The sequence below is a fragment of the Pezoporus flaviventris genome, unplaced genomic scaffold (assembly GCF_033815535.1).
Source record: "Pezoporus flaviventris isolate CSIRO_AGI_PZ_B2104156 unplaced genomic scaffold, CSIRO_AGI_Pfla_v1 ptg000015l, whole genome shotgun sequence".
In the NCBI taxonomy this organism is placed as follows: domain Eukaryota; kingdom Metazoa; phylum Chordata; class Aves; order Psittaciformes; family Psittacidae; genus Pezoporus; species Pezoporus flaviventris.
This window is the reverse complement of record NW_026892563.1, coordinates 28,038,884-28,183,062: the sequence shown is the minus strand read 5'-3', so window position 1 is coordinate 28,183,062 and position 144,179 is coordinate 28,038,884. Positions and strand designations below refer to the sequence as shown.

Genomic DNA, 144,179 nt, shown 5'->3' with positions numbered 1-144,179 from the left:
AGCTGTACTGACCTGCTGCTTGACAGCCGAGAGAAGTCTCCGGAGTCGTTGGATTCTAATGAACTTTTAGGCATGAAAGTGATGGGCCACAGCAATGATATCATAGCGTTGCAAACGTGTTTTTTCTGCAGAAGACGAGGAACACCATCTTTCCCTCCTGTCACTTCGGCTGTGGGAACAGTAACCAAACCTTCAGGCTGTACTGACCTGCTTCTTGGCAGCCGAGGGAAGACTCCGGAGACGTTGGATTCAAATGCACTTTCAGGCATGAAAGTGAGGGGCCACAGCAATGATCGTGATAGCGTTGCAAACATCTTTTTTCTGCAGAAGACGAGGAACACCATCTTTCCCTCCTGGCTCTTCTGCTGTGGGAACAGCAGCCAAACCTTCAGGCTGTACTGACCTGCTGCTTGGCAGCCGAGAGACGTCTCCGGAGAGGTTGGATTCAAATGCACTTTTTGGCCCTGACATTCAGGAGCTACAGCAATGAGGGTGACACGTTTGCAACGGTGACTGTGTGCTGAAGAGGAGTAACACCAGCTTTTCTTCCTGGCTTATCGGTTGTAGCAGCAGAGAGGAAATGTTAGCGCTCTACTCTTTGTGCTGATGTGCAGCTAGTGGGAGCTCGGAGAGATTCTATTCCAATGGACTTTCAGGTATTGAAACCGAAGTGGGAAATCATGATAGTGACCCCGTTGCAAAGATGACTGTGTGCTCAAGAGAAGCAACAAAAACTTTCACTCCTGGCTCTTCGGCTGCGAGAACAGAAGACAAAGGTTCCTGCTCTACTGACCTGCTGCTTGGCAGCCGAGAGAAAACTCCGGAGACGTTGGATTCAAAAGCACTTTCAAACGTGAAAGTGAGGGGCCACAGCAATGATCGTGATAGCGTTGCAAACGTGTTTTTTCTGCAGAAGACGAGGAACACCATCTTTTCCTCCTGGCTCTTCGGCTGTGGGAACAGTAGCCAAACCTTCAGGCGGTACTGACCTGCTGCTTGGCAGCCGAGAGATGTCTCCGGAGAGGTTGGATTCAAATGCACTTTTTGGCCAAGATATTAAGGAGCTACGGCAATTATGGTGACACGGTTGCAAAGGTGACTGTGTGCTCAAGAGGAGCAACAAAAGCTTTCACTCCTGCCTCTTCGGCTGTGGGAGCAGAAGACAAACGTTCCTGCTGTACTCACCTGCTGCTTGGCAGCCGAGGGAAGACTCCGGAGACGTTGGATTCAAAAGCACTTTCAGGTATGAAAGTGAGGGGCCACTGCCATGATCGTGATAGCGTTGCAAACGTTTTTTTTCTGCAGAAGACGAGGAACACCATCCTTCCCTCCTGAATCTTCGGCTGTGGGAACAGTAGCCAAACCTTCAAGATGTACTGACCGGCTGCTTGGCAGCCGAGAGAAGACTCCGGAGGTGTTGGATTCTAATGAGCTTTCCGGCAAGAGTGAGGCTCCATAGCCATGATCGTGATAGCGTTGCAAACGTGTTTTTTCTGCAGAAGAGGAACACCATCCTCCCCTCCTGGCTCTATGGCACCAGCTGAAGAGAAGCAACAAAAGCTTTCCCTCCTGGCTCTTCGGCTGTGAAAGCAGAAGCCAAATGTTCCTGCTTTGCTCACCTGCTGCTTGGCAGCCGAGGGAAGACTCCGGAGACGTTGGATTCAAATGCACTTTCAGGCATGAAAGTGAGGGGCCACAGCAATGATTGTGATAGCTTTGCAAACGTGTTTTTTCTCAGAAGACGAGGAACACCATCCTTCCCTCCTGAATCTTCGGCTGTGGGAACAGTAGCCAAACCTTCAAGCTGTACTGCCCGGCTGCTTGGCAGCCGAGAGAAGACTCCGGAGGCGTTGGATTCTAATGAACTTTCAGGCAAGATTGAGGCTCCATAGCCATGATCGTGATAGCGTTGCAAACGTGTTTTTTCTGCAGAAGAAGATTAACACCATCCTTCCCTCCTGGCTCTATGGCTGTGGGAACAGTAGCCAATCCTTCAGGCTGTACTGACCTGTTGCTTGGCAGCCGAGAGACGTCTCCGGAGAGTTTGGATTCAAATGCACTTTTTGGCCCTGACATTCAGGAGCTACGGCAATTATGGTGACAATTTTGCAAAGGTGACTGTGCGCTCAAGAGGAGCAACCAAAGCTTTCCATCCTGGCTCTTCGCCTGTTGTAGCAGAAGGTAAACGTTCCTCCTCTATTCACTCTTCTCCATGGCAGAAGAGAGCAGGCTCCGGAGAAGTTGGATTCAAATGCCGTTTTAGGCATGAAAGTGAGGAGCGACCGCAATGACCGTGATACCGTTGGAAAGGTGTTTTTTTTTGCAGAAGACGAGGAGTACCAGCTTTTCGTCCTGGCTCTTGGTTGGGGGAGCAGAGGGAAAATGTTAGTGCTCTACACTCGGTGCGGATGCGCAGCCTAGCGGAAGCTCGGAGAGGTTGCCTTAGAATGGACTGTAAGGTATGAAACCGAAGTGGGACAGCAATGATTTTGACACTGTTGCAAAGATGACTGTGTGCTGAAGAGAAGCAACAAAAGCTTTCCCTCCTGGCTCTTCGGCTGTGAAAGCAGAAGCCAAATGTTCCTGCTTTGCTCACCTGCTCCTTGGCAGCCGAGAGAAGACTCCGGAGACGTTGGATCCAAATACACTTTTAGGCATGAGAGTGAAGGCCAGAGCAAGGATGGTGATAGCATTGCAAACGTGTTTTTTTCTGCTGAAGACGAGGAACACCATCTTTCCCTCCTGGCTCTTCGGCTGTGGGAACAGTAGCCAAACCTTCAGGCTGTACTGACCTGCTGCTTGGCAGCCGAGAGAAGTCTCCGGAGAGGGTGGAATCAAATGCACCTTTTGGCCCTGACATTCAGGAGCTACGGCAATGATGGTGACACGGACGGAAAGGTGACTGTGTGCTCAAGAGGAGCAACAAAAGCTTTCCCACCTGCCTCTTCGGCTGTGGGAGCAGAAGACAAACGTTCCTGCTGTACTCACCTGCTGCTTGGCAGCAGAGGGAAGACTCCGGAGACTTTGGATTCAAATGCACTTTCAGGCATGAAAGTGAGGTGCCACAGCCATGATCGTGATAGCGTTGCAAACGTGTTTTTTCTGCAGGAGACGAGGAACACCATCTTTCCCTCCTGGCTCTTCGGCTGTGGGAACAGTAGCCAAACATTCAAGCTGTACTGACCTGCTGCTTGACAGCCGAGAGAAGTCTCCGGAGTCGTTGGATTCTAATGAACTTTCAGGCATGAAAGTGATGGCCCACAGCAATGATCTCATAGCGTTGCAAACGTGTTTTTTCTGCAGAAGACGAGGAACACCATCTTTCCCTCCTGTCACTTCGGCTGTGGGAACAGTAACCAAACCTTCAGGCTGTACTGACCTGCTTCTTGGCAGCCGAGGGAAGACTCCGGAGACGTTGGATTCAAATGCACTTTCAGGCATGAAAGTGAGGGGCCACAGCAATGATCGTGATAGCGTTGCAAACATCTTTTTTCTGCAGAAGACGAGGAACACCATCTTTCCCTCCTGGCTCTTCTGCTGTGGGAACAGCAGCCAAACCTTCAGGCTGTACTGACCTGCTGCTTGGCAGCCGAGAGACGTCTCCGGAGAGGTTGGATTCAAATGCACTTTTTGGCCCTGACATTCAGGAGCTACAGCAATGAGGGTGACACGTTTGCAACGGTGACTGTGTGCTGAAGAGGAGTAACACCAGCTTTTCTTCCTGGCTTATCGGTTGTAGCAGCAGAGAGGAAATGTTAGCGCTCTACTCTTTGTGCTGATGTGCAGCTAGTGGGAGCTCGGAGAGATTCTATTCCAATGGACTTTCAGGTATTGAAACCGAAGTGGGAAATCATGATAGTGACCCCGTTGCAAAGATGACTGTGTGCTCAAGAGAAGCAACAAAAACTTTCACTCCTGGCTCTTCGGCTGCGAGAACAGAAGACAAAGGTTCCTGCTCTACTGACCTGCTGCTTGGCAGCCGAGAGAAAACTCCGGAGACGTTGGATTCAAAAGCACTTTCAAGCGTGAAAGTGAGGGGCCACAGCAATGATCGTGATAGCGTTGCAAACGTGTTTTTTCTGCAGAAGACGAGGAACACCATCTTTTCCTCCTGGCTCTTCGGCTGTGGGAACAGTAGCCAAACCTTCAGGCGGTACTGACCTGCTGCTTGGCAGCCGAGAGATGTCTCCGGAGAGGTTGGATTCAAATGCACTTTTTGGCCAAGATATTAAGGAGCTACGGCAATTATGGTGACACGGTTGCAAAGGTGACTGTGTGCTCAAAAGGAGCAACAAAAGCTTTCACTCCTGCCTCTTCGGCTGTGGGAGCAGAAGCCAAACGTTCCTGCTGTACTCACCTGCTGCTTGGCAGCCGAGGGAAGACTCCGGAGACGTTGGATTCAAAAGCACTTTCAGGTATGAAAGTGAGGGGCCACTGCCATGATCGTGATAGCGTTGCAAACGTGTTTTTTCTGCAGAAGACGAGGAACACCATCCTTCCCTCCTGAATCTTCGGCTGTGGGAACAGTAGCCAAACCTTCAAGATGTACTGACCGGCTGCTTGGCAGCCGAGAGAAGACTCCGGAGGTGTTGGATTCTAATGAGCTTTCCGGCAAGAGTGAGGCTCCATAGCCATGATCGTGATAGCGTTGCAAACGTGTTTTTTCTGCAGAAGAGGAACACCATCCTCCCCTCCTGGCTCTATGGCACCAGCTGAAGAGAAGCAACAAAAGCTTTCCCTCCTGGCTCTTCGGCTGTGAAAGCAGAAGCCAAATGTTCCTGCTTTGCTCACCTGCTGCTTGGCAGCCGAGGGAAGACTCCGGAGACGTTGGATTCAAATGCACTTTCAGGCATGAAAGTGAGGGGCCACAGCAATGATTGTGATAGCTTTGCAAACGTGTTTTTTCTCAGAAGACGAGGAACACCATCCTTCCCTCCTGAATCTTCGGCTGTGGGAACAGTAGCCAAACCTTCAAGCTGTACTGCCCGGCTGCTTGGCAGCCGAGAGAAGACTCCGGAGGCGTTGGATTCTAATGAACTTTCAGGCAAGAGTGAGGCTCCATAGCCATGATCGTGATAGCGTTGCAAACGTGTTTTTTCTGCAGAAGAAGATTAACACCATCCTTCCCTCCTGGCTCTATGGCTGTGGGAACAGTAGCCAATCCTTCAGGCTGTACTGACCTGTTGCTTAGCAGCCGAGAGACGTCTCCGGAGAGGTTGGATTCAAATGCACTTTTTGGCCCTGACATTCAGGAGCTACGGCAATTATGGTGACAATTTTGCAAAGGTGACTGTGCGCTCAAGAGGAGCAACCAAAGCTTTCCATCCTGGCTCTTCGCCTGTTGTAGCAGAAGGTAAACGTTCCTCCTCTATTCACTCTTCTGCATGGCAGAAGAGAGCAGGCTCCGGAGAAGTTGGATTCAAATGCCGTTTTAGGCATGAAAGTGAGGAGCGACCGCAATGACCGTGATACCGTTGGAAAGGTGTTTTTTTTTGCAGAAGACGAGGAGTACCAGCTTTTCGTCCTGGCTCTTGGTTGGGGGAGCAGAGGGGAAATGTTAGTGCTCTACACTCGGTGCGGATGCGCCGCCTAGCGGAAGCTCGGAGAGGTTGCCTTAGAATTGACTGTAAGGTATGAAACCGAAGTGGGACAGCAATGATTTTGACACTGTTGCAAAGATGACTGTGTGCTGAAGAGAAGCAACAAAAGCTTTCCCTCCTGGCTCTTCGGCTGTGAAAGCAGAAGCCAAATGTTCCTGCTTTGCTCACCTGCTCCTTGGCAGCCGAGAGAAGTCTCCGGAGAGGGTGGAATCAAATGCACCTTTTGGCCCTGACATTCAGGAGCTACGGCAATGATGGTGACACGGACGGAAAGGTGACTGTGTGCTCAAGAGGAGCAACAAAAGCTTTCCCACCTGCCTCTTCGGCTGTGGGAGCAGAAGACAAACGTTCCTGCTGTACTCACCTGCTGCTTGGCAGCAGAGGGAAGACTCCGGAGACGTTGGATTCAAATGCACTTTCAGGCATGAAAGTGAGGTGCCACAGCCATGATCGTGATAGCGTTGCAAACGTGTTTTTTCTGCAGAAGACGAGGAACACCATCTTTCCCTCCTGGCTCTTCGGCTGTGGGAACAGTAGCCAAACATTCAAGCTGTACTGACCTGCTGCTTGACAGCCGAGAGAAGTCTCCGGAGTCGTTGGATTCTAATGAACTTTCAGGCATGAAAGTGATGGGCCACAGCAATGATCTCATAGCGTTGCAAACGTGTTTTTTCTGCAGAAGACGAGGAACACCATCTTTCCCTCCTGTCACTTCGGCTGTGGGAACAGTAACCAAACCTTCAGGCTGTACTGACCTGCTTCTTGGCAGCCGAGGGAAGACTCCGGAGACGTTGGATTCAAATGCACTTTCAGGCATGAAAGTGAGGGGCCACAGCAATGATCGTGATAGCGTTGCAAACATCTTTTTTCTGCAGAAGACGAGGAACACCATCTTTCCCTCCTGGCTCTTCTGCTGTGGGAACAGCAGCCAAACCTTCAGGCTGTACTGACCTGCTGCTTGGCAGCCGAGAGACGTCTCCGGAGAGGTTGGATTCAAATGCACTTTTTGGCCCTGACATTCAGGAGCTACAGCAATGAGGGTGACACGTTTGCAACGGTGACTGTGTGCTGAAGAGGAGTAACACCAGCTTTTCTTCCTGGCTTATCGGTTGTAGCAGCAGAGAGGAAATGTTAGCGCTCTACTCTTTGTGCTGATGTGCAGCTAGTGGGAGCTCGGAGAGATTCTATTCCAATGGACTTTCAGGTATTGAAACCGAAGTGGGAAATCATGATAGTGACCCCGTTGCAAAGATGACTGTGTGCTCAAGAGAAGCAACAAAAACTTTCACTCCTGGCTCTTCGGCTGCGAGAACAGAAGACAAAGGTTCCTGCTCTACTGACCTGCTGCTTGGCAGCCGAGAGAAAACTCCGGAGACGTTGGATTCAAAAGCACTTTCAAGCGTGAAAGTGAGGGGCCACAGCAATGATCGTGATAGCGTTGCAAACGTGTTTTTTCTGCAGAAGACGAGGAACACCATCTTTTACTCCTGGCTCTTCGGCTGTGGGAACAGTAGCCAAACCTTCAGGCGGTACTGACCTGCTGCTTGGCAGCCGAGAGATGTCTCCGGAGAGGTTGGATTCAAATGCACTTTTTGGCCAAGATATTAAGGAGCTACGGCAATTATGGTGACACGGTTGCAAAGGTGACTGTGTGCTCAAGAGGAGCAACAAAAGCTTTCACTCCTGCCTCTTCGGCTGTGGGAGCAGAAGCCAAACGTTCCTGCTGTACTCACCTGCTGCTTGGCAGCCGAGGGAAGACTCCGGAGACGTTGGATTCAAAAGCACTTTCAGGTATGAAAGTGAGGGGCCACTGCCATGATCGTGATAGCGTTGCAAACGTGTTTTTTCTGCAGAAGACGAGGAACACCATCCTTCCCTCCTGAATCTTCGGCTGTGGGAACAGTAGCCAAACCTTCAAGATGTACTGACCGGCTGCTTGGCAGCCGAGAGAAGACTCCGGAGGTGTTGGATTCTAATGAACTTTCCGGCAAGAGTGAGGCTCCATAGCCATGATCGTGATAGCGTTGCAAACGTGTTTTTTCTGCAGAAGAGGAACACCATCCTCCCCTCCTGGCTCTATGGCACCAGCTGAAGAGAAGCAACAAAAGCTTTCCCTCCTGGCTCTTCGGCTGTGAAAGCAGAAGCCAAATGTTCCTGCTTTGCTCACCTGCTGCTTGGCAGCCGAGGGAAGACTCCGGAGACGTTGGATTCAAATGCACTTTCAGGCATGAAAGTGAGGGGCCACAGCAATGATTGTGATAGCTTTGCAAACGTGTTTTTTCTCAGAAGACGAGGAACACCATCCTTCCCTCCTGAATCTTCGGCTGTGGGAACAGTAGCCAAACCTTCAAGCTGTACTGCCCGGCTGCTTGGCAGCCGAGAGAAGACTCCGGAGGCGTTGGATTCTAATGAACTTTCAGGCAAGAGTGAGGCTCCATAGCCATGATCGTGATAGCGTTGCAAACGTGTTTTTTCTGCAGAAGAAGATTAACACCATCCTTCCCTCCTGGCTCTATGGCTGTGGGAACAGTAGCCAATCCTTCAGGCTGTACTGACCTGTTGCTTGGCAGCCGAGAGACGTCTCCGGAGAGGTTGGATTCAAATGCACTTTTTGGCCCTGACATTCAGGAGCTACGGCAATTATGGTGACAATTTTGCAAAGGTGACTGTGCGCTCAAGAGAAGCAACCAAAGCTTTCCATCCTGGCTCTTCGCCTGTTGTAGCAGAAGGTAAACGTTCCTCCTCTATTCACTCTTCTGCATGGCAGAAGAGAGCAGGCTCCGGAGAAGTTGGATTCAAATGCCGTTTTAGGCATGAAAGTGAGGAGCGACCGCAATGACCGTGATACCGTTGGAAAGGTGTTTTTTTTTGCAGAAGACGAGGAGTACCAGCTTTTCGTCCTGGCTCTTGGTTGGGGGAGCAGAGGGGAAATGTTAGTGCTCTACACTCGGTGCGGATGCGCAGCCTAGCGGAAGCTCGGAGAGGTTGCCTTAGAATGGACTGTAAGGTATGAAACCGAAGTGGGACAGCAATGATTTTGACACTGTTGCAAAGATGACTGTGTGCTGAAGAGAAGCAACAAAAGCTTTCCCTCCTGGCTCTTCGGCTGTGAAAGCAGAAGCCAAATGTTCCTGCTTTGCTCACCTGCTCCTTGGCAGCCGAGAGAAGTCTCCGGAGAGGGTGGAATCAAATGCACCTTTTGGCCCTGACATTCAGGAGCTACGGCAATGATGGTGACACGGACGGAAAGGTGACTGTGTGCTCAAGAGGAGCAACAAAAGCTTTCCCACCTGCCTCTTCGGCTGTGGGAGCAGAAGACAAACGTTCCTGCTGTACTCACCTGCTGCTTGGCAGCAGAGGGAAGACTCCGGAGACGTTGGATTCAAATGCACTTTCAGGCATGAAAGTGAGGTGCCACAGCCATGATCGTGATAGCGTTGCAAACGTGTTTTTTCTGCAGAAGACGAGGAACACCATCTTTCCCTCCTGCTCTTCGGCTGTGGGAACAGTAGCCAAACATTCAAGCTGTACTGACCTGCTGCTTGACAGCCGAGAGAAGTCTCCGGAGTCGTTGGATTCTAATGAACTTTCAGGCATGAAAGTGATGGGCCACAGCAATGATCTCATAGCGTTGCAAACGTGTTTTTTCTGCAGAAGACGAGGAACACCATCTTTCCCTCCTGTCACTTCGGCTGTGGGAACAGTAACCAAACCTTCAGGCTGTACTGACCTGCTTCTTGGCAGCCGAGGGAAGACTCCGGAGACGTTGGATTCAAATGCACTTTCAGGCATGAAAGTGAGGGGCCACAGCAATGATCGTGATAGCGTTGCAAACATCTTTTTTCTGCAGAAGACGAGGAACACCATCTTTCCCTCCTGGCTCTTCTGCTGTGGGAACAGCAGCCAAACCTTCAGGCTGTACTGACCTGCTGCTTGGCAGCCGAGAGACGTCTCCGGAGAGGTTGGATTCAAATGCACTTTTTGGCCCTGACATTCAGGAGCTACAGCAATGAGGGTGACACGTTTGCAACGGTGACTGTGTGCTGAAGAGGAGTAACACCAGCTTTTCTTCCTGGCTTATCGGTTGTAGCAGCAGAGAGGAAATGTTAGCGCTCTACTCTTTGTGCTGATGTGCAGCTAGTGGGAGCTCGGAGAGATTCTATTCCAATGGACTTTCAGGTATTGAAACCGAAGTGGGAAATCATGATAGTGACCCCGTTGCAAAGATGACTGTGTGCTCAAGAGAAGCAACAAAAACTTTCACTCCTGGCTCTTCGGCTGCGAGAACAGAAGACAAAGGTTCCTGCTCTACTGACCTGCTGCTTGGCAGCCGAGAGAAAACTCCGGAGACGTTGGATTCAAAAGCACTTTCAAGCGTGAAAGTGAGGGGCCACAGCAATGATCGTGATAGCGTTGCAAACGTGTTTTTTCTGCAGAAGACGAGGAACACCATCTTTTCCTCCTGGCTCTTCGGCTGTGGGAACAGTAGCCAAACCTTCAGGCGGTACTGACCTGCTGCTTGGCAGCCGAGAGATGTCTCCGGAGAGGTTGGATTCAAATGCACTTTTTGGCCAAGATATTAAGGAGCTACGGCAATTATGGTGACACGGTTGCAAAGGTGACTGTGTGCTCAAGAGGAGCAACAAAAGCTTTCACTCCTGCCTCTTCGGCTGTGGGAGCAGAAGCCAAACGTTCCTGCTGTACTCACCTGCTGCTTGGCAGCCGAGGGAAGACTCCGGAGACGTTGGATTCAAAAGCACTTTCAGGTATGAAAGTGAGGGGCCACTGCCATGATCGTGATAGCGTTGCAAACGTGTTTTTTCTGCAGAAGACGAGGAACACCATCCTTCCCTCCTGAATCTTCGGCTGTGGGAACAGTAGCCAAACCTTCAAGATGTACTGACCGGCTGCTTGGCAGCCGAGAGAAGACTCCGGAGGTGTTGGATTCTAATGAACTTTCCGGCAAGAGTGAGGCTCCATAGCCATGATCGTGATAGCGTTGCAAACGTGTTTTTTCTGCAGAAGAGGAACACCATCCTCCCCTCCTGGCTCTATGGCACCAGCTGAAGAGAAGCAACAAAAGCTTTCCCTCCTGGCTCTTCGGCTGTGAAAGCAGAAGCCAAATGTTCCTGCTTTGCTCACGTGCTGCTTGGCAGCCGAGGGAAGACTCCGGAGACGTTGGATTCAAATGCACTTTCAGGCATGAAAGTGAGGGGCCACAGCAATGATTGTGATAGCTTTGCAAACGTGTTTTTTCTCAGAAGACGAGGAACACCATCCTTCCCTCCTGAATCTTCGGCTGTGGGAACAGTAGCCAAACCTTCAAGCTGTACTGCCCGGCTGCTTGGCAGCCGAGAGAAGACTCCGGAGGCGTTGGATTCTAATGAACTTTCAGGCAAGAGTGAGGCTCCATAGCCATGATCGTGATAGCGTTGCAAACGTGTTTTTTCTGCAGAAGAAGATTAACACCATCCTTCCCTCCTGGCTCTATGGCTGTGGGAACAGTAGCCAATCCTTCAGGCTGTACTGACCTGTTGCTTGGCAGCCGAGAGACGTCTCCGGAGAGGTTGGATTCAAATGCACTTTTTGGCCCTGACATTCAGGAGCTACGGCAATTATGGTGACAATTTTGCAAAGGTGACTGTGCGCTCAAGAGAAGCAACCAAAGCTTTCCATCCTGGCTCTTCGCCTGTTGTAGCAGAAGGTAAACGTTCCTCCTCTATTCACTCTTCTGCATGGCAGAAGAGAGCAGGCTCCGGAGAAGTTGGATTCAAATGCCGTTTTAGGCATGAAAGTGAGGAGCGACCGCAATGACCGTGATACCGTTGGAAAGGTGTTTTTTTTTGCAGAAGACGAGGAGTACCAGCTTTTCGTCCTGGCTCTTGGTTGGGGGAGCAGAGGGGAAATGTTAGTGCTCTACACTCGGTGCGGATGCGCAGCCTAGCGGAAGCTCGGAGAGGTTGCCTTAGAATGGACTGTAAGGTATGAAACCGAAGTGGGACAGCAATGATTTTGACACTGTTGCAAAGATGACTGTGTGCTGAAGAGAAGCAACAAAAGCTTTCCCTCCTGGCTCTTCGGCTGTGAAAGCAGAAGCCAAATGTTCCTGCTTTGCTCACCTGCTCCTTGGCAGCCGAGAGAAGTCTCCGGAGAGGGTGGAATCAAATGCACCTTTTGGCCCTGACATTCAGGAGCTACGGCAATGATGGTGACACGGACGGAAAGGTGACTGTGTGCTCAAGAGGAGCAACAAAAGCTTTCCCACCTGCCTCTTCGGCTGTGGGAGCAGAAGACAAACGTTCCTGCTGTACTCACCTGCTGCTTGGCAGCAGAGGGAAGACTCCGGAGACGTTGGATTCAAATGCACTTTCAGGCATGAAAGTGAGGTGCCACAGCCATGATCGTGATAGCGTTGCAAACGTGTTTTTTCTGCAGAAGACGAGGAACACCATCTTTCCCTCCTGCTCTTCGGCTGTGGGAACAGTAGCCAAACATTCAAGCTGTACTGACCTGCTGCTTGACAGCCGAGAGAAGTCTCCGGAGTCGTTGGATTCTAATGAACTTTCAGGCATGAAAGTGATGGGCCACAGCAATGATCTCATAGCGTTGCAAACGTGTTTTTTCTGCAGAAGACGAGGAACACCATCTTTCCCTCCTGTCACTTCGGCTGTGGGAACAGTAACCAAACCTTCAGGCTGTACTGACCTGCTTCTTGGCAGCCGAGGGAAGACTCCGGAGACGTTGGATTCAAATGCACTTTCAGGCATGAAAGTGAGGGGCCACAGCAATGATCGTGATAGCGTTGCAAACATCTTTTTTCTGCAGAAGACGAGGAACACCATCTTTCCCTCCTGGCTCTTCTGCTGTGGGAACAGCAGCCAAACCTTCAGGCTGTACTGACCTGCTGCTTGGCAGCCGAGAGACGTCTCCGGAGAGGTTGGATTCAAATGCACTTTTTGGCCCTGACATTCAGGAGCTACAGCAATGAGGGTGACACGTTTGCAACGGTGACTGTGTGCTGAAGAGGAGTAACACCAGCTTTTCTTCCTGGCTTATCGGTTGTAGCAGCAGAGAGGAAATGTTAGCGCTCTACTCTTTGTGCTGATGTGCAGCTAGTGGGAGCTCGGAGAGATTCTATTCCAATGGACTTTCAGGTATTGAAACCGAAGTGGGAAATCATGATAGTGACCCCGTTGCAAAGATGACTGTGTGCTCAAGAGAAGCAACAAAAACTTTCACTCCTGGCTCTTCGGCTGCGAGAACAGAAGACAAAGGTTCCTGCTCTACTGACCTGCTGCTTGGCAGCCGAGAGAAAACTCCGGAGACGTTGGATTCAAAAGCACTTTCAAGCGTGAAAGTGAGGGGCCACAGCAATGATCGTGATAGCGTTGCAAACGTGTTTTTTCTGCAGAAGACGAGGAACACCATCTTTTCCTCCTGGCTCTTCGGCTGTGGGAACAGTAGCCAAACCTTCAGGCGGTACTGACCTGCTGCTTGGCAGCCGAGAGATGTCTCCGGAGAGGTTGGATTCAAATGCACTTTTTGGCCAAGATATTAAGGAGCTACGGCAATTATGGTGACACGGTTGCAAAGGTGACTGTGTGCTCAAGAGGAGCAACAAAAGCTTTCACTCCTGCCTCTTCGGCTGTGGGAGCAGAAGCCAAACGTTCCTGCTGTACTCACCTGCTGCTTGGCAGCCGAGGGAAGACTCCGGAGACGTTGGATTCAAAAGCACTTTCAGGTATGAAAGTGAGGGGCCACTGCCATGATCGTGATAGCGTTGCAAACGTGTTTTTTCTGCAGAAGACGAGGAACACCATCCTTCCCTCCTGAATCTTCGGCTGTGGGAACAGTAGCCAAACCTTCAAGATGTACTGACCGGCTGCTTGGCAGCCGAGAGAAGACTCCGGAGGTGTTGGATTCTAATGAACTTTCCGGCAAGAGTGAGGCTCCATAGCCATGATCGTGATAGCGTTGCAAACGTGTTTTTTCTGCAGAAGAGGAACACCATCCTCCCCTCCTGGCTCTATGGCACCAGCTGAAGAGAAGCAACAAAAGCTTTCCCTCCTGGCTCTTCGGCTGTGAAAGCAGAAGCCAAATGTTCCTGCTTTGCTCACGTGCTGCTTGGCAGCCGAGGGAAGACTCCGGAGACGTTGGATTCAAATGCACTTTCAGGCATGAAAGTGAGGGGCCACAGCAATGATTGTGATAGCTTTGCAAACGTGTTTTTTCTCAGAAGACGAGGAACACCATCCTTCCCTCCTGAATCTTCGGCTGTGGGAACAGTAGCCAAACCTTCAAGCTGTACTGCCCGGCTGCTTGGCAGCCGAGAGAAGACTCCGGAGGCGTTGGATTCTAATGAACTTTCAGGCAAGAGTGAGGCTCCATAGCCATGATCGTGATAGCGTTGCAAACGTGTTTTTTCTGCAGAAGAAGATTAACACCATCCTTCCCTCCTGGCTCTATGGCTGTGGGAACAGTAGCCAATCCTTCAGGCTGTACTGACCTGTTGCTTGGCAGCCGAGAGACGTCTCCGGAGAGGTTGGATTCAAATGCACTTTTTGGCCCTGACATTCAGGAGCTACGGCAATTATGGTGACAATTTTGCAAAGGTGACTGTGCGCTCAAGAGAAGCAACCAAAGCTTTCCATCCTGGCTCTTCGCCTGTTGTAGCAGAAGGTAAACGTTCCTCCTCTATTCACTCTTCTGCATGGCAGAAGAGAGCAGGCTCCGGAGAAGTTGGATTCAAATGCCGTTTTAGGCATGAAAGTGAGGAGCGACCGCAATGACCGTGATACCGTTGGAAAGGTGTTTTTTTTTGCAGAAGACGAGGAGTACCAGCTTTTCGTCCTGGCTCTTGGTTGGGGGAGCAGAGGGGAAATGTTAGTGCTCTACACTCGGTGCGGATGCGCAGCCTAGCGGAAGCTCGGAGAGGTTGCCTTAGAATGGACTGTAAGGTATGAAACCGAAGTGGGACAGCAATGATTTTGACACTGTTGCAAAGATGACTGTGTGCTGAAGAGAAGCAACAAAAGCTTTCCCTCCTGGCTCTTCGGCTGTGAAAGCAGAAGCCAAATGTTCCTGCTTTGCTCACCTGCTCCTTGGCAGCCGAGAGAAGTCTCCGGAGAGGGTGGAATCAAATGCACCTTTTGGCCCTGACATTCAGGAGCTACGGCAATGATGGTGACACGGACGGAAAGGTGACTGTGTGCTCAAGAGGAGCAACAAAAGCTTTCCCACCTGCCTCTTCGGCTGTGGGAGCAGAAGACAAACGTTCCTGCTGTACTCACCTGCTGCTTGGCAGCAGAGGGAAGACTCCGGAGACGTTGGATTCAAATGCACTTTCAGGCATGAAAGTGAGGTGCCACAGCCATGATCGTGATAGCGTTGCAAACGTGTTTTTTCTGCAGAAGACGAGGAACACCATCTTTCCCTCCTGGCTCTTCGGCTGTGGGAACAGTAGCCAAACATTCAAGCTGTACTGACCTGCTGCTTGACAGCCGAGAGAAGTCTCCGGAGTCGTTGGATTCTAATGAACTTTCAGGCATGAAAGTGATGGGCCACAGCAATGATCTCATAGCGTTGCAAACGTGTTTTTTCTGCAGAAGACGAGGAACACCATCTTTCCCTCCTGTCACTTCGGCTGTGGGAACAGTAACCAAACCTTCAGGCTGTACTGACCTGCTTCTTGGCAGCCGAGGGAAGACTCCGGAGACGTTGGATTCAAATGCACTTTCAGGCATGAAAGTGAGGGGCCACAGCAATGATCGTGATGGCGTTGCAAACATCTTTTTTCTGCAGAAGACGAGGAACACCATCTTTCCCTCCTGGCTCTTCTGCTGTGGGAACAGCAGCCAAACCTTCAGGCTGTACTGACCTGCTGCTTGGCAGCCGAGAGACGTCTCCGGAGAGGTTGGATTCAAATGCACTTTTTGGCCCTGACATTCAGGAGCTACAGCAATGAGGGTGACACGTTTGCAACGGTGACTGTGTGCTGAAGAGGAGTAACACCAGCTTTTCTTCCTGGCTTATCGGTTGTAGCAGCAGAGAGGAAATGTTAGCGCTCTACTCTTTGTGCTGATGTGCAGCTAGTGGGAGCTCGGAGAGATTCTATTCCAATGGACTTTCAGGTATTGAAACCGAAGTGGGAAATCATGATAGTGACCCCGTTGCAAAGATGACTGTGTGCTCAAGAGAAGCAACAAAAACTTTCACTCCTGGCTCTTCGGCTGCGAGAACAGAAGACAAAGGTTCCTGCTCTACTGACCTGCTGCTTGGCAGCCGAGAGAAAACTCCGGAGACGTTGGATTCAAAAGCACTTTCAAGCGTGAAAGTGAGGGGCCACAGCAATGATCGTGATAGCGTTGCAAACGTGTTTTTTCTGCAGAAGACGAGGAACACCATCTTTTCCTCCTGGCTCTTCGGCTGTGGGAACAGTAGCCAAACCTTCAGGCGGTACTGACCTGCTGCTTGGCAGCCGAGAGATGTCTCCGGAGAGGTTGGATTCAAATGCACTTTTTGGCCAAGATATTAAGGAGCTACGGCAATTATGGTGACACGGTTGCAAAGGTGACTGTGTGCTCAAGAGGAGCAACAAAAGCTTTCACTCCTGCCTCTTCGGCTGTGGGAGCAGAAGCCAAACGTTCCTGCTGTACTCACCTGCTGCTTGGCAGCCGAGGGAAGACTCCGGAGACGTTGGATTCAAAAGCACTTTCAGGTATGAAAGTGAGGGGCCACTGCCATGATCGTGATAGCGTTGCAAACGTGTTTTTTCTGCAGAAGACGAGGAACACCATCCTTCCCTCCTGAATCTTCGGCTGTGGGAACAGTAGCCAAACCTTCAAGATGTACTGACCGGCTGCTTGGCAGCCGAGAGAAGACTCCGGAGGTGTTGGATTCTAATGAACTTTCCGGCAAGAGTGAGGCTCCATAGCCATGATCGTGATAGCGTTGCAAACGTGTTTTTTCTGCAGAAGAGGAACACCATCCTCCCCTCCTGGCTCTATGGCACCAGCTGAAGAGAAGCAACAAAAGCTTTCCCTCCTGGCTCTTCGGCTGTGAAAGCAGAAGCCAAATGTTCCTGCTTTGCTCACGTGCTGCTTGGCAGCCGAGGGAAGACTCCGGAGACGTTGGATTCAAATGCACTTTCAGGCATGAAAGTGAGGGGCCACAGCAATGATTGTGATAGCTTTGCAAACGTGTTTTTTCTCAGAAGACGAGGAACACCATCCTTCCCTCCTGAATCTTCGGCTGTGGGAACAGTAGCCAAACCTTCAAGCTGTACTGCCCGGCTGCTTGGCAGCCGAGAGAAGACTCCGGAGGCGTTGGATTCTAATGAACTTTCAGGCAAGAGTGAGGCTCCATAGCCATGATCGTGATAGCGTTGCAAACGTGTTTTTTCTGCAGAAGAAGATTAACACCATCCTTCCCTCCTGGCTCTATGGCTGTGGGAACAGTAGCCAATCCTTCAGGCTGTACTGACCTGTTGCTTGGCAGCCGAGAGACGTCTCCGGAGAGGTTGGATTCAAATGCACTTTTTGGCCCTGACATTCAGGAGCTACGGCAATTATGGTGACAATTTTGCAAAGGTGACTGTGCGCTCAAGAGAAGCAACCAAAGCTTTCCATCCTGGCTCTTCGCCTGTTGTAGCAGAAGGTAAACGTTCCTCCTCTATTCACTCTTCTGCATGGCAGAAGAGAGCAGGCTCCGGAGAAGTTGGATTCAAATGCCGTTTTAGGCATGAAAGTGAGGAGCGACCGCAATGACCGTGATACCGTTGGAAAGGTGTTTTTTTTTGCAGAAGACGAGGAGTACCAGCTTTTCGTCCTGGCTCTTGGTTGGGGGAGCAGAGGGGAAATGTTAGTGCTCTACACTCGGTGCGGATGCGCAGCCTAGCGGAAGCTCGGAGAGGTTGCCTTAGAATGGACTGTAAGGTATGAAACCGAAGTGGGACAGCAATGATTTTGACACTGTTGCAAAGATGACTGTGTGCTGAAGAGAAGCAACAAAAGCTTTCCCTCCTGGCTCTTCGGCTGTGAAAGCAGAAGCCAAATGTTCCTGCTTTGCTCACCTGCTCCTTGGCAGCCGAGAGAAGTCTCCGGAGAGGGTGGAATCAAATGCACCTTTTGGCCCTGACATTCAGGAGCTACGGCAATGATGGTGACACGGACGGAAAGGTGACTGTGTGCTCAAGAGGAGCAACAAAAGCTTTCCCACCTGCCTCTTCGGCTGTGGGAGCAGAAGACAAACGTTCCTGCTGTACTCACCTGCTGCTTGGCAGCAGAGGGAAGACTCCGGAGACGTTGGATTCAAATGCACTTTCAGGCATGAAAGTGAGGTGCCACAGCCATGATCGTGATAGCGTTGCAAACGTGTTTTTTCTGCAGAAGACGAGGAACACCATCTTTCCCTCCTGGCTCTTCGGCTGTGGGAACAGTAGCCAAACATTCAAGCTGTACTGACCTGCTGCTTGACAGCCGAGAGAAGTCTCCGGAGTCGTTGGATTCTAATGAACTTTCAGGCATGAAAGTGATGGGCCACAGCAATGATCTCATAGCGTTGCAAACGTGTTTTTTCTGCAGAAGACGAGGAACACCATCTTTCCCTCCTGTCACTTCGGCTGTGGGAACAGTAACCAAACCTTCAGGCTGTACTGACCTGCTTCTTGGCAGCCGAGGGAAGACTCCGGAGACGTTGGATTCAAATGCACTTTCAGGCATGAAAGTGAGGGGCCACAGCAATGATCGTGATAGCGTTGCAAACATCTTTTTTCTGCAGAAGACGAGGAACACCATCTTTCCCTCCTGGCTCTTCTGCTGTGGGAACAGCAGCCAAACCTTCAGGCTGTACTGACCTGCTGCTTGGCAGCCGAGAGACGTCTCCGGAGAGGTTGGATTCAAATGCACTTTTTGGCCCTGACATTCAGGAGCTACAGCAATGAGGGTGACACGTTTGCAACGGTGACTGTGTGCTGAAGAGGAGTAACACCAGCTTTTCTTCCTGGCTTATCGGTTGTAGCAGCAGAGAGGAAATGTTAGCGCTCTACTCTTTGTGCTGATGTGCAGCTAGTGGGAGCTCGGAGAGATTCTATTCCAATGGACTTTCAGGTATTGAAACCGAAGTGGGAAATCATGATAGTGACCCCGTTGCAAAGATGACTGTGTGCTCAAGAGAAGCAACAAAAACTTTCACTCCTGGCTCTTCGGCTGCGAGAACAGAAGACAAAGGTTCCTGCTCTACTGACCTGCTGCTTGGCAGCCGAGAGAAAACTCCGGAGACGTTGGATTCAAAAGCACTTTCAAGCGTGAAAGTGAGGGGCCACAGCAATGATCGTGATAGCGTTGCAAACGTGTTTTTTCTGCAGAAGACGAGGAACACCATCTTTTCCTCCTGGCTCTTCGGCTGTGGGAACAGTAGCCAAACCTTCAGGCGGTACTGACCTGCTGCTTGGCAGCCGAGAGATGTCTCCGGAGAGGTTGGATTCAAATGCACTTTTTGGCCAAGATATTAAGGAGCTACGGCAATTATGGTGACACGGTTGCAAAGGTGACTGTGTGCTCAAGAGGAGCAACAAAAGCTTTCACTCCTGCCTCTTCGGCTGTGGGAACAGTAGCCAAACCTTCAGGCTGTCCTGACCTGCTGCTTGGCAGCGGAGCGAAGTCTCCGGAGAGGGTGGATTCAAATGCACCTTTTGGCCCTGACATTCAGGAGCTACGGCATTTATGGTGACACGGTTGCAAAGGTGACTCTGGGCTGAAGAGGAGCAACAAAAGCTTTCCCTCCTGCTTCTTCGTCTGTGGGAGTAGAAGCCAAAGGTTCTTGCACTCAACACTATGCTACTTGTCAGAAAAGAGTAAGCTCCGGGCAGTTTGGACTCAAAAGCGCTTTAGGGAATGAAATGAGCAGCGACATGAATGTGGGTGATGCAAAGGTGATTGTGTGCTGAAGAGGAGCAGCACTAGCTTTCCCTCCTGCCTCTTCGGCTGTGGGAGCACAGACGAAATGCTGGGGCTTCACTCACTGGGCATAGGAAAGCAAGCTCCGGAGAGGTTGCATTCAAATGCACTTTTAGGCTTGAAAGTGAGGAGCGACGATGATGAAACCATTGCAAAGGTGATTGTGTAGGTAAGAGGAGCAGAGCCAGCTTTCCGTCCTTTCTCTTCTGTTGTAGGAGCAGAGGGGAAATTTAAGTGCTTTAGTCACTGTTATTCTGCGCTGATGAGACCAAGCTCCGGAGATTTTGCATTCAAATGGACTTTTAGGTGTGAAACCGAGGAGCGACACCGTTGAAAAGATAAGTGTGTGCTGAAGAGTCCTAGCACCATCTTTCCTCCCCGGCTGTGGTAGCAGGGGCCAACGGTCTGTGCTGTATTCACTGTGCTGCTTCGTAGCCAAGACAGACTACCATTTATTCAAATGGAGTTTTTTGTATGAAGCCAAGGAGAGACTCCAATGACGGTGACACTTGATAGCTGACTGTGTGCTGAAGAGGCCCAGCAGCAGCTTTCATTCCTTTCTCTTCTGCGGTGGGAGCAGAGCCAAACATTCTCTCTCTACTCACTGTGCTGCTGAGCAGCCTAGAGCAAGATCCGGAGATGTTGCATTCAAATGGACTTTAAGGCATGAATCCAAGGATCGATATCACTAATGTTGGAATCTCTACAAAGCTGACTGTATGCTGAAGAGGCCAGGTACCTTCTTTCCCTCTTGGCTCATTGGCTGTGCAAGAGCAGAATGCTGTTCCTGGACTTTCAAAGGAAGGAAGGCTCCATCCTCTTCTCCCACAGTTGAGGTGGCAGGGCAGAAACCTGGAGTGGGCATCACCTGCACAGAGTGATCTCGGCCCATTTTCAAGCAATATGGCAATGTTTATGACCTTTGTAATATAAAGTACATCTTTTTATAGTTGATGTTCTCTCGCCAGATCCAGGGACAGGTCTCACAGACTCAGAACGTCCAGGTAATGCATACAGAAACAAAGAGCCAGAACAGATAGATGCTGTTCATAGTCATAAGAAATCAGGGATCTCTGCAGCAGTGTCACCAGCATGTCAAGGAACACCAGGTTTCCTTCTCAAAAGGGTAGAGAGAATCTCTTACACAGTGAGCTGTGCTCCTGTTTCAACTACATGCAATGTGCACTACCTTTTTTATGTAAAGAGTTAAACCTTGATTTTCCATCACCCGATCCAGTCGCAGTACTCACAGACTAAAAATGTCCAGGTATTGCAGACAGATCTGAAGATCTCGAGCAGAAAGATGCTGTTCATAGTCAGAAGCAAGAACGGATCTCTGAAACAGTGTCACCATCATGTCAAGGGACACCAGGTTTCCTTCTCAAAACACTAGAGAGAGGCTCTCAGAGTGCCAACATACAGCTCTGCTGTTTCAGTGCTTGAACCAGAGCAGAAAGCTTCTCCTGGTCCTTAAACTGAAAGCTCCATCCCCTGTTCCTAAAGTGGAAGTGGCATGGCAGAAACCTGGTGCTGGGAATCACGTGCACAAAGTGAGCTGTTCTCCAGTTTCAGAAACATGGCAATGTGCAAAATATTTATAATATAAAGTCAATCTTCTTAATGTTCCTCTTTGATGTTCCCTCGCCAGATGCAGGGGCAGTGCTCACAGACTCAGAGTGTCCAGCTAATGCATACATATCCGAGGATCCACTGCAGAAAGATGCTGTTCATAGTCAGAAGCAAGCAGGGATCTCTACAGCAGAGTCAACAGCATGTCAATGTACCTCAGCTTCTGCTAAAAAGTTTAAACTCTAGGCTCTCAAAGTGCAAACATACAGATCTGCTTCTCCAGTGGAGGAGCCAGAACAGAAAGCTGCTGCTGGACACTCAAAGGAAGGAAGGTTTCATCCCCTACTCCCACAGTGGAGGTGGCTGTGCAGAAAGCTGGTGCTGGGAAACACCTGCACAGAGTGAGCTGTGCTCCAGTCTGAGCAACATGGAATTGCGCATTACCTTTTTAATGTAAAGTCCATTTTCTTACAGTTTTTTGATGTTCCCTTGCCAGATCCAGGTGCAGTGCTCACAGATTCAGTACTTCCAGCTAATGCATACAGATGTGAAGGTCCACTGCACATAGATGCTGCTTATCCTCAGAAGCAAGCAGATTGTTCTGCAGCAGAGTCACCATTATGTCAATGCTCCTCAGCTTTCTACAAAAAGTGTAAAAACTAGGTTCTCAAAGTGCAAAAATACAGGTCTTCTCCAGTGGTGGATCCAGAACAGATAACTGCTTCTGGGCATTGAATAGAACGCTCCATCCCCTGCTCCCACATTGGAGGTGGGAGGCCAGAAAGCTGGTGCTGGGAATCAGCTGCACAGAGTGCGCTTTGTTCCCGTGTATGCAAAATGCCATGTGTCTACTTTTTCAATGTAAAGACCATCGCCTTACAGTTCCTCTTCGGTGTTCCCTCGTCAGATCCGTTCACAGTGCTCACACACTCAGAAGTTCCATGTAATGCATACAGATTCGAGCACCTGTTGCAGAAAGCTGCTGCTGATCATCAGAAGTAACCAGGGAGCTCTGCAGCAGAGTCACCAGCATTTCAAAGCTCCTCAGCTTCCCGCCAAAAAGTGTAGAAGCAAGGCTCTCAGAGTTTGCACAGACAGCATCTGCTTCTCCAGTGTAGGAGCAAGAGCAGAAAGCTGCTGCTGGACATTCAACAGAAGGTTCCATCCCCTGCTCCCACGTTGGAGGTATCAGGGCATAAAGTTGGTGCTGGGAATCACCTGCACAGAGTGAGCTTTTCTCCAGTGTCAGCAATATGGCAATGTGCATGCCCTTTGTACTGTAAAGTCCATCTTCCTACAGAGATTGGTGTTGCTTTGCAAGATCCAGGCTCAGTGCTCACAGGCTCAGAACTTCCAGCTAATGCATACACATCGGAGGAGACTGATTAGGAAGATGCTGTTCATAGTCAGAAGCAAACAGGCACCTCTGCAGCAGTGTCACCAAAATTTCAATGCACCTCAGCTTCCTGTCTAAAATGGTAGAAGCAAGGCACCCTACGTGCCTACATACAGCTTCTGTGTGTCCTGTGGAGGAGAATGCTGCTGGGCATTCAGCTGAAGGCTCCATCCCTTGCTCCCACAGTGCAGCTGTCAGGACAGAAAGCTGGTGCTGGGAATCACCTACACAGAGTGAGCTGTTCTGCAGTGTCAGCAACATGGCAATGTACACTACCTTTTTGATGTAAAGTCAATCTTCCTACACTTCCTCTTTGAAGTTGCCAGATCCATTCGCAGTGCTCAAAGACTCCAAAAAGCCAGCTAATGCATATCGAGCCGAGGAGCCAGAGCACAGATCTGCTCCTGGCTATCAGAAGAAACCAGGGAGCTCTGCAGCAGTTACCAGCATGTATTTAGAGCTGAGGAGCCAGAGCAGAAATCATCTGTTGTGTCTCAGCAGCAACCAGGGAACTTTGTAGCTGTGTCATTAGCACGTCAATGCTCTTCAGCTTCCTGCCTATAACAGTTTTAACAAGCTCTCAAAATGGGAACATACAGCTTCTATTTCTCCAGAGAAGGAAACTCTTCAGAAGGCTTCTGCTGGGCATTCAGCTGAAAGCTCCATCCCCTGCTCCCACAGTGGAGGTGGCCGGGCAGAATTCTCATCATGCGAATCACCTGCACAAAGTGAGCTGTGTTCCCGTGGCAGACCAATGCAATATACACTACCTTTTCATATAAGGTCCATCTTCCTACAGTTCCTCTTTTATGTTCACTGTCCCCACCCAGGCGCAGGACTCATAGACTCCGTACGACCAGCTAATGCATATACAGCCTAGAAGCCAGAGCAGAAGGAGCTGGAGGGCAGCAGCAGCCAGGGAGCTCTGCAGCAGTATCACCAGCATTTCAACCCACCCCAACTTTCCTGCCTTAAACGGTAAAAGCAAGCCTTTCAAAGTGTGAACGTACGGCTTCTGTTTCTCCATAGTTGGTGCAAGACCAGAAAGCTGCTGCTGGGCTTTCAGCTGAAGGCTCCATCTCCTGCTCCCCCAGTGGACTTGGGAGGCCGGAAAGCTGGTGCTGGCAATCACCTGAAGGCAGTGAACTGTACTCCAGGGTCAGCAACATGGAAATCTTCACTGCCTTTGGCATGTAAAGTCCATCTTCCCACTGTGATTCTTTAATGTTCCCTCACCTGATCCAGGCACAGTGCTTATAGACTCATAATGTCCAGCTAGTGCATATAGATCTGAAAAGTCAGAGCAAAAAGCTCCTGCTGATTGTAAGCAGCAACCAAGAAGCTCTGCAGCAGTGTCACTAGCATGTGAATACACATCAGCTTACAGCCTTAAACGGTAGGACCAAGGCTCTCAAAGTGCGAACATACAGCTTCTGCTTCTCCAGTGGAGGATCCAGAGCAAAAAGCTGCTGCTGGGCATTCAGCTATAAACTGAGAGCTTCTCAACTACAGCAGAGCACCCTGGATGTAGGTGATTGCTAGCAGCACCTTTCTGACCTGGCATCTCCACTGTGGAAGCAAGGGATGGAGCCCTCACTTTGTGAACAGGAAGCCTGAGAGAGGGCCACAAAAAGAGAGTATGCAGAACAGTGTTTAATTAAAAAAAGGGAAAGTGTACTGCACTTTTGGTGAGACCCTGGTGGAGCTAACAGGTTAAATCTTTATGCAAAGCAGCAGCTTTCTGATCAGAATCCTTCATAGTATAAGCTAGAGCTCTATGCTCTCACTGAGAGACATGCCCCTATATCCTTAGGCGGAAAAGTGACATGTTGGTGATGCCATTGCAAAGCTCACTGGTTTTTAGTGATGGCCATCACAAGCTTTGTGCTTTGGCACATCGGTAGTATATGCATTAGCTGGAGGCATTAGTCTGTGAGCATTGCTCCTGGAACTCACAAGGGATCACCAAAGAGGCACTGTAGGAAGATGTTCTTTACTTTGCAAAGTAGAGCACACTGCCATTTTGCTGACACTACATCAGAGTTCCTTGTGTGTAGGTGATGGTTAGCACCAGATTTCTGTCCTGGCTCCTAATATGTGGGAGCAGGGGATGAAGCCCTCACTCTGTGAAGAAGATACCTGAGAGAGTGCCCTAGAAATGTATGCAAACTAGCTTTTTATTTTAAAAAGCTAAGGTGAGCTGTCCTGTTGGTGGGAACCTGGTGGAGCTCACAGTGTAAAGCCGAATGCAAAGCAGCAGCTTTCTGATCTGGCTCCTCCCTATTGTAAGCCGTTTTATGTTCACACTGAGAGCCATGCTTCTACTTTAGGCAGGAAAGATAGGGTAGAGTGACATAGTGAGCTCACTGGTTGTTGGTGATGCCCAGAACCAGCTTTCTGCTCTGGATCCTCAGTTTTATATGCATTAGCTGGAGGTTGACAGTCTGAATATTGCTGCTGGATGTGGCGAGGGAACATCTAAGAGGCACTGAAGGAAGATAGACATTACATTGCAAAGGTAGTGCGCATTGCCATGCTGCTGGCACTACAGCAGATCTCCCTGCTTCTAGGTTTTTGTATCAACTTTCACTCCTGGCACCTCCACTGCGGGAGCAGGGGATGGAGCCCTCACATTGTGAACAGGACGCCTAAGAGAGGGCCCCAGAAAAAGTGTGTGCAAAATAGCGTTTAGTTAAAAAAGTGAAAGTGTATTGCCCTGTTGGTGGTACCATTACGGAGGTCACATTGTACAGTTGAATGCCCAACAGCAGCTTTCTGGTCTGGCTCTTACACAGTCACACTGGGAGCCTTGCATCTACATTCTTAGGCAGGAAAGCTAGGGTGGGCTGACATGTTGGTCATACTGTTGCAAAGATCACTCATTGTTGGTGATGCCCAGATGCAGCTTTCTGCTCTGGCTCCTGTATATGCTTTAGCTGGACGTCTGCAGTCTGTAAGCGTTGTTCCTGGATCTCACAGGGAAAAAAGAGGCCCTGTAGGGAGGTAGATTTTGTGTTGCAAAGTAGTACACTTTGCCATGTTGCTGACACTACAGCAGAGCTCCATGTGTGCAGGTGATCGCCAGTACCAGATTTCCATCCTGGCACTTCCACTGTGGGAGAAGGGGATGGAAATTTCACTTTGTAAACCGGATGCCTGAGAGAGTGCACCAGAAAGAGAATAGGATGAATAGCGGCTTAGTTAAAGACGTGAAGCCTGATTGCCCTGTTGGTGGGACCCTGGCAAAGCTCACAATATACAGCCGAAAGCCCAGCAGCAGCTTTTTGATTTGGCTATTCCTCCGTATAAGCAGGAGCTGTACGTTCACACTGTGAGCCTTGCTTCTACGCTTTTAGGCAGAAAAGCTAAGGAGGGATGACATGTTGGTGACACTGTTGCAGAGGTCACTCTTTGTTGGTGAATCTTTTGCTTTGTCAAGTTACAAAGGATGCACAGGTTGCTACCAGAGTCAGACCCACAGCCTGGGATGCACCATGAACCAACAATAAGGCTGACTGGGAACAGCTGTCCTGGCCACCCATTTCATGGCTCCAGACATTCTAGTTATAGTAATGTGATGAGCATGTGCAATCCCCTGGTCTGTGTTTGAGGAAGGGAGGGAAGCACTGTAGACATTACTCCATCACACGGCATTTACTCTGCTGTGCAACCCCTGACATCCAGAAGCAAGGTCTGACTCCTGCAAGTGAGAGAACACATAAGTAGAACTTACTGCTGACAAGTCACTAGCTTCAGATGCACAATGCCATGTAGAATACACAGCTGGTGAACATGTACACATGTACTCTCATATCCAGCAAGTGAATCATCCAGTACAGATCCCACACTGATCTTTTGCCCTTACATTACTTACAATTAGCATTTGAATTAACAGAATCATTATTTTTATTCACTACAATCTGGACAAGAAAAAAGGGCTCTCTGCTGTAGAGAGTAACCTGTGATCACAGTCATCACTCCAGTTCACTAATTCCCTTTCATAAGGTAAAAATAACCCAAAAAAAACTCGTCAAAAACAAACAAAATAAAAACCCCAAAATAAAACACAAATTGTGCTTATTCCTCAAAACAGCTACTGAACAGACAGATGTTACCATTTGCTAACATTAATGAAGTTCACTGAATAGAGGCAGCACTCATCTTGAATCATGGGACAAGGGACAAGCACCGAAGGGAAAACTGTCACAAGCTCAGGTATTGCCACACCCACTCTGAGCAGTCCTATTAATGGACATCATTCAGACTCTACATCTTGATGGAAAATATTGTGAATTTCTGGCAGGAACATGGGGCCTCTCCAGGGTCATTTTGCAGCCCAGTGTGGAAGACAGTGTTCTCATGGGAGAATGGATAATTAGTACATAAACTCTGAATAATCCTGAAAGATACAGCAAGGCCGTGAGAGGCCCAAGGAAGCTTAAGCAAGCAAGATAAGAAGAAGCTAGATTTCACTGAGGTAATGAGAACTTTGGACTGTTGTCAAGCTTTCGAGGTCAAGTTCCCACACTTGTGTTTAACCAATTATATGCTAGTTGCAAAGGGTCTTCAAGACATGTATCCAATCATAATATGTCAAATCACTGGAAGTGCATGTAAGAAATAGTATTTAAGGGGTTAAGGCTTTGTAATAAACGGCTTTTTTGTCTGATCATATTGATCTCTGACTGAGTCCATATATTTTCTGTGGCAGCCAGGTAAAGGGACGGAAAACATGCTGAAGCAAGCTTTTTAATTTTTTTTAATTTTTTTTTTTTTTTACTTTTTATTTGATTAATGCAAAACAAGCAAGTTAGATAACCCCACCTCTGAGACCTAGAGTCTAAACAAGAGAAAGCCGGTTCTATACAGAGAATGAAATGCCTGGAATAGTAAATAATAATGTGATGGCTTTCAGGCTAGGATACTGTATGCCTGGAGATGAATAGTTTAACAGGGCAAGGCTGATGCTTCTGCCATGTTTGTGGAGCCTAAGAGATAAAGAATAAGAAACATGCCTGCCAAATGAAGTTGAAAGTGTGATTTACTTCCAGCTTTCCTTACCAAAGCCTGTTTCTCAAATATCAGTTGAATTTATCCCAAGCACTGGCGTACACAGCTCCAGTTGAATATGTCATTTATTTCTTCCAAAGACAGGAACCCAGGATGTGTTTTCACCTCTTTGCAGGTATATTAAGTTCTACTGGGTTTAGACCTAGCTTAAAGTCTCACTCTGTTTCTTTCCTTTCTGCCCCCAGTCTCAGTCACAGACCTAAGAATGCCTCAGTGCACAGTTTTTACCTACAGAAACCTGAACTCTGTGCAAAAAGATTTAAACACATGTAATGGACACCCCTAATACAAGTGATATTGTTAGCAGAACCACTGTTCTTCTAGTAATTCTGTTTCACTCACCAGCTCTAAGACCTCCATTATGTATCTATCTGGCCAGAGTTCCTTTATCCAAAGTGTCTTCTTAATTGGCTACTCCATTTAAACTTTAGTATCTCAAGTGCAAGAAGCCCCTGACCACTGCATGCAATTTATATTTTCCATCCATTCCCGCTTCCCTCTCAACCTAACATCCTGCCCTTCAGAGAAGGGTGCAATCATCATGCACATTCACCCAAATTCTGACCAGCCTGTTTCTTGTGAGATCACAATTTATGGCCTCCACATGTTCCTAAATACTGGCATACTTCTTTTAAACAAACCCGGATGGGGATGTTTTTACAGTCGGTCCTCTCCCTGTTAGAAATATTTGGTCAGTCTGGCTCAAGTTTTCACCTCCCCCAAACACCATTCATAAAGCATTCCCATGTCAGATGGGCAAATGAATAACCCCATTTTCAGATACCATTTTCCACTTATGACTCTCCATAGGGCTTTACAAAGGAGATAGAGGTGTTTATCTCATTTAATGAGTGATGGAGACAAATACATTCAGTCCACAGCAAGATAGTAATGACTCCTTCAGATGACTGGGAACTCTGTTCACTAACACTACTGGTGTGGGATTTCACTTTCACACATAGTACTTTTCACGTGAGGAAAACCTACACAAAGATCACCTGGTTCTTCACAAAGAAATTTGAACTAACATAAGAAAACCATTTGACACAATACGTTATTGTGTAAAAGTATGCTATTTTAGTGGGCTACCCAGCCCTCAACAGTTTTGGCCAGGTAGTTGTTAATTACCATAAATTTCTTTTCTCTGTATAAGCAACAGTTTCCAGAAACAGAGAAATTAAAACATACGAAGGATGATAATGACTATCTCCATAGCTGGAAACTTACAGCTAAAGCTGCTGGTTATGAAGTAGTAATTACATTAATGGAATTTCTGTGGTTGTCTTTACAAGTAAATTAAAATAGATTATCTGAATTTACTTATCTCCAGACTGGGATATAAATCTCCAGAGTTTATTGACCTCCATTAAAGACCAGTAAAACTATACCTATATTGATTTATCCCATATATTGAAAGCTCTAACCAAACTGAGTTAAAAATTCCAGTTCCGTTTTCATCTTTGTAGAATGAAGTCACTAAAAGCAAGTACACAAAACTGTAAAAATTTGACAGGAGGAGGAACAGTTCAGACAATGCATTTGTTCTGAAATATTTCAAACAATTTTATTAATCATGTTTTACATGTAATCAGACCTAACCCCTGAAGTGCAAAAATGTTTCTGAGGTATTAAGACTGGAGGAAAACAGGCACAGTGTTGGTCATAAGGGATACCACAATGCAGTGGACTTTGTGAACAACAGGCATTTGCAGGATCAGAGAAAATTGAGAACAAGTCTGCATTTATCTTTAGCCTGGAGAGACAAAATCCCTGATCAATAGCCAGTAGCATCACATCAATGAAATTACAGACATGGTTAACACGGAATGATAAATATCAATGAGGTGTTCCTAGGCACATATGTACAGTATATGAAAAACGAAATTAAACTGGTGTAAGTGTAGCCAAAATCCCAGTCATCTAGACAGTCCAGCTTAATATATGTTGTATCTACAGCAGCCTCTAATACCAGTATTTTTGTCTGTTCTACATAGAACTGACTGCCCTGTTTTCCTGTTTGAGGGACCTGGTCACTCACTCCAGTTAAGTGTGCTTTATTAGATTAACGAGTCAATAGTACAGTACTGCTTACGACTTGTTATCCCTCTAGTTGCTTTCTCCCCCTCATCCATGCAGTGAAGTCTAATTCATGCAGGAAATCTGCTAAAGAAATAAGCACTGATTTACATCTCTACATGTAGAAAGCAAAGCCTTATCCAAAAACTGCAAAGCTCATGGGGCAGAAGTGGCCCTTACAGATTAGGATATTGAGACTTTTTCTCAACGGCCAAGTTTTGCTCCAAAAATAGTTGTGTATGAGGAAAGTACAGGCATTACTTGCTTGTATTAGCTTGCCTGCTCAAGGAGTTGAGTAGGGGAAGGAATACTTTTCCCCTTGAAGCAGTTCCTGAGGTTAGAATTTGACTGAAGGCTGTAGATGTGGCAGTTCTTTGCAGAAGTAACTTGATGCTAAACATCATTTAGATTTAAAGTCCTCACTGAGTCTCACTCAATGATTTTGCTGGGAAAAGATTTTTCCACCTCAAGAACTGCAGCATTGTTCCCTGGGACCAACTGCAGTTTGTCTCAAACTATGTGACTTAAAGATACCCAACCAAATTATGCCCTTCATATGATATCATCACAATTCAGTGGAAGATACATCTAAGAAAACATTTCTAAATGAACAATAAGCAAAAATCACTTGGTTCTAACTCTCTCTCGAGATACTTTTAGCCAAGATAAACTAAAACAAAGTCCTCTTGAGACATAAGTGCCTTCAGATCTGTGAAAAATACCATGACAAAATAAAAGTTATCCTTTTAGTAGGTGTGTATGGACTTAAGAAAGTTTCTGAATGTGTCAGCTTTATTGCAAGCATGACATGCTCGTAAAGATTCTCACCTTGAGTATTTTCAGCTTTGAGACCTCACTGGGAAGCTGGAGACACAAGCTTTATTGTCAGCACACCCATGGGCATGATGTTATACAGTCTGATCACAAACACAGTTGAGATTCTCGTAATTTTCTAGGATTGTTACCAATGTTACTGCTGCTTACCTACACATCATCTAGCAAAACAAAAATACAGAATAGCTGGAATAGAAGCTGGATACAGCTGGACTATTGCCTTAATATTATTTTTTAATGGAATGATATTTCATGGACAAGAAAGGCAGCCCCAAAGAAAAAGTGCAAGTAAATCATCAGTTTCAGTTGAAAACTGGGTTTTGGATGCCAGTCAAGACTGAAAGGTTGGGCCACTTTCTGTGCAGAAGGGTTACGGAGCATACAAAAAAGAAAATGCTTGTGATTCCTAGGATGACAATGCCTGAAATCAGTGCAGTGGTGATTGAGTTCAGCTGGAAAGGAAGTCCATCTGGATGAGCTGCAAGGAGAACAGAAAGGCACAGGTAAATTCTGGTTACAATCCCTCAGCAGTGCCAAACACTCCTGTCTCTTCATCACCACACCCTACATACAGAAGAATTACAATGAAGGGAATAAAACTGTACTTCAGAATGAGCAAATGTTGAAAGTAGTTATTAGTTCTTTCAATATCCATGATATTGAGTTATAAAGAGAGTAAGGGTACTTATAAAACATAATCCTTGGTATGCTAGTGACTGACCTTAATCTGCACTATTTAAGACAAGACTACTGGCGTCCAAGAACTATCAAAACAGAGGTATAAGGATCTGTGGCCTAAACAAGTTAATGAAAGGGTTTCTTCCCTCATTATCAGTATTCGCATCTCAATTCAAATTGTGTATAAACCCTAAACAAGCATATCTAGCAGCAAATAGCTGAGATACTTCAAGTTAATCTGTATACCTTCACAGAAGGCTTCTAAACACATCAATTCTCAGAAGAAGTAACGTATTTACTATTCAGCATAGCTCAGCAGGCTATGAACCAATCCTGGGATGCTGGAATACACACATTCAGCCTGTACCATCTTTTCCAACAGGAGGCGAAAAACACATGTGAGTGGTATGTGCTACCTGAAGCACCAATGTGCATTTGCCTAAGAGAGCAATTACCAGTGCTGGACAGTGAGAAGAAACAACAACACAGCTTCTCCATGGGAAACCAGACTGCTTCTCCCAGAAACATCAACTTCCCCTCAGCGTCATCAAGGATGATGGTAAGGAAAGGTAGCAGCCAGTAACACAGCAAGCTGTGTGCAGCAAATGAAGAGTTTGGGTTTTATTATTTTAATGATATCCATGGGTAGGAGCACATCATGTAGCAGCTCATTATAGGGAGAACTTTGTTTCTATGCCAGGAAAGAAAGGTAGCTGCTTTTATGCAGTCTAAGTTGAGAAAAGAAGGGAATAAATAGTATTGCAGTTCACAGGACAGGATAGGTTGGTTGTACCAGTCCTGTTATGAACAAGTGAAAGGTGGAATGGTCCAACGAACCACCTGGTTACCTTGACTATCTTTTCTTGCTGTCAGCTACTCCTTGTTATGAGCAGAGAAGAGTAGCAGGATGAAACAAGTCATCAAAGTGCCCAAAGGAAAAGCAACCTAAAAAAAGACCTGATCTCCCCTACAGCCTATTTCCTTCATTGCCCTAGCAGACAGCAAGTTGCAAACAAGCTTCTCCATAGGCTCTTTGTGTGGTTAAATGCTAGGAAAACAGAAGCTGAAACAGAGGTTTTCTTACTTTGAACTCTAAACTGAGCTAGACTGCACCAGTTTGCTGCTCTACTCCTGCATGACATGAGCAGAATTTACTGTTTAAGTCTGATATTCCACCTGGCAGTTGCAATGTTCCCTCACCATCATATGTCCTAGCAGAAGATTTTCAATTCAATTCCATCATAAGAATTACAAATTTCTATGTTGGTGGGGCTAGGTACACAAATCAAACTGAGCATTCCAAATTCACCAATTGATTTCTTTACAGCATGTCATTATTGACTCATTAAACTGAAGGAAAAAAAAAAAGCAGATAGAAAAGCATTCCAGCTAAGTACATAGAGCTCAATCAAAATGGTTTATTTCCTCAGTTCTGTTTCAGTCATAAACCCTCTTTTATGTTTCTTGAAGTCTGGTTAACTTACCAAGCTGTGAATTGTTGGTTGTTGTCTCATCTACAGAAAACAAAAACAGGATGCATTATATTTTACAAATACCTCTGCCTACTGCTCCCCTCCTTGCAATACAAAAGCCAATAGTCCTAGCTATACTTGCAACACTGACTAGTAGTTTTTAGCATCTCTCGTAGAGTAAGGAGAACTCCACCAAATACATGAAATTGCTTTGTTTGTAATGTGAGCACACCCATGTGAAGTTGCTTAATAGTCTGTTGAGGAAAAAAACCCAAATTACCAGCCACCAAAGAAAATTCACCTGGCTAACCTAAGGTGCCTCTGCAGACACTGATGTGCATGGCACCAGCCCCAGACAGATGCAGCACTAGGCTATGAGGGAAGTGAAGAGTCCATGGAACTGCAGACTTAACACTGGCACAAATACCATGGTGAGTGAGGTGCAGCATTGATGGGCTCTGTACAAATGTATTTGTACTAAAGTTGGACCAGAGCTGGCCTTGAAAATAGTATAAGTATCTCCATTCAACACTGCACCAGAGTAAGCCAGCACTCCTCATTCAAAAATCAGATCATCCTGTTTAAATTCTCTCGTGACCTTTCCTCTTTTCTTTTCTTGACTATAATATTCATGAACCTCATGTCTTCACAATGGGAAGGGAAAATGTGAAGAAATATTAATTCCCTCTTTCTGCTCCAGAAGGAAAAGTGAAGTGCAAGTCAGATTAAGGGACTTCCATAATGCCACTCAGGAAATTTGTGATAGAGTTCAGAACTGCATCCCATTTTTTAAAGATTTCTTTCCATCAAACCATCCTCCTGACACCAGTAGTGGGATGCTCCAAGAGCATAACATGGAGATGCAGAAATATGTTTAACCTAAAAAGCTTTAGCCACATACCTCAAGTAGGTGACACCTAAAAAAAATTATTTTCCTTTTCCAGCCTTATTCATGTTTTCATTTAAAAAAACCTCAACAGTTATAATTAAATCATTTACCCTTTCTTTGGGTAATTAAAGAGCCACAGACAGATTTTTCTTGAAATTATGCAGAATTTTAAGGTAATTGATAAATAACCTTATTTTTTTCCAATTGTAAAAATAGAATTCACAGCCTTTGAATCATAAGCTATATTATCTAATAAGGTTACTCATATAACAAGCCTTATCTGGTTTCCATTCCTCACCCAAGGCAACATTTCTCTAGCATACATGTTTGAGCAAATCTCTCATTTATTTCCCATAAATATTCATGCATGCAACTCTGAAGTTAGTTCTTTTCACTTTTTCCTTGACTAATCAGATGGCAGCAACTAATTGGGTCTGCATGTAATGCAGAACACCCCACCCCTTTTTTTCATTGCAGAAATGTTTCTTATAACAAGGGGTATTTGTTCTAAAAATGGTCTTTTGCTAAGATGGTTCCCTATTCTGAAAGGTCAGTTGTTCTCTTTGTATATGTGGGCACAACCACTTTGCGTGTGAAGAAGGATTTTATTTCTCAAGTGTTTAAATTATTTCCATCTAATTATTTCAGATGAAATGCATTCCTTCTCTCAGCTTCCTGAATCTAAGACTGCTGAAATCAGTTTCTTAACTGCAATTACTTTTACATGTCTGTAAACTTAATTTTTTAAACTTTTTCAAATATTTGATTATTTTGTCAACAGCAGTCTCAAATTCTTTTCAGAGACTGCAGGTTGCATTTAAAGCTGCCTTTTTAAACCAAACAATGCTTTGGCAGTAAAAATGGAAGTCAATGGGATTTAAAAGAGCAGATTCTGGCTGACTCTGTTTAGAATTTACAGTGTGTTTGTCTTGTTTCTGCCTTATACCTGAAGGCAAAGCAAAGCATGTATTAATTTTTTGCAACACTTAGGTAAACACCCAGAGGTGAAGCTGGAAGAAACAGTGAATAGAAAGTGACAGTGAATACTCATTAGCTGTCCAAATTAAATTGCAACACTGAACACAGTACCTTAAATTCCATTATTGGCAGTGAAATCTGACCAAAAAAAAAAAAGAGTCATCAGCCCACTGAGTTTAGGCTTTTATAATGGCCTTATGCACATAATGATATCCCACAGTGATTTGACTGGAAGCATGTGAGAGACAAACAGAAATATTGGCTCAAATTTTCGACCAAAGACTGCAACAGTAAGGGAAAAAAATAGCGCCACAATCTCATGGAGAATCCACCCTTTCCTTAAGTCACTGAAAATTTATATTAAACTGCAAAATATTTCTCCAGATTTCTGGAATTTCTGCAGTCTATAGGAAAAGTTTGTTCATTCCTACCACTCCTTGTAATGATGGGGCCAGCAGAGATTACAGCATTGCCAGAGGTGCTCTGACGGCTCCAAGTTGTCCTCCCACCAGTGTCTCTTCTTTCTCTGTTACTGCAAATCTGAGCGGTTAATCAAAACAATCACAATTTCAGAGTGGAATGGAATTATTGCCCTTCTGTGCTTCATGCTTTAATGCAAACTCTTTTATAAGCCATACTACAACTTTGATTTTATTTCTTAGCATGCATTACATTACTTTGCAATAAAAACAGCTACAATATTCCCTGGAAGTGTATCTTATAAATGCCTTGCTTCCTGTTGATTTTTTCCTTTATTTACAGAGCTCCATTGCTGTTGTGCACAAGATCCATCCTATAGTATATTAAATTGTCAATAGGTAATTTCTCAAAGCTTTGTTTACAGACAGTTTTTCCCAACAAACATATTTTTCTTGACTAGGGATAGAATACATGCTACAATCATCCCAGAAAGCTTCTTGAGTTAAAATTTACACATTTTCCATAGAGTTCTATATAGCAATGACATATTAAAACAATCCCCAGCATTCTGTCATCTGGAATCCACCTTTACCTTCTCTAACTTATCTACCATTATCTTAAGTATTCAAGTATGCTTCAACCAAGAGTTTTTCTTTAATTTCAACTTCATGTGAAGGAACTTGGACAAACTCAGCACATCAATTCAATAGAAACAATTATTTTAAAGTGTAACATAAAAGTATAAACATTGTACAAAATGTCAGAAGTATAGTGAACTGATAGCATTTTAAAATTCTAAATGGGAAGTCATTCAGTAGGAAATGATACTGTATTCTGAAGACACCACAGAATATTCTGTGTTTATATGTTTATTTAGATGTTTCAGTTTCCAAAATATATTTCTTGTTCCTGACACTCCTAAACTGAAATAATTTTTAATTGTCATAACTTCATGAACTTCAACAAAACAGCAGTTTCCAAACTATAGGGAATGTAATTCCACCCCCCCCCCCCCCCAGCCCCCATCAGAAACTTTCAAATTTTCCTTAACGGTATAATGGCACTTTACTATAGGTTTAAGTTTTCCATAACTTCCATTCTAAGATATTCCTATTCATCCACTGCAATTGTGGATATTTTTTTTTTTTTTAGATGCAGTACTAAGAATATCAGCTCTGAAGCTACCTGTTTTCAACTTTTACAAATGAATTAAGGACCAAAAAGCAAACAGGTAATGTCGCATGTGTTCAACAACCTGCATTTTGCAGGTCTAGTAGTATTCTGTGTCTGGATGACAATATTCATTGCTCTGTTCATCAATTTTATGTTTCTTCAGACACAAAGACATTCTTCAGATTACAAGTCACCTTAATTCTGTGCCATTGAAACTTCCATAGCATTTGTATGCAGAATAACTCCAGTGTGCCTAGTTTAATTAACAGCAGCTTCCCTTCACTGAAACTTACTGGCACAAGAAAGGGACAGTCATCTGCTCTGCACAGCTTTGTCACGCAGTGAAGGAAGACCGTAGACATCTTCTGGTTCTTGTGCTTCACAAAGCGAAACACCTCAAAGGAAAACCGGCCCATTTGGCTCTTGCCATTTTCAATTATAGTTGTCTGTGGGTCCTTGTCACAGCTAGTTTTTGTAGAGAAGATTGAAACTGGGATAAGCAGCTGTATTAGCATTCTGAAGTTCTAAACTGAGAATAAGGTCACTTAGTAAGTTCAATGCTTCAGCTCCTTGGAAAAGAGCACAGCAACCTAATGTGAAACATGGGAAGCCACAATCTGCCTGTTAGGCTGCACCGTCCTGTGCTGAAATACATTTCTACAAAAACCAATGTTTTGTTTTGAAACACCACAGCTATAACCAAGGTACTATTTAATTCAAGTCCCCAGAGAAACCTGAGACTTGAAGCAAAGAGTAATCAGGTGAGCACCTCCCATATGAAGACAGGCTGAGAAAGTTGGGGCTGTTCAGCCTGGAGAAGAGAAGGCTGCGTGGAGACCTCATAGCAGCTTTCCAGTATCCAAAGGGGGCCTATAGGGATGCTGGAGAGGGACTCTTCATTAGAGACTGGAGTGACAGGACAAGGGGTAGCGGGTAAAAACTCAAACAGGGGAAGTTTAGGTTGGATATAAGAAGGAAATTCTTTCCTGTTAGGGTGGTGAGGCACTGGAATGGATTGCCCAGGGAGGTTGTGAGTGCTCCATCACTGGCAGTGTTCAAGACCAGGTTGGACGAGGCCTTGGGTGATACGATTTAGCATAAGGTGTCCCTGCCCACGGCGGGGGGGGGGGGGGGGGGGGGTTGGAACTAGATGATCTTAAGGTCCTTTCCAACCCTAACGATTCTATGATTCTATGATTCTATGCTAACAGGCAACTCAAAAACATAGACAATATCCCTCTAGCAACTGTCACTGCTAAGATTTAATCTGAGATATGCCAAGATGTTTTTCAAAGTTCCAATTCAAATAAATGTTACTGCTAGGAGTAGAAGCAGGAGCATTTGTCTTTAATCATTTGCTTAACTGCTTTCCTGAACTGGAGTCTGTGATGTTTTACATCACTGTCATTCACCACAATGGTGCCTTTAGTAAAATAAAGGCCAGTTTAGCTATTCAGTTTGTGTGCTTACGGTATCTCTAGTAGAGCCATTTTGGATATACGCTTCTCTACCTTCATAATTCTTATGACGTTGCTCTTGCTTCTGTGTTCATGTTCACCAACCAGATAAGTCCTGACATGTTATCTGTAAGCCTAGCCTTTGTTTCTCCCTGCTATTATTGCTTAAACTTTCCAGGTAGTTTGGAGCACTGCTATTGGAAAGATTTATAACTGTATTTTAAAGAAAAGACCCATGAAATACTGAGTGTGCACAGGACCTACCTGAAAAAAAGATCATATCGGAGATCATCGCTAGGATTACCAGATGGTGTGGTGTAACAGTAGTCCATCAAAACATTCCACCTGCACAGGAAGCAAAGTGATAGATGAGGTGAACTAGCAATGTAAGAGTAGGGTTAGAAAGCAAATGAGGTAAGATTAAGAGCAGTAAGGCAAGCATACAAACTGATAATGCAGGCTGTTACACTGAAGCTGAGCTGCTGTACTTAACAGGTCACATAGAAGTGATCTTGCATTCTCAATATATTACCTGTTTCTTCCCACTACTTAAAAAGTTAAACAGCACAGTATAGCAGCAGAATTGTATAAATCAAATGATTTGGTTTCATGCAAGTCAGCTGTCACACCAACGCAGGTTGTGTACTTCGTGTCAGAAGTCATGGTTTCATAGGACTAGAAATAAAAACCATCCCACTTTTAAAAGCCCTAGAATTTCTCACTTGATCAAGTTCCTTTCTTAAATAAGAGCAATATACAATTTAAATTACTATTCAGGAGAACTTTTATCATGAGGACAGCAGCAAGATATGCATTCAATTCACAATCAAGGACCTGATACCCCAGAGCTGAGGGCAGTGATTATCAAACAACAACCAATATTTTGACATATAAAAGTCTATGAAGAAAGATAGCTGCTTCTAAATCAGAAAAATTTGCAGCACCAAAAGCTAAATAGCAAGCAAGACAAGAAATAACATCCTTCATGGTACCTGCCATCAAGGTTGGTTGCTCTTACAGCTGCATATATTTTGGTTTTCAAAGGTAAACCTGTACTTGGAATAAGGAGCTGATGGCTGTAGGTTGAATCCTGAAAAACAAACATTGCCTCAGTGTACCAGAAATTCTACTGTAACAGTCCACCTGCAGCCACAGGCTGAGCTTCCATCTAATTTTTCTGACTGAAAAATGTGGGACAGTCATTTACTTTGTCCTCCTTAAACGGAAGAAGTAAAAAGCAGTGCCAGAGCATTTGGCTACAAGTTTGTAAAGATGAGAAACGCTTAATTGGCCTTATCCTATGCAATTATTTTAGGGAAACTGCTTATGATTTTATGAAGTGGTTGGATTCTTAATTAAAGAAAATGTAGCAATCATTAACATCTCATTAAGCCTCGCAGCACCTATAGGCAAATATATCAGCTACTGTAGTTTTCTAAAAGAGGAGCTTGACTAGATTGTAACAGTGCCGCAGGAGATAGCGTTTATATATCTTAAGCTGTAGTTTGGGAAAACAGACACATTCTATTTTGCAAAGTGTAGTTTTGATGGAAGTTGGCTTGTTGATAACTACAAGTAAACATTTTCATTTAAATTCCAGTATTTAAAAAAGCTGTTTCAAGAAAGCTGTATATAACATAAAAACTGGGAATGCCCCATATACTGCTACATAGATATAGCAGTTTTACTGGTTTCTTGTTCAAAGGCTGAGCCATTCATGTCAGCACAGCCGCAAAGCTACAAAGCGGATGTGAGTGACGGATGTTAATTCAGCATATCAAAATGCACATACTGGTAACATCACCTACGTCAAATTGGTTGCTAACTCCGAAAGCACAGGGGCTTAGTACTTTTGAGACCTGGTCAAGGTCAAAACACTCAATACATAGAAAAAGTTTTGTTATAAGCAGGATTTTGACCAGGTTCAGTGTGGCAGGCAAGGCCAAGACCAGCAGCTGACAGCAACAAGGATTAAGCACAAAATCACCTATGTTTTCCAAAAAGAACAATGCCAAAATTCAGAGCATGCCAATATTAAATCTCTGCAGCATCAGGGCCCTTGGGAAGTGTACATGCACACACAGACCAGCTCTGTGACATACACAAGCAAGTCCTTGACAAACCATTTAAGTAAGTTCAGGTAAGTTTCCTTTCTTTAAAATTAACCTTACATTTCTCTAATAGGTAGCTCTGTCACATTTTGCAACTGATTAAAAAGTGCACAGAAAGTCCCTCACTCTTGCATTCCACGGTTCTTATTTTCTTAAAGAGTAGGTTTATTCAGTTAGACAGATATTTACAGGAAAACCTAAAAGCACACAACCACTTAGGATCTGTGAAAGCCCAATAAATATCTTGCTATTAAACTCTTTAGTCTATCATGTCTCCTCTTGTCTTTCCTAACAATAACATGCTAACAACATAAACGTAAACATCACCTTTTGAGGGAATATGGAAGCGAGCTGAAAGATGAAGAATCAATGTTAGGAAATAACATTACAGCTAAAATTTAAAAGTATGGCTGCTTTCAGTCAAGAGCCAAATCTGTACACAACCCCTCACCAATGCCAAGTGTGGACAAGAGCCTTGAGGTCCCTCCTAAATCCAGAACTCCCTAACAGGGACCAAGTGAGGCTGCAGAATTTTCCCTAAAAATGATGCTTGATAGATTGAAAATTTGATATTTAAATCAGGTATATAAATGGATGAGTAAAAATTTTAATCAACATAAAAAATATCATTTTGGGGATATTAAGTAAAGGTACAAGAATTTTTCATCTTTTACTGTCACCATCCACATTTACGTAGTAAAAGCTTTTACAATAATGCATATCAAAGTTAAATTATCTAAAACATATGGGAGTAGTGTTAGAAAATGTTAAAATTATTAACCCTTCAAATCTTGGAAGTCCATGCAATGAGGTCACAAGTGCAGTGGGCTTTTTTGAACAAATTCCACAGCCCTCAATTCAATTACAGGTGACCAAAACATTCTGATGAAGCATGAACATAAAAATACCCCAGCAAGAGTGCTCCAGGTTATTACTAAGGGAACAGGTCTGGAATATTTTTACGGAATTCTACAGAGCACTCCCTGTGTCAGTACAATATACACATACACAGACATATATATATAGTAACATAATAAATGCAAATTTACACTTTGGAGTACGATCATTATTACTACAACTGATTAGTCATGTGGCACTACAACCTGAAAGCCAGAGCTCTAAACTGGGGAACTGTATAAATACAGGACAAAAAAAGACTCTGTCTGTCCTCAAAGACCTGCCATACAAATACAGAACAGGTACATGCAAACAAAAAGGACAAGGAAATTCAGAGATAAAAGGTGCCTGGATGAATGTCCTGGTTCATGGGAGCAGTGGGAAGGGAATAGCAAATAATAAGGAAGAGTCTATACTTTGTTCTGCTAATCTAGCTTGTACCCACATAGTGCGCAGCAATGGTTTTAATTCAGGTCATACTACTGTGTTTTTTACTCACATTGTAAAGCAACAAATTCAAAGTGCTGATAAATGTACCATTGTTCTCTCTTACAGAAATAGCAGCTGATGACCTACAACAGAAGCAGAAACCAAAAAATATCATGAAGATATCTTCGTGTGTGTTTACGTACTTCATTGGTTTTTATCATTAAAAAAAAGCCAATGAGTCATATTGCAAGAAGTTATAAACTTCAGAAATAGGAATTTATAGTTGGAACATTGACAGAACCTTAACTATGAAGAAAATAATGGATACTGTTGAAAAAAACACATCAGAAAAATAATCAGTAGAAAGGCAAAGTGACAAAAGGGTCATGATGTACAAGGTATAGTCATGGAAATATTTTATTTTGAACTCTATATTCAAATGCTTTCAAACTTTCATCAAGAATTTTAATTATTCTGCTGCCTCCATTTTGTCATCAGGCAACCTGAGTTTTAAAGGAAACTTTACATTATTTAAGGCAGGCAGGCAGCTCCTCATAAACTGTTCTCTCATACAGTGATGTTATAGTATTTTCTTTTCCTTTGCATCACCTCTTCTTTCAGTGCTTTTCCCTTCCTCTTTACTCTTGCACAGCTAAAAATTACTAGGTTGACAATACTGCTATGGCATGCATATGCTTAGGTGTATGTGCATGTGTGTGCATACACATGGGCTTACACAAACATGGGAATGAAACATATAGAAATAAAAAACACACTTACGAAGCAAGCTGGGTATTGTTAACCAAGTACTCCAGTGGATAGCTACAGCTAAATTTGTACAGCAACCCAGGCAAATAGCTGATAATCGTTGGTGGGTCTGGTGTATCAATATAGCCTGAAACATTACCTATCTGTACCACTGAGGTATTTCCATAAGCATTGATACCTTGAACTGAGGATACCTATTGAGGGAGATAAAAATTCCTATTACCAGAAAGTTAACAATGGAACAAAAATTACCTAAGGACACTGATGCTTTGGCCCATAATTCAGCCAGAGATACCTTCAGAAAAGCCTTCAAAAATTAATTGAGCTCAATAATATGTTCCCTGTGTTTTGTTTTTCACCTACCCAAAATAACGCATATACACTTCATGAGAAATATCCCTGTTCTTGAAACAGACTTGAGCAACACTAAAAAAAACCTCACGACTTACTGAGAAAAAAAGCTGAAGAAACATTTTGAGTACAGTTAAAATATATTTGCTTAAAATGAATTTCCATATTCAGTAAAGCCAATACACAAGACATTTCGTTCATAGAAACAATACTCTGTCACTCTTGAGCTTTGTTTTCGACACATCAAAAGGAGTGTACTTTGTAAGCAGATACAAGCCAAACAGCTGAACTTCAAGTCTGGTTTTGTTTACGTTCGACACCTCTAAATTTAAATTATAAACTATGTGCAAAGAAACATTGTCAGAAATGCCAGAGCTGAAAAGTAATACAATCTTAATGCCAATGCAATCTTAATTCTGTCGCTGAATGTCTGCTATCCTGTACTGCTCAGGCTCACAGAGTGAGCTGAGCCAGAAATAACATGCAGGCCTCTCAGTAGGGCCCTGTCTCAGTAGGCATGTACACAATAAGGCGGATTAACAGGGCATTGGACATCCACTGTAGCATTCCTTTTGCATCACAGTATTAGCAAAAGAGATGCTTTCAATAGTTTTAGAATTTGCAGTTTCTTAAAAAGACATTTCATTATGGAGGAATCATCCTGAGATGCACATGTATTTCAACATTTTGCATAAAGTAGCACAGGAGCTATTTTTATTTCTTTGGCTACAAAAGAAATGACTACAAGACAGATGCAGTCTTATACTTTGTCAGTTGTATACCTAGTTATTTGCTAAATGGCAGGAAAGTGATGAAAATCAAATTTCCTAGGATTTGTTTGTTGACTGAAAAACACAGGCTAGAGTATTAAAGTAGTATAGCCAACTACAGCTTCCTCACCTTCCCACCTCCCAAATTTAAAAAGTTGCATCTGATGTATTACAGACAGACCTGGGGTTTACCTGAGTGCTGCCTCAACTGTTGTATATCCTACAAAAAATGAGTTTGAAGGTCATTACTGTGAAACACAGCCAAGAAATGCGTAGGATTTTATCACTCCACTGTGGGGAACATGATAACGAACACTCCTAGCTCCTCTAGCCTCCTTCTTTGTGGCATAGTATTCAAAGCTTAGAGGATGAAAGGGGTTTCTGGTTACATTTTTAGCAGTTGCTACTTTGTATCTTGTGCACCCTGGTTGGGGAGCTTCATGGAAAGATCCAATTAGAATCATAAAAACATAGAATAGTTAGGATTGGATAGGACAATAAGTTAATCTAATATCAAACCCCCTACCTTGGGCAGGGACATCTCGCACTAAACCATGTCACCCAAGAACTCCATCCAACCTGGCCTTGAATGCTGCCAGGGATGGAGCATTCAGACAGCCTGTGCCTCGCAGTAAAGAACTTATTCCTTATATCTAACCTCAACTTCCCCTGTTTAAATTTGAGCCCATTATCCCTTGACCTATCACGACAGTCTCTAATGGAGAGTCCCTCCCCAGCATGCTTGTAGGCACCCTTCAAACACTGGAAAGCTGCTATGGGGTCTCTACACAGATTGTCTTCTCCAGAATGAACAGCCCCGACTTACTCAACCTGTCAATTTTTTTTTCTGTGCTCTCCCTGGCATGCCTTTGGCAGCATCAATATCCCTCCAGCTGTAGGCTTTGTGGCTCCCTAAACCATAAATACATCCCTAACCAGACCGCTAATTTGTGTGACATCTTCAAGCTGAGGCTTACATCCTCCAGCTGAGTAATTGTCCCAGATGAAAAAGGTGTTGATGGAACAATGTTGGTGCAGTGCCATGCTCCCATTGGCATGATTTTTCCAGCCCTAGTATTCTAAGAGCTGTAGGCTTTGTGGCTCTCCAAATGCTGACTCTAACCCCAATTTGCGTGGCATCATGGATCTGAGGCTGACATCTTCCAGTTGAGTGGGTGTCCCAGATGAAAAAGGTGTTGAAGAAGCAATGCTGGTGCAGTGCCATGCTCCCCTTGGCATGCCTTTGGGAGCCCAATTTATTAGGACTCCAAATACTGGAACCAGTGTTCGTTTGGGTTTTGTGGAGTTTTGTTTGTTTCAATTTTTCCTTTCCTTAAAAAAATCAAACTTTTGCAGTTAGACTCAAATAGGAAGTTCAGGGAATTTACTGTGATCAACTCTATGGGAACAGCAAGATGTTTTTTCCTGTCAAATTCTTCTACTCCAAGTCATGGAGATGCTACAGCGTTTTAGGGAAAATGGTAGAAGATAATCTTGAACTTGGTGAACAGTTCTTGTTGAAATATTAAAAGAAAATCTGAGGCAAATAGGTCACAGAGTATATTGGACATTCCAGCCCGGTTTTGCAAAGTTATTAGCAACGAAAGAGGGGGTTTGTTTTAAAAACTGACAGGTATCATCAAATGCAAGTATGAATTCCAGATACAATATAAGCCTTAAAAATAATACATTTTTACATTTGCTTTTCTAAATTATTCATAGATACTTTAATACAAGTCATCACTGCTTGTACATTGTGATATACACAAATGGTACAACTCTTCTCCCTCCGTTTAGAAGGTTTGAGACCTCATGGGTCCTTCTCTCCCTGTTCCAAGTAAGATAGCTTTATTGAATAAAATGAAATTACAGTGGTACAAAACAGACTTCCAAGTCAGCTCCTGGTTCCAATTCTGGTTCCAGAAACTCACCCACAGCTAAAGATTAGTCATTAGCTGCACAAAGATGAACTAAGATGGCTAAACCAGCATCCATCATATTTGAGAAATTGCAGCAGTCCAGTGAAATTTCCACTGACTGGAAAAGGGGAAATATAGCCCCCATGTTTAAAAAGGGTAAAAAAAGTAAGACCAGGAGAACTACAGGCTGCTTATTCTCACTTCTGTGCTCTTCAAGATGATGAAGCAGGTCCTCCTAGAAACTATGCTAAGGCACAGAGAACATGAGGAGGTGATTGGTGGCAGGCAGCATGGCTTCACTAAGGGCAAATCATGCCTGACTAATCTGGTGGCCTTCTACCACAGGGTTACGGATTTGGAGAGGGAAGAGCAACTGACATCGTCTACATGGACTTGTACAAAGCATTTGACAATGCCTTGCACAGCTTTCTTGTCTCTAAACTGAAAAGCATGGATTTGACAGATGAACCACTCGATGGATAAGGAATTGGCTGGATAGTTGCCTTAAGGTATACTTTCTAATCAGAAGACAAATGTGCGTCCCAACACATTTTCTTTTTACTAATCATGATTACAAATTACCAAACTTTCTCTAGATTTTTTTGGTATATGCAATATATTACTAACTGGGTAAGACAAAGTAAACATCATGTTTAAGAGATACAATGCTGTTAAGGCCATTCACTTGATTCTATTCATAAACAGCCATGCTACAATTTCACTTTGACTTTGTCTTACCACTAGAGTGTTTCCACAGGATTCTAAAGTACTCAGATTGATGATGAAAATGACCATTGCTGGAAAGGTGTTGTTATTGATGAAACCCCTGCAGTGGGCATCACCATGTTTCCCGTTCAGCGCCAGATCTGTCTCAGAATAGCCAGAGAAAAGAACTGTGCAAAAATTTATCTTCATAGTAATTGTCTGTACTCCACAGAAAACATTGATATCTCGTTCAGCTGTGATAAAAATACAGGAAAAGGCATTGTAAGATGTATTTCAAGTAATCACCATGTAATTATTGTAGCAGTTACTCTACTGTTGTAACTTCTGATCAAATAAATTTTTAGACCCCAGTTAAGGCAAAATATTGGAATATAAAGGTCAGAATAGCATTATTCAAAAAAAAAAGATTTGACCCTACAACTTCAGTAAAGAAAGCACAAGAATTAATATAGTAAAAGAGTCTACCACACAAAACATAATTTCAAATTTCCCTGGCAAATCATTTAGTAGCATATTCATAAGCCAAAGCACTGCAGTGTAGCAGGAAACTGCAAGTGAATAAATATTTGGAGTCCAGTTAACCCCCTTTACCTGAAGAGGCTCTCTCACCTGTGTTCTGGAGCTCTTCAACCCAGGAAACAGAGCTGCAGCAGCTTCACTCAGCTCCAGCAGCTTCACTCAGCTCCAGAGCCCTAGCCCATTACATGGCATTCCCTTTTGCCTACTGAGAATAATGCCTGTCAAATTCTGGGACAAAAGGTTTTAACTTTTTTTTTTACTTCTATCTATCTCAAATGCAGAGTTACTTTTCTTTTCTAGCTCTCAAAATCAGCACTAAAAAATTCCAAGCATTGAATCTTCACTGCCTGACATCACAAGCAAGAAAGAGCAGGACTCTACTCTCAGCAACTATGGGCAGTGTGGGGTGATTAGCACTTACTTGTAACACAATTTTCTCCCAAGTCCCTGAGATTTGGCAGACATGGAATCTGAGATGACTTTTTTTTTTTTCTTGGGGCGGGGGGGGGGGAGGTGAGGCAGAACTGCAGGAGGCCCCTAAACACCCACAGAAAGAGCTGTATTCAATTCATCGGTATCACATTGCGAATATAAAACTATGGCACAGGGCTGGTGCAAAAAAATGACCAGAGAAAAATTGAAAAAGAACAGAAAGAGGAATCTAAATTTCCCTCCAGTTGTTGCAATCCTCTCAAGAACAGAAAAACAGTTACATGAAAAGCTACAAAAGCTAGATCTGAGAAGGGTGGGCACTATTCACACAAACATTCGAAGCAAGCCTGTATAACTCTTACTTTTAAGAAGGGGAATATATAAGCAGTTTGTGAAATACTCAGTTAAACAGAGATTTTGTCAAGGATGGGGACAACGTATTTGATCTTCTTTGCATGTCTTATTTCTCTGCTCTTCATATTCACGTTAAGTGAAAAAGAATCAAATCCACTGCCAACAAAGTACCTAAAAGTATGGTGGCAACACAGGACACAATAAACAGACTGTAGGCTTTCTGCTGAATTAAGTTTAATAAGAGAGCTGCCCCTTTCTAGAAAAAATGAAACAAAACAATAAAAAGTGAAAACTATTCTAATTCAGAAAGCAACTACATTGAATGGTATTACAGGGTAATCCTATACTGAGAGTTCATCACTATACTGTTCAGTTCAATTGCTGTCTCAGAATACAAGATGTGAGCAAGACACTATTCACAGCCATTATTATTATTATTATTGTTCTGCCTAAGAAACAGCAGAGGCAGGAAGGATAAGCAATGTAACAGTGAGTAAAAGTTCTCTTTAGCTGAGTGAACCCTGAGACATGTTACTAAAACTGACATTTCTTTCCTCACTGTATTAACAGGTCTGGACACCTAGTGTCCTCAAAACATCATTCCTACTTTCTCAGAGGCATGAGTGTACATCATACATAGATACATGCAATTTAATATTGAAATGCAGCACTAAATTCTGCCATCAACTTCATTTTGCTCAAAAATAGATATTTCTTTATTTCAATAAAAGGACATTAGAATATTCTCTTACCCAGATAAAACATGAAAGAATACCCAACTAGATGTTTCTGACCCAAATCTATAGAAAATATTTACAATAACATGATTTTCTGGTGAATATCTTGGTCACGAAAGAGGTGTGGCAAAAGCAGGTAAAAGTCCACTGATATCAGGGGGGGTGTTCTGATTACTACTAATTTGAACCATTGTGCAAGTAAGAAGTAAAGCAAAGCACAATATTAGAGGAGTTTCATTTTCACCAAGATAGTTAATCCTCACTTAATGTGGAGTCTTGCCCCCAGGCTTCAGACAGATTTAAAGCTCTGCATTTAAAATCAAGCACTGCTTTGAACCAAGGAAATAAAGAAGCCATTAGTAAAAGAGGGCTATTAAACACTTACCGGGAAACCTGCTATGGAGGTTAGCATCACAGTTGTATCCATTGAATTGAGCAGTCACTGAAAGCACTTTAATCGTCAGCAGGAGCACTAACCATATCTGTTCCATTGCAAAACCTAGCAAAACATTAGGTGGTTACTACATACATCTGTTCATTGCATTAAAGATGCTTACTGCAGACATTTAACCACCTGAGAGGTGATGGCCTCCTGCAAATGGACTGAGGATAAAGCTCAAAATCTTATGCGAAAGAGGCCACGAGCAGCAGGGCCCATTTCTCTACTTCTGAGTAATGTACAATTTCTATTCAGTTCTACATCTTCTAATCAACACTTGTGGCAATAAAAGCACTTAATGATGATATAAAAGGAAAAAAAAACTGTAAAATATATCAATAGATTTGGATCGCTTAAACTCCAACAGCTTTTTTTTTTTTTTTGTCATTTCAGTGTAAAAATTCTTTGAGAAAGGCACCTTGGAACATTAGATTTGTTGTAGCCAAGTCCTTGAAAACCATACAGATAAACGGCTTGCTGACAAATTCTCAGGCTCAAGGTCCTAGAATAAAAATCAGTTCATAAATACTTGCCAAAAATCTGTTCTTTTAAGCATGCATGCAATTGCAGTGAACTTATGTACAGAGTCTGCACATACTTGAATTGTATCTGGCAAATGGACCATGACATCAGAACACTGCTTACTAGTGTCTTGAGTAACTATTCCTCTTGGAAGGAAAACTCCAAGGTGTAATACGTGTGGTATTCAGTGCAACCAAAAACCAAAATGTAATTCATGCTTTTGTGAAAAATATCCCAAAATATTGAGATTTTTGTCCATGAATCGAAGTGTCTATTAATTATTATTATAAGACTTTGGAATCTTATGAAATATTTCTGCTAATGTAGACCTCAAATGCAGCAATGCATTTGCCTAGACAGAAACTGAGCAATTCTAAGATTTAGGAGTCTTGCTTTCTCTAAGACTACAGACACAGATAATGATCACCACCTTTCTCCAAATGGACAAAAACCATTCATAAACTCCATAAATGCAGCACAGCTAACACAGCCATACCCTGCATGGCAAGAAGCTGTTACGCATTGCAGAGAAGAGCTGACAACAGCACACTCTTATCTGTACCTTTTATAGCTACACAGCAGTCTGAGCTCATCTGCTCAAATTAATAGAAAGGCGTACGCTAGCTTTCAAAACAGGCTCAGAGTTCACACACCTGGAATTTAAAGGCTTGTGTTGAAAGATGACCCATAGAAGACACTCCCAAGTGCTTCTTGTCAGCAAACAAGCCAACTACAGCAAAAAAGTCAAAGGCATGTGCAAATTCTTGGCCATTTACTCCTGCATAATTCTGCTTGGAAGTCCACAGAATAAAAATAAGAAAATTGGAAATGCCAGCTTCCTGCTAAGCCTGCATGTTTTCTAAATCAGGTATAACTTCTAATACCATATTCAAAAGCTGTTTTGCTACCAAGGCCTGCACAGCTTCCCCAAAGTGTGATCTATGGCAACAGTGCAACCTCCTTTCAGTTTCAGGTAGATATAAAACTCTAAATGAAAGCACTCTTTGACCTTCTAATCCTTTTCCATTAGACTCTTGTGGCATTTGACAGCACTTACAGCTAAAGCTGGTGAAGAACTGTGGAGACATAAGAAAATAAATTTTCTAACTGTGTTGCTATGAAACTTCTATATTTTCATGATCTCACCTTCTCAATTACTCTTAAGTGAAGTACGGTGGTGTTTTGTTTACTATGAAAATTCATACTTTATTTTGAAAGAAATATTTTTTCCTTTGGAAAACTGGCATTTCTCCAGTGTACTGGATCCTTATCTCTGCTTGTACAACAGTTATATCGATAAAGTGGCTATTATTGTTCTGTTGTACATGAGCTGGTTCCTGATGTCCATCACAATGGTATAAATAAAGAGCAATTTACCAAGATCTAAGCTGACTTCAATTTTCTAACTGCCACAGTAATATTTACTATCAAATAAACACTGTTTGAAAAAATAATAATGAAAGATGACACTGAGAATGCTGTAGCTGTTGTTTTAGATGAAAAGAAGAACTTAAATTCTAAAATTTTAGTTATTAAACAACTTCTGCTGCTGTGTTTCAGAGAAAGAAGAGATGACTACGAAGATACAAAGCTGAATTAAAACATTAAGTATGTATAAGATTAGTTCTCTAGCTGTATTCTGAACAAGACCAATTTTAACACAACCAGTAATGCCCTACTTGCTTCCTGTCTATTGACTTGTCTGCACATGGATCAACATGACCAGTTGAGCTGAATACTCCTGATTTCAGTTAAATAAGTTAGGAATATACATTATTTTTCATTTCTCAAGAGAAATGAAATAGGGCTAGAAAGCACTATGAGAGGCCAATCTCACCTATCTGCCCACCCCAGCAGGAGTCAAGGCAGCCATTCCTGGTTTTCCAGCCTGTTTTTAGAGGCCTCTGGCAATCTATTTCTCAATGGAAATTTCTAAAACTTCAGTTCCCCAAACATAAAAGGCATCTTAACCAAAAGGTTTGTACTATATTGATATTGCTGAAAATTTCATCTGAGCAGCACAAAAGTCTTATCAAACTAGTGACAGAAACATCATAACCTTATTGTCTGTACATGAATATGAAATTAAAATTTCATGTAAAAAAAAAAGAAAAGGAAGATAATATACAAGTGTCAGGAATAGGGTGATTTATAATCCATGAGTCAAAATCATATGGAAGTTACCTACATATTCAGCATTGAGTTGCCCCTGCACATCTTACTGTTCTGTGCAGTGTATCATTGAAGAGTACAAAGGCTCGAGTTGCATCACAGTCTTTAAACTTAATCATTACCATTTTACAAAGCCATGACCCTTGTTTTCACAAACTTCACTATGTCAGAAAACTCCCACAAGATTCCAAAGACGCTTATGATTTAAACAAAAGCCATTTTTCAGTCAATTTAGGAACTTAGTTTTATGAAGAAACAGTGGTTTGGCCTATCTAGATTCCCTGTTCCTTCCTCTCTCACCACCCATTTATTTCTCTTCTTTACCCACCCTCTTTAAAAAGATCTTCAAAAATTTTCCATTGTAAAAAGCATTCACTGTTTCCATTATACATTTTTATTGAAAATCATTTGTGAGACAGTTCTAAGTATTATATCAAATATTCATCCTGTTATCATGGTTATAGGATGTTCTACGAGAGCATCCTGTAATCTTCTGCTTGTTCTTTATTTTTCATTCACAGGGTGTGGCAGTTTAAAAAACAAACAAACAAACAAACCCACCAAAAAAACCAAAAGAAAAAAACATTTAATAGTAAAAATGAAAACTTCTGAGAGAAAATTATATATGCAAGAAGTATGTGTCGTGGTTTAAACCCAGTCAGGTAATTCGGTCGCTCACTTCCCCCCCTTTCTTGCCCTCCCCCTGCTCTCGGAGGGACGGAGAGGAGAATCAAAAGAATGCAACTCCCACGGGTTGAGATAAGAACAGTTTAGTAACTAAGGTATAACACAAATCACTACTGCTACCACCAATGATAATAATGATAAAGGAAATAACAAGGGAAGAGAATACAACACCTCAGCACCAGCTGACTGATAACTCGCCCCCCAAGCCCGACCAAGCACCGACCGATACCTCCTCCAACCCTGCAGTCTCCCAGCCCTTCCGGCTAACTCCCAGTTACATCCTGGGCATGACGTGCTGTGGTATGGAATACCTCTTTGGTCAGTTTGGGTCAGGTGTCCTGTCTCTGCTTCCTCCTGGCTTCCCCTCCTCCCTGGCAGAGCATGAGGCTCACAAAGTCCTTGGCCAAACCAAAACATCCTTGTTATCAGCTCTGTTCCCGAGCTGAAAGTCAAAACACTGCACTGCACCAGCTACCAAGAAGGAGAAAAATGACTGCTACTGCTGAACCCAGGACATTATGTAACAAAGCTAGTGAAGAATGTGTTTTTATACATGTATTTTACATGCCTAAAATAGTTTCTTGTGTTGTTGATTTACGTTTGTCTTACTGCCACATTTGCTTTGGTACCTGCACTCAAGTTGTGAATAGTTGTGAAGTACATTAAATGTACTGCTGTCAGGTCTTCTAGAGCCTCTTGTTTCTAGATGCATATTAGATCATTTGCTATCACTTAAAAGTAACTTGGTGAACAAAACCAGAAGACTACCTCTCTCTACCTCAGATTCTTCTGTTGAACTTTTTTTAACTTGTACATGCAAAATATTCAGATAACATTTTCACTATTGCCTTCTACTTCATCGCCTTGGCTCTTCTGAAACAGATAAAATAGGACTTGGAACTTCACAGTATCTGTCTTGAAGACAAGCTTACCAAATGGTCATAATTGGCTGTTTTCAAAAGGATAATTACAGAGTAAAGGGCACCCAAGAGAAGAAGAATTTGAAGACACTTTTCAATTACAAAGTTTCCCTCTGGTTGTGGATTATCTTTGGAGCTGAGACTTTGAAACATAGCTTTCCTCTTCTTACACATTTCTGATTTCAGACTCTATAGTGCCATCCCATTTCTGACACCAAGCAAAACCTGCAAAGCTGAAAAAATACATACATGCAGACAAGCACACGCATGTATATACATGACATATATACATGACACAGAGGTACACATATGTATCTTGAAGGTCAGCAATTTCCTAAGCAGAGGACTAAAGCTGATGACAGAGGAAAGCTATGAACAAACTGTATGTTCCCAAAAATACAGCATTTGAAGGTACACAACCCAGACGTATACATGTTAAATTATTACACTTGTTGTAATGAAATAATAAAACTAAGAACAGAGTTCAGTTCACCCTAGAAAAACAGCTGCTTTTTTATTTTTGCCCCACCAAAAATAGTTTTGGTTCTATAGGTAAGCTAATACCTTTCTCTTACAGCTATTCAGAATGCAAAGATTTGCAGTTGCAGACTATGCAAGACAGACACATACACATAGTCAGGCATAAAAATCGTTTTCAGCATCAATTATTTGGTCCTAGAATGACTGGTGTTTATTCACTAGTCACATATTTTTCTCCATTACTGAGATTTAAAAACAAGAGTCCTGAACTAGCTCCATATTACATCAGCTTTGTAATTAAATGTTGGGTCAAAGCTTGGAACCCCTCCTTAATCAAACTTCCATCAGAATCAAACAGGAGCTTTACACGATGAAGACTAAATCATAGCTAAAGTCTCAAATGCAAAGACATTCTGTGAATCAAGCAGGTGCTTACACTGTCCAAAGAAAATGAGAGATGGGGGAACAAACTTTTGCTCAGTTTTGTAAAAGCAATATACAATGGTTTTGCTTTGGTTCTAAAATTTAAAAAATTCTGGTTCAAATTTCCACAACAGGAAGCCACACCAAAATCACTAGTATCACTAGTGAAATACAAAGACTAAATTTTCACCAACATGGGACACAGCAACTAAAATTCAAGACCATAAATTATTTATATGGAAACAATCTATAGCTTGCTTATGAATTTAAATGAAATAACCATTCTAAACCCTGCTGAACACCAAAATGCTTGAAAATCTAGATCTGGTTCCCAAAGACACTGCTCAGTGAATCTTACCACTGGTAGTGAGAATTAAATATGTATGTTGGGTAATTAATAGAAGCCTTACAGGCATGCTGTTGTTTTCATCCTACAAAATCAGTGAAAGGTGTGCTTCGAGAGACATGCACTAGTATAGGTCCATCTGGTGCTTCATCTCATAGCCTTGGATAGGCAAAAGCTCCAGCTGAGGCTGGCTTTTTGCCTGCTCAGAGACTAGGGAAATTTAACTGGTGTACCATACTGACAAAAAAAACCAAAACAAAACCTCACAAAATAAAACCCCACCCTCCCCCAAAAAAACCCAAACAAAAAACCCCACAACCCCAAAAAAACCTCCAAAACCATTCATAATAATCTTTGAAACATTATACTTGTAATGATGCAGACACGCATACACAACAAAAACTTGTCTGCACTGGGATTAAAAGAAATCTGGTCTGAAAAGAAATTAAGTTAACCACATATTTACAAGGTAAGAATATATGACTATATTAAGTATTTCCAAGGGATTTACATAAAGTAACATAATACCTTCTCTTCTAAGGAGAAAAACTGTTAACTGTTAGGGAAATACAGTTATTAAAGCATAAAAATACTGAACAACTAGTTGTTGAACAAGCCAGAGATCTTGACTTACTAGATCTATTTAAACTTACTCACTTAAGACTGTTGAAGTCATGGAGTAAACTGTTTACCTGTTACTCTGTGCTAAATATCAGAGTTATTCTAACTTTGCCTATATCCACTAGTGAAATACTAATATTCTTCAAATGCACCCCTTCCACTCACCCTGGTCCATAGTAATTTTACTTTAGTTATGCTTAGTAATGGAACAGCTAGATTTTACTTTAAATATTGCCAGAATACTTGCTTTGCTTTCCAACAAAGATGACTTCAGTAGGATATTTAGATCTTTCTTCCTGCATTTCACAGAAAATATTACTGAAACTTTTCCAGATATTTATTTTAACCTAGGAAATGATAGCATTTTCCAAATCTTGCCCATCTTATCATACAACGAATGTTCCTAAATATGTATTTGACAGATAAGCTAAAAATTTAGAGGTTTTGTTCGAAATTATGTTTCTGACTCCATGGTTCCCAGATACCGCAATTAAATGTGAAAGCACAAATAAGTTTAATATTCCTGATACAAAAATGCACAAAAATCACATCTCCTAAGCCTCACAGGAAAGACAGATTTTTATTGTGTTTTTCTAACCTGCGTGAGCTAGCCACTGTTTCCCACAGGACATTCATACAGATATGAAGTGGAGAATATTGTCAGTGAGAACAGATTTGAAAGGAAAGCATGCTTGAAGGAAGTGCTTTATGGTCAAAACTTTGAACCATAATTAAAGAATTTTGGAAAAAGTCTCCTCTCATTCACACTCTTCAGACTACATCAGAAAAACTTTGACATCAGGAGACCTAATTAAAAATAAAGGAAATTCAGGATAAGATTTTGAGGTTATTGCAGTGATTCGAAAAGATCATTCTAGCCCAAATTCAGAAGTTCTTGACAAAAAAAGACCTCTTTTTAACCATTAGAATCCACATAATTTGACTTTTTGCACTTAGCTCTGCATTTCTTTAATCTTGTGTTTTAGAAGTTAGAATCTTTAGTGCAACTTAACTGGAATCAAGATGAAATGCTAAGAATACAAACCTCCTGAAAACATAGATTTTTCTGTTAAAGCCACTGCATATCTGACATCATAAATACTAAAACATAAATTATATTGGATTTTCCACTTTTCACTTAAAAGAATATTTATAGTAAAGAGTTTAAGCAGCCTAATTACAAAGAAAGTATCATCAGGTAACCACCAGCCATGCCGCACCCACCTACAAACTGGCTAATTCATATAGAAGTATCTGTAACGAACACTACTAGAGTGTTTTTAAGACACTGGCTAATTAATTTAATACTGAGACAAAATGGGCCAATTTTTCTCTGTTGCAGTTGCATTACATTGCATTCCTTTTTCACTTTCAGTGGAGACAGTGCAATTTCAAAATCACTGAGAGACTAACACAAGTCCAGGTTCATCTTGGACTGAAACACAAAAGCAATAATTACTTAAGTCCCTTGGACGGGAAATGTACAGAGAGTGTCCCTAAATCCTCGAACAAAGAGGTTGCTCCTAGGCTGAAACACATTCTCCAGACATGCACATTCAGTCTACAGATTTTCTTATCAGACCATTGATCATTATGGGGGTTCTATAGCTGAGCAAATATGCAGAGACTATCAAATCATTTGATATAGGCCACTGAAGAGTCATCGTATGCTAATGGCCTTCAGTTGCCTATAACCATGGTCTGGATTCAAACACACTGATCTAGTGGTGAGATGCTCTTAATCCTATATGCCTGCACCCCAGAGTCCAGCAGTCACATGGGCAGATAAAGATCTAAATGAGTATGACTCTAATTGATTACCCTTTTTATGCTTTTGAAGAGAGCAATATAAATATGAATCTTCAGTAAATAATGCTCGATGTCACTAGCAAGTAGATTATACTGTAGCTATCTGTTTGCAGCTTAAAAGTTACCAGTAAAATAAGACTTTCCTGGCAAAAAACAGCAACAGTTTATGACATCATGATTACTTCAATTTCCTTACTTTTAGGAACAGAAATCAAGCAGCAAAGTTGTAGAATCCTGCTGCAGTACAGTACAACCTTATCTAATCCTTAAAAGTTAAATAAATATGCAGTCAATAATGCTGCTAATATCTTGGTCTAAGAAAGCATGTAATATCACAGATTTCATAGATGCTGTGAAATCAGAGAGCTGTTACCAGAATTTTTTTAAAGAAAAATATATTTTAAAAAAGAAAGAAAAATCACTTCAATTGTGAAATAGAAAGATTCACTTGTGAATATTTCTTTTGCCATGTTTCAAGTTCCTCTAATAGCCATTTTAGACTTAAAAGAAGTTTTGAGGTCCTTTTCAATTGAGGGGTACTGCCAAGACCTGGCTGAAAGAAAACAAGACATCACACATTGGTAAAAACATTCTTTGATCAAGATCTTGCAAGAATGGCTAACACTCATATCTTCTGTTTCTCTTAGACCATGACAGAGTTTTCCTCTGAAGTACACAAAGCAATTATATTAACTATGTCAATTTGGACTGTGTAAGTTCGTCAGTTTAACTGAAGACTTGATTTCAAATCCCCACTATTTTCATTCAAGAATATAGTCATTATTACTACTTTAAAAATAAACAAAGGTGGTGCAATTATTATGTCCTTTGTGACACCTTTGTGACAGGAGACAATGTAATTTCCAGTCAGCAATCCCATGCAATTCAATTGCAGTGGAGCCAGGTAAGAAGTCTCACCAAACTTTTCCTCCATCAATGCAGTGACTGTGGGAATAGGCTGACTGACACCATAAGTTGGATAACATTGCCTCCTTCAAGCAACTGATTGTTTCCATTCTGAGAGCAACATGAGTGGGCTTGACATACATTGATAGCCTCAGCACTGCAAGGGGTTTGTAACCTTCTTCCTCTCACATTAATAGTGTGAATCTGGCCTGTGTACCTGTAGGTAAAAGCCAAGTTCCACACACAAAAAAACCCAAAAGACAAAAAACAAACAACAAACCCAAAAACAAATGAACAAACAAAAATAACCTAAAACCAAAACCACAACTCTTCACAGCTGGATGCCAATTTGCTAATTAATGTTTTCATTAGCCATTCCTTGCATTTGTCTTCCCTGACAAGCTATTCCTACTAAGATTTCCAAGTGAGATTAAATTTGTCTGACAAGTGATAAACTAAGAATTTTCTTTAAAAGGTCACAAATAATTTGATACTTACCAATATTTTAGTAAGTTCTATTGGCTGACATGGTGGGCACTTACCCAAATCCCCTGTAGCTGTTGAGTCAGCTGTACTCCATCTATCTTGTGCTGCTGCATGTGATCAAATGTTTGAATCCTCAGCATTGCAGAACTTCTTCAGAAAATACTCTGAGCCTGTGGATGGGGGGAAAAGGCACATTCATTATGAAAATTCTTTTTAAAATAGGTCTGGATTTTAGATGGGAAAATTTGACAGGTCTCAGAATACTTTACGAGCCTGTTCATCATTAGACTGAAACCTGAGCAGCCTTTATGATGGATTTTTTCAATCCTCTGCCTCTTTTTCTTGCAGCCTTTTGATCTGCTTCCCTCTACTTGTATGATGATCTTCAGAGGGCCATGTGGGGCAAACAATCAACCTAGAGAAATTATTCTGTCATCAACTTGTTGAAAGAAAACCTTGTCTGTTTGAAGAGAGGGGTGGGAGGAAGGAGACAGATGGAAGTACTGAGATAGGATCAGTAACTAAGCTGCAAGGTTATCAATGGCCCATTGTTCATTGTGAGAAGTGTCTTTTTTCTTTTTTTCCGATTCTGGGCTAAATTCTTAGCACTAAACAAAACAAAAGCAAAAATAGTGACATTTCACACTGGGATGAAAATGCGATATAGGGGTGTCATCATGAATACAGGTGTCAACAGAAGTATAATTACCAACAGGACATGAATGCTCACAAAGCCAAGCGCACACAAAAGCAAAGATCAAGCTGCTAGAAACCAAACCTGCCTCGTAATATCTACTCCCTTGTCTCTGGGATTTGGAGGAGGCTACGGGAGAGGTGTTTAACTCCCTTTTGTTGCATGAGTTTTTAATTCTTCTTTCTTCTTTTGCCCTCTCCCTTCAGGGGAGGGTTTTCTATTGCAGCCATCAGTATCTGGAAGTTTTTGTTACACCTTTGGTGAGGATAACAGTAGTTTTGGCTCCATGAAGATAGCTTTAAGGTGGCTGGATCTGCTGGGGCTCAGAGCTGGCTTTTGAACAGAAAAGCCCTGCCTCTGCCATGCCATCACTTCAGCCAGCTTCTCTTATACATCAAAGCACTGCAGAGCACATCGCGCACATTCATGGTAATCGTGGCAGCCACAGATGAGCAGCCATGCCAGAACCAGTGTGACATTATGTACTAACATCCACTCCTCATGTTCCTACCCTGTCAGGGCACTGACAGAAGAAAGCAAATTTGACACTGAAGCATCCTACAGAGGCACAGTCCTTGATGAAGGAGCTCCTAGATGAACCCTCGCAGGCTCATGGGTCTGTATATCCCCTGCCTGCTCTTGGTTTCTCTGGAGGCAGTGGGTCGCTCCACTCCCATTCCCTGAGCTACCCCTACCAGTCACCTCCTTATGTGGGAGGTCAATAGCCTCACTGCCCAGTGGCACTGCATGCAGCTCCAGCAGAGCTGGGCAAGATCCATTTCACCTCCCTCTCAGTGATGAAAGGAGGTGACCACTGCACACACAACCTCTGCACTAATGAATTGCAGGCCCCACCTGGCCACTCCAGACACAGTGAGGAGAACCCAGTGACCCCTTACTCAGCCAGGCAGAGTTTTTGCCATTCCCAGCCAGAGTTTTGCTCTAGGAAAGATCAGTCTGTAAGAGTTATACTTTGAAGTCATCAAGCACCAAAAGGCCCTTTACATCTGCAAATTTCTAGTCCTTTATATGATTTTAATGCTGCTTTGGCTGGGTAAAGACTTGAAACCTAAATCCAACTTACGAATAATGTAATAAGTCTTGGATAGGGCAGCCTTGAACTAATATAAAGATAAACCGAGAGATATGCAGCAATGACATGTTCCAGTCTTTTACTTCATATTAAGTGTTCAGATGGTTTTGACACCTCATCACAAAAATCCACAATGAAATATCTTAGTGTAATATCAGTTTCACAAACAAGAGTGTTTAAAGCACGGTCTGCCCTTGAGTAGGCTTTCAAAATGGGAATATCAATTTATTTTTGCAAAACTCTTATAATATCAAAAGTCACCCCTTGCCTCTAGGTCTTCAGATGAGATTATTAAAACCATCAAATCATCCTAAAACAGCGTGTGTAATTTCTGTTTCCACTGACAGCGAGTACAGCTTCTGCACATCTCTTTCTTCCCTCCATAAGGATATACACACAATGAAATCCTGATTCAGCATCACAACTGTCATCCCATCTTTCTCTTGCTGCAGACTATGCTTTTCAGTAACTAAAGGGGCAAAGCACCAGGCTGCAGGACAGATAATTATACCCCGAAACTCACAGAAGCAGCTGGCCATCTGTGCTGGGTTCAGCAGTAGCAGTCATTTTTCTCCTTCTTAGTAGATACTTCAGTGCTGTGTTTTCAACTTTGGGAACAGCGCTGATAACACCAATGGTTTTAGTACTTGCTAAGTAATGTTTACTCCGATGAAGGACTTCTTCAGTCTCATACTCTGCCAGGGAGGAGGGGAAGCTGGGAGGAAGGAGAGGCGGGACACCTGACCCAAACTAGCCAAAGGCATATTCCATACCAGAGCGCTTCATGTCCAGTGTATAAACTGGGAAGAGTTACCCGGACATCCCAGATCGCTGCTCAGGTGAGGCTGGGTATCAGTCAGCTGGTGGTGAGCAGCTGTATTCTCTCCCCTTGTTATTTCCCTTATCATTATTATTATTGGTGGTAGCAGTAGTGGTTTTGTGTTATACCTTAGTTTCTGGACTGTTCTTATCTCAACCCATGGGAATGATGTTCTTTTGGTTCTCCTTCCCAGAGTGGCGAGGGGGGAGGAAGAAGGGAGAGAATGAGAAAGCAGCTGGGTGGTTATCAGTTACCGGCTGGGCTTAAACCACACCATCTCAGCAGCTCTCTCCCCACAGGCAATAAGAGCAGCTTGGCTGAGGTGAATGCATGTCCACCTGCACATGTGTGAGCAGAAGCAGGTTAAAAGCTGACTGGGCAGTACAGTGCACAGTGGCTGCATCATAGCTGTAAGTAGCCAGCAAGACCAGCCTTCATCCCAGCAGGTGACATCAGGTACCCCTATGGAAATTATTGCTGACATACCTCTCTCACTGTACGCTTCTCCGAGAAAGAGCAATTAACTAGATGTTCCCAACCTCAAACAGCTTTCACAAACTTTTACAGCTTTCACAAGCACAGCAGTTACCCCCTCAATATACCAAAAATCCGTAGATAAGGGGGAAAATAGCCTCAATGTCCTATCAGTAAGTGTTTCTTAGAGAAAACAATCAAACAACATATCTCAGTATTTAGTAAAAACAGGCACTTCACTGCTATCCCACCATACTTATAAGTGATCTGAAAGCTATGCCACACGCACCCAAAAATCCAAAGTTCCGCTTCAAGTTCTGTATAAATAATAGAGAATTCAGTAATTCCACTGCTTTATAATGTACTATTTATCTACTCTTTGCATTTAAAATAAAACTGTGAATTCATTAGCATGGAAAAACAAAACAAACCCAAGTATTTCACCATTAATCCTTGATGTAACATGTTCCCAACTATTTAATTTTCTAATCTTACACAGTTTATGCATAAAAAAATATTTTTAGTCTGTGTAATGTTCAAGTTTTTCAAATTTCAGTATGTTTTCAAACAGTTATTTTGCCCAGAATAAATGTAAGAACACAGTGTTATGAATAGATGACAAGGAGCTTTCCAAATGTCTCTTAATCACAGTGAGATTAACCTTGCTCATTTCCAAATTCAAACCTGTCTCCAACCCACAAATCCCTCTGCCTGTCTCACTATTTTGTGTATTATTTGAGATCAGATAAGCCGATTCTTCTAAACAGTAATTTTAGAGACGTTTAGACACAGTCTAATTACAACTTTTTTGCAATTAGCATCTAAGGAGCTTTCTGTTTTCATACAGAAAGACAGACAAAAACTATAAATAAAACTATTTCTCCTCTCCTCCAGGATTTGGAAAGCCCCCCACTCACCCACAATTTCTTGTTACCTAAATACCTGTAAGGAGACATAGTGGTTGTAGGAGAATAAAAAACTCAATAGAAGAGAAGAAATTCCAAGGGCAAAGTCAAAGATTATTAACCAGTTCCTACACAACCCAAATTCTACTACTTTGCCCATGACATTACTTCAGAGTTTGACAGACTTCTCCTAATAATAAAAATAATAAAAAAGATAAACAAGATTATAATTATTTATGAACTAGAAAAAAAAAGAAAAATATTTTCCTTCTGTTTTCATCACTATTATACTCATATAGAAAGCTCTGGAGCTATCTTAGACTTGCTTTTACCAAATTTAAGCCAATATCAGAACTTCACCATTAATACCAAATTACACAAAGCTCAGCTAGATTGCTAGGGTTTTTTAAACACAGAGGAGGAATAAGGTTATTTCAAAATAAGACATTGTTCAACTTTATAAGTTATATAAAATTTCCATGCTTGGTTCAAAAGTGAAATGCTTTCCTCTCTTATATAGGGACTCTGCCTTTTGGAGAATGATTTCTGAAGATTCAGCGTGATTGCTGGAGAGTCCACGAAATGGATTCCACAGCCTAAACAGCCTTTTAAGAAAAGAATTCAACCAAAGTGCATTTCCATTGTTTAGGAAAATAGGGAGTCTCACAGGTGATAAGAGTAGTTTAATCTTGCCATATATCTTATCTAGAATATACCTTAAATATTTCAAGAAGTTCAAGAAAAAAGGATGCCTAAAAACATTTCTGCAAGATAAAACACACCCCAGCAAGCCTTTCCCACAAAATAACATGTCAGGAGTCAGTTTATATTTGGGACATATATAGGCTTATATGTCGGAGGGATCACAGGAATTTTTTCTTTAGATATTATCATCATCCACATACAGCTTTTATGTCCCCTCTTCCCTGCTGCTTTCCCAATCCAACCTACGCTAGTTCTTTCTTACTAGTTCTTTCAATGAGACATTGGAAACCTCCAAACCCTCCCCACCCCTTCTCCAGTGGCTTTTTATTTCTCATACCTGTATTTATCTGCATTTAAAAAAATCCACACTTTACTTTTTAGCTGTTTCTTAGTATTAAGCCTGTATTAAGCCCACATTAAGCCCCTTAGTATAAGCAATTCATGCTAGTACTCAGGTTTCTTTTCTGAAAGATTCAGAACCCATCTACTATATATTGGCAATTTATATCAGTCTTCCTTTACCTCAATGTGTGCTGTACCCAGAAGGAAAAAAAAAAATAAAAATCAATACTGCAGAAAAAATTTCTCCCTTGTTATAATCAAATATACTCACACAAACTCACAGCTTAAAAATGGTCATGGCTATTTACATTACTGGCATCTAGAAAGAGTGCACACCAGTATTAAATAACTGAACAGTATTCAGCCTCAGAACCAACTAGTTCACTTTCCACCTTGCCAGGGCAATTGTAATTTAAATCTCTCTAATGCAAACTGTTAGCAGAAAAGGGAGCACAAGTGATAAAAATTATCATGAAGTTGTGCTTGCGCTGAAACATCACTCAACCTAAATCCAGTTTATGCAGAGTTTTACCAAAGGCAAAACCATGACCTGAACAGATTGTAAATAACCCTGGTATCAGTTTCATCTGAGTACAGACTATAGAATTGTGATATGTAAATCCCTGTAAGTCATAGTAGCACACAACGACATACATGGAAGGACTAACGTGTCAGTATTAGCAGAAATAAACTTCAATGAGAAATGGCTGCGGTAACAAAATTGTGAACTGGACTAAAATCCACACACTATTACTTCAGCTTCTCTGGCTTTATGAAAACCTGCCTGTTCCATAGCAACAAATATATTCTCCTAGTACTTTAGAGCAGCACTAAAACCAGCTCATTTCTTGTTTTAAAAGTGCTTCTTGTTTCACAACTTGTCTGATTCTTAGTTTTAGGGGTTTAAGCTCCTACAGGCTCCTCCTGAATCTGTATCTGCTATTATGAATTTCAGCTCACCTGGGGGTGTTTTGAAGGAGTTGACCATAACACACCTGAAAACCTGCTGTGAAAACAAATTGGGAATTAAATTTCCTCTTGGATTATACAGAGAATTTTTATTTTCCTCCAAATCTAAAAAAAAAAGTAAAAAACAGTTACCACTTGTCATCTTCAGTCATAGAAAATTAACACTGTCCAAAAACAAGATACAAAGTTTGTTTTTAAGACCCCTATTTCAAAAACATACACTTCAGTAGCAGTAGATGAATCCTTAACCTTATATGCTCCTAAGTATAATCAGACACTCCTTTATGAGCTCATTCCCACCTCCTAGCCAAACCCACAGTCCTTATTCCTTTAACAACTAGATTATCCTTAGTCTTTCAGTACTTCAAGCATCTGTCTTCTGCTGAGGCCTGCAGATTTTCAGGTGAGAAAGAGAGGATGGTTTTGAACTGAAAGGAACATTAGTCTTGTCCTCTTGCTTTACAGCACAGTCTTCCCTTGTCTCCCCCAGCCTTTAGCTTCAACTAAATACAGATGTCACCAGTCTTTCTTTAGCAAAGGGAAATAAGTGTCCCATTAAGTACTTACGGGAGTGGACAGATTCTCCCATTCAGCTGTTTCTCTACACACTTGCTGGTGATGAACATCAAATCTTGTGTTTCTGAGAAAGGGCCATCACAGAGAGGTTATTTTCCTCTAAGTGGTTTACTTATTTCAGCTGTTCTCAAATTTAGTATTAAGTTGCTGAAAGATTACCTCATTCATATGATTGGGAGCCTGTTAGCCTCCACAGTGTAGGGGAAAGCAGTAATTATTTGTTTGAAAAATACAGGTAGTTTACCTTGCATTGCAAAGAAATATGCCTGAATTTGCCATTATTCCAGGGATGAATCCTGAAGTCTTTATTTCCTTTTCAGAGACTCAGGCCCTGCTCACAATGTTGAAAAATTATATGCAGATAGTCCCAGCTGCTGATCGCATTCAGTAAGAGCCCAAAGTGAACTGAAGCAATGGGGCTGCCTGAACAAGGCTACTGTGGACCATGTGTGAGTGCCCACAGCCCAGGGCTTCTCAAAGGATGAAAGCTATCTCCACATAAGGTAGGATGAGAGTTTAATGTACTTTAATACACCAGTGAATTTCACCAATGCAACTGGGCTTCCCCCAACTTTGGTGTAAGAGGGTTTTTCAGTTTTACAACTTGGCTTACATTGTACTTCTTCTTTTGGAGGCTTTTTATTTGTGGGGTTGAGGGCGGAAGCTTATAACTACTTTTACTGAACAAAAAAGCAAGTGAAGAGCTAGTGCAATAAATGTAGAGCTTCCTATATTTATTCAGGCCACAAACAGATTTCCAAGACCACTTTCCATGAGCAAATTTTTCCTATATAAATACAGCAATAGCTTTGGTTACTAGGAAAATTTCTGGTAACTTAATGTGGGATTAAAATTCCCAAACAAGAAGACCATTAGGTGTCAGGAAAATCTAATCAAGAAGTAAGAAAGTGAAAGAGCAGGAAGATTTTTCCACAGAACAGCCTGAACCATTCCTCCTAGGTTGTACCTGCTATCAGAATACAGAACCAGCAGAATAATTCCTAGGTGTAAAAAAATCACTACATAACCTCAGTGAACTGGATTTAAGATGCTTCTTCATTATTTTGCAGAAGGAATGTTCAGCAGAATCAATATCCTATCAAGGTAAAACTATAGTATAAATTGTCCTAAAAGTTGGTAAGAGTTTTCTTTACTGTCAGTGAGGGAATTAAAAACACAGCAGGAGGCATATTAAAATTGTGCTTTTATGAGCTTCATCAGTAGGCTGTAAAATCATTTTCACAAAGGAATAAAGAGCTCCCAAATCATAATTTGTCAATGGTGCATCAATTTTCACTGGTCTTCAGATCATTTATGAGCATTCAGCACAAGAACAACTTTCTGCCCCAGGGTCCCCCCTCAGGGGCATGTACCAGAACAGGCAGGCACCAGCTATGCAGAGAAGAGTTACCAGTTTAATGGCCTTTTTAGGTGCTGAATTTGGATCCACTCAAGTGGGATACTTCATGGTCATTACCAAAGCTGAGAACAAAATGGTTTCCATACCCTTGATTCTTCCATTCACCCTATTCTTCAATCCCCCCCTTTTCTTGTCCTATTGCAAATTCTATCACAACTGAGTTATTCCATTCTTATTTAAAGTTTCCTAAAGTATTCCCCTGTTTCTACTTGATGCTTAATTTTGTTTCTCTTCCATTCATCATAGTTCATCATGAATTGTTTGCAACACCACAAGGAGCATTGGACCGTTATACATATAATCAAAACCATTCCTATTATTACCAATACAGTAAAATAAAACTATCTCAACTAGGAGAGATTGGGTACCTGTGATGTTAATTTTTCCCATATTTCCTCAAGTACCCAGGAGGTGTTGTCCTGCACCACCTCATGAAATATTTTAACTTGTTTCCACATCTCATCTATTCCAGTTTGTCTTAAATGGGATAGGGAGGCCAATTATAATTGGTATTATTCTTAATAATATAATAATTATTATACCAATATATTATATTGGTATATAATATTGGTATTATATGTTGGCAAAGGAATGCCCAGTCTCTCTCCTGATTTAGGTAGCTGAGTACAGATCCAACAATCACTCTTGTTCAAGACGCTGGTAACATTTTGTATCAATCTCAGATATAGATTTTGATTCCCTGCTTCTACACGTATTATTATACAAGTCCAAATTATGATCGATGTAGTCTCATAAGTGTGGGTCCTAAAGACTCAACGCACCATACTCTTTCTCAGTTCTGGTGTTTATCCGGTTCTGGTGCCTTCTTGATTCTTGAGCAATGTATCCAAGCAGACTGTTCCTTTATCTTCATTGCTGTAAAGGTAGTCAGTAATACCTGGTATGGTCCGCTCCACTTCTCTTCTAGGGGATCACCTGCAAAATTCTTAATAAAAACCCAATCTCCTGGTTTAAAAGGATGGATAGGATAATCTAAACCTCTGGCCCTGGTCCCTAACACTCTGCCATTTATTTCTTCTAACTGTTTTCCCAAGTTTACCAAGAACCGTTTAAGGTATCCTTCTACTTCCTGAAGGCCTTCTCCTTTAAATTGAGATTGATATGGCCTTCCATATAGAATCTCAAATGGGCTAATTCCTTCCTTTGACTGAGGTTTTGTTCTGATTCTCAATAAGGCCAATGGTAATGCTTGATACCAATATAACTTAGTCTCTTGACAAATCTTCCCAAGCTGTTGCTTGATTAAGTGATTCATTTTTTCCACTTCCCACTGGCCTGAGGCCTATATGGGACATGTAATTGCCAATTTATTTCCAATTTCTTGCTGATTTCTTGTAGTAATTTTGCACTGAAATGTGTACCGTGGTCAGAGGAAATAGTTGTTGGTACTCCCAAAATGAGATATTATTTCATTTAATAGCTTAATCACTTGTTTTGCATTATTTGCCCTGCAAGGGAACGCTTCTGGCCACCCTGAAAAAGTATCTGTCAATACCAACAAATATCGATAACCTCATTTTCTAGGTAATTCAGAAAAATCTATTTGCCACTGTTGTCCCTGATAATTCCTTTTTCCAATTGTCCCTACCTGATTCCTGTTTTCAGTCATAGGGTTATTTTTCAGACATAGTTGACATTGTTTTGTCACTAATTGCACTATGGTACAGAAATTTCTTCCTATGATTTGCTTGTTTAAATGCTTATACAAGGCATTTCTTCCCCAATGATTTTTGTTATGTTATTCTTGTATGAACTTCCATAATTGATTATAGGGGATCACTACTTTCCCATCAGGTATTTTTATCCAATCCTTTTCATTTTCCTGTCCTTCTAAGTCTTCAATTAGTTTCATATCTTCTTTAGAGTACCTAGGTTTATTTTGCTCAATTACCAGTTTACCATCAGAAATTAAGGACATCACCTCAACCCTTTCTGTTTCTGCTGCCCATTTAGCCTCACGATCAGCCAAATTATTTCCAATCTCTTGATCAGAGTTACCTTTTTGATGTCCTTTCTAACGTATGATAGCCACTTCATTAGGTCATTGTACAGCTTCTAACAATCGTAGAATTTCTGTTGCATGTTAATTTGTCTTCCCTGGGTATTTAAAAGTCCTCTTTCTTTCCAAATCACTCCATGTGCATGACCTACACCAAAGGCATATTTGGAATTAGTCAATATGTTTATCCGTTTGTCCTTTGCCAACTCCAAGGCTCTAGTCAGAGCTATTATTTCTGTGTTTTGTGCTGAGGTGTTAGAGGGTAATAGTTTAGCTTCTGTTACCTTTGAAGTTGTAGTTATGATGTATCCTGCTTGTTGTTTACTGTCGTTAACAAAGCTGCTGCCATCAGTAAACCAGGAATCTGCACCCTCCAGAGGTTCCTCCTTCAGGTCTGGTCAGCTGGAGTATACTGTCTCTGTAGTGGCCAAGCAATCAAGAACCAATGGTTAGGTGAGAACTTCCTGAAGGAAAGATGCTGGATTCATAACATTAGTGACCACAATTTCCACATCATCCAGTTCTACCAGGATGGCCTGATATTTCAAGAAACGTGATGACGATAGCCAATAAGTACCTTTTTTGTTCTAGGACAGTTGATACTGTGTGTGTCACTAACACGGTAATCTTTTGTCCCAGTGTAAATTTTCAGGCCTCTTGGGTGTTTAAGATAACTGCTGCCACTGCTCTCAGGCATCCAGGCCAGACTTAACTTGGTTCATCCAGCTGTTTTGAAAAACAGGCCACTGTTCTTTTATAAGGTCCCAAATTTTGAGCCAAAACCCACAAGGCTATTCCCTGTTTCTCATAGGAATATAGCCAAAAGTGTTTGGTTATGTCCAGGAGCCCAAGAGCTGGAGCTCTCCTGAATTCTGTCTTTAAACTTTTTAACACGTCTTCAGCTTGATCTGTCCATTTTTAGAATGGTTGGATTTTCTTTTAGCAGCTCATATAGGGGTCTTACCAGAACACCATAATCATGGATCCAGAGTCGACACCACCTTGTTATTCCCAGAAATGTCCAGAGATCTTTAACCAGAGATGGTCGTGGTGTTTGACAGATTGCTTCCTTCCGAGCTGCTCCAAGTTCTCTTGTCCTCCTGTTATTTCGTATCCTAAATAAGATACTCAAGTTCAAATTAGTCAAGCCTTTGATTTAGATACCCAGTATCCCTTTAGTCCTAGAAAGTTTAACAATTCTACAGTCCATTGAATACATTCTTTCTGAGTTTCAGTAGCAATTAACAGGTCGTCAGCATATTGTAGTAAAGTGCCTGTCTGGGTGGGTGCTTCCCAGGATTCCAATTCTCCTGCCAATTGATTTCCGGAAATGGTTGGACTGTTCTTAAATCCCTGAGGTAACATCGTCCAAGTGACCTGTGTCCTCCTTCCTGTTTCTGTTTTCCCATTTGAAAGCAAATAAATTTTGACTTTCTTTGGCAGGGGCAGACAGGAAAATGCATCCTTTAAGTCCAGAATGGTAAACCACTTCTGATTATTATTCAATTTAGTCAGTAAGGTATATGGATTAGCTACTACTGGATGAATATCCTCCACAATTTTGTTGATTGCTCTGAGAACTTGAATTAACCTGTAACTTTCTCCACTGGATTTCTTTACTGGCAAGATAGGAGTATTATACTCCAATTTGCATTCAATTAATAATCCATATTTTAAAAATTTATCAGTGATTTCTTTGATTCCCTTTTGATCCTCCAGTTTTAAGGGATATTGTTTTATTCCAATTGGGCAGGCTCCCCTCTGATTGATTTCTGCTTTAATAGGCAAAGCATTTTCTCACCTTACCTGGAACTTCAGATGTGCATACTCCCAGATATACCTGATTAAGTATATCTATTATTTCAGGGAGGTTCTCCTGTTTGCTTTTCTGTTGAATTAAATATAAACTCAAAACTGCAAATAACTGATCATTTTTAACTCTTAATTCCTTTTTGCCTTCTTTAAATGTTGCTTCTCTCCCTAATACAGATTTGGGGATGTATAAAAATGTTGCTTCTCTCCCTAATACAGATTTTGGCATGTATAAAAATTTATGCATTCCTATTTGTTTTCCCAATTTATACTTTAGAGGTTTCAGAAGGAATGCTTTTTTTCTTGGTGGCCAGTAGCTCCCACATCTGTAACAAATTCTTTTTCTCTCCGATTAAACACTGAATATGTTGCTCCTTTATCCCCTAAAAAATCCACTTCATTTTCTCTAGTCCCTAACTTTAATTTAACCAGTGGATCTGCTAAGGTAGATTCCCCAGGTCCCCGTCAGTCTAGCTCTAATTCAGTCACTGGAGCTACTTTGTGGGCATTCCTTTTAGGGCAGTGTCACTTCCAACATCCAGATTCCTTACCGTATGCACACTGATCCCATCCCACAGGAGAATTCACTCTTTCACCTCTGCCTGACATTCCTCCTCTACCTCTGCCTTGTTTTCTCACATTAGTCCCCTCCACCAGTTTCTACTTGCCCCAGAGCAGCCACCGTAGCTGTGGTTATAGCATGACCCAGTTTTTTCTTCTCTACCTGTTCCCAATTCCTATATGCTCTCTACAATTTGACTCTCAGGTCCTTCTGCTCTGTTGCCATTGACAGCAACCTCTTCCTCCTTATCAATAACAAATGGGGCAGATGCCGAGGGTGCTCCTCTCGAAGGTACCTGTGATGCATAATCCTCCAACCTACCTTCCTGATTACTCTTTTTTTTTTAACTTTAAACATCATTCCCCCAATATCACAGCCTGAACAACATCTCTCCAGCTTAGCTTTCTGTTTTTTTCCTCTCCTTTTCCAAAGCCAAAATTAGGAATCTGGCAGAGCTGTATTAATTTTGCATTCCATCTGCCACTCCGTGTGGTTTGTTAAAGTGAAAAACATACCTACATACATCATTTCATCCCGTTTTCCTTGTACACGTTATACACATTCACACAGGATCCCAAAAATTCCACTCACTTGCTCACAGTTTTGAAAACAAAGACAAAAACATACACCAAGTACACAAATACTAATTAGCAACATGATAAAAATAAAAACAGTTTGCCATTCATTAATTACTCAAGCACAGCATCAAATACCGGTTTTCAGAAATTGGGTCAGATACCAGAAAAATACAACCGTGTTCCCTCATCTGATGTCTCCTATGCCTTATGAAACAATTCAGAATGTATACCTGTATACCAAAAGGACATTAGCAGCTGGGTATACCTACGAAATTTTTCAGTCCTGATTTATGGAAGACTTTCTTATTCCTGCATACATCTTAAGGAATATTAACCACGTTCCTGCATTAGATATCTCCTACACCTTATGGAACGCTAATTGGCATTCCTGCATAGGACATCTATGCCTTACGGAATGCTATAAAATAAAATAATCCAAAGAATACCTTTACAATAATGATGATGGCCCTTGTCTGCTCCCGCAGTGATCCGAATGAGTCAAGGGGTCCCTCTGGGGAAATTTGTCCCAGTGGCCCCAGGGAGCCCTGACCTCAGTGGGTCCTGCAGCTGAGCAGAGTGTCCCATCTGGGGTGCCAAATTGATTCAGAGAAATCTCTGGGAACTTGCCAACAAAGTTTAAGTTGACAAGCAGGTATTCTTCATTGTGGCGCCAGGAGACATGTGGGATTGCTCCTCCTAGAGTGTCTCATCCAAGCATCAACCAGACTGTGATTACATTGTCCTTAAACATACATATTCATTAGATTACATATATTACATCATACTTTTAGAGAATCCCTCCCACATGCACACTAAAATGTGGTAGTGAGCTTTGGGACCCCTGGTGGTTATTTCCTCACCACTTTGTTTTAAGATTGTTGTCGTATCAGTAACCACCATGGGGTTCTGGCAAAGTTTATCTTAGTAATATCCTTTTCTCTATAGTTGCTAACAAATCATAACATCCTTGAAGTTACTTATTTACAACCCTATTTTTCAATCAACGCCGTTCTTCAAGACACTGTATTCTTCACCCTGTTAAATAAATTTTTTCTTGCCCACTTGAGCATCTTCAGAGATAGCAAAGGGCTAGATGTAATAGTTGATCACAAAATGGGTTACGCTGCCACCACTGTGACTGACCCCACAGTCATTGCCCTCATCAGCTGTCACCCCAAGCAGCTATTGGGATATTTATCCAGTACACGGGAGAGCAGACTGAAAGTCCCACCTCCAGCTTAAGGGAGAACATCTTCCCTTGGGGTGTGCTCCATCGGGTCAAGGAATGAAACCTACTCCCAGGTTTGTGACAAGACTTTTTGTCCCCACCAACTCATACTGAGCTGTTTATACAAGGACTCTAATAATTATGGCAAATGAGAGAACAATCCAGTTTAGCATATGCTCTAGTTCAGTGTCTACAAGATTATCCTGAGAAACAGGACAAAGTTAAAATCCTCAGACTACAGGTAGAGTAGCCAGATCACAGGGCTAACAGAGGAGCTACTGCAGAGACAGGTTCCTGTCAGGGCATCCAAAATGTTATACATTACACAGCACATCTGTGCCAATCACAGATATTTAAAAAATATTTTCATTTTAGTTTATATTTGATTTCTTTTATGACAGCACACAGGAGCCATATATGCATATACATTCTTGTCACAGTGAATCAGGCTTAGTTTCCCCTCCCACCCATCACCAACAATCCACAAACACCCTTTGCTGAAAGGACTGATGGATTTTTTTTAGAAGGACAAAGGCTGGAATCTGAGGAACAGTCCTGTCATGAAACACCTCTGTGCATTATGTTCTTTTCATTCCTCTGTATATCAGAATTTACACTGATATGTACAAAATTCAATGTCAACCTCTTCAAACTTGTTTCACCCTCCAGTACTTTAATCTTATTTGGTCGCACCCTGTTCTTGCCAGGAAATCAGACTGAATAATGATCGTCTGATGTTCTGTACTCTCACTTCTTTACTGTGCAGTAGGCATAATTTTCTCTTGTTAGGAGCTATCCTCATCCCAGGCCCTGGTTGTGGTCCAAGTGAGCTATTGTGTTTGACAGGGCAAAATTCAATTTAAAACTGTTTGTTTTCTTTAGGAGTTATTTATCTTCTGCTAGGGAATAATCAACAAAAAGGTATAGGTTGGGCAGCTGACCAGGTTGAGGCGTTGTGTTTCTTGTTTTAAGGTAGTGTTGCACTCATAAGTTTATTATCACTAAACTTTTCCTATAGCAAAAGGAACAGAACCAAAAGGGTGGTGGCTCTGGTCTTTGCATATACATATTTTTTTATCCATTCTGTCACACCTCTGCAGAAGTCAGACGTTCTGTAAGTTGTTCATGTCATGGGAGAACAAGGATGAGGACCCTGGCCTTAGTAGTTGTGATTCGGAGAAATCTCCAGGAACTAGCCAACAAAGTTTAAGTTGACAAGCAGGTATTTATTGAAGCGCCAGGAGACACAGGGGATAGCTCCTCCTAGTGTGTCTCTCTGAATTGCTAAAAAAGCCATCTGCATATAGTCACTAAGTATACATATTCATTATGTACATACATGCATATTCATGAGGCTACTCATGTATTACATCATTCTTCTAGAAAGTTTCCCCACATGTGTACAAGAATGTGGTCTTTGGGGGTCGTTTATTTCTTCCAGCAATCTTCATTTCTGGCAGCCTTTGAAGCACGCACAGTAGATGTTTATACCAGCTTATTTGGTTTGTTAACACTACAGACATAGCAATCATCCTGTCCTTCTGCTTATCAGTTAGTTTAACTGCAGCCCATCCTGGACACCTGCCATTTCCAGATACTCCTTATCCCTATGTCCTTTTTTTCTATCCTGTTTTTCTTACTTATTTTGTACTGAGGTCATAAGGACCTAAAACTACATTAACTACAGCAGTTTATCTTATACAAGAATACTGTTTGTTCTCTAGTTGCACCCTATTTTTAATTTTTCTCTGTGAATGATGCACCCCAGTAATTTTCCATTGCTACTGTTACAAAGCCATCAAATTTAACATTACTTAAAACTGATTATACTTATTTACAAAGGTTTGTATTTCATTTGCTGCCTCCTTGTCTCAGTTGGGAAAATAAGACAGGTATTGAAGGCTACATGGCTGGGGGAAAAAAAAAGCCAAACCAATAAATCCTGTTACTTTCTTCCTTGTATTGTTTGAACATGTATGCTTAATACCACAGGTTTATCACATACAAGGAACAGCCTACTCCAGGTTTTGCACTGAGATAACTCAAAGAAGCTGTGCCTTTCTTCCTTTATTCATTAAGTAAATATGCCCATCCCCCAAAGCTTAGCAGATGTGTCTGAATTAGCATGACTACTTCTCCCTTTAAACTGCCATTCTCAGAAATATTTTGATTTTGTCCCATCTTTGTTGTTATGAGTGTCTGCAACACAACATCTCAGGACTGAAGATAGTAACATACTGTTGGTACAGCATTACAGACCTCTCCTCCATATAAAACAAGTACAAAGAGCTATGAATTTGAATCATTGAATTTCAGGCTTATTTTCTGGAGAAAATGTGGAGCAAACGAACATTTGCAAATCTTCTTTAGTCTGTATGTTATGGAAAGATACTGTAGGCTAAATATCAGGATCGCCTGTGAAGCATAATAACAGATCAAAGTAAATACTACTAAGTGAAAACATTACAAAACCCCACCGTGATTAGAGCTACTTCTTTTACATAATCCATAAAACAAAAAAGTGAGAAAAATATATCCTCTCGGGAATTACAACTCTATTTATTTTCTCCCTCAATGTTATGTCCACTACATTATTTATTCATTCAAGTGTTTTAATCAAGATAACTCAGAAGTCATTTGATTTAAAAGAATGCAGTGTTAAAGGTAGCAGTAACAGATCACAGCAATTCGCATCCCACAGTGATGTACAGCAGCAAAAGAAAATAATGTATTGAGGACACATCATATGGCTATAGCTGAGAGTCATTCTGTGGCAGAAAAATGAGATTTTGTTATTAATACATACTGTTGAGAGAGATAACTTTCCCTTTTATGCTTGACCCCGGGACCCATAGCAACCACACTGCACCACCAACCATCATTTGAAGGCTTATTCTACAAGACAAGACACTATTTAACTTTGTCATCTTTCAAGCATGAAGCCTTACCTGCGGAGGGCCAGGCTGCAGTAGCAGAAGTCTCCAAGCATTCTGAAAAGCCTAGCCAAGAATTAGGTAAATATGTGGCATATTAACATGGACAAAATACCACTCTGTTGTGACGACACAATTCACACAAGTGCTGTCATTCTTTTCAATGCAGAGCAGCAGTGGCGAGCATGCTGAAATACAGTCCAAGACAGGTGTCATGGTTTAAACCCAGTCAGGTAACTCGTTCACTCACTCCCCCCCTTCTTTCCCTCCCCTTACTCCCAGAGGGACGGAGAGGAGAATTGAAAAGAATGCAACTCCCATGGGTTGAGATAAGAACAGTTTAGTAACTAAGGTATAACACAAATCACTACTGCTACTACCGATAATAACAATGATAAAGGTAATAACAAGGGAAGAGAATACATCACCTCACCACCAGCCAACCGATAACTCACCCCCCCCCAGCCCGACCAAGCACCGACTGATACCTCCTCCAACCCTGCAGACTCCCAGCCCTTCCGGGTAACTCTCAGTTACATCCTGGGCGTGATGTGCTGTGGTATGGAATACCTCTTTGGTCAGTTTGGGTCAGGTGTCCTGTCTCTGTTTCCTCCCGCCTTCCCCTCCTCCCTGGCAGAGCATGAGGTTCACAAAGTCCTTGGCCAAACCAAAACATCATTGTTACCAGCTCTGTTCCTGAGCCGAAAGTCAAAACACTGCACTGCACCAGCTACCAAGAAGGAGAAAAATGACTGCTACTGCTGAACCCAAGACAACAGGGTATTTTCATCACACGGAAAGAATATCAAGACTCGTTTTAAATGTATTTGGCTTAAAAAATGTTGCCCGGTTAAGTGTTTTTGTTGCATTTTTCAGCCATTTTTAAACTTACTCAAAACTTACATTTTAATTGAAAGAAGTATTGGTAAAACCATGTTCAGGAAAAGTTCTACTTATTTCTCTTCATGTTCTCACATTGTGGCTGAAGAGTCTTCTGTACTTTATCATGTCTGAAGTTACCTACCCTTTTCTCTCCACTTTTCTTGAGCAGTGGAAAAAAAAAAAAAAAAAAAAAAAATCAGATTAAGGGACCAGAATATTAATATGTTGGCTGTCCAGACTCTCCCAAATAAAGTGTTAAACAAGTCAAGGGCAACAGCAGGTGGCATTTTTCCTTTTTTTTTTTTTTTTTTTTTTGGTTAATACATCAAAAACATTTATTTAGAACCTGAATTCCATGAAAAATTTTGAATTTCATTTCCATTTCAAATCATGGTGCTGGAGAAATAAAGCAATAATTTTCCTAAAACAAGAGTGCACGTGGTTTTCTTCTTCCTCCTGTGAAATAGAGAAATACATTTCTCAGATAGCTGGCTTTAGTAGATCTCTCTAAAGCCAAGCCACTAAGATATAAAAACTTCTAAGTAACATAAAATGAACACATTGAACACTCCAACTATATTTGAATACAGACAGATTTAAAATTAGAACAAAGAATGTACAAATAACAGTGGGTCACAAAACAGAAGTAACAAGAACTTCATTAATGTTATTCCTGAATAAAATAACAAGTGACAGCTTCAAGACCATCTTTGTTACAAAGGAGAGCTGCAGACCTACAATGAACCTAAGAAATACTGGAGACAACTAGAAACCTCATAGCAGATTGCAGAGCTACAGAGTAAAGATTATGTTTTAGAAGTGCCAGACATACATAAAAACTCCCTAAAATAAAGCTTTAGCCTTGTGTAATAAATCTTTTTATACATAGAAATACTTTATTCTTCTCTCAACAGGACATGTGTACCACCTCTCAGACAGTCACATAAAAGAGAAAGAGTCACTCTCTCAATGTCAAATTAGGTGTAGGCTCGTGGCAACATTGCCAATAGTAAACAAAGGAATAAAAAAGAAAAGTACATGAAAACTCTTCATAAAATAAAGTACAACTCTAATCACTAATGATTATAGTCTCTGAACAAATGCATCGGGATGTGATCTTGTGTCTTTTTTAAGGCAGTATCTCCACAGACTACAACTATACTTGTAGTTTAAGTTAGTATACAGAAGGAAGATCATAAACAACGCTTACTGTTCTTATACTTCATGCAAGAACACATTTTTTCCACATCACCCAAATAATTTTTAGCTTTACTTCTAAACAAGAGTAATTACTATTGCTTTTTACTGTTCTATGCAAAAAGCTCCTCTTTCCTAGATGAAGGTGTGCTACATGCTATACAAATACATTTGGGAAAGCAATTGTGCTTTGGAGAGTTTACTGTCTAGTTTAATAACAAACACTTTAAGCAGGGATAAAAATAATTTATGAAAGGAATATGCAACATTTTGCATAAGATTAAAAAACCCACCTTGAAATATTTTTCTTAAAAACCACCCTTTCCAATTCTTTTAACATACCTTTGTTAGCAATTACTCCCATGATTCACTTATTTCTACTTGTACTCAAATTGTTTTTATTTACATAGTAAATTAAAGCACTTAATCACATTATTTCAAAAATCTACATTAATTAGTACCAGCCAAGGACTCTATGTTAGTAAATACCTCAAGTACTCATACCGAGCTTAGACAAGGTTCCATAATGATGTTTTTAGGAAAACAAAACAACCTATGAACTATGCACAAGAGAAGAACAAAACTGACTCTCAGCATAAATACCTAGATTTTATTTGTAAACCATAACTGTGCAAGCACAGCTGACCTTACGAGAAGATTCTTTTAAAGTAGTTTGTTCCAAGGATATGCAACACCATGCAATTAATGATGCAGACAGATTTAGCTTTCAATAACAGTTTCATGGGAGTTCATCTACTGACTTAAGTCAGCATGGTAAATTTATTAACAATTATTGGAGCATACGCTTCATGGGTTTCCACATGAAGTGTTTCAGATACCTTGCTGGTTGGCCTTGCCAGTACCTAAAATCATCATGTTTCACAAAATTTGTAGGAGGTTTACCATAACATCAGGACATTTCAGGTTTATAAAGGAGTATTCAGTAATTGAAATCAAGCTTTTTCTGTTTTGCCAGTCTTGCTGGACTTGTCAAGCAAATGCTGCATGTCTCTCAAAAGGAATAGTAGATGCACCTCATGTTTCAGACCCCACCCAGCAGAAAACCACAGTTACTACATTTCTAAAGATCTTAGGCAATCATGGCATTGTTTCATCATGCTGCACAAAAATGTTATTTTTTGACCTAAGGTACCATAAATACTAGCATTATTTACCCTGTAAAGCTAACGCCCCAGATAAACAAATAGGCAAGTCGAACACTGGTTTCAAGACCTGATACCTCAAGAAAGCACCAAAGTGGCATAGTATTGACAAACAAGAGTCACCTAGTGTCAGGGAGCAGCAAAGGGACAGCTTTGGCGAGTCAAGAGCCCTTGAGACCCTCACCAGTACGCACTGTCCCCCAGGATCTGTGGGTAACAAGCAGACCTTGGCCATAGGACCTATCAATGACCCAGAACAAGATAAACAAGGAACCATATCCAGGGCCTGTCTGGGGAGCCCAGGTGGGAGCCCTAGGCAGGGCCACACAGAATCCATCCAGAAGCCACCACGAGGACTGGAGACAAGCCACAGATGCCATCCAAGGTGTACTTTAGTAGAAGAGCTGCCCAAAGGAAAAAAGGGTTGCTTTAGGAAGTGGTAAATGACCCCATCCCTGGCAGTGTTCAAGCCCAGGCTGGACAGGGCTGGGCAACATGGTCTGGTGTGAGGTGTCCCTGCCAGCTGAAGCAGGACTGCTCCTACAATTAGGCTGCTTATTTGTTCCAGGACGGAAATATATAAAAGTGCATCGTTGAACACAGTTAATGTTTGGCTCCACCAATTATCCAAAAGTTTGGCTTTAGAATTAGCTACTCTTGATCTGGGACAGATCATTCAATAATCAAAATATTCTTACTTGTCATTTCATATCAGAAGGCTATAAATATGTCAGTGCCAAGGGCCCCTTGTCATGTTGATTAATTACTCTAGTTACCAGCCTCTAGATGAATCCTCCACTGAAAGTCTCTTACATGAAAACCAGCATTGCTCAAAATGAAAGGGCAGAACTAGCAATACAGTGGTGGAGAGAAAAGCAACCAACATCAGTTTTTACAAATGCCAGAAAGAGTTCAGTGTTCTCTGTATCATAGAATCATAGAATAGTTAGGGTTGGAAAGGACCTTAAGATCACCTAGTTCCAAACCCCTTCCGTGGGCAGGGAAACCTCACACTAAACCATGTCACCTGTCCAACCTGGCCTTGAACACTGCCAGGGATGAAGCATTCATAGCTTCTCTGGGCATGTTCATTTTCTCATCAACCAACACCCCCAAGTCCTTCTCCGCAGGGCTGCTCTGAATCTCTTCTCTGCCCAACCTGTAGCTGTGCCTGGATTGCTCCAACCCAGGTGTAGGACCTTGCACTTGACATGGTTAAACTTCATGAGGTTGGCATCTGCCCACTTCACAAGCGTGTCGAGGTCCCTCTGGATGGCATTCCTTCCCTCCAGCATAACAACCAAACCATGCTCCATAGCAGGAAATTACTGATATTTCTATCACAATCAGAAAAATTTGTATGTTCCCTCTTTAAGTTGCAATTCAGCCTCAGAACAGCATAAATCTTGTTTCTATCTTCAAATCAATATTGAAACAAATCAATATTGAATACCTGCCCCTCTGCATGATAAAGACCAGAAAGCCTCCCCAGCTCTTTCTTTAACTCCTGCTTGAGCAGTTGTTGGTTTTGGAGTTTCTGTTTTGGGTTTTTGAGGGGGTTGGGTTTGTTTTTTTTCTGTTTGTTTGTTTGTTTTTCTTTGGGGTTTTGTTTTTGTGGGGTTTTCTGTTCGTTTTAAGAATCAGATCTGATCTTGATTTGGAAGCAATAAATGCTGTCTCTAACCCTGATCAGTCAGCTGTGAACATGCTTGTCAGTAGCACAGGACTGTATATTGCCAACTAGTAGTAAAGTAAAATAGAATAAAATAAAAATAGAAATGCAGGTAGAAGTGCACCTTGTGGTTGGAAGACATAGTATATTTAAAAGAGAGGTTGAAAGAGGGAAGGAAAAACGTTTTCTTGGGACACCTAGGTTATTTTCAAACAGTAATCTTAATACTGGTGGGAAAATATATCAGTAATCAGAGTTCTGAGTCAAAGGCCAGAAGTGGCTTTGATTTACGCATTTCTATAGCACTTAGGAATTTATTCACATTATATATGATCAATGCATTTCCTTTAGCATTTGGGAATCTATTCACATTATATATATTGCATGTGTACAGAAACAAGTGTCCCTACGTTCATACAGTCTTTCACAATCTGCTTTGAGAACTACAGAATCCTAAAATTGTTACCCCAGTCAGTACAATGTTGAACAAATGCTCCAATGATCAATGTAGAATCTGTAATTAGATGGACACTGACAAACATGCAATGCTTAGTCATGTTAGTTAGTTACGGGTGTGACACACACAATGCTTAGTCATGACTAAGTGACTTATTACTGCTGTAAGTACATCTCCAGTGCAATTACCAAAGCAGCAGAAAACCTGAGCATAAGAGAAGATACCAAAGTGGTAGAACATAGCACATTTGATCATAGGAACACTCTCTATTCTGAAAGGACTGATCACAACACCGGCCAAAAAAAAACCAAACCTGACATCAACTAAGAGGGAAATGGAAATCTATGATGCAAATCAGGGGGAAATATTTTTTTCAAGACAAAAGTTAATACAACAAAGCTCAGTAATAAGAGAAAAGGAAAGACTTAGGCAGGGATCTCTCCCTCCGGTTTTCATACCTGCCTCAGAAACATTATAGAAGCATTCAATGTACAGCTTTATTTAGATTTACCATGCAAACTACAGCATCAGATTTTCAACATTTGAAGAACAGATTACAAAACTGACTGGTCCTTACAGCAATAAAATGGGAATCAAATAACTGCTGGAACTAGCTGCACGCACTTATTCCAAGCTTTTTTCACACATCAACTATAAACCCTTTAGCATCATGGAAGAGATAAGAGTTCAGACACAAAAAGAAAGGAAATAAATACAAAAGGAAAACAAGTTTATGGTACTTGAAAATCAAAGACAATGAAATCTGTTTTAAAACATCCCCCAACTATGTACTTCATTTTGGAACACCAAGACATCTGAGGCTTAGACAACCTAAATATATTATAAATAAATATCTTGAATTAGGATACACTTCTATCTAGGAATAGGATTTGAAAAATGAACAAGAAAAATCTTTCTATACTTGTACCTCTTTAAACTCCATTAACTTCTAAGAAAAACTGTGATCAGACAGACTACACAAAACATACTAATTTATAAAACACAAAGTAATTCCAAGCTTCAAAATTAATGCTGTCAACCCATAAGCAGTTGTAGAAACATGCCTGATTCACAATGCTACACTATATGTCCATTTATAAAACTAGATTTAAAATACTTCCGTGCGTTAGAAATACATGTTTGCACTAGTAGCCTCACAAGAGAAAGCAGACACTTAATCCAGCTTCTTAAAACAGTCTTCCAAACACCATTACAGTTGCACACATACAATACCACAGGCGCCATGAGCATCAATTCCAGACAGAATTCTAACAGGTGTATTAACTAGAAAGGTACTATTATTTCAAATTTAAACTCCTTGGGCAGAATCACTTTTCAAGAAGCTGAGATATTTTGAAAGCCAAAGCTGGCATATGCAGGTTCCTTACACAATATACTTTATTGAACAAAGACTCACCAAACTGCACTCAATAGAATGTGCATTTGTTAACTTACAATAATATACCTGCAAACAGCTAATTACATAAGTTGGCTAATTGCATATAACTGCAAAATATTAATATACATCAAATAAAAATTCGAACCAATTTCACAGTACATGGCAGCCGCTGCTCACACAGGCTTGCCATTTCATAAGGGTATTGCTTTCTGTTATTTCAAGAAAACACAGAATACATCCAGAGAAGCACCAGCCTGCCAGCATCAGCTGACATAGGACTAAGTAAAAGGGAAAATATCATTCAAGTAGAGAAACAAGCACAGAAATGTACACCCAAGTATTAAACTTCTGCTGAGAAACAGAACAGAGTGAGGTTCAGTAATCTGACATTCCTGAGCTCCACATCACCCAGCTGGACAGTCACTCCTCATCTCTGCCTCTCCACACTTACTTCACAGTCTTAAAGCCTTTAGAATGTAGCTGTCTGTTAGCGCTGTGAAAACAAGCATGTGTGCACTCAGCTGCACTAAGCACAAGATTCATATCCCAGATGAGAGACAGCTGAAAATTCCATTACCACTTTGTAATTACAGCACACATAAAATGGAACAAAACACGAAGCAACTGCCCACCCTAAGCAGAAAAATTACAATTCTATCGAAATGTATTCAAGGAAACAAAGCACTAAATGGACTGAAGTACATTTCCATATGTCAATATGCTTACAATGCACCCTCCACAGGAGGCTACAACATACTTTTATAACAAACCTGTTATTACAATTGGTTATTGTTATTACAGTACCTTTCTCCCAACCTATGCAAGCAGCACAGGCACTGAGATTGATAAGACAGCCCTATCCAAGGGAGCTAACTACTGGGCGCACCTGTCCCAGACTCAGGCCCTGAATAATCAGGGCTGAGACTCACACCAGTGTCTAGTTTCCCATTAACTAACCCTACACTATATACAGGTCTTCAATCCACAGAGGCTCCCTGCAAAAGCCCTGTCAAGAAATAAGCTGGCAAGAGGGGCCCCTCCGCAAGCTCTTACACATAACACAAAGGGTAACAAGTGATCAGTGTTGCATCTCCAAGCAATATTGCAATATTGTAGTAGGGAAGCAGCAGGCAACTCCCCCACACCATGTTTCCACTCTGCTGCTGGTTTTCAAGGCATTTGGCTAGGATGTGATGGTCAAGCTTCAGCCTGAAGCATGGTCCTCAGGTTCACTGATTTCAGCAAACATTTGGGGAAAAAAGAAACCAACAAACCAACCACAAACACATAAATATCTGCCTTCATGCCTACCAAGAGGGGCTTACATAAGCAACATCTCAAAACAAAACTGGAAAAATCAAATTACAGCATGTCTGCCATACACTTACTCCCTATTTAAAGTATCGCTTCATAAAACCTAGTTACAAGGTAAAACCTTCACCAGCTGTACTTTAACTGTACCGGTACAGTCCTCATACAGTGGTTATCTAAACCACAGACTCTGCAGCACCGTGTGAAGTTTGCTGCTGAAGGCAGGGATATAGTTCAGCATAATGCTTTCAGGAAGGAAATAGATCTTTACATCTTCATTTCCTTGTTTCCAGAAAAATAACTAAAGGGTTATTTTCATTTCTCCATCTTAGGAGACAGAAGGTTCATGTAGAGTAAAATAATACTTTTTCTGTCACGAAGTATCTTTTTCTGTGGCTCAGGTTCATGCTCTTGAGCGTGTTGTCGAGGGGAACAATTTACATACTTTAAATCCAAGCTCTTGCTGAAAGCCTTTGCTGAATGACCAAGGCTGCACACAACCTGATGGTTAACAAGCTTTTCTCTGCTGTAGCTGCTGCTTGGAAGGCCTGCTCAACATTGTGTTTCAGCTACCAAAGCACCAGCAGTGCATAAAGTGCTTTTACCAGCTGTGCCTCACCAGTGGTGGATATGACGTGTAAATGTTATGTATTGACAGTTGTCAGTTATTTCACAACACCTGATCTGATTGCAAATCTCACTTGCCTCTTTTACTTCTGGAACGTGGTTGTCCAGGCTCTTGGGCTGTGTAACAAAGACCACCTTATCCAGCTCTCCCTGCCTTCATTAATGGAATTAGAACTAGTATGGGGTGGAATTGAGTAGGCTGGAATAAGGTTAGTAGCTTGCTCTAAATGAATTTGTTTTTCTTGTAAACTAGAAAGGTATGAGGAATTATATCTGCCTATCAGATATGATTCCTTTGATGTACACAAAGCAGTACTGATCTAGCTGAGGATCAGATATGGGAGTCTTTCTTCAGTGGAACAATAATACCATTAATTCACATTTCTGATGTCTATGTTGCGGGCTAATCTAACCTCCTATGAGATACTCAATTTTATGAATAATCTCATTGTGGTTCTTTTCCCCCACCTTGTTACCTTTTAATAGAGGATAATGACAAAAACTATATACTTTTGTATGAGATCACAGGTATGCACCATTAAGCTTGTACAGTGGTTGATTTGGGTGTTTTAGCTTTGCATAATTCACACCTATTTTATTTTCCTCATATGAAAGCTCAAATGGATATTGCTGGAGCACAGCAAGAAAAATTATTTGTCTATAACTTAGGAAAATTAATGACATTATAAAACTCCTGCAGTTATAAATGGAATGAAGTATTTTTGGTTTTCACACTTCTGTTCCCCTTTAGAAAAGCTCAGCAACTTCCATTCACATTGCATACATTAGTTGTATTGAGAAGAATTGGTGAACATGTTCCTCGGTGTAAAACTCACAAATGCTTTCCATAGGGAGGAATAAAATCACATGGTTTTGGGGAAAGCAGTTGGAAGAGCCTCTCAGACTCTTTTTCCTTTCTCCTGATGAGAATTCAGGCCATAAAGAAAAAGTACTTTTTGTTCTCAGGATAATAGAAGTCCCAAGAGAGCAAATGGTTTTGGACCTTTCAACTATACTTATCTCAGGCACCCTGGCAGCGTTTCTGCATGGGGCTGAGGGCAGCACATGCGCTGCTGTGGTGGTGGATGTTGCAACACCTCCAGCATCACAGGGAGGAGCAGACATACTGGAAAAGCTGAGCCATGCCCTGTGCTTTCCTTGTTCATCACAGAGGAGAGAAAGGCTTCTCTGCCAAAAACAAACAAGGTGCTGTGGGCTGAATCACGGTGGCTTGCAAGGAAACGAGGTGGGAGCGAGGCTCTATTTTAAATGTGTGTTTATTTAATTTATCCTACTGCATGCTGACTACATCCTTTTTCCTGGGGAAGCCCATGGGAAGGTGTCATGTCTCCTTCACATGCAGTGCCTGTCTGCCTGGCAGGGATGCATAGCATGGCTGGAGGGCTTGCTGCTGGCTCCCCCATCTCTGTGGCATTCACTTGGAAAGCAGGGATAAGAAGATTGATTCAGCTGTGGCTGTGTCTTTTTTGAGAGGGAAACCAGGACTGGGAAGTAGGGAGTGAAAGGAGTGTGGGGCTGGTGATGGGAGGCATGATTCTGGAGCCCAGGACCTCACAGCAGCTGATGCAGGCAATATCTCCAGTGTTCAACATTTCAGGCCTTTAAGTCAGTTTTTGTCCCTGCTTTGCAATTAGTGCTCATCACTGGCACTGCTCTAGGACTGGCTTTCCTTTCGCAGCTGCTGCTATTGTGAAGGGACGAGCTGAAGGAAGAAACAGGCTTAGGTTTATTGAACAGTGAGATTCACCTGTTCAACCACCACTATGCCAGTGAGCTGGGGAAAAAAGGTAATGATGAACTTGATTACCAGGTGAGGGTTTTTTTCTGAATCAAGACAGGAAAGTGTTGGTTTGTATCTACAGGCATTCTTCAATGAAGTATTTTATATACCTTTAGTTAATCGTAGTTAATCATGCTCCATAAGAATTACTTAATGAATGGGAAGAGGCGCTACTTGCTTGAGAACATCATGTCTTCCTTTGGAAAAACCATGAAAAGAAGCTGGCTTCTGGAACTGAAGATATTAATGATGAGTTGTGGTCAATGGCTCAATGTCCAGCTGGAGACCAGTAACGAGTGGTGTCCCTTGGGGATCGGTGTTGGGACTGGTCTTGTTTAACATCTTCGTCGCTGACATGGACAGTGGGATTGAGTGCGCCCTCAGCAAGTTTGCCGATGACACAAAGCTGTGTGGGTAAAGAGCTGAAAAAAGCAAGAGCAAGCTAAATAAGAGCTAAGATCAGTCCCTGAGTACCTCTGCATGCCTCTACTAAAATCACTGAGAGAGGTACTACTTAAGATTCAGCAGACCTAAGGTTTAACTAATGTCAGAACAGGATGAGTGTTACTGGACCAGGAAGCTATAAGGGAAATAAGACTCAAGACCAAATAGTTTCTTTCACACAAAAGCAAGCTTATTTAAAAATCCAAACTCAGAACCTTTTAAAATCATACAATAGAATAATTTTTGAGATTGGTTTTGCAGCTGTTTATTCAGAAAAAAAAGAAACCAAAGCAAAACAAAAAACACACTACAAGCTGATACTGTAGGAGCCTGGATGAACCTCCCCCACCCAGCTTCCAAAATCAGGGTATTAGTCCAATGTACAGAAGGTGCAAGGTTACCAACTACAAAAATGGGAAAAGGTGAGAGAGAAATAAATGCTGGCAATCATTTCTTTCTTTGCACTAGGATCTAGGCTTCATGTGCTATGCATGGCTATAATTCCTATGAAAAAAATCAAGTATAATAGAGTTGAGGAGAATTCCCTTCACAAATAAGCGCTACTCAAGCCTCCCTATATGAATTTAAAGGGGTGTGGCAAGTTCTCATGGACTTGCTTTCAATGGCTCTTATTTAATTACTTAGAGAGCTCCAGACATCCAAGAGATTAAGCAGGCAACAGCGCATCAGGACATAAGTGCTCTACTGGGGATCAGAATGAGCCCCACATATTTCCATTTTATCCATGTCATTTTATAGCAAGAAAGTCACAACTAGAAACTTGCAAATAGATGGTATTCAGCTTAAATGCGACTAGAACACCAATTTTAGTAACTCCAGCAAACTAGCACATAATTTAGGAAAAGTATTATCTTAACTCTGAAGTGCTCCGACAAAAGACAGCGCTAGCTGAGCAGTAGGAGATTGAGTTACCTCTATATTTCTAAACATTTGGTTTTTATATAATTGAGGACACCAATGCCACCTTGTTAGTTATGTCATTTATTTTACAAAGCAAAAGGGAAGAGTAAGAACAGTTTTACAGATAATTCAGATTGGAATTATCACACAACTCTTGGAGTGCTTTTGGACTAATACAGTGAAATATTTAGACAGCAAACTATTATCTCCTTATGACCACTGAGAGTAACTGGTGTTACATCAAACTGATAACTGTCACGTAACCTACAAAACCACTTAGAGTGGTCAAACCACAACAGTGCTGCAATCTAACTTCCTGAACAGCTCTAAGAGCGCTTGACAATTACAGGATTTTAGTACTAAGGAAATGGGAAGACAAATGTAGGGCTTTTCTTGTCAGCTTCACCCACTCATATGACCTTCAGTCACTACAACATATATGCATCAGGCCCCTACACTCCAATCTTTATATCTACATTAGCTTCAACCTACAGGAGGTTTGCTGATTTTTTCTGATCTTTCTTCTTCTGATCTTTCTCAGTGTTCTGCCCCCCCCCCCCCCCCCCCCCCAAAAAAAAAAAAAAAGACAAACCAACACACAAAACCACAAAACCAAAACACTGGACAGCCAGCATGGCTTCAAGAAGGGGAAATCCTGCCTGAACAATTTGGTGGCCTTCTATGATGGGGCTACAGAACTGATGGACAGGGGTAGAGCAGTTGATGTCATCTACCTGGACTTGTGCAAAGCGTCAGACGCTATCCCACATGACATCCTTGTCTCTAAATTGAAGAGACACCAATTTGATGGATGGACCACTCAGTGGATAAAGAACTGGCTGGATGGCCGCACACAAAGAGTTGTGGTCAATGGCTCAATGTCCAGCTGGAGACCAGTAACGAGTGGTGTCCCTCAGGGATCGGTGTTGGGACCGGTCTTGTTTAACATCTTCATCGCTGACATGGACAGTGAGATTGAGTGCGCCCTCAGCAAGTTTGCCGATGACACCAAGCTGTGTTGTTCAGTTGATACACTGGAGGGAAGGAATGCCATCCAGAGGGAACTTGACACGCTTGTGAGGTGGGCTGATGCCAACCTCATGAAGTTTAACCATGCCAAGTGCAAGGTCCTACACCTGGGTCGGAGCAATCCCAGGCACAGCTACAGGTTGGGCAGAGAAGAGATTCAGAGCAGCCCTGCAGAGAAGGACTTGGTGGTGATGGTCGATGAGAAGCTTAATATGAGCCAGCACTGTGCACTAGCAGCCCAGAAAGCCAACCGTATCCTGGGCTGCATCAAAAGGAGCGTGACCAGCAGGTCAAGGGAGGTGATCCTGCCCCTCTGCTCTGCTCTCGTGAGACCTCACTTGGAGTATTGTGTGCAGTTCTGGTGTCCTCAACATACAAAGGACATGGAAGTGTTGGAACAAGTCCAGAGGAGGGCCACGAGGATGATCAAGGGGCTGGAGCACCTCCCGTATGAAGATAGGCTGAGAAAGTTGTGTCTGTTCAGCCTGGAGAAGAGAAGGCTGCGTGGAGACCTCATAGCAGCCTTCCAGTATCTGAAGGGGGCCTATAGGGATGCTGGGGAGGGACTCTTCATTAGGGACTGTAGTGACAGGACAAGGGGTAACGGGTTAAAACTTGAACAGGGGAACTTTAGATGGCATATAAAGAGGAAATTCTTTCCTGTTAGGGTGGTGAGGCACTGGAATAGGTTGCCCAGGGAGGTTGTGAATGCTCCATCCCTGGCAGTGCTCAAGACCAGATTGAACAAGGCCTTGGGTGATATGGTTTAGTGTGGGGTGTCCCTGCCCATGGCAGGGGGGTTGGAACTTGATGATCTTAAGGTCCTTTCCAGCCCTAACTATTCTATGATTCTATTCTATGATTCTATGAAATACATATTTGGGAACAGAGAGAGGGCAAAAATCTCTGAGAGAGAAGTATTTAAGTTAAATGACACTACCAGCACAAACCCAGTTGGCTAAAAATGGGTCACAAGGAAGTCTAGGCTTGAACGATTTAAGTTTAGTATCAGTCTCTCAAGCAATTTAATGAAGGTAAGGACCTAAAAGCTTTTCAAAATGGAATGTAATAAATTCTTGAAGTGATTGTGCAACACAGGAGGAAAATTCTTAGTAAGAATCAGGATGTGCCCTCAGATAAAGATGAACTAGCATGTTCAAAGGGATTGGAAAGGAGACTAAATCACTGTTCATGTTGCCCTATATTAAATGCATGCTCGGGTGCCTCTGTAGCACGAATGTAGGAGCCAGAGAGGAAACCCTTTCCTTTCCCCATGACAGTACCCAGGGCGTTGGCTATGGATAGGTAGTGGCAGAATGTATGGCAAAATAAAAAACTGGTCCTGCTCAGCTCAGTGGTGGAGGAATGGTGCACCCTGCTTGTGCCATTTGGTTTAGTCTCTGGCTTTAAAGCTGAATGGGAAATTTCCTACAAGCTGAATGAGCAACACTTTCTTCCTGCCCTCAGACCATGGGGGTAGGGTGTGGTCCACTTTGAAGGTCTGTGTAGAATGGAAGGTCCTTACAGTGTACTTTTTCTACTACAGGTAGAGAGAAAGATGCGTTTTGGGGGAGTGACCCATCTGTCCTATTATACACATTTACTTTGGGGATGAGACGAAGAGTGCCCCTCAACTACGTATCCCTTTCTGTTGTCTATCCTAGGAATCGAGATGGATAGTAACACCCAGGAGAATTCTTTTGTCCTGAGGACAGGGTATGGCAGGGAGCAGAAAGGAGTTCTTTCTCAGAATAGCTGCTCTGATGAGTTCCCAGGGAAACATGCATTTGTGTAATATTGGAGGAATTAAGTTCTTCAAGTCTTCAGTTTCCTTGGCTATTCAAACTTTCATCAGCTCTCACCTCATCAGTCCCTGACTTTGATGGACAGCAGGGAAGGCTTTACCACTAACCTTTATGGAAGGAGAACTGAGCAGTTTGCTATGTGTGTGTGTCTGCATGTGGTTAGTGCTGCAAAACAAGACACCAAGGCCTGCAGCTTTCCTGAGATACACTCATTTACATCATGATGTGGTGCCCAATTACTGAATTACTACAAGGTCTTTCTACGGCACTTTTCCTTTTAGACTGTGGTGGATTTTACACAGGTGAATGTTTATTTGTGTGTACGTGACATGCATGTGAAAGCCTTTACTGTGGTACAGGAAGAGGAAATGTATTTTGTTTGCCTATTTAAAGAGGAAAGTGTTGGGGTTTTTTCTCATAGGAAGTAATCTTGCTTTGCAAGCATGTTTCTTCTAAGTACGCATGCTAGGAATGTTTACACTTCGCTTCCAAAAAAGTAAGCTACTAAGAATATAGTATCAGTTATACAACACCCGCATGACCACATTATCACTTGAAACAAAATGAAAACTAATAGAAACATCTTTGTCTTCTGGTGCAATAACTTCCTTTATGAGTTACCTGAGGGATGCAAGTCTGTGATCTGGCTTCAGTGAGGTTGAAAGTAATTGGAGTGGAAACAAGGAGATTATTTATATCTCAATTGCAGCACTGAGGTAGAATTATAATTAAAGCAACCTAGAAGCCTTCTGAGGTTCTTTCGTTGCTTCTTTGTGTTAGTTTCCTATCTCTTCTGGAATAGTGGTAAGCTGCGGAAAGTGGCCTCAGTCAACCATTAGGTTAGATGTGAACTTGTGAATCAGAGGCACAGACTGGCACATCACTCAATTCTGTTTGGAGGCAAGTCAGCGAATGTGGAATAATCTCCTGAGTGACACCACGTATGGATTTGTATGGGCAAAAGTGGGGGATCGTGTTTCTGCCCAGCTGTAAAGGTGTTCCATTCTATGAGAAAACATTTTGTTATTTTAGTATACTTGTTTTGTTTTGTGTAATACAAATAATGTAATATAGCCTGCTGAGGTAGGAAGGAGTAACCTGCCTTTATAAACAATCCTTATCTGTGAATGAACTCTATCCTTAAGCTGTTGAGGTGCCAGCCATTTCCGCAAAGAAATTGCTCTCTTGGCTTTGTTGACGAAAGCTTCATCCACAGTGAGAATGTATTTGAAATGAATCACGGAGGGGCTCAGCCTGGGGAAGGGTGGATGAGGCGGAGCTCAACTGATACGTTAAATCAAAAGCTCAGCCTTGATTTATAGCCACAGCCACCACTGGTTACAGATGCTGTTGTTCGCAAAAGAGCCACATTCAGCCCCAACAATTTGAAGTTAGGATCATATCCGTTCCTTCAGCTGATTTTTGTGTGGAAGTGAGATAGAAAACCACGTGTGACTCCAAGAAGCAGCTGTTGCATGCTCTTTGGGACAGCATGGCCAAGCCACACATCAGCAGTTCTCAAACTGTGTGGCCTTTCACCTGTCATGGAGATGTGGTCTTCTGCACCAGCCTTCAGCAACCTGCTGCCCTTCGGCAACCTGGGCACCAGTGGCAGTGCTACCCCATTCCCAGGCCTCCTGCCTGGAGTATTTCCCACCAAAATTCCATGTGGCTGAGGGAGGTCGGGGCTCTTGTTAAACTCTTCAGCAACACAGTGGCAGAAAGTGGGGGAACCAGGCTTAAAATGGAGCTTCTGGAGAGTTACACAGCTGAGAGAAACAAATCCTGAATGCCAACTGAGGTTGGATGCTGCTCTTCAGAAGCATGGTTTTGCCTGGTGTACCTCAGCGGCCCAGCCCATTCAGACCAGTGTCAAGGTCCTTCTGCCTGGGGTGAACCTCTTGTGTCAGGAAACTGCTTGCCTTAAAAAACGTCCTCTCTCTTCTTTGAATTAGGATCCAGGCTGAGAAAACGTATCTCTTTCCTCCAGAGAGATCTTTACTGAGACTATATGCTTTTTATTATCTCAGTCTGTCTGGTCTCTCTCATAGTTAACTAGGCTAAGGCAGTCAATGGTCCATCATTGGCATTTGCAGAACAGAATACTTATCACAATGAAGTTGCTTTATGACCATACTGGAGTTTTACACTCCAATCTGGAAGTTCAATTGCAAAGAGAACATTGCAGAGAAGGTTATGATAACACAGTGGAGACTTCAGTTTGACACAGACCTCTCTCTGCTATTTGTTACAAGATTATTTAATCTTCCAACTTCCACCTATAATTGCATCAGATTGATTTCACTGTTTTGATTTCGCTTTTGAAACAACACAGCTGTTGTGTAATAATCTGGGTGTGTGAACTAACACTTCCTGAGGTCTTGAAGCAGGGAGCAAAAAAAAGAGAAGGCATTTAGAAACTACCTTAGTGAATCTGCCTGTGGTTTAACCAGCAGAGCTGCATGTGGAGAGCAATGAGATGCATTGTGAGCTCTGGAAAACTTAGTAAAGTACTGTAGAGCAAAGTCCATGCCTTATTAGCTCCTGTCCCGCTGGTTCAAGAGAGCATGAAAGCAGAAAGGCTGCTCCCACCCAGAATGTTTTTGGAATACCAAAAGGGAGTGTGGGTGCCTGAGACCTGATTGCAGGTGTGTCCTGCTCATAGGCTGTTCCTGAAGCTTAGCCAAGCGGCTGCTGCAGGAAATAGGAGGTAATGTGGCCTCTCATGACACTGTAAGCCCTGCACTTAGACCAGACAGCCCACACGCCTGTGTGCCCAGACAGTGCTGGCTGCATGTGCTAGCATCCCCAGTGACCCAGAGGGGGACAAATAGGCCAGAAATCACCCTCTGCTGCTCTCAAAAGAGGCTGTGGCACTATTCTGGTGGGACCTATCTGATCAGGTTGTGACGCCCTGGGAGCCTCGATTTCAGCTGGTTACGCTTGTAAAACTTGCAAAACTCTTTGCTTCCCACTCTTAGCAGGTGAAGCAAGTTTCTATTTATAACTGTTTTCATGGACTTCCTTGCCAAGGGTTTTCTATGTTTATTGCAAACCCAAATTGGATGGTGAGGGTAAAAATTACACTTGTTTTGCTGTGTTTTATCCATGGCTTCTCATCTTTCTTCTTATTGAGCCATTGCATAACACACTTTTTGGATTGAAGTACGTTAATCAGCCCAGCTTCTTGCCTCTGTTATGTTACACGCCGGGTAAATAGATACATAGGCTCTGCAACCTAGTTCGGTCACAACGATCTGCTTTAAAAACAAACCCACGTGCAATAGAAGTTCATCTGGACCATGTTGGTAGCAATGGGTTGGGAGCTGATGCTGTGGGCTGTTATGTCAGCATGGCTGACACCCTCCTGGCTCAGCTGCAGCTGGAGCAGCACCTCCTACTCCTTCTGTTAGCCCTGACAGCTGGCCTGCAGCAAACCTCACTGCATGACATACACTTATGTAAGAGATAGGAAGAGGCTGGATCAAAGCTGTGTTTGAAGGATCTCATAGGTTCTGATGGTATCTAGTCATCTGACAAGCCACTTTTACACTCCTCTGGTGCATTTCAGAGAGGAAAGGGAGAGCTCTGCTCTGTCGGAGGCATGTTCAGTGGTAAACCTGCCAGCTGTGGGAAAAGGGGTGAGGATAGAATGTGCTTTGTTAGGGAAAACCCAGCTGACAATGGGCCACAGGCTCCTCAAAGCACCATTCTTCCAGTTACTGTGCTGTTTGGGGGGTTAGACCCAGCCTTTTCAAACTCACACATGCCCCATCTACTTGGCATGGCCCTTCTGCAAATGCTCCTGCATTGCTTTGCATGAGCCTTCCCCTCAAAACTTGCCACATTTTGGACCAACATTACTGCTGGCCTCTGTGAGGGGGCAGCTATTTACCATGTGCTGCAATCAGCAACCCTGCTGCAATGTGGAAGCCCTTCTTCCTGAGAGCCATATAATAACTTCAGGCACCTCCCCCCAGGTCTTTCCACTTGCATTTTCCTACGGGAGCAGCAGATCTTTCCCTTAACAGCTGATGATGACTTAAATGCCTGAACTGGGGCTTTAGCAGTCTGGGGCAGTGGGTATTTTCCAGACGAGTTTCACATTTCTTCTGCTGCATCCTGGCACCCTGACAGGATGGGAGACCTGTGGACAAGTGCTCACATGGGCCCTCAGAGATCTGTGTCATTGGCTGTGCAGGTTTTGGTACCTCTGAAAACACAGATCAGCTCCCAGATCTGTGCCCCTGCTGTGGCTCTGGAAACACCATTATGTGCTTAGACTTAGGACAGGCAGGTTACCTACAGAATCCCTGTTGAGGATAGATGCTGAGGATCGCAGCAGAGCCCAAATACCCTACTGACTCCTAAATGGGACCTCCTGTTCTAGTTCAGGGCTCAAGGGTGCTGTTAAAATGGACAGGATCATTTTGGTTGGTTTGCTTGCTTGTTTTACACTCTTGCAAAGCTGTAGTTTCTCCTTCGCAATACTTGGGTGGATAGCATTTATGGTTTTGACCAACAGAAAAAGAGTTGCACTCAGGCACAAATGATGCAGAGCTCACTTGGGGTGTGACCATGAATAATGTTAGAATGTTATATATATATAAGCTAAAGTAAAAAACAAAGCAAACAAAAAACTACCAAAGTATCTGAAACTAAATAATCAGAAAGTCTCAGGCAGAATCCAGACAGCATTGCTGGGTCCCAGGCAGTGCTTGTGGTCCCATTTTTGCCTCTCCTTTAGCTGCTGATGTGGTGTGACCTAGTTCTAGAGGGGGAGAGGGAAGGAAGGAAGACTTATGTCTCCTCTCTTCACAGCCCTTTAATGAGTCCAAGCTAGAAGAAGATGACTGCTTCCATCTTCTACCGGCCACGGTGATCAGCATCAGGGACAAGGTGGAATAAGGGAGCAGGGCAGTTGTAGAGCCACGTTGCCTGGTGCCAGGGACAGGTCTTGGAGGGCTGGCAGCAAAGAAGGGAGCTAACACTTGCTGGGCTTTGTGGAGAGCGTGGGGTGGAGGCTGGGCTGCCTGGCTGCACGTCTCTCCTTTTGCAAGCACAGCCATGCACCAGCACCACGCTCAGCAGAGCACCTCCCTAGCATGGTCCTGTTCACACGAGCATCTTACAAACTCAAGCCCTGGACCTGCTTGGCTGTCTTGCACACAGGTAACACTACAAACTTTTTTCAAATGAAAAAAAGGCTTATAAAAAGTGGAAGCATTCACATGAGTGGTATTCAATCAGGAAACAGAAGCAATACTGGGCAATTTAGGTAATCACATCACAGAATCATGGAATCATAGGATCATAGAATGGTTTGGTCACGATGTGTATTTTCTGTATGCCACTAACAACAAAAAAAAAAAAAAAAAAGAAGAGCCCAAAGACTGTTTCTTTTACAGGGATTTTTATTCCTTTGCTGATTATGCAGCGAGAAATTCCTAAACAAGACCAAGATAAGGAAAATGGAATAATGTACAAAATTTTCTCGTGCAAGGTCATAAAAACAGCCTACAATATGGTTATTAGTGATGACATACAGTAGATATAAGAAGGTGATCTGTGGCATGATCACAGTATTTGGCAAATCCAGTACAAACCCAGGATAACGCACACTGTCTGCATTTGAGCAGGAAGACCATAAAACAGGAGGAGGGGAAAGAGGGCAATAACTCCCATTAAACTGTAACCTGAGTTTCATTTGACTCTTTTGCCAACAGTGTACAAGGTGATTTACTCAGATTTTTATTTTTGCTTTCACAAAAGCTTAGGTAAGCCTTCCATGTTGAAGGTGGTAGTAAATTGTCCGTGTACTACTCCACTTGCAGTAAGGACCACAGCTCAAACAGCCCTATCATGAAATAGAGGCTCAAATTTGTCTGGGTGAATGGCTGATCTCAAGAAAAAATAACTCAAACAAAAAAGCCCAACCCCCCAAATCAGGTCTCATTTTAAGTGTAGATATCTTCATAAATTAAAAGGGTTGAGGGTACTGGACCAAGAAGACTTTTCATTGCTTTCTGTTAATTTGCCACCTTTATCACAACTTAGCATTTTAAGTTTGTAGTGTTGCTTATTGCTGCCAGCAATGGAAAGTAATATATTCCCATCCATTTATACTCCTTTACAAATGTGATCCAGATCACACCAAAGTCATTCTGGTAACATTACACAGATACATACAAACAAGCTGTTAATACGTTGGTCTCTGTAACTACCTTCTGTCACTGATTTAGCACTTATTAAAATGTCAAAAAAATTATCAACATGTCATAAATGTAAACACTGGAATTGTGACTACAGTGTTTGACTTAGAATATTGTTTGAATTTACCAAAAGCAAGGACGATACCCCTAACTGTGCATGTCCCAGCCTCTCAGAGTGATCTATGATGTGTGAAAGAAACACTGTCTCACATACCAACTGCAAGTGATGTTTAGTCATTTTGGGGTGAGGGGGTGGGGGTGGAAAAAGTGTATGAGTCATAAAATCCCAAGTTTTCTCAAAATCTGTGTGTGTTCAGGAGGGGAGTCTTCTTGTGAGACCACTCACATGCTTTCTTCATTTGCTTCTGGAGAGAAGCCTGAAAACCAGAAATATTTTGAATCCAGTTTCTCACAGGGAAAGATGATAGCATCTATTTTTTCCATCAGCCCTAGGTTACCAGCATAATCCCTCTCCCTGGGCACTGTGCCTTTTATTACTAAGACACAGGGAGAAAACAGTTGTCCAACAACTCTCTCAGCCTGGGATTATCAATGTAGGATTTGTGAGGATGGGTAGTTAAGCCTGTTGCTCAACACTGAAGTTCCCTTGCAGCTGGTGTTGCATAAACCACAGCTGGATGCTTCCCCTGAAAGAGCAAGCTCTGACTGGGGATGGTCATGGACATCTCTGAGGAGTCCCATCCAAACTCCAGCTCTGACTGATATGACAGTGCTGACCTGCAGTCCCTGTGGATGGAGAAGGCACTGGTGGCATTGAGGGCCATGGGCTGCACCCGGCATTGGTCCTCGGTTGCACAAGAACTGCCACTTCCCTGCATCAGGCCAGACACAGGGGGAGATGGGCTCAGCAGGCAGGAGGCGCTGGTGTCCGCAGGCAGGAGGTGTGGGTGTCTGCAGCCAGCCACAGACACTGGACACTGCTTCCTGTCTGTCTTGGCCAAGGAAAATTCTTGGCACTGTTGCCTCACCAAATAGGTCATTATTTATGAGGAGACAGAGCTAAGAGCTTGGAAAGCACCCTCCCATTTTGGCGTGGCTTGTGCTTGTGCTGGGACTTCTAAGCGTTATGGAGGGAATGAAATGAAAACAAATTCTGAACCTCAGTCACTGCAGTCCAAAATAAACAGGGATATGGTGTGGTTTTTTACTGCATCCTCCAGCGACGGCTGGGAGGGATGAATTTGCCCACTCCTGCTGCACTGCCCTGCCAGCCCTGCCAGAGGGGAGATGGGCGCTGTGCTGCCGCATCCCTGCTAGCCTGAAGAAGGGAGATTTCCCTCCGTGCTGGGTTCCTGTGCTGCTGCCTCACTTCGAGATCATGCCAGATAGTGCTGTAGCTGAGCGTGTCCTGTGGGGCTCAGCTCTGTGTGCTGTGCTAAATGGCACAGTGGCACATGCTTAAACCCCAGGAAAAGCAGGGCAAGCTGTGCACTAAATCCTATTTCGATCTTACCAAGGCTGTGTGTGGTTCTCCCCCCACTTTCTGCTACCACTGCACACCTTGTCTCTCCTTCAGGTCTCTTCTGGGACACTGTGATACCACCGTATGGGACATTAGGATGGTGCTACAGTTTTTACAATAAGACAGTGGTAACAGGGCCCAGTAGTCTTATCACATAGATGTGTGTTACTCTCACAGTGTGTCTCTGCTGCAGTCACTCTAAGGAGTGATGTCTGCCTTTGCTCTGAGTGAATTGGGTGGTGGATCCAAACTGGCATTCTGAAATGCTTCTCATCTGCAGTCCCCTTGTGGAGCAAGAAAGGGCATATTGCTGTTGACTCCCCAAAATGTGGTAAGTCTGTCCATCTGCCGTGAGTTTCCTGACATCTGGCAGTACAGCAGGGGGAAGAGTTACTGCTGCTCTGCCAGAGCCTCTGGATGTCCCAAAATCCCAGATGTGCCCACCTTGCCTGCACAGAGCAGCTCAAACTGAGACCTGTAGGCTCACTGGTCCTATTTCTGATGCTCTCTCACAGCTGAGACTTCCCAGGAAGAAATAAGACTGTTTGAAAGCATAGAATATTATATACAAAGGCAGGTAACCCCCAGCACCCTAAACAATTAAACTTTAATTTAGAAAGGTGAAGTCATGGCTCATTAGTAAACTCGGAACACTGTGAAGCAAATGAGTTTGCAACAAAGAATAATGCAATACTTGAAGGAAATCTGAGGCAGCTGCAGGCAGCCTGGAGAGTGAAGTCACGGGGGAAAAACTTCCTTTCGTCTGGATTTTCACAGAAGACTGGACAAATGACTAGAGGAAATACTAACAGTGCCAGTTTGGCATTGTGTTTTGGTTGATTGATTCTCTTTGAAAGTTTATTTTTAAATAAATAAATATTGTATGCAAATAACTATCTGAGAGCCATACAACAAGCATCAGATGGACAGTGCTCTCCCTCTCAGATTTGGCTTCCAGGAGAGTGGACAAGATGGCCCAAGACGGAGTTTCCACTTATGGGCTTCTAATGGCTGTGTCAGTGCTTAGGCTGAAGTAGCTCATACTAGAAGCAAAATCAGAGCATCCTTGGCTTTCTGTCAACCACTGCTGTGTGTGTCCGCTCCCCTATTCCCAGAACTTCCCCCTGGCTTCAGGGTTTCACTGGTCAAGCTGTGCAAGGGGAGTTCTGCCAGCAGCTTGGTGCTGAGGGGCTGATATGGGGACAGGAGAGTGCAGTGGAGAACCTTCCCACATGACATGCAGGGCACATGGTGCAGCTGTTTTGCAGCGGCCAGAGAGCCTTTGGCTTTCACACCACCAGTAACTCACACTGTGAGAGGAAAGCAGCAGTGCAGGAAAGGGCAGACAACCTACTCCTGTTGAGTGGCTGAGGTTTTAGAAAGGTGAATGGACCTTATGTGACAAGGAGTACTGGAAAATCCTTGCACGGAATAGTGTGTTCCATCAGAACTTTTTAGTATCAGGGCAAGCATGAGCACTTAGTAACATCATAAGATTAATGAGTGGATTTAGCTGTCCTGTGCTCAGGCTTGTGCTACTGTGCATGTACTGATTAATGTCAGTTTTCATGCTGGCTGACTTACAGCTTCTAAACAACCACTATACTGTGGGCTTGGTTGTTTTCTAGTATTCCTCTACCCACACCTAGTGGGTCCAAGCAGTAGTGTGGGAGCACATCTGGCCTCTGTGTTATGTTTCTGGGGCCGTTTTCATCCAATTGAGCAGTTCTTATGGGTTAGAAAAATAAACTCAGTATTTGTAATGATTATAGGTCTTTGGCAGGGTTATATACCCTTTCTCCTTCATGTCTGTGTTTAGCTCTGGGCTTTATCAGTGATCAGTGTGTATCCTACTATCATAATCCACTAACACCAATCTGCAAAACATAAACACACACACATTAGCAGTAGTTAGGGTTGGAAAGGACCTTAAGATCATCTAGTTCTAATCCCCCTACCATGGGCAGGGACACCCCATACTAAACCATATCACTCAAGTCTTTGTACAACCTGGCCTTGAACACTCCCAGGGATGGAGCATTCACAAGCTCCTTGGGCAACCTATTCCAGTGCCTCACCACCCTAACAGGAAAGAATTTCCTCTTTATATGCAATCTAAAGTTCCCCTGTTCAAGTTTTAACCCGTTACCCCTTGTCCTGTCACTACAGTCGCTAATGAAGAGTCCCTCCCCAGCATCCCTATAGGCCCCCTTCAGATACTGGAAGGCTGCTATGAGGTCTCCATGCAGCCTTCTCTTCTCCAGGCTGAACAGACACAACTTTCTCAGCCTGTCTTCATACGGGAGGTGCTCCAGTCCCCTGATCATCCTCGTGGCCCTCCTCAGGACTTGTTCCAACAGTTCTATGTCCTTTTTATGTTGAGGACACCAGAACTGCACACAATACTCCAAGTGAGGTCTCACAAGAGCAGAGCAGAGGGGCAGGATCACCTCCCTTGACCTGCTGGTCACGCTCCTTTTGATGCAGCCCAGGATACAGTTGGCTTTCTGGGCTGCTAGTGCACACTGCTGGCTCATATTAAGCTTCTCATCGACCATCACTACCAAGTCCTTCTCTGCAGGGCTGCTCTGAATCTCTTCTCTGCCCAACCTGTAGCTGTGCCTGGGATTGCTCTGACCCAGGTGTAGGACCTTGCACTTGGCATGGTTAAACTTCATGAGGTTGGCATCAGCCCACCTCACAAGCATGTCAGGGTCCCTCTGGATGGCATTCCTTCCCTCCAGTGTATCAACTGAACCACACAGCTTTGTGTCATCGGCAAACTTGCTGAGGGCGCACTCAATCCCACTGTCCATGTCAGCGATGAAGATGTTAAACAAGACCGGTCCCAACACCGATCCCTGAGGGACACCACTCGTTACTGGTCTCCAGCCGAGCATTGAGACATTGACCACAACTCTGTGTGTGTCCATCCAGCCAGTTCGTTATCCATCAAATTTAGAGACAAGGATGTTGTGTGGGATAGTGTCGAATGCTTTGCACAAGTCCAGGTAGATGACATCAACTGCTCTACCCCTGTCCATCAGTTTTGCAGCCCCATCATAGAAGGCCACCAAATTGTTCAGGCAGGACAATTAGTGAAGCCATGCTGGCTGTTACCAAGCACCATGTGCCTTAGCTTGCCTTCCAGGAAAATCTGCTTCAGGATTTTTCCAGGTACAGAGGTGAGACTGACTGGTCTGTAATTCCCATTGTCATCCATTTTACCTTTCTTGAAAATGGGGGTTATATTTCCCTTTTTCCAGTTGTTGGGAACTTCACCTGACTGCCATGATTTTTCAAATATGATGGCCAGCGGCTTCGCAACTTCATTTGCCAGCTCCTTCAGGACCCACGGATGAGTTTCATCAGGTCCCCTGCACTTGTGCACATTCAGGTTCTTAAGATGGTCTCAGACCAGTTCCTCTCCTACAGTGGGCCCAAGGTCTTCATTCTCACAGTCCCTGCGTCTACCTTCCAAGACTTGGGTGGTGTGGTCAGAGCCTTTGCCAGTGAAGACTGAGGCAAATAAGTTATTCAGAACCTCAGCCTTCTCCAAATCCTGTGTAGCCAGTTCTCCCGAGAGCTTCCTGAGGGGGCCTACGTTGTCCCTAGTCTGTTTTTTATTTGCTACGTACCTGTAGAATCCATTCTTGTTATCCTTAACATCCCTAGCCAAGTTTAATTCTAACTGGACCTTAGCTTTCCTAACCTGGTCCCTAGCTTCCCGGACAGCATCTCTGTACTCTTCCTAGGCTGCCTGTCCTTGCTTCCACTTTTTATAAGCCTCTTTTTTCAGTTGAATTTTCCTCTGCAGCTCCTTATCCATCCAAGGAGGTCTCCTGGCCCTCCTGCTGCACTTCCTTCTAGTTCGGATGCAAAACTCCTGAGCTTGTAGCAGGTGATCCTTGAATATCAACCAACAGTCTTGGGCCCCCATGACCTCTAGGGCTATATCCCATGGAACCTTACTAAGCAGGTTCCTGAAGAGCCCAAAGTCTGCTCTTTTGAAGTCCAGGGCAGTGAGCTTGCTACACGCTCTTCTCACTGTCCTGAGGATCTCGAATTCAAGCGTCTCGTGATTGCTGCATCCAAGGCTGCCCTGGAGTATCACATTTTCAACGAGCCCTTCCTTGTTGGTGAGCACGAGGTCAAGCATGGCACCTCTCCTTGTTGGCTCCTCTATTACTTGAAGACGGAAGTTGTCTTCCACACAATCCAGGAACCTCCTGGATTGCTTGTGCCGGGCCGTACTGTCGTTCCAACAGATGTCAGGGTGGCTGAAGTCACCCATGAGAACAAGGGCCTGTGAGGGTGAGGCTTTTCTTATCTGTCTATAGAGTGCTTCATCCACAGGTTCTCCTTGATCAGGCGGTCTGTAACAGATGCCCACAGTAATGTCTCCCATCACTGTCTTCCCTTTAACCCTGACCCACAAACTATCTGTTAACTGATCACCTGTCCCAGACAGAGTTCCATACTCTCCAGCCTATCCCTAACATAAAGGGCAACTCCCCCTCCCCGTCTGCCGGGCCTGTCTTTTCTAAAAAGCCTGTATCCTTCCATTCCAACACTCCAGTCATAGGAACCATCCCACCATGTTTCTGCAATGCCTTATATCATACCCCCGTAAACATGCCCGCACCTCTAATTCCTCTTGTTTGTTCCCCATGCTACAGGCGTTTGTATGGAGGCATCTAAGCCGAGCTCCAAATGAAGCCGGCTCATTGGCTGGAGCGGCTGGAATATCTCTACATTGCTCCAGGCATTTATTATAGGTTCTGGCAACTGACTGGGTGTGTTGGGATGGAATGATGCCCCCCCCTCCCCCAACACATCTAGTTTAAAGCCTCCTTGACCAGTCTGGCAAGCCTCCTACCAAAACTGCTCTTCCCCTTCTTTATCATCAGACCAGCTCCACCAGCCCCCACTAGACCTAGCCTACAGACTTGGGTCCCGTGTTCAAGACATCCAAACCCCTGACTATGACACCACCCTTGTAACCATTAATTAACCTGGCTAATCCTCCTAGCTTTTTTTAGGTCCTTCCCTGCATCCTGGAGAGTTGACAAAAAGACTATCTGAGCTCCAGAGCCCCTAACCACCTCCCCCAGGACTCTGTAGTCTTTCTTTATGTTCCCCAGGCTATTACTACCTATATCCTTAGCACCCACATGGATCACTAGAAGTGGGTAAAGAGGGTTTAGTGTGAGGTATCCCTGCCCATTGCTGCAGAATGGCTCCAAGAGCAAGGCCATGGATCCTTAGAGGCCCTGTGCGAGCAAAGCAAAGTGTAGGCCTCACAGGTAACCGGAAACCGGATGTGGGAGGAGAAGGTAAAGGAAGCCGTGTAGAACTAACCAATACTGTTGTGACTAGTAGGCGTGGCTAACACCACACGAATATAAGTGATGTGCGCCACAAATAAAGTAGAAGCTTGCTTATCACCCATATTGGGTTGGCGTGTCTTGCTTCTCCTTGCCGCTAACTAATGGCGCCCGAACAGGGACACGGAATACAGGGCCCCGGATAAAAGAGACCCGGATAACAGGGCCCCGGATAACGGGGACCTGGATAACAGGGCCCTGGGTAACAGGGACCTGGAACAGCGAGTGAGTGGCACCGGCGGCAGCAGCCGGGGAGTGTAGGCAGTGCTACTGCAGTGGCGTGACTGACCCGGGTGCTTGGACTGACCAAAAGGAGTCCGCCGCTGGGGCGAGCCAGATACTGCTGCATCGGGAGGACGATCCAGTATTGGACGATCCAGAGACTGAGGTTACAGGACGATCCAGAAGAGGACAATCTGGAAAAGGCCGGCCATGAAAAGGGACCAAGAGGTAGCCCTTGATTTATTACAGCGCTTTTTAGAAAAGCGGGGAATTAAGCCTGATACTCTAAAGCAGCTAGCGAGTCTAGTGGCTGTAGGGAAGGCTAAGGGATTTTTTTGTAGATCCTAATACAGTTTTTGAGGAGAGTGAGTGGCGAAAGTTTGGTGATGAGTTATTCGACTCGATGCTTGATGATGATAAAACGGCAAGGAAACTCGGTAAGCCTTGGAGAGAAGTAATAAATTGTATAAAGAAATACAAGGCTGAAAAGAAAATTGCTGCTGTAGCAACAGAGAAACTAGGAACAGACGTCCCTGGTTGGTTGAAGCCGGGGGAAGATTGTAACTCGTTTCCCCCAACTCGTGGGGCGCTCCCTGTGCTTGGAGCACAGGGTTCCCCCCCCCCCCCCTTCCTTTTCTCCCCCTCCTTCTTCATCAGAAGGTGCAGTGGAGGAGGTGCAACTCCCTGCTCCCCCACCACCCCAGTTGAGTTCCGAAAAGCAGAGGGATTCTGAAAGTAGGGACTTTGAAAAGGACAGAGAAAGTATATTAGAAGGCATACGCATGATAAATGTCGAGGAATCTGAAAGGAAGAGGGCAGTGCCTCGGCGCCGGATCGATTGGGGCACCATTTTGAAACACGCAGTAGAAAATAGAGATTATGCCCTAGCGGGAGATTTGGAGGACCTACGAGCCTTTCCACTCCGGTATGAACCAGATGGACTGGGAGGAGCACAGGGAACCCATTATGCCCTAGATTGGAAATTTTTAACTCAGTTACGAACTATGATGAACGAATCAGGATTGCATGGTGAGCCCACGAAACAGATGTTAGGTTATATATGGAGCAGTACAGTTTTATGCCCTGAAGATATTAAGGGAATAATTAGGATGATCATCACAGTATCACAGTATCACAGTATGTTAGAGATTGGAAGGGACCTCGAAAGATCATCTAGTCCAATCCCCCTGCCGGAGCAGGAACACCTAGATAATGTTACACAGGAATGCGTCCAGGCGGGTTTTGAATGTCTCCAGGGAAGGAGACTCCACAACCTCCCTGGGCAGCCTGTTCCAGTGTTCCGTCACCCTCACTGAGAAGAAGTTTCTTCTCAAGTTTAAGTGGAACCTCTTGTGTTCCAGTTTGTACCCATTACCCCTTGTCCTATCATTGTTTGCCACTGAGTAGAGCCTGGCTCCGTCCTCGTGACACTCCCCCTTTATATATTTATAGACACTGATCATGACACAAGCGCAGCAGTTATTGTGGCAGGCGCATTGGCAGCAGCTCTGTGATAGATTGTCAAATCTGCCCAGAGGTTAAAATGACCCGCTGTTTGGTGTTACAACAGAACAACTGATGGGAACTGGGCGATTTGCTACTATAGACATTCAAATGCAAATGGGGCCAGACGTTTGCCTGGAATCCATGCGTACTGCCCGGGAAGCCATTCAGAGGGTGCGTATGGCGCCCCCCACCCCCTCGTACATGTCCATTAAACAAGAGAAAGATGAACTATTTGCTGATTTTGTGGATAGACTAACCACAGCCATCAGCACAGCAGATACTCCAGATTATATGAGGGGTCCGTTGTTGCGCCAGTGTGTCATGGAAAATAGCAATACCTACACAAAAGGTATCTTAGTTACCCTACCTGCAGATGCCACCATAGAACTTCTGTTAGAATGCATGAGCAGGGTGCCCGTAGGAGCTCAGGCACTACTTGTAGAAACTGTCAAAGCGATGGGAAAAGAGATAGCTCAGGCATAGAGGGAGGCAGCTCAGGCACAGGTACAGGCTTTTGCAGCACTGGGTCCTCTCCAGTCCAACAATATAGTGCCGGCCCAACTAAGACGTGAATGCAAGCCACCGCTCCGTTGTTTCCGATGTGGCGGAAGACATTTGAAACGAAACTGCAGAAGGACTGTCTGGTGCTCTAATTGTCAGCGAAACAGCCACAGCACAGAAGCCTGCAGCTGTTCGGGAAACGGACAGACGAGCGCGAATGGCCGCAGCGCGCAGATAACAATTGCGGCCCCCGTTCAGGCCGCCGCCCAGTGGCCAGCGCCAAGTGCGACACCATCAGCCGGGAGCTGCGGCCCACAGCCGGCCTACAGCCCGCCAGAAGAGGGAGCCTCGGCTTGGACCTGGCAACCGCAACAGATGCGACCCTCATTGATCAACGGCCGTGTAAGGTCCCCACCGCTGTACAGGGACCACTAATAATCAGTGAACAGGCCCATGGAGCATTGCTGCTTGGGCGATCCTCCAGTGGACTGAAGGGTCTGTTTATTTTACCTGGACTGACTGATGCAGACTTTAATGGAGAAATTTGCATTGTAGCTCAAATGTCATTTCCTCCGATTCATATCCCTGAGGGGAGTAAAATTGCCCAGCTTGTCCCCTTGCCACAATTAACTGCTGCAATGCAAGATACTGGCCCACTGGCCAAGTGTGGGTCCCAAGGATTTGGCTCCACGGGAGGCCTGGTTATGTTAACTGTCCCAGTGACCACCAGACCCGTAGTTGACTCCACATGGTCTCGAGGGAATCAGTGCCTAAATCTACCAGCATTACTGGACACTGGAGCCGACATTACCATAACAAACATTGACAAGTGGCCACACTGGTGGCCGTGCCACCCTACCTTTGGCGGGGTTGAAGGCGTTGGCGGTACTGCTTCTGTGCAACGCAGCTCCGATTTAATACAGGTGGCCGTCGACGGTCAGGTTGCCTCCATCTATGCAACCATCATGCCGTTGCCGAGTGGGGTTAATGCCCTAATTGGCCGAGATGTGCTAGACCAGCTGGGACTTGTGCTGACTAACCAACATTTTTAGGAGCGGTCGCTGCACAATGGACTTTCCCGATCCAGCTCACATGGACTACTAACACCCCAGTGTGGGTCGAGCAGTGGCTGCTGAAAAAGGAAAGTCTAGAGCAAGTGCAAATTTTAGTGCAGGAACAACTACAGTGGGGACATCTACGACCTTCTATGAGCCTTTTTGTCATAAAAAAGAAATCAGGAAAATATAGACTGCTACAGGATTTGAGAGCTGTCAATGCACAGATACAAGCGATGGGTACCTTGCAGCCAGGACTGCCCAACACTGCTATGCTCCCTGAGGGTTGGCACCTGCTGATTATTGATCTCAAAGACTGCTTTTTCACAATTAAGCTGCATCCACTAGACACCGTACCATTTGCCTTTACCTTGCCAATGCCAAATAAAGCAGCACCTTTTTGCCACTTTGAATGGACTGTATTGCCACAGGGCATGAAAAATAGCCCTGCCCTGTGTCAACTGTTTGTGGCCAATGCGCTCCAGCCCCTTCACCGAATATGGCCAGGAACATTAATTTATCACTATATGGACGATATTTTATTTGCCAAAAATCAACCCTTCACTACGGACCAAGAGACACTACTGGAGCAGCAACTGAGCAAGCAAGGACTTGTTATCGCGGCTGAAAAAATTCAGCGCGGCCCTGCTTGGAAATATTTAGGCTGGCATATTACAGAGGGCCAAGTATGACTGCAAAAACTACAACTTCACATTCAAATATCAACCTTACATGACGTGCAGCGCTTACTTGGAGATATCCAATGGCTGCATCCTGTCATTGGGCATTTCAAACGATGACATTGACACCCTGATACCCCTTTTGCAAGGTATCGACCCAGCACGGCTGGTGCGACCCACGTCGGAACAGCGGCTAACCATTCAGCGCATTAGCACACAAATCGTACAGCGATGGGTTGACCGTCGGGACCCAGACCTTCCCATAGATCTTACAATACTATAAGGCCCTAAGCAACTTTTGGGTGTACTAACATAATGCAAAAAGAAAAAGGGGGAGGAGGTGAAGATATTGGAATGGCTTTTTACTGCTATCCGGCCCAAAACTACTACTCAACAGAAAATTGAAAATTTAGCAGAGTTGGTTCAAAAGGGCCGTATGAGGGTGTTGCAATTAACGGCCCAGGAACCCGGAACTATTTACCTGCCGATAAAACAGCGGGATCTTGAGTGGTACCTCCAGCATTCACAGGTGTTACAAGTCAGCCTGCTGTCTCAGGCTGCGGAGCTCAAGGTAGAACAGCTGCAATCCACCACCTTGCGCTGGATCAGCCAGCAAGAATGGATCAAGATACCAAAAAGGAGTGAGCGTCCGCTGGCCAATGCAGTAACAGTTTTTACAGATGCCGGAAAGAAGTCTCGGCGTGCCACGGCGACCTGGATGCAGGATGAGAAATGGCACCAGCAGATACTGGCCACGGAAGCAGAGGACTCACTGCAAACCGTAGAACTGGCGGCGGTCATTTGGACCTTTCTGAACTGGCATCACACAGAACTAAATATAATCTCTGATTCTATGTATGTCACAGGTGTGGTTCAGCGCATTGAGGATGCTCGACTCAGAGAGTGTCAAAACCGGTGGTTGTTTGACCTGCTGCGTCAGCTGCAGGCGGCCATTCACCAGCAGGAGTGTGCTTATGCCATCATCCATATACGGAGTCATAAATGGTCACAGGGGTTGGGGGAAGGCAGTGATAGAGCAGATCAACTGGTTTCCATTGCTGCACCTCTGAGCGACTTCGTAAAGGCCAGGGAGGCCCACAACACTTTTCATCAGAATGCCAAGGGACTATTCCGTCAATTTAAGATTACAATGGAAGAAGCGAGAGGCATTGTTAGGGCCTGCCCCAGCTGTAGCCATCATGGACCAGGACTGGGGATTGGGGTGAACCCTCGGGGCTTGGGCCCTTGTGAATTGTGGCAGATGGATGTCACACACGTGCAGCAGTTTGGGCGCCTAAAGTATGTGCACGTCGCAATTGACACATATAGCAGATTCCTATGGGCTACAGCCCAGACAGGAGAAAAGGGTTCCCATGTAGTACGGCATCTAACTAGCTGCTTTGCTGTTATGGGAGTACCTCAGCAAATAAAAACAGACAATGGGCCTGCCTATGTAGGTGAGAGAATGTGCCAATTTTGTCAACAATGGGGAGTCAAACACGTGACTGGCATTCCCCATTCACCAACGGGATGGGCAACAGTTGAGCGGGCAAATCAGACCCTGAAACGGTACCTCGAAAAGTTCAGTGACATTCACAACGTGCAAGAAAGACTGTCTAAGGCATTGTTTGTTTTAAATTACTTGTGCATTTTTGCAGATCAGGACTCTCCACCTGCTCAAGTGCAAGGCCGAGTCGCGGCATCAGAGTCTAAGGCACCCATGATGGTCATGTACTGTGATCCCAGCATGGGCCTGTGGTGGGGCCCGGCAGAAGTGAAGTATATGGGGCGAGATTGTATGTGTGTTCTTACATCCACAGGTACACAATGGGTCCCTGCAAAGTGGACTAAACCAGTGTCTTTCTCTTCCCCTGCTGTTCCTGATAGTAATGAAGAAACGGCCAGTTATCTGCCTCCGCACCCCAAGACCAACGTGTGGGTGACAATGGCTAATCTTACGGGACAGAACACCATTTGCCTCGCCTTATCTTCCCCTGGCAATCTGTTTTCAACCTGTTTGGTTGGTGTTCCTATAGATGACAGGCCCTGCCTGTCCACCATACCTGTGTGTAGCACTACCAACCTCAACAGCACAACAGATAATTGGGACGCTTGGGTACCCTATTTGCCTATTACCCCAAATGAGCCTCAAGAGTTAGAATTATTAGGGGCCGTGTGAATGGATGCCTGTGTGACATTTAGTTGGACAAGCGCCCAAGCCAAGGTGAATGGTACCGCAACAAATGTAAATTCTAGTCTTTTAGTTTACAGGAACGCCAGTGTGTGGTGCAAGTATGCTTCCCGCAACACTTCCCGATCTACTAATCATCCCCTGAAGTTGCCCAGTGGAGTGTTCCTGATTTGTGGCGATCAAGCCTGGCCTGGTATTCCCTCCAAAATAAAAGGGGGACCTTGTTCCATTGGAAGACTGACACTGTTGACCCCCAACACTTCAATGATCCTTGATATGTCTCGACAGCATCATTTAAGGCGCTTAAAATGCTTTGTACATAGTTTTACTGCTAACTGTAGATCTGATGTAAAGTTTTGGTCACCTGACACTATTATAGCAGCTTCTTTTCTCACGCCAGGTGTGGCTTCGGCCAGGGCCTTGGCTCAGTTAAACAAACTGGGTTGCTGGCTGGCTAAGCAGACAAATGCTACATCGAAGGCAATTTCTGATTTTTTGTTTGATGTTGACTCTGTGAGACATGCAACACTGCAGAACAGAGCTGCTATAGACTTTTTGTTGTTGGCACAGGGACATGGATGTAAAGAGTTTGATGGAATGTGTTGTATGAATCTTTCTGATCATTCTAACTAGATGCATGCACAGCTGAAAACCCTGGCTCAGCTTACCCAACAATTGCAAGTGAGCAATGACCTAGGGATAACTAAATGGTTGTCCTCATGGGGCATTACAGGTTGGCTTAAAACACTGCTATTTGAAGGATTGCGCTTATGTATCATTGTTATTTTAATCATTGTAGTTGTTAGGCTTGCTTATAGTTGTGTAATGAAACAAGTGAACAGAATTACCCACAATGTTTTGCTCGCACAAAAGAAAAAAGGGGGAATTGTTGCAGAATGGCTCCAAGAGCAAGGCCATGGATCCTTAGAGGCCTTGTGCGAGCAAAGCAAAGTGTAGGCCTCACAGGTAACCGGAAACTGGATGTGGGAAGAGAAGGTAAAGGAAGCTGTGTAGAACTAACCAATACTGTTGTGACTAGTAGGCGTGGCTAACACCACGCGAATATAAGCGATGTGCGCCACGAATAAAGTAGAAGCTTGCTTATCACCCATATTGGGTTGGCGTGTCTTGCTTCTCCTCGCCGCTAACAGCCCATGGCAGGGGGGTTGGAACTAGATGATCTTAAGGTCCTTTCCAACCCTAACTATTCTATGATTATGTGATTCTCTGACTATGTAACATGCAACTGCACTCTGCTGTTAGACTGATGTTTTACTTTGCAGGTATTCTTGTTCCTGTGCTTGTGATCCCCTAGTAGCGTTAACAGGAATTACAATATCAAAGAAAATATGAAAGTACAGAGCAGCATGTGCCCCAGAGGAACTGGACAAGATACACAATACTTGTGTCCCCTTTGCAGTACATCAGCTGCTTTTGTTGCTACCTATGGTGGACCATTCACTTGGCACAAATAAACACAACTAAAATAAATATATATTCCTAGAAACTCTGTATTATTGATAAGGAACATTCATTCAACACGTTTCTTTGGGATTGTCAAAACTGATGATCTGAAGAGCTCACTTCCGAGGCATTATGTATTGATAAAAGCATAAATTGATAATACAATTTAGAGCGGATTTTCTCTACAATGCTATTTAATGACTCATGTTAATGCTTAAAAAGGTTATTTGAAGTATTCTGATCTTATTCTGAAGGACAAATGTCAGCTTTTTATAGTTCTTCTAGCTTGGAAAGGTGGGGAAAAGAAAATAGTAAGAGAAAAAGACAGACAGAAATAAACCTGGTCCATTTGTGGAAGTCCATGGGTGAAAAAAAAAAAAAAAAACCCCACAAACAAAAACCCCACAAAACTATGTCAGTACAATATATGATTAAATATACCATTACATTGACTATATGGAAAGTAGCTTTGGATTCAGAGCACTCCTAGGAATCAGGGCAGTTTGCTTTAAGAACTTTGAGCAAACCATGATCAGAACAAAAATGACTATGAGGCATCTAAATGCTGTTATCTATATGGGAAAAAACTGTATTAGGCTAGCTATAGCAATATTGCGGCAATGTAGTTCTGCCATGAAAATTCTGTAGGGAGACAAGACCTGAAGCTATAATTTTCTAAAAAGCCTAAAAATTTTCCAGTCCTTCCAAGTTTCAATGGGGGCTGATGTTCTTGGACTGTTAAACTTGCACAGGATGCTACAGATTATAGTGTTCCAGGAACTGGGCAGCAGGAGCAGAACATTGCCACGAGCAGGAACTCTGACAGAGCATCCTGGCCTAGTTTGCAAATCCTGCCACAAATACATATGTCAAGCTAAGTGAATGTGTAAGTATAACCTATCCCAAGCCTCAGGCTTCACATGGATATCCCCCAATGTGATGCATATGCCTTTCTCCAGTCACGATCAGGTCTGACAGGAGATCCATTTAGGGAAAACCTTAAAACCAAGGCAATTCTGAACTAGTCTGAAATTCACAATTACAATTAATTGATACATTCAGAGTAGTATGAATCATTTTACTGTATCATTTCAGGCCTAAATCTGAGGGTCCTGAATTAAGTCAGGATTGCCTTATTCATTACCTTTGACTCATTTCCAGTCTCCATCACCCACACAGTAGGAAGAAAAAAAAGTGTTTCCTGATGTTCAGAGGTAACCTTCTGTGTTTCAGTGTGTGCCCATTGCTTCTTCTGTCACTGGGCACCACTGAAATGAGCTGGGTCTGGCTTCTTTGCCCCCCTCCTTTAGATTCTTGTATATGTATTTGAGATTCCCACAGCCTCAGGTGTCTTCATATGTTTTTTAGCCCAGGCTTCAAACACCCTGCCTCCTTTCAGAAACAAGATGTCCAGGATACTAGCAAGGAAGAATAACTATGTTTCCAAGTGGAAGGCAGGCCAACTTACAAGGGGCACAAGACAGAAAAAAAGCTACTAATTTTATTTTGTCCCTTGAGTCCATGCAGAAGTCATCTAGATACTCCTAGCCTAAAGCTACCACCCCTGAAGCAACAAGAGAAAATATGGGGTACAGAATAGACATTCAGTTTTTTTTCTAAGTATAGTAAGCAGTCTCTTTAACTTATTTGGTTCAAAAAACACATGCCTGGTATTTTGGATTTCCAAAGAAACCAAATAGCAAGACACATCCTGATCACTGCATTTATTCCAAACAAATTATCTTTGTTACCTCAGCCAGTGGCTAATTGCCAATTTGGTTTATGGACAAAACCTGACACAGAAAACAGAATCCAGCTATTAAGTATACAGGATTACAAAAGAATGCAGGTAGTATTAAGCTTAAGGCAGAACTGCTCAGCTAGCAAGCATCAAGGTGCCAAGCACAACCCCACCTTCTCTGTCTCCTGATCTGAACCTAACTTTTTTTGCAGTAGATTATGTCCCTCAAGGGCAAATGTATTCAAACATTTAAGGGCTCTTACAAAAAGCCAACACTGATCTCTGTGCTTGAATAACATCCCAAGTGGATGCTCACTGGTAACACGATAACAAAATCAGTTTCAGTCAAAAGAGTCTTTTTCCTCCTCTGTTCTTTTCCTTTTGTGCACTGATATAAAGATCAGAGCCATTTGCATGAATAAGATTTAGAATTCTGATGAAAACAATAAGAGATACTAAACACTTTCTGGCCCTCACAAAATTTATATTCAACTTCTTCCTTTGTTAAAGCTGTAATCACACTCCCATCAGTACTAAAAGAATTTATGCAAACAAGGTCTTTTCTGTCAAAAATTGTAACAATTTAATGCAATCACAGGCTGGCTGGTTGTGTAGATTACTGGCAAAGAAGATGCAATTTAGTATTCTGATGCATGTCAGCTCTCCAATACAGATCAGATGGTCTTAGAGGCCTCATCTCACCCATTCTAGCATAAGATACAGTATCTATATACAACCAAACAAAAAAAAATAAAAAGGGAAAACAACAGAAGGGAGGTGACTTGAAGCTTCAGTCATAAGGCAATTTAAAAACAAAGCTAAAACTCAGCCTGTTGCTTAACTGCAAATACAGTATTAGCTGAACATCTCATAAATTTTCTCTCCACAGAATGTCACCCACTTGCATAAGGATGGACTTAAATGAACAAAAGCCTGCCATCTTTACCTCTGAGAAAGTCCTAGCTACTGTTTGTACATGTTACACATCCACCTTATCCACCCCACAGACAAAGGATTGAAATAAATCCATTACACAACACCCAGACACAGGACTTGGCTTTTTAGATCTAGCTGTAAAAATCAACACTTATAGCTGTAGCAGCTCTTTGGCTGACTTACGAGCAATATCTCAGCTCCTCCATCACTCAGGGCAATACCCTGCCTCCTTCGGGCAAGTTGTGCAGTTTGTTTCAGTGGATAAAATCCAATCACTTTCAGTAAAATGAGCAAGGTTTAATGATAACCTATGCCCCTCATATTATTGACTATTTTATAGACAAATCTAGATGTCTTAGAGAAATTCTACCTGCACTTGCACAGGGGATTATGATGTCTGTGCTGACTGCCACTCATGAATGAAGAATATCTATCTTGCTGGCTTAAAACCTTTTTCCAAAATCAGTTTGCTGTAAGAAAAGAGAGATTTGATTAAACCTGTGATGAAACACATGCAATAGAGAGGAACATATGCAGTGCTCTCTCACTCCCACCCACTTTTCTCCCTAGGAAACCAATGGCACTTCACAAGAAAACCATTACATCATCAGGGCAGTCTCTAACTGGCTATATGCTGCATAATTTCTGACCCAGAATATATGGGTTACACTAAAAGTATGCTTTAGTTGAGGCAGCATATTACCAAGCACCTGGGAGACATGCAATAACTTCTGCAACTCCCTTGAGTAAACAAAATATGAGCTAAGATCTGACTGAATAATATATAGCTTATATATATAAAATGTCTTTAGGCCTAATATGTAGAATACTTGTTTTGACCACATGGATCTCTTTTGAATTTATTTTCCAGTATGTCTATGCCACAGAGTTAAACTAGCAGAACTGCCTGAAACAAAGAATTTAAGTTGCTTATCTGCTAAAAACAAGCGTTAAACACAGTTTTTGGTGCCAAGATGACTGTACAGAAGGATTTAAAATTCATGCACATCCGACCACACAACAAAAATAATAGAAAATGACTTACCCCAAATAATTTAAACAGCACATAAATGCTAACAGAACTGGGTTTATGTTGCAATCTATTAAAGCAAAATGTTTACTAAATATCCACTACAAGAAATAAAGAGCTGCTCATGGATTTTCCACAAGCAGAAAAACAAGATCCTGTTTGCAGGGTAAATAACTGATCATGCCTCATTTACTCAGCTCTAGTAGCACAATAGTTGGTTGCAAATAATGACATTGAGGTATATACAGCAGAACTGTAGTATAAGGGGCTCATTCTGCCAAGGGAATTTGTGCCAGATACTTACCTTTAGATCTGAATGATACTTCCTTATCAGACCAGAAGTAAATCAGGTTTTATTCTTTATTTCTCTCAATTCCTTATCTCCTTTCCCCCTATATGTAATATGTATAATCCAAATATGACGTTCTGCAAAAATGAGCCTCATTATATATGAAAAGAGCCACATCAGAGAAATCCAGAGAGGTGGATAGAAAAGGTGACACATCCTTTTTTTCAGGTTGGCATACAGCTCTTTAGAGCAATGATCACATTGGAGTTCTGCATCCACAAGCTACATGTTATTGTCTCCTTACTGGTTGCTCCATACACTGATATAGTCCCTGAAATCAGCTAATAAAACACATCATGTAACGGTGGCAAACAGCATCTGTTTGAAGCTCTGCCTGTCTCTGTCAAGAGATATTATTAGGCCTAGCAATAGAGAAATACCTACTTTAAAGAGAAATAAAATTATAAAAATAATAATAGCTATTTTTTCCCTATTTAAATGGTATATCTATGGTTATAAAGCATGGAATCAAATCCTGCAAACCTGTATTCTTTTTGCAAGCACTTAGAGAAGGTGGAAGCTCTGTCTTGCAAGTGCCCTCATCACACTGCCTCTCTACACTGCCCTCATAGGATCCTGACAGCCGAATATACATCTACTTGACCTCAGTTCAACTGCAGAAGTTTTACCTGCTTTTAACATTCAGTCTTAATTAGAGAGACAAAAGAATTTTCTTTAGATCTTTAAGTTGGCTTCAGTGGTGAAAAAAATGTTAAAAATAGGTGATGAACTCTTTAAAGCAGCTTCTCTGATCTCCCTCACTTCACCAGCACTCCTTTGAAGTTTTGTCACTATTAACCTCCCTCCATACTGAGAATTAGCTATTTATGCTCAGCCTTTGTTCCCTCTCTCAAAGGGCTCCTCCTCTCACTCTTTACCCAAGAATCCTCAGGACTCTTTCATAAGTGCGTATAACAAAACCCTTTTGAAAGTCAAAACATATTATTGCCACTGGTTGAAACATATACAAGCTCCTGTTTTGTCCATTTACATAGAGTACACTTTGAAAGTCTTGATGCTGTCTTATGACTTGATGCTGACAATGCTGCTTAGTGCAGTCTTATGACTTAACAGCAGTATTAGAAGGGTATCTAAGTGAGCTCTATTGCCTCAAATCTTGTCTCTAGTAAAGAGCAAGCTCTTTGCCCTTATGGTGGCCCTGCACAGGACCAATATGCAGCTAGATCTGTCCAATCTTTAGCTTCATACATCCCAGCAATTTATTTTTTAATTGTGAATTAGCTCCTGTTCCTCTGACCCAGAATCTGTGAAAGAGGTACAAAAAGGAAAAAACCTCATTTGAAACCCACTTAATATTATACTTCCTCAAAGTTATGTGGAAATGTAGGAATCAAAAATGTTTACCAAAACTCATAAAAAGTAAAACCAGCAAATTGTGCACAAACCTGACAAAGTGACAGAGTGCAACGCAATCTTCATTAAAATTGACAACTTCCATGTTTTTTCACAAAGAAAACTGTGAAGTGCCTGAAGTGCAATCCCTTCCACACACGCCTATGAGGAATAAAACAAGCTACAAGGATGAGGTGTGAGTGTTCAGTAAACCAGGACTGAACTTTACTGGATATGAAACAAATATAAGAGATAACTAATTTAGTGTCTAAGGACAAATACCTCATCCCCAACTCCTGCACATCACATAATGTCACATTTGGCTGCCTCCTACCAAACAACAGCAAAATACCGTAACTTCTCTCAGGGCAGTATTAAAGAAGAGTGTCAGTGCTTCGTTAGAAAACTGGCAAATATCTTCTTCTTTTGCTCAAAATCAACCTGCCAAAGTAGCACAGGGTAAGAGGCTGAACAGAAAAATGGGTACAGGTGAAGGAAGAAACATACTCTGTCAGATAAAAACTTACGTCGTATTTCCTTTAATCACTGTGATTTTCTAACTGAAAGATATAATACATTTAATAGAGCTAAGTTTTTTGCCATTTTTATACTCCATCAAAAAACATTTCACTGAGCATCAAAATGCAACCATGGGACAATGTGATACCTGACAAAAAAGCTTACTTGAGGGCAGGGGGGGAAAAACCCACAAACAAAACCCCCAAAATTAGGTAAAACCACAGAAACTTTTTAAAAGACTCAGTGTTTGGCCTGACTCTCAGCATTACATCACATCTGGAAGTGGAAACTCCATCAAACCTTAACATACTTAGCACTACCTCAGAGTCTTCTGTTCAGTTTGGACTAGGTGAGAAGTGGCAGGTTTGAGTCACCAGGACTCCTTTCTACCAAATATAAATCTTCTCCAGATGTCTACTACCCAGGCACTGACCAAGCACAGACTGTTGGATTTTATGAGACAGAAGGCCACAGAAGTAGAACTGCTCAATCAGATCTGAGGGTAATCAAACTTCCTACAGCATGACACAGTTACAGTAAAGCAGTGCTCTGGAACATTGCATTCAGGCTTGGTAATCAAATAAAACTATCATTCAAACCTTATTACACTTCTGTACATAGTTACCTGTTATCTGTAACAAAGCCTCAACTTATTAAATTACTTCATATTTAAAGAATTGTGCTGCTGTTTATGATATAGCAATATGAAGGAACACAGAAAGAGTAATTTTCTAATACTACTGAACACTGACCATTACTAGATTAAGGACAGAACATTACCCTTGAAGCTTTTCTCTCAGATTTGTGTTACCGCAGAACATTCAGTTATATATTTCTCCCTGACATCTCCTGCCACAGATTCGAAGAACCAAGGCAAATCACTCCTATCACCTCACTAACAGTGGGAGAAGCACAGAGAAGGAAATACGTTAATTTTGGTAACCAAAAAAGTACATTGGTATCATTTTCCTTCCATCTGCAGAGAAAAGGCCAGTTGGTTCCCACCACACATCTGCAAGATGAGACAGGCAGAAGCGTCTTATAACAAAAGGGCATTTACAAAAAAAGAAACAGATGAAAATTGACACACATGTAATAGCAGTACCTGGGTAATGGCTAGGAAGGAAAATATGTTCCAGACAAGACCCCCAAATTCTCTTTTAAAGTGTTTTAAAGACAATGCATAAGCATGGGGGTAGGTGGCACAACAGTCTATGCCTTTAGTTCTCCCTTTCCAGTCTTGTATGAGCAGAAGCCCCAGAGGTAAGAGCTTAGTTACCCACACCTGCCCATGGGGTACTCTTCTCACTTGTCAGTCTGTCGCAACTACATCGCTGCTTGCAAAAGTTGAGCACAGAAGCATACAGAGCTTGGACAGTAGTGCAGAAACACTGCAGAAGCAGCTTTGCAGATGGTGTTATTTCCTTTGCCTCTTACAGTCACACCAAAAAAGCAACAAGTCATGACATCAGCTCTCTGGTCCCCTCAACACACTGCAGCAAATGGGAACAAAGTAGAAGAGGGGTGAAAAAGTCCAATTAGATCCACTTTCAACCAGATCCACGGGAAGTCAGCAACGTCATCTCAAGCCCTGATAAACTCTACTCCTCTCTGGGAACTGTCCATAGCTTTATGATGATGAAACAGCTCAGTAACAGTCCAGTAACTAAGGTATAACACAAGACCACTACTGCTACAACCAATAATAATGATAAGGGAAATAACAAGGGAAGAGAATACAACTGCTCACCACCTGCCGACAGATACTCAGCCCTACCCGAGCAGCGATATAGCCCTTCCAAGTAACTCCCCCCAGTTTATATGCTGGGCATGACATGCTGTGGTATGAAATACCCCTTTGGCTAGTTTGGGTCAGGTGTCCTGTTTCTGCTTCCTCGCAGCTTCCCCTCCTCCCTGGAAGAGCATGAGACTCAAAACGTCCTTGGTCAGAGTAAACATTACTTAGCAACAACTAAAAACATTGGTGTTATCAGCGTTGTTCCCATGCTGAAAGTCAAAAACACAGCACTGCACCAGCTACTAAGAAGAAAAATAACTGCTACTGCTGAACCCAGGACAAAGGGGCAAGAGGAGCTGCCAAAACTCACAATGGCTAGAATCACAGCACCACCATATTAAACTAGTTTTACATTAAGCTAATTTCATTCCTGTACCATGATAAAACTGAAATAATACTAAATAAGATCCAAACTTGAAGGTAATTTGACTTTTCAAAGCATTTTTTCTAGGATCTTATGCCTACAAAAGGTCTATTTGAAGATGAAATACGAAGATTATTACAAGTGAAAGACATTATTTCTTTTTTCATCACCAACAGGTACTTAAAAAAAAAAAAAGTATTTTATACAATGACCTCAATATTGTGTTGTATGTATGCATATTTCTTAGTACCAGTGCCTGTAACAAATCGATACCCACATCACTGAAGTGTTATAGTCCTATTTTAAGAGTTGAATTAAAAATTCCTATGCAAATAGCAACTACAGAGCATGTGGGTATGTAGACTGATGGGTAGACAAGCAGATGTTACGAACAGTTAAGTAGTGGAGTATGTCTAACACATGAATTTTAAAGTTACAGATTATCCTAAGGGAAAACAAGAGTCAGTCCAATTTTTTTTTGTGAGTAAGTGGCCTGATGATTTCAAATCTATTTTTTAACCTGTGATTCATACACAAACCAAACCTGTTCTTTCCCAATGTATTTGCTGTTTACAAATTATTCACCAAATAATTTATACAAAGGAAATTTACCCTAAAGGTCTGCCTGCAAGCTTGTTTGCTTTTACTGTTCCCTACCTATTATCCAATGTGCTTGAGCAGGTTCCCAAGTCGCACAACATTACTTCTATTCCCTAAGTGAATGACTGAAACGTTAAGCTGCTATATCCATACAGGACAAAACACAAATCATGAATTGGGAACGGCCAATTTTGTTCTCCAGTGAAAAGCAATCTTTGCCTAGCTGACAATATTCCCCCAGAAAGCACATCAAGGAATGTGACCAAACTCAGTAACCACAGCAGCAAGGCTAGCAGTGTGCTTCATCAAAAGGCAAATCCCATTTGAGACATACACAGCAGGAACAATGCTTCATGAGGCTCTGAAAATTACTTTTCTTTCATTTCTGAAGTTCAGACTACCAACCTCTCTATGGCAATAGCAAAACTACATGCTTTGCATACATTCATTAAGCAATTATTTGGCATCACCATGACCCCACATTCTTTTGTGCTATATTACTGCTGTACTGTGCAAATAATGAATCAGAAAAGCCTATCCAAACTAAGTGCATCACAATCTCCAATAGCTCACTGCAGTTTTTAAAAGGCATTGCGTTCAGCACTATGCAATATTCATAGCATAAGCTAGCTAAGATTTCCACCCAACCTAAAATAGAGGGTGCTCAGAGCAGAACCAGAGTAGAAGCTTCTGGAGGGACAAGTAGGGAGCAAGGGGGTAAAGGAACATGTGATGTTCAAAACCAGGATTCAATTAAAATTCAAGTAACTGCTCAGAAAGACTGACCATTGCACAAACCAGTTTACAACCTACATTTAAGGCAAGATCTTTTCTTGCTGTGAGCAGTGTGGCACTTGAGCCTGGAAAGAAGTAAGCACTTAGTTATTCTGATGTGAGAAACGACAGCGACTCTGACAATCTGCTTCATTAAGACAACACTTAGCACTTGGCAGGGTTATGGCCACCAGGTGGAAAAAACACTACTGGCACAGTGCCATTTCCTTGTCAGTGGATCTCACAGCCTTCCTTTTATTTTGACTGAAATCCAGATATCATCACAAGATAAAGGCTACTTTGAGAATATTTTTATAAAAGTAATCAACTTTTATGACTTAAATGCTACACACCGTACCCAGAAAAATAGCCATATTACATTTTTTGGTACCTTTTCTTCTCTTTTATGTGCATATATAATCTGAATTTTTACACTGGAATCATGTAATAATGCCAACATTGACATCCTTTTCAGTTCACAGAGATTAACAGTACCTTGAGGGTTATATTGACCCTGGCTTTGCTCTTACCAATATTTGCCTCCCAGGTCAATGAATCTTGATGATGGATACAACAGAAGTCAGTACCTGTTTATTACAGTTGTTATCAATATTGTAGCCAATTTCGGTTTAAAGTATAAATTTTATTAAACTGAGTAAGCAATAGCAGATAAAACAGCACTGGCTGCGCCGGGGAGTCCTCTGTTCCACCCAAGATGCACACGTGGTGTCTGGGAGGTGGTCCTTTATTTTTTTTGGTTCAAGGCCCCAGCCAATCCTGTCGCCCCTCCTCACTCGGATGTTGACATGGCTCTTCCCCATTGGTTCCCTTTATTGCAGGGGTCTCATTGCCGAGAAGTTTCAGGAAGTTTCAAGAAGCTCCCAGAGGCTTCGAGAAGCGCCCACTGCCAGCCTCCTCACCGTCGCAGCCCCCTCCCCTCAAGCGTTGCAACAAGACACCACTTCGAGCCACCCAACCCCCCTTTTCTCTCTCACAATCCTGTGCAACAATACAACTGACCTCCCCCCCATTACTTACAGAGTACAACAGTTACAGAATCAAAAAGGAGAGCCTCCCTCCCCTCCCAAACTTCTTGATGAACAAACCCCACACATTACACAGTCAGAATTACTGAGAATTGTTATGACCACAAGGATTTGCCTGCCAACACTACCATAGCTAAGGAGTCTGTCAAGGTTTCAGTCACGTCTGTACTTTCTAGTAAAACTTGTCCCAAGGAACAAGAAAACCAACAACATTTGAAGACTTCATAATCAAGTCTGTTCTTATAAAATGGGCTCTTTACAGTCCTAAGAACACCAGAACCTACAAAATATGAAAAAATGCATCCATACATACAAATCCCATGGTAGGAAAACAAAATTGTAAGAGTATGTTATAGAGAGAAAGCATCAGAGAAGGATTATAGCTCAGTAAGCCTTAAAGGTGTGATGAGTGTGCAACTTTGACCAAATCTGTGATGAGCAAGCAGACATTATCATTTACACAGATCTGGGCTTACCACTCCTGTTAGCAGTATCTGACCTCATGATACAGACAAAGCTCACTGACAAATTTATAGCTGTTCGTATTTATTTCATTACTGATACTAGCATCTCAAAGCCATAGACAATAGCTAAACTTACACTGTATCTCTTACTTCCATGCATTGGTTGAATGCAAATTCATAGAATCAGCTAGGTTGGAAAAGACCTTTATCAAGCTCAACTGTTAACCCAGAACTGCAAGTCCACCACTAAATGATGTCACTAAAGGCCTCATCTACATGTCTTTTAAATCTCCAGGGGTGGTGACTTAACCACTTCCCTGGGCAGCCTGTTTCAAAGCCTGACCACCCTTTTGGTGAAGAAATTTTTCCTAATATCCAATCTAGCCCTTCCCTGGTGCAGCTTGATGCTGTTACCTCTTGTCTTATCACTTGTTACTTGGGAGAGGAGACCAGCCACTTCTTCACTCCATCATCCTTTCAGGTAGATGTAGAGAACAATAAGGTCTCCCCTGAGCCTTCTCTTCTCCAGGCTAAACAACTCTACTTCCCTCAGCTATTCCTCATCAGATTTGTGCTCCAGACCCTTCACCAGTTTTGTTGCCTGTCTCTGTATCTGCTCTAGCACCTTAGTTTCTGTCTTATAGCGAGGGGCCTAGAACTGAACACAGTATTTGAGGTGCAGCCTCACCAGTGCCAAGTACAGGGGGACGATCACTTCCCTGGCCCTTCTGGCTGGAGTACTGCTGAGAACTCATTATGCAGCAGTTAAAAACTAAGAGGAAAAAGTCTGGTTTCTATGGACTGTCAGCAAGATGAAGAAAGTTCTCTGTAAGTGCCATGCAACAATAAACTGCCAGGGGAAAGAATGCTGAAAAGGCCCTAGTTCAGCAGAACTTCTGTCAATATTTGCCATGTTTGAGTAAATTCATCTGGAGACTATTATGCACAATACCTTAAGAAATATTAAAGGCAAAAAATACTGTCAGCACACAAACAAGGGAGGTAAGAGGGCACTTAAAGAAATCCTTCAGTAGGCACAGTGTCATTAGTTTCCCATGACAGTGAAGGGGCACCAGGTCATACATTCACTAACATACTACTTACTTTCCAACGTTGCTGTTTCAGGGTTAATGCTTCCCTCCCTAGTAACCTCTTTCCCACTGGTAATACTATAAAAGGCATGCCCCAACGGACAAGTTTCTAAAATACTCTAATCTTGCTTTCCAAGCACTTACAACAATTGCAGCAGCAATTTTAAAATAAAAGTAGTAAATTCACTGGACTCAACCTCCTCTTTATTTGTAGGGAACTTCGTCTGTGCTGGAATTATCACAAACTGTATCACCACAGAGAAATATCTTTCCTAATTCTCATTTTCTCATAAGTCATAAGCACACACTTCTGTAAACAGGACAATACATGGAAACTCCAGGCAAGCTATTAAAAGTGTCCCAGCCTCACTGATTTTATACTCTGGCTTCATTTCAGCTCTGTCATTAGAGGACAATATCCACACAAGATGTCCGGTAACACCAAATACAAGGCAGCTAATCATAACTAGTTATTTTCCACCAAAGATTAAATATGGAAGTCATCAGAAGAGCATAAATGCACAGTTAATCCAGCTTGTGCAGAATATCTCCACAAAGCATCAGTGGAAGGCAGTATTAAAAGCCTCAAACCAGAGGGAATTGGTGTACATTCTAAGAAGCCTGCTCTTTTTGAGGCACCACTCCATGTCTCTGAAGCCTTCTCATTCTCAGGGAGATTAAGAGGTTACCCTCACAAGCATAGCACTACAATAATGGCAACCACTCACATTCAAGTGCTTGTCTTGCTCTACCCTGACAAGACACCTCACACCTCTTCAGGGCTTCTCACAAGCTTCAGATCCCTCAGTACATGCCCACTACTTGACAGCTTCTGCTCCTGACTTTTGGAGAAGGATGAGAATTCAGTTCATGTCTGCACAACTGCCACCCAGTAATACTCAAGGGTTCTTCCCTTCTGAGCATCCAAATAACGACAGTTCAGGGAAGAAACTTAGCAGCATGGCACTACCTTGACAGACTTGGAACTGAGAGAGATTCAGAGAAGATTCCCACCATGAGGCCTTGAAGGAATGCAGGAGATGAGAACCAGTCCATTAGTTCCATCTAGGAAGTGTGCACTGGAGCACTGACTTTTGCCCACCCCCTCCATACCTCTGCAGGTTTGTGGGGTTTTTTCTTCTCCACCCCAATTACCTTCAACCTACTGCAAGTTACCACAGTGGCAAAATGCAGTCCCTTTTATTTTTTGTTTTGGTTGTTGTGAGGGAAATTTTGTTGTTGGGGGATTTTTTAGCTCTCAATTACAGGAAAAGTTCAGCTCCTTCAAACACAGTTGACATGAGCTTTTCACCATAAAACTGTAGATATAAACAAAGACAGAAGTTTCAGTTCTTCACTCCTTCAAGGGTTCATGACCCCCCTGTTGGAGCCTAAAATATTTCTTCCTCACTTTAAGCTACAGAGTGATGCCTCAGCACTTCAGGAAATGGATGTTCTGTTTCTAAAAATGACCAAAGAAACCTCACAGAATAGCCAGATTCCAGCAGTATTCCTGAGCTCTTCAGCAGCACAAGACCACACTTTAACAATACCTTTCTGCACTTCTGAGACTGTTAAAGAAAAGGGAAATAGCCAAGATGACTCTTCAATTCACTGATCTTGTTACCAGAAGAGTCACTGATGCAGTAATTATGGGGACCAAAAGAGTATCAAGTTGATCAAGAGCCAAGGTCTCAAAGCCATATACACGCAGTGACTATAAAGGCTGAAGTCTGTCCATAAAAGTCACCAAGGAACAAAGACATTCCTCACTTCTATCCAGAGAACACAACTAAACTACTTGTCATCGGACCCTCTATTTCACCTTCTTCACCATCGCTATCTGGCCTTACACTTTTTCATTGCCGTCTCTGTTATAACGCTACTTGCTACGTTACATCGTTGTTGATCCAGCAGCTAAAAGTGATACATTAGGCACAATTTCAGTGACGCCTACAAGTTATTTTACCCAAAGCACACAATGTAGTTTCTTCTGATGTCTACCCCAAAGCCCCTTGCTTAAACCTCAACAGGGACCCTACAAAAGGCCTCAGTGTGCAAATAATACCACTTCTGCACAGTACTCCACGGCTCCTGTTAAAGTACTTAGAGTTGCATAGTTTTTTTTTATTTAAACGGAAAAATACCTGTAAGAAGGATTACGTCTGCTTCGAATTTTAAAACCATTAGGCTGACAGTAGTACTGTAGTGGAGCATTAAGAAGGGATAAACTTGTGTGAATGGTGTTCCACACCAACAGTGAGAAATAGAACTATTGCTCAAACCGGAAGTGTTTATGCTAACATTTTCCAGTATTTACCCTTGAGTTTATCACAGACAGGTCTCAAGCTGGGGACAACTGCAAACTGCCAGAGGCTGAAACAACTACGTCCCAAGCTTCTCGTAAATTATTATCTCATTCCTTAAACAATGAAGCTGCATGAATTTTGCATGTCTCCTCAAGCTCTTTACTTTATTCCAAGAATAACAGCTCCATTTCAAACCATGTTATGCCGAATTCCCTTTTTATGATCCATATAAAATGGCCACTAGAAGATTAGATAGGCAAAGTGTAGGAAAGAAGACAAAAGTAAGACATAAATTACTATCTATGGAGATACTAAATAAATTTTGAAGAGTGTATATTAGAACAAAACACAAAGAATAAGTGTTCTAAACTAAACTGAATCCCTTGCATCTATTTTAGGTGTCTGTGGAATGTTCCCATAAAGTTAGCAGGACACTAAGTATGTATTTAAACCTTTTAATTAAGTGAGAGAATTTATCACAGTCATTGATATAAGGCTGCGCTTAAAAATAAGTGGCTCTGTGCACCAACTATCGTAAAGCTTGCTCTAAACAGACAAATCGTAACTTTGATCTAAACAGCACAAAACTAGAGAGCAAAACTGATGGTGCCTGACCCACAGTGGTTTGCATTTGACCCCCATTCTTCACCTCTTCTCTCAAATAATCCTGATTTTAATTATCTACAGATTTGTACTTACTCAAGGCTAGTGCTTAATTTATCTATGGAAATTCAAATCATCCCATGGTAAAATAAAGTTTCTAAAAAGGACAGGTTTGTCAGCCCTTAATCAGATTATTATTCATATTAAGTATATTTCAAAATGCATTAATAGTAAAATGCTTCCTTTCATTTCCAGGGAATAAGAGGAAAGAGACTGTTCACAGATAAGTTAGCAGTTTGGGACTAGACTGGGACAAATCAGAAGGCCCTGCAGAATCCCACTGAGGCACATGCAGTACATCCCAAATACTCTTCCTAAGAGAAAACAACCTAAGCAAGCAAAAAAACCCCATAAACCTTGAGGATTTGCTCCCACCCCCAAGAATGTGACAGTACTTGGAAGTGCTCATACAAGAAAAGATCAGTCTTCTCTTAATGTTGGATGATAGAGTTAACCGTGTCACATTGCATTTGAGATTGTCACATGCTAAACTACTCAAGGGCTCAGCATTAAGAATTTGGAGCGGAGACAGTGGGTAAACCGGGGCAGGTTTACTCTGTCAACAATCAAATCTTCAAATCCCCCTAAAGGATGCTCTAAAGCAAAGAGGACAGAAAGCATTTAGAATCTAATGGCATGAAAAGGTACTCAAGTACTTAGAGTGACAGTGATGCAATAAGCTCAAGTCTGGACAGTTAGCTAGAAAACTGGGATTAGCTCTCAAAGAACTCTGGATGTTCAAGAAAAGGAAAAAAGTAATAGGGCTGGAAGGGACCACCAGTTGATCCTTTAGTGCACCCCTTTCCAAGATCTGCAAAGTCAGCAGTAGTTGCACACATCCTGACAGAAATGAGCAAGTCTCCTCTTATTAAAGAGTCCTGTCAATGCAGTGCCCACACCCCCTGCCTTGGGAAACTTCCTCCAGCACTTCACTCTCTAGCACGAGAGTGTTCTCCCACACTTGACCTACACACCCTATCCAACTGCTTCTTGCCCAACCACTACAAAGACAGCAGCTTATTCCCTTCCTCTTCTCAGAGCCCTCTCAAGAGCCAGTCTTCGCCCCACTCCAGTTTTCCCTAACCTGCAGGTCTCGCTTTATCCGTCTGCTCTAACATCACAGACCGGGCAGCAGCACCGTTGCCCCTGACTGGCGACAGCGGGACAAAGCCACCACATGCCTAGGCACTGCCCTGCTCCCCGCCGCCCGCCATCGAGCGCTCAGCCCACACTAAACGCCACCCGGATTGGGGGAGTCGGAGCAGCGAGAGAGCTGCTGTTCCAGCTGCTGCTTTTGGAAGCCCGTCGGACCCAACCTAACCCCGCTACCCCGCCGCCGGTGGGCGGTGCCTCTTTTCTTATTGCGCAGCTCCCCCTGCCGGGTTTCCTGCCCGCTGCTGCGCCGTAAGCTTTGGCATCGGTTGGCGGCAGCCCCGCTTCTCCTTTTCGCACAGGCCGGAGGGGCCGGCCGCCAAACGCCTTTCCGAGACCCGCTGTACGGGCCTTCTGACATCCATTGACTCGCCGCAAGATCTAATTTTCTCAATGGATTATTCTCAGTGGGCTTGTGGGGTAGGAAGGGCAGCAAATCCCCTGAGTCCTAGAGCAAAGTAAGATTGACAGGAAGCAGTCTCAGGCAGAGTATCTGAGAAAATCCAGCAAACAGCAGCAGGCATCTGTGTGGGAAAGTCTGGCAAGCAGGGATGGATTGCACTAGTACGAATGTGTACTTGCAAAAAGAAGGAAAAGGCCCACAGGATTTAAAAATGAGGAAAGATGGAGATGGTGCTCAAATAAAAATATCGAGGCAGCCCACAGAAACAGTCAAACAGGAGGATCATAGATTCCTGGTGTCACTCTTGATAAGTGTTTAGTTTATTCTTGAAGACCTCCAATTGCAGAGTGCGCAATTGCTCAAATTGCTTTTCCCATCCTTTCCATCTTAATCATTGCAGAGTTCTAACATCTTACCTAAATCTCTGCTGCAGCAATTCAGGTCCATCAGGTCTCGTCTTGCACACCACAGAGAGAGAAACAGATCATTTCCCTCCTCTATAACAGCCTCTTGCAAAGCCTGACTGCAGAGGAATGCTGTTTTCTGAGCCGGACATCACCAGATGCTCCATCCTGTCACAGGTTGTGCTTGCCAGGTACCTGAACCTTCCTGGGTGCTCTCTGCTGAGCTCTCCCCAGGAGATCACATCTTTCCTATAGTGCTCCATACAGAACGGCTCACAGCAATCTAGCAGCACCAGACAGAGCAATGCTGAGCAGACATACTGCTTCACACATCTGATGGACTGTAATCCCTTCCACTATACACTCTAACATACTTGCCTATTTCTAGTCATGTGGCACTATTGACTTGCATGCTGCTTGTGACACATTACCATCCCCTACATTCTCTTTTGTAGGAGAGACAGGAGTTATTCCCATCCCTGAGTTACACCCACCAAGCTACTCCACTCTGCTTCTTTGCAATTCATTGTCCCTGCTTAAGTGAATTACCTCACACTTGTTCTGCTGAGTTTCACTTCCTTCTGTCCTATGCTTTTCTATTACACACATGATTTTCCTGATTTCTCAAGCTACTATTAATTTCCAACCTACCTCCAGTTCTTCTGAGCTCAGGAAATTTAACATCCAGCAGTAGCAGATTTAGTAACTATCTTCTCTATCTTCTTAGTAGTATAGGCTCCAGAACACACCCACCAGAATTTTTCCCAATTTAGTAGCATACTACTGACAAATAGTACAAATCTTGCTTCCATCCATCTCTGCACCTATTGTGTTGTTGTCTTCATCTAAAACATTCTTCTCGCTCACAGAGTTCATTCTGTCTTGACTCAGATGGCCCACATGATCTTGAGATCTTTCTCCATCCTGTATAACCTCTATAGTTGTCCAGTACATAGATGCCTTTCAGGGAGAGGTGATACAAGAGAGCTACCCTGAGGTCTTCTGGAAATAGTGACTACTCAGGGAAGTCCCATTTTCTTAAAAACTTTAGTAGCAACAGCACCAATGCTCCGTTTCTTTGCACTTTTCTTTCTTTTCACTGTCAACCTCTCCTAGACATCCACACTTAACTAGAAATTGTCAGTATTGTTTTTTTCTAGTCATCAGTGCCTGAACTTACAGATGCACATAACAGTAGTACTATGCAAACAAAATACCACACAAACCAGGATTCTTGCATTGTATGTTAGGCTACAGGGATATCATTCATGTGATGTATGAAGTATGGTACACCTTGCATCACCTGCACCTTTCCAAGGTGCCATATTAGCTTGTTTTCTCAAGCCAAGCTAGTATGGCAAATGGTTTCTAGATGATAAATAGCTTGATCCAAGCTAATGCAGCACATGAACAACACAGGCACACAGCTGACAACATCGGCAGAACCGAAGAATTCTCCATGAGCCCTAGGGATATGAAAACTAGCTAAACTTCTGACAGCAGTCAAGGAACGCATTTCAAGACCAACGACTAAAATGAAGGGAAGTAAGATGGGAATATGCGTTCAGAAATGTTTCCAAAACAGTTTCTCGAAGTTTGGTCACTTAGAACTGAATGCAAATTATCCACTTCTCCCTCCTTCCCAGCCTTTTAAGAGAGGCAAAGGGCTGAACTCAAAGAGTTAAAATCTTAATGTTTTTGTGATTAAGCAACAGTTTCAGTGTGATTCCACTTTCACAGCTTAGGATGACCCAGTGCTTGGGACCATCCCTGGATGTGAAACACAGCCAAGCTTCCTCTACAGAAGCATCTTCATGATCAGACCAGCTTCCAAGAGAAGTGCCCAACTGCCAGCTAATGTACAGTGCTAAGCAGGACCTACCTTCTGTCTTTTCGGCTGACCTGTTTCCCTAGGTACAAAGTTTTGTAATCTTTTATCAGAAGCAAGTTCAAATACAGGTATTTCTTGTGCCAAGTGCTGTCTTTGCTGAAGACAGTCATTCTCTCAAATTCATAAGTATTTAAGCAAAACCAGTAAAGACCAGCCATGCAAAACTTCAGACAACATCTTGTAATATCCTTTAACCAATACATACTCTTCTGAGACAGGGTCCTTTATTCCAGTCTCTACTCAAGTCAAACCTAGATGTTTAAGCTCTACATTTCTCATATTGTAGCTCAAGTTTTGGATTGTGATCCCCTCCTTTTATTCCTGTACCCCAGTGCTGTGTCAGCCTTAAGTGTGAAACCAACTTGAGTCAGGAAATTGATAACACAATGGCATTTCTGAGATTTACCATTTTTCATTTGGTTAAAAGTACTTGACTGTTTTGACTTGACAGTACTGCAAATATTAGGAAACAGGTGAAGCTTTTTGTTATTTAAAGCAAATAAATGGAGGAAAAAAACACATAACTTCCCCTCCTCCCCCTCCCCCCCCAAGCTGACCATCTGGTGCTCTAGAGATCAAAAGTGGAGTTGGTAAGAATAAAACAAACCACTCATCCTACTGACCCTTATGTTAAAAACAAACTCAATTCTGAGCTTATTTTCAAGCCAGCAAGTACTACAGCCATGACAGAGGTATTTGGCTACATGCAGGTTCATTGATCTGTGTATTACTGCTTAATACACCTAATAAACCACATTGTATAGAACACTCACTTTTTCCACATAGGAAGACTACCTGCTTCTTTCCAGGCAGCATCCTAAGCTTTCAAGGAATCAGCTGGGGACTATTTTTGTGGCTAAAATACAGTTTAGTAGTTTCACCTAAGACAGCTTTTGCCAGCCATTTCAGGGCATCACCATTTCCCAGACTCATTGCAAACAAAAAATAACTTACTGCAGATGCTAGCATTAGAATAGTTTCTACTGTACTATGCAGGCAAAACCCAAAAAAAGTTCTTTTCTTCAGTACAACTTTAAAGAGCAGAGATGAGAGTGATTCTGTCTCAGGAGAAAGCAGCTGTTGAAGTCTTTGCTGTGCACTTCAACAGCAAGAAAGAACAAAAGAACAACAGGTACACTTTTTCATCTTCTCTACCACCTCAGAGCATTCTCACATCACCTTTTTCCAAGCAAACACAGAAAGCATCCACGACCATGTTAGACAAGGACAGAAAAAAAGATTAAAGAAAAAAAAAAATAAAAAAGGGCATTTGTTATAAGAGGGAAAAAAGTCAACTGACCTGGGAAAAAAAAAAAACTTCAGAGATACATACGTAAGAGGCAATGTTTAGAAGCAGCATTATAGAGTGTACATTATACACTTCTGAAAATCCAGGTGTACCTGAACTAATCCTTGCAACACTCTTGCAGGCATATGATGTCCTGCACAATCACATAGGACAAACCACTGCAAGTAGAAATTGAGGAGCTTCAGTCCTACTTAAGGCTGTTGTCAAGGCAGACACTAGCAGAGAGAGAAAGGGAGTTAAACTCTGCTTTATTTCCAAGGTTTCTCTCTTCCAGGGTAAGAAAGGCTCTCCCTAGCTGCTGAGGTACTGAAATGACACAGGGCTGTGACTGGAGAAAGGGAGAACATGAGCTGCAGCAGGTCTTATTCCCAACAACCTCAGACTTTACGGGGCCAGCTGCAGGCATGACTCGGATGTTCACGCAGTAGCTGCTTAGCTGCAGTATATTAGTATATAATCAGTGCCAGTTTCAGCTTTCTTCAGTATGCCAGGCTGTCATTTGTGGTGTTCAGCACCACAAACAGTTGAGTCATTGCTGAAGCAGGGCCAGACACCTCAAACAGAAATAACTTCTGAGTCAGGGACACAACGAATGGCTATGGAAGCCACACCCAGTGCAGTTTTACAGTTTACTCATATTTGAGTCAGCACCACAGATCAGAAGTACAGAATTATGAAAGCTTATTAAAAAGAAGGTTCTGCACTTAGTGAGCACTAGTAATAACTTCAGTGACATCAAGGTATATAAGAACCTCAGAGTTGCAGGCAAGCAGAGATGTAAACTTATCTGTGAAAGGATGCTACGGAAAATGAGAAGCAATATCCCACACACACCCCCTCCAGAAAAAGCAAGACAAAAATGCCACTTATTCCACCTTATCTGCTAGATGCTTATACTGCTTAGGATTAAATTGAAAGGTAGCAGATAAATGGATAGGCTGATTATTAGCACTATTACTGCTACTCACTTAAGTTTGTACTTCAGTAAATGGACTCTCTTCAGGGTACACAGGCTGTCTTGGGCTAGGGTTCACTTTCATACCTTAAATGCTCAGGAGGGGCAGCTTTGTTTTCACCATTCTCTTGTGGAGGGCAGTAGGTCCTGCTACAAACCCAGTGAGGCTGGCTGCAGATTTTGAAACTACACCCTCTGACACCCAACCTGGGCACCTACTGCTAAGAAGCTAGCTCACATTATAGAACATCTCAGGTATACAGGGGGCCAAAGACCCTGCAACAGAGCTTTGCAAAATTAGGGAAGTAAACAATAAGCTAAAGCTACTGTGATCTAATATTTATGCTGCCCTTATTTGGAAGATAAGATTAGATATATAATTAGATTTATTAGAGCTATTAGTTGTCTGAAAGCTTCTACTGGGTATTTAATGGAAGTACCAATGCTTTGACAGCGAGATCCAGTTGTCGCACTATTTTTAAAAGTTTGCAGATGCCTGTCGTGGTTTAAACCCAGTCAGGTAACTTGTTCACTCACTCCCCACCTTCTTTCCCTCCCCACCTTCTTTCCCTCCCCCTACTCCCAGAGGGACGGAGAGGAGAATCAAAAAGAATGCAACTCCCACGGGTTGAGATAAGAACAGTTTAGTAACTAAGATATAACAGAAATCACTACTGCTACCACCAATAATAATAATGATAAAGGAAATAACAAGGGAAGAGAATACATCACCTCACCACCAGCCAAACGATAACTCGCCCCCCCCCAGCCCAACCAAGCCCCGACCTATACCTCCTCCAACCCTGCAGTCTCCCAGCCCTTCCAGCTAACTCCCAGTTACATCCTGGGCATGACGTGCTGTGTTACGGAATACCTCTTTGGCTGGCTTGGGTCAGGCACCCCGTCTCTGCTTCCTCACAGCTTCCCCTCCTCCCTAGCAGAGCATGAGGCTCACAAAGTCCTTGGCCAAACCAAAACATCATTGTTATCAGCTCTGTTCCCGAGCCAAAAGTGAAAACACTGCACTGCGCCAGCTACCAAGGAGAAAAATGACTGCTGCTGCTGAACCCAGGACAATGCCTTATGGTGGCAGTTCTTCGAGTGCAATACAGATGTCCACAGTGCTGTTCGATCTCACCTGAGCATGTGCTTGATAGCAAGCAGCCTAGTTATCCCAGCTCTCTGGTGATCATTTTCTTTTCTTTCAGATTTGCAGGTCTTAATTAACAAGGAGTATCAATGATCTCAGCACATGAGCCCAGCAAGTCCTGACTCTCAGTATCCAATATTAATAGGCCGCTAGAGGCCACACTGAGCTCACTTTGTACCTTTGCAACAGCTGAGACCTAAAACCCTTCACAGTAGAGGCAGGAGTTACTGACTAGTGTAAGATATAAAGCAGAGGTAATTCTGGCTATTACAAGATATCACTGACACTCACCTGGGTCAGGTAGCTGAGAGTTCAGATAAGCAAAGAGGAAAACCTTTGTATGCCCTCCCTGCTATCATCTCACCTCAGGTCCTAACATATTCTGTAATCCTGATGTCACTCTAATTCCCCCAGCTCAGCAAACCCTGCAGGTATCCTGTCCCCTCCCAGCCACCCACTGCACATAGCAAAGATTCTGGGAGAGCACTAACCTGAATTCTGTAGATAATATTCTCTTTCCAGAAAGAAGTCCTTCTCCAGTAAAGCAGAAGGAAAAAAGTCCTAAATGCTTGCTTCAGATTTCAAAAGGTTTTCAATAGGACCAAGATTATTGCTGAGCATCTGCCCTTGCTTTTTTGGGTGTAGGCTTAGCCCAGTATATTGCTTAGGCACTGGACTATAGTCAATCCCATACAACCTGCTATGAAGTTAATAAAGGAGGAATGAGTCTTGTTAGGTGCAGAGAAACTAACTTTACTGATCCAGTAGCCCCACCACACTAGGCAGAGCGGGGGACTTTATCAGCCAGTGCTAAGGTAGTGAAAACAAGACAAAAGACAGCAGTGTCAAGGCAGAGCTGGGGCTCTGCAGGATTGGACCTGCAGAAGAAGAGAGCACAACTGCTAACCCAAAAGGCCAATGGGCATGGGGGTGGGGAAAATCCTGAGGGCCAAACTGCTGGCTAGTTATGGAAGTACCTTTTGGTAGCATGAAGATGCACAGCTTGAACAAAGTCACACCAATATGGCTTAAGCAAAGTGGAACAGGAATATATCACCATGTGTTTGTCCTGTCCTTTTACTCCTCCCCAGTCATCCACTATCCACCACTTCTGTAAGATTAGCTGGATCTTTTGTCCAAATCTAGATGTCCTCACCTTGCTGTTTTGAACAGGACCCAGAGGAAAACCACAAAGTGGACAAGGTCCATGCTGGTGCATCTTCCAGGGACGCGCAGTTCTCTGTGCTTGGCCCAGAGAGCAAAGAGAAGCCACATGAAGGACCACCAGTCTAGGCCTCCTATACAATATATAAAGTTCTTTAGATTTCCTGCATCCTTTTAGCCACAGAAGGCTAAAATAAACCTGATTTAGATAGAAGAATGCAAGAAACCCCACAGTTACCAACTCCATGACAGGTGCTGAGAGAAAAAGCACCTAGTTTCTTGGTGTGACATATAACCATCATAAGGAAAGGCAGGTGCTGAAGTGAATGGAAGACAATGCATGCAAATGACATTTATCACTGGCCATTTTGCCATACAACAAGGAATGACAGTAATTAAGAAGGTGCTATTTAATCTAATTTGAAATTTTTAGACAGTCGATAACTGAACTTAGGGTTGGCAACATCTTGCATTGCATAGTTGCATTTTGGTTGCACCATCTAACATAAACTGTTGAACATATGTTGTAAAGTTAATTAAGAACCAAGTACAGAGTTTGTTGTTATTTTCTGTGACATTCCAATTAAAGACCATCTTGGGCAATTTAAAACCACTGTGTGCAGAATTCTGTGTTTTGGTTTGATTAATAATAAAATTTGTTTTCACAGAATATCTTCAGCAGTCAGCCCTTACATTAATTTAAAAAAAAATACCCAAGAGTATTCCATAATATTAAATTAAAATCTTGGTTTTATTACCAGGATAAGATACACTATATTGAAGCTATTGCTATAGATTATGGGTATTTTCTCATGAAAAATTTTGGAAAGGTTGAACTGATTATACATTACAGGGATCTCAACCGCCCCAAGGAAAATTTAGATGCAAAATTTCCAGATTTCTTTCTGGGAGGCAGAAAGAGTTCTATGTCTCATGTCTTCATTTAATACAATTGCCCACTCCGCATCATAAGTTTAAAAGCCCATTACAGCCTTGACATGCCTTATGATTAGTATTTTTAGCCAAAGGAGCATACAGCAACGAACTCAAATTCAGCTTCAAACACCACACTGCCACAGAGCAATTGTGTTGGGAACACTGCCCAAAGTCATGGTGACTTTTTCAAAAGAGTACCTGCCATGAGAAGAGCCTCTCGTGTACCATAGCAAGAACACAAAAGTTAAAAAGTATATTATCTGGGGTGAATGAGATAGAAACAGTACTAGCGGCTGGGGAAAGAACAGGAAGGATGTCTTAAGCAGACAACCTTGTGTGCCTCTACCAGCAAACCAGGTTTGTTTTGTTTTATATTAAACTCTCTCTCCACTTACTTTCCAACACTACACCCTAAGTCAGTCCATAGCCAGGATCTGCAAGACACCTGTTACCCTTTGTGGTGCTACCTGTTTTCACTTATTCTCAAGCCTTACCACTAAGTCATAATTCCCATGCCCTATCCCTCAGGTAGGTACATATTATGTATTTTACAGAGCAGCCCTGCAAGCTTTTCCTTCAGCCTGCAGTCCTACAGACCAAACCCACCTGGTGAAGCCAGAATTGTGCCTGTAGCAAGGCAACAAGAAGGACTACGAGACAGCACCTGGCCCAAGTCACAACATCTGCTCTCTTTTCTGGTCTGGACCCACACAATGAACGGGCACAATGACTCTGCCAGTCTTTACCTTCCATGTGAACCAAAACCTAGAGCCTGTCTAATTGGTTGCTTAAGATCATACAGTTCCCTCTATGCTCCTTTACTTCTCATATTCAAGAGCTGTCATAATATCCTAGTGTACCCTGTCTTCTTCCCAGACAATATCATAGTGCCCTCTGAGTCAAGTGTGAACCTTAGGATCTTATTAATCCTCATATATATCAGATCGGGGCTGTTATATTCTCGTCACACTTAACTATATGCTACATTCCTCCCCGTCTATCCTAGAACTGATTGGTACAACTCAGGGAAGTAGGGTTATTCAGCCTGGATTCAACAGCTGTAAAGGTATTTTTAAAAAGCCCTTGGATCTTGAAGTTCTAACACACCAATTACTGCAGCAATGCAGTCTTGACAGTCTACCTTTCTTTGGGTTATTTACTTTTTTGTAGCAGGAGCAACTTCACATTTGTACCATTACCAGGGTACTGGCCTCTTTAAAAGTTTAGGAAAGAGTGGTTTAGTTAGCAGTAGAATTTTGCATCATTCCCAGGTCAGTCAGTACTCCCATTTCTCAACCTCAAAATAAGGTTGAAGCTTCCATATGTGAGTCCTGTCATCAAAGATACTTCAAACCACACACTCTCAAGCTCTTAATCTTTAATAAACTAGGTAAGAAACCAAGAGCTATATTATCTAAGAGGGCCTTCTGTTCTACCTCCCCCAAAAATAAATATATATATTTAACATGTTTTCTTCTTTCCCTCAAAATAGATTTAGGTCTGAGCTTGACTACAATAAACACTTTCATATCTTCAATTTCAGCACATACATAGTGCTTCCTATTTTCAGCATCTCTTATACTGCATTTGATATCCCAGTCCTTCCTGCAACGCATCAGATTCATAGACAATATACTGGAGAGTATAAAGTATGCCTTTCTAGCATGTCTAGTGGTAACTAGTTGTTACTTGTTGTAACTGACTCCACCAAAAAAATAGTGAAAGGGAGAAATGAGAATTTAGAAAAAAATTAACCAGCTCATTATTTTTCTTTCACATCCAAAGTAAGTTTTGTCCTGTGGAAGCAAGGTATGTAGTCCTTGTTTGCCTTATAAAGATGCACTTCCATTTGCCAGTGGTGGTTCTCTATGGCTCTGGTAAAGATACATAAACATCAAGAATATTATCTGCCATTACAAAACTATCATTAATGACAGGTCTCATCCTTCACCCACGCAGCTATACAAGAGCCTCTAAAACATTAAAGGAAGAATCTCTCATTCTTCCATCCAGGAGAAATAAGGCAGCAGAACTACAATTAGAGAGAGAGTAACCTACAAAGAGCTCACCTTTTCCTGTCTCCATATTTAAGCAGAAGAACCTGTTCTCCTCAGTCACATTATCTACTTCCTAATTTTCTTTTTCCAGCCATTTATTCCCATTCAAAACACTCCAGAAAATAGACATTTAAATAGCTTTTATCAAGTCCTACTCTAGCAGTGAGCTGTAGGCAATGCTGAGTTCAATGTGTATTCAGCCCAATGACTTTGCACAAAGCAGGCAGTCTCCTGTTTAAAATTACACTGGAAGAACACATGAGACAGCACCTTTGCTTCCTTTTAATCAACACATCTCTAAGAACAATGCTGAAAAACCAGCCTTTATGAACAGGTGGTCTAGCAAACGTCACACAGAGTAAGTATGTGCATTTATTACTCATTATATTTAATCATATATAGCCAAAGAAATGAAAGTATCTTCATTTTTGGACAGAAGATGAAGGAAAATCTACCATAGAAAGACAAAGGGCCTGCATTCATATATCTGCAGTACTAACTTCAATCAGTCTGATTTTGCTAGATCTACTCCAAAAATAAAATGCTTTCCCATCTGAGTGATAATGGAGAAGGAATTTATTTAGTGATTTGCTCTGGATTTTCACCTGGGTGCAAAAACATTTAACTATATTTTCCACTATGCAATGCAGATGCCCAAGTATTTCTGTTACCACGGCTTGTCGAATTTTTTACCTTATCCCCTGCTAAAGCTTTTACATGATCTGAGATACACATTTTAACTAAGAGTAACCAATCTGAACAAGACACTGAGTCAGAGGAAAGTTTCCCTGTCACCTAAATACATAATAAAATGTTCATAAAGGCTGTAAAGTCAGAGCCATAGTTCTTATTATTTACTCACATATGCCTGCATTTATACAGCAAATACTGCATACCTTCGAATGAGGCATGTGTTTCCTACTACTTGACTTCCCACTTACTGAGATGAAGTATCAGAAATCAGCAACTTATTTGGCTTTACAAGGTTTGAAGAAGGCATAACAAGTTTTAGCATTAATTTTACATTTTATACTTTCACACCTTTTGCACCTGTATGAAATCACTTATAACTAGACAGTCTTTGCAGAAGGGCATGTGCCTGTGCATATACACAAGTGTTTGTATGTACAGAAATGTATACAAGTACACACAGCTCCTCTGTATGTTTGTACAAGTGTGCAATTGTATATATGCTCTGCCTTAATATTTAAGAATGCTGTATCATCTCCTTCACAATCTGAAACACGTTTAGGAGAAATACTATCTTTTTTTACTGTTTCATGTTTCTTGCCAAGTTTTCCATTTATCTGGATACACAGAACTTCAAAGTGGAACTTCCCCAAACAGATTCTGTTCTTGGAAGGTTATTTCAGATGCAGGTTAATAAGCTATTAGTATAATTGATTAAAGCTACACTACCTAGGCTTTATTTACTTCAGCTTCAGGGGCATTTCTACAAAATTCTCTAAAACTGGTCTGTGTAAGAGGATCCCACTTCAGCTAGCACTAGATACTATCTCCATCCAGGTTCCCATTCTTCCAGAATACCAGTAATATTGCTGTTAATATATCCTCATTTTCTATAGCCTAGTTTATTAAATTAGTTAGTTAAAGTCAGAGGTATGCATTGTTTTCTTCTACGTAGCCCAGTGGTCACCAAGCTTCCTTCAAGATCTTTAACAGGATGCTGCTCCTTTGCAGAGTATCCATGAAAAACATCTCTACAGCTCGCCTTCCTCTTTCTTCTCACTCCTTTTCCTTGTGAGGATACCTCCTGACCACTGCAAGATGTCTCTTTTTCCAGCTATTTCCAAAATGAGCTTAACCTCTTCTCTTTCTTGCAGACTACACTCTTCCTCCCTAGGAAGAACTGCTGCCATAGTTGCTTTCCCCTTCCTGCAAACCCTGTCCTCTAACATTGCACTCCCTCCTTACAAGCATGTCCCCACAGTAGGAAAATATTCCCACCACAGCCTGCCACACAGGTGGCAATTTCCTCCTTTCATTTAGATTCAAAAGCAAAACACAGCTATCTTCTTCTCTTATCCTTCTTATATTCTTCTTACATTCTTCTTACAATATTCTTCTTACAATATTCTTCTTATATTCTTATTATTCTTATCATATTATTCTATGTTAGAAGAAACAGTTTGATAATTTGCAAAATAAGAGCAGGGGTCAGAATATAACCTAAATGACAATTAAGACTCTTTATGTCTTCTCCAAAATGGAGAGAGTATTCCAGGACATCCAGGCAAGTTGTTTAGTCTGAAAAGAAGGCTCAGGGGAAACCATATCACTTTCTACAGCTACCTGAAAGGAGGTTGTAACAAGGTGAGTGTGACCTCTTCTCCCAGGTGACAGGACAAGAGGAAATGGCCTCGAATTGTGCCAGAGGAGGTTTCGACTGGGTATTAGGAAAGATTTCTTCATAAAACAGCTGAGTTTAGTGATGTATGTGAAAGTTTTTTGGGATACCAATCAGAAAAATGCTGACAACAAAATTTTTCAGAAATACTGTAGTACAAGGCAAGCTAAATAAAGTGGCCACATGATGCCAGCATTGTCTGAGAAATGGGAGAAGACTCTCAATCAAAGTGTGTGAATTAGTTTCTGTTTCATTCTGATTAGGCTGCTTGTTTGTTTTTTTTTCCTTTAGCATGCACACATCCACCTTCCCACTTCTCATTTAGCTGCAACCCTTTATCCAGCTTTCTTACAGCCTTCTTAGTCCACCAATAAAGAACATGAGGCTCCCCTATTCATTCTTCTAGTACAGAGTCTTAGCAAGCCTATGCTTAGCTATATCTTAGCTCCCACCCACTCCACAGCTTGTTTCTCCTTTCCATAATAGGCATGAGCTCAAACTTTCAGCTTTTACATAGAAGGAAATCCCACAGAAGGATGCATTGCCAGCTCATTGCTTGAGTTTGCCTTTAACACAAGTCTGATTGAATGCTCAGTATGTTACTGCAGTCTATTAAAATTCTGATTTGGACTGCAGGAAAGAATACATTTGTTTGTTCCTCCCCACCACTATTTCTCACATCAAAGCTATTTTTGCAAGAACATCCAAATGTATTCTTGTTCCCTTCCATAAGAGCTTACCTTTGTCTGAGATGTACACACATTTCCATAGCTTTCTCTTTAGTGTCAGAAACATTTATTTAGGTTGGAGAAAAACTTTAAGATCATTAAGTCCAAGTATAAACCTAGCACTGCCATGACCACCACTTAACCATGTCACTAAACACCACATCTACACGCCTTTTAAATCTCCAGGGTTGGCAGCTCAACCATTTCCTTAGGAAGCCTGATCACCCTTTCAGTTAAGACATTTTTCCTAATATCAATTCTAACCTCCCCTGGAGCACCTTGAGGCCATTTACTCTTGTCCTATTGCTTATTCCTTGGGAGAAGAGACCAGCCACATCCTCACTCCATCCTCCTTTCAGGTAGTTGTAAGAGAGCAATAAGGTCCTCCCTGAGCCTTCTCTTCTCCAGATTAAACAACCCCATTTCCTTCATAAGACTTGTGCTCCAGGCCCTTCACCAGCTTTGTTGCCCTTGTCTGGACTGACTGCAGCACCTCAATATGTCTCTTGTAGTGAGGGGCCCAGAACTGAACACAGTAATACCCAAGTTTGTCATACCAAGTACCAGCCATCTTGCACAAGGAGAAATATTTCTCTTTGAAAATTTTCAGCAGAGATTACCTGGAGTCATTACTCAGCTGGAACTGCTATACAATCCTGGTTATTTATCTCTCCTTGTACCATGTAAAACATTTTCCATTGTTCACAGCCATGCTGATCTCAAGCCTCACAAGCCTGGCGCAACAGAAGTTAATCCCTGTGACCTCAGCTTCTGAGGAATTGTGTTGAAGTAGATTTCAAATACGCAAATCCCATCACAGCAACAGGAGGGCAAGCATACAGCTATGTATTTTGTCAGTACATGCCCTAGTGCCTTATTAAAATGAACAGTTTCAAAGAGGAAGGTGCAAGATAGAGCTGGCCATCAGTAGTCTCCAACACCCCCCATCTGTTAGCTCATCATGCAAGTGCAAAAGACACCTGTCTTGGTGGAAGAGACAGATCCTGTCTCCTGTCCTGAGCTGTTTCTCATTCAGTGAACCACAAATAATGGTCATGTTTAACACTGACGGCCATAATACCACAATCCACATTTGCTACACTTTGAAAATGCAAACACAACATTGTTTTCCACTTCAATTAAAAACCTCTATTCTTTCTACACAGTGGGATAATCCCACGTTAGTACAACCTGATCTGTATGAATTTAGATAGGACCTTTACATATGGTCAGAGCTCTTTGGGCAGAATCCACTCCGCAAGTTGAGTATACAACAAGGTGTAAGAGCTGGGGTAAGTGACATGAAGCAGGAGAGGGCCAAGACTGAGTACTGCTTATCACTAGGGCCCTTCACCTAGCCATCCCACTGACATTGGCGGGGTATGGCAGCCTAGCTGCTCCTACCTCTGCCAGCAAGACTGGTAAGAGAAGTGATTCCCATGTTCTGACCATCACCCCACAGTCACCAGCTCACAGCAGGGGCTGAAACACAACTCTTGGAGGCCCTGGATGCCAAAGTGCCTAACTACCAGTTGATTTCAGCTTAACCCAGGGTTTTGGGAAGCCTCCTCATTTCTCTCCAGCCCCACCATCTCTTAAAAACAAGCCAGCATGCCTAATTTGCACAGTGCTGCAACAGGCAAGTGCTTTCCTATAGATGGGCTGCATCTGCCCTGGAGGCAGATTCCACATCTCCTGGAGAGTCCCAATATACAATTATGTCAGAGAACCTGGCACCAAAACCAAAGGACTTCCGTGTTCCTTTGCTGCTGCTCATCATTCCTTCATACCAGAGTAACCCATCAGTTCTTCAAACTTTTTTAAGTTAAAAACACAAGTAACACTCAACTTGAAAATGCTAAACACCTTCTGCCCCGGAAGGTGTGAGATGTCAGAGGTGGATGATGTGAAATCATGGCATAGCCAAGAGATGATGGAAGACCATCTGTTTGTTCACAATACAAGAATCCATCACAACTTTATTCACTTCACTACAAATAAAGCATCTCTATTTGATTTACCCAAATATACTTGGTTCAAGATTTAGAGTGTCTGAAGCAACTTAATCTTTTAAGAATAATTTTAAAATCCTGTCAGAAGGAGGATGGGTGTCCAAGCAAGCTAGGTGATCCTGTTACACATAAGAAAACTGAAAAGGAAAATAATTGAAGTGTCTGAAGAGTATTACAATCACTTAGAGCCCACTGACTAGCACTCAGTATGGCAAAGGAAGCTGCCAGATGAGTAGGTAAAGAAAGAGGTTTTGCATCAGATGTTGCATCAGTGTGTAGATTGTAACAAAAGTGTCAGCATCTGCCTTTTATTCAGGCAGTGAAGAAGAGAGCAGCCAGTCTATCTCAATGTGAATGTCTTTGAAAATCCGTATGCTTTTGTCAGGTTAAAAAAGCAAATTTGATTAAAAGTCACAATACAGAAAAAGTCATAACACTTCCATGCTTTTCAGGAACTGAAATTCAGCTTCACCTTACAATTGTTGGTTATTCTGAAAAAAAAAAAAAAACCAAAAAACAGGAATGCAAAGTAATGCAAGAAATTTCCAAATAATTTTTTTTTGTTCATCTTACTAACCTCAGTTGTTGAAGCAGATGTAGCTCTCTACAACTCTTTAATTCACCAATGTACTCCTCGAAAAAGATGACAAATGCAGTATTTCCAGTCTTTACTGGATGCTGGGTAAAACTCTGCAAGCTGAAGAAATTTTGATATTCAGTAGTAAGAAGTTAACTCTTACTTCAAGAGGAGATTGACAATAACAAAAGTTTCAGTTTACGGCTGACTTTTTTCTCATCTACGCAACTTAACTCTTTCAAATATTCGTATCTTGTCTACACGATGACTTCCCACAGCACTGAAATGGATAACACATGAAATGCAATTATTATGGTCCAGATAGCTACATATTGTCATGCTTAAGGTTATGACAAGTATTCGTCATGTATTACACAGGCATTTATCACAAGTGATAAATTTATCACAGTTTTTTCCATATAGCTGTGTGTCAGCTGTCTATTTTGTTCATAAAGCATGACTACATCACCACTGGAAGAGATTTAAGTGTTTCTTACCATATCAAAGTGTCGTGGTTTAAGTCCAGCCGGTAACTCAGAACCATGTAGCCGTTTGCTCACTCTCCCTACTTCTTAATCCCTCTGCTCCCAGAGGGATGGGGAGGAGAATCAAAAGAAAATAGTTCCCACGGGTTGAGAAAAGAACAGTCTGGTAACTAAGGTGTAACACAAAACTACTACTGCTACAACCAATAATAATGATGATGGCTTGACTTCATGAACATAGATTTGGGAAGGGCTTTACCCATGCTTACTTGCAAGTGTGAGTAAACCCTCCAGGCCTGTGCAGTGGATTTTTTAGGTGAGGCACAGCATGCACAGAACTGGTCCCACCCTTTACACCTGAGGTTTATCTGCCAGGGCCTAGCGAGCTTCGATGGTGACAGCAAAGTCCTCAGGCCATAGGTTTGGTTAGAGTATCCTTCTCTTAGATGGATAGCCTTACAAGGCTAAACAAGCTCCATCTGCCCAGGTTTGAAGTTAGAGTTGTCCTTCTCCTAGGATGGCAGTCCAAAGGCTAGTGAGCCCATCCTGCCCATGGACACACTTTGTCTGACCCTTCAGTTGAGACCTGTCTGGCATGGGAGACCGTACCGGAGGCATATGCCACCACCAGCATAGCTCTCAACCTCACAAGGACACACAAGCTCTTTCCCCACAACAAGGGGGTGTCCGTGAAAGAGAACTAATGGTAATAATGATAAGGGAAATAACAAGAGAATAGAATACAACAGCTCACCCCCCACCAACCACTAACGCAGCCCAACCCGAGGAGTGATCTCGCTGGTCGGAGTAACTCCCCCCAGTTTATATCCTGGGCATGACATGCTGTGGTATGGAGTACCCCTTTGGGTAGTTTGGGTCTGCCAGCTTCCCCTCCCCCATGGCAGAGCATGAGACAGAATGTCCTTGAGCAGAGTAATCATTACTTAGCAACAACTAAAAACATCAGTGTTCCCTTGCTGAAAGTCAAAACCACAGCACTGCACCAGCTACTAAGAAGGAGAAAAATGACTGCTACTGCTGAAACTAGGACACATGGTATTGCTTCAGTTTCCTGGTAAAGATGCCTGATGAAATGTAATCTGCCAAAGCAGCTTTGCAGTCTCTAGGTTGCTTTCCTAACTGACTTAGCAAATCTTTGCTACTAAGGCCAGAGGAATGTAGCTATGTCTATTTGGATCCCTTCACAAGTTCATGTCAGCATTTATTTAGCTTACAGGGTGCCAGCAGCTGGGACCATGGTTTTTTTGTACATCACTTAGCACAGTGAAGACCCAGATCAATAGTGCAGAGCAGTAGTAATGCCTAGTAACAAATGCACTTTACCCTGCCCAAAGCTCATCTGCAATGCACTGTGCACCATGTGCAAAACAACAGTGGAGCTTGTTGCACAGCCAGTGGCAGCCCTGTATCAGAGCCAGGAGCTGAGCCTCCTGTCACAGCCAGCCCAGCTCTAAGGGTTGGAGAAATCACAAAAGCAAGGGAGAAGGGAAGTGGGCAACACTGCATTGTTCATGGTTGTTTGAGGTTTAAAGCCTTGACTCATGGAGAGTTCCCTGTGAATGCAGAGAAGACAGTAAAACTGCATGACCATAAGACTAT

General features: G+C 42.6%; 1 protein-coding gene across 1 annotated transcript; it reads right to left on the bottom strand.

The window, feature by feature from the left end:
• Positions 1 to 30,322: 30,322 nt before the first annotated feature.
• ZPLD1 (zona pellucida like domain containing 1) lies at positions 30,323 to 142,695 on the bottom strand. The gene is made up of 12 exons (XM_061454478.1): positions 142,572 to 142,695; positions 57,448 to 57,561; positions 47,966 to 48,079; positions 45,551 to 45,771; positions 41,785 to 41,966; positions 41,075 to 41,147; positions 38,560 to 38,657; positions 37,832 to 37,912; positions 36,404 to 36,575; positions 34,949 to 35,057; positions 32,663 to 32,692; positions 30,323 to 30,969 (listed from the first exon to the last, which is right to left on the bottom strand). The coding sequence occupies exons 3-12, from the start codon at positions 48,069 to 48,071 to the stop codon at positions 30,803 to 30,805; spliced, it is 1,239 nt and encodes a 412-aa protein (XP_061310462.1). The 5' UTR covers positions 48,072 to 48,079; positions 57,448 to 57,561; positions 142,572 to 142,695; the 3' UTR covers positions 30,323 to 30,802.
• Positions 142,696 to 144,179: the final 1,484 nt, after the last annotated feature.

What these genes read in the sequence shown, in the direction of transcription:
- ZPLD1 (XM_061454478.1), bottom strand. Translation starts at nt 48,071, where the DNA reads ATGGAACAGATATGGTTAGTGCTCCTGCTGACGATTAAAGTGCTTTCA. An exon ending in GCAACCAACCTTGATGGCAG is followed by an intron (nt 37,913 to 38,559) that starts GTACCATGAAGG and finishes CTTCCTGTGCAG; the next exon opens with GTGGAATGTTTTGATGGACT. An exon ending in CGATATGATCTTTTTTTCAG is followed by an intron (nt 36,576 to 37,831) that starts GTAGGTCCTGTG and finishes TACAAAAACTAG; the next exon opens with CTGTGACAAGGACCCACAGA.